This window comes from Choloepus didactylus, chromosome 9, assembly GCF_015220235.1.
Source record: "Choloepus didactylus isolate mChoDid1 chromosome 9, mChoDid1.pri, whole genome shotgun sequence".
Lineage (NCBI taxonomy): Eukaryota > Metazoa > Chordata > Mammalia > Pilosa > Megalonychidae > Choloepus > Choloepus didactylus.
In genome coordinates this window covers 13,750,092-13,890,681 of record NC_051315.1, presented here as the reverse complement: position 1 = coordinate 13,890,681, position 140,590 = coordinate 13,750,092, and the positions used below count along the sequence as shown (strand labels likewise).

Below are 140,590 nucleotides of genomic sequence, written 5' to 3'. Positions count from 1 at the left end.
AACAAGCAAATGTCAACCTTGCAAGGTGTTAAAAATGGGGAGGCATTGGGGGAGGGATGCAATCAGCATAAACTAGAGACTGTAACTAATAGAATCATTGTATTATGCTTCCTTTAATGTAACAAAGGTGATATACCAAGGTGAATGCAGATAAGAGGGGGGGATAGGGGAGGCATGTTAGACACTTGACATTGGTGGTATTGTCTGATTCTTTATTCTACTTTGATTTAAGGTTATTTTTCCTTTTGCTACTTCCTAGGTGTCATTTTTTTTTTTTGTTTCCTCTTCCTTTTGCCTCTCTACCTTCTTTGACTCTCCCTCCTGCCTTGTGGAAGAAATGTAGATGCTCTTGCTTAGTATGAGCAGAATGTTCAATTAGGATGAACTTAAATGTTTGGAAATGAACAGGGGTGTTGGTAGCAAGATGTGAGAATAACTAACAGTGCCGAATGGTGTGTGAATGAGGTGGAAAGGGGAAGCTCAGAGTCATATATGTCACCAGAAGGAAAGTTGGAGGTCAAAAGATGGGAATGTATAAAACTGAATCCTGTGGTGGGCAATGTCCATGATCAACTGTACAAATACTAGAAATCACTCCATGAACCAGAACAAATGTATGACAATACAATTAGAAGTTAATAATAGAGGGGCATATAGGGAAGAACTATATACCTATTACAAACTATATACTACAGTTAGTAGTATTTCAACATTTTTTCATAAACAGTAACAAACGTACTGTATCAATACTAGGAGTCAACAACTGAGGGGGGTTGGTTAGGGATAGGGGAGGTTTAGAGTTTCCTTTTTTTCTTTTTTCATCTTTCACTTTATTTCTTGTCTGGAGTAATGAAAAGTTTCTAAAAATTGAACAAAAATTAAGTGTGGTGATGGATGCACAGCTGTATGAGGGTACCCAGGGGCAAGTGATTGTACACTTTGGATCTTTGGATAATTGTATGGTATCTGAACAATCTCAATAAAAATGAAAAAAAAAAAAAAAGAGTAAACTTCTATAAATGTTCTTTCATCAACTGTAACAAATGTAACACACCAAGGCAAGGTGTTAATAATAGAGTGTTATATGGGAACTCTGTATTTTATGCATGATTTTTCTGTAAATCTACAACTTCTTTAATAGTAGTTTTTTTTAAAACTTACTACAAAGCTACAGTTAGTAAAACAGTGTGGTCCTGGCGTAAAGATAGACATACAGACCAGTGGAATAGAATAAAGAGTCCAGAAATAAACCCATACTTCCATGGCCAATTGATTGTTCAATAGCCAAAACCACTCAAAGGAGAAAGAATAGTCTCTTCACCAGATGGTGGTGGGACAATTGGACGTCCACATGCAAAAAAATGATGTTGGACCCCTACCTCATACCTTATATGAAAATTAACTCTAAATGAATCAGTTACTCAAATATTAGAACAAAAACCATAAAACCCTTAGAAGAGCACATAGGGGCAAATCTTCATGACCTTGGATTTGGTAATGGCTTCTTAGATATGGCACCAAATGGACTTCATCAAAGTTAAAAATTTTATGTGCATCAAAGGACATTATCAAGAAAGAACCTACAGAATGGGAGAAAATATATGCATATCATATATCTGATAAGAGGCTTATATCTAAACTATTTAAAGAACACTTACAACTTAACAATAAAAAGAAAACACAATTTTTAAAATGGGCAAAGAACTTGAAGAGACATTTCTCCAAAGAAGATATTCAAAGGACATGAAAAGATGCTCAATGTCATTAGGCCATGTGAAGATGGAGGCAGAGACTGGAGTGCTGTGGTTACAAGCCAAGGATTGCTGGGTGCCTCCAGAAGCAAGGAAGAGGCCAGGAAGGATTCATATTCCAACATACTGATTTTGGAGTTCTGACATCCAGAACTGTGAGACAATAGATTTCTGTTGTTTTAAGCCACCCAGTTTGTGGAACTTTGTTACAGCAGCCCCAGGAAACTAAGACAGTCGTGTCCTGGCTGAGCTGCCCTTGGCTTGTGCCCCCTCTCGGTGTTTAGGGGTGTGTCTGTCACGAGTCCCCTCATGGCAAGGAGGGGCCACACCCAGAGCTTCCTTCTCTGCGCCAGGCAGAGGGGGGCCCAAGACATGAGGGAGCACAGCCCTGCTTGCTGATGCCCAGCCTGGGAGAGCAAAGTGAGAGAAAGCCGGAGGCTGTGCGGGGTCCTGGGTGGGTGACAGGGCTGCCAGAGCAACCTGTGGGCTGAGGGCAGGGCAGGGCAAGGCAGCCCCAGTGGGAGGGGCCACCCAAGGGGCAGTAAGGGTCTTTGATGGGAAACCCTCTCAGGAACGCTGGAGGAGGTCAGCCCCTCTGTGCCTCAGACCATCTTGTTCCCAGTGGTGGCAACTGTAGTGACTGTACAAAGTTCACCCCAAGACTCAGCGAGGACAGTGGCTTGTCCCAGGTTACGTAGCTCCCATGGGGGGGATTTAAATCCAAGTCTCCAATCCCTAGGCCTGAGCCCTTTTACTCTTGATCCTTTGCTGCCACGGTGTGACTTGGTTTCTGCCTCTAGGATGGTGGCACCCGTGTGATTTCCAGGTGCCAAAGTGCTGATAACCATCGGGGCCACTTCCTCCCAAGCTTAAACAAACCCTGCTCAGAGGACGTGAACAGCCATCTCCTTGGGGCGGGTCAGTGTCTGCAGGGCTTGTGAGGAGCTGGGGCTGCTCAGGCTGGGGCCGGGGCCAGCCCCACATGGGAGCGACAGGACAGGGGCAGAGCCTCCCTCATCTGCCAGTCGGGGACTGGCTGTCCCAGGTACAGTCGGAGGAAGTCACTGTCCTCCCTCCAGAGGAAAGGAAGGCGGAGAGCGGGAGGGGTCGCCTGAGATAGGGACCAAGAGTCTGGGGGCCTGGGGGGCAGTGCTGCTGCCCTCCCTCCTCCACAAGGGGCTCCCTCCACCAGCAAGTCCCCCTGTTTTGGTTTGCTAAAGCTGCCAGAATGCAATACACCAGGAATGGATTGGCTTTTTTTTTTTTTTATTAAATTCAGTTTTATTGAAATACATTCACACACCATACAATCATCCATGATATACAATCCACTGTCCACAGTATGATAACATAGTTATGTGTTCATCACCACAATCTATCTCTGAACATTTTCCTTACATCAGAAAGAACCAGAACAAGAATAAAAAATAAAAGTGATAAAAGAACACCCAAATCATCCCCCCACCCCACCCCATTTGTCCTTTAGTTTTTCTCCCCATTTTTCTACTCATCCATACACTAGATAAAGGGGGTGTGATCCACAAGGTCTTCACAATCACACTGTCACCCCTTGTAATCTACATTATTATATAATTGTCTTCAGGAGTCCAGACTGCTGGGTTGGAGTTTGGTAGTTTCAGGTATTTACTTCTAGCTATTCCAATATATTAAAACCTAAGACATGTTATCTATATAGTGCATAAGAATGTCCACTAGAGTGACCTCTCAACTCCATTTGAAATCTCTCATTGGCTTTTTTTTTTAAATGCATTTTTTTTAATCATCATTTTATTGAGATATATTCACATACCACGCAGTCATACAAAACAAATTGTACTTTCGATTGTTTACAGTACCATTACATAGTTGTACATTCATCACCTAAATCAATCCCTGACACCTTCATTAGCACACACACAAAAATAACAAGAATAATAATTAGAGTGAAAAAGAGTAATTGAAGTAAAAAAGAACACTGGGTACCTTTGTCTGTTTGTTTGCTTCCCCTACTTTTCTACACATCCATCCATAAACTAGACAAAGTGGAGTTTGGTCCTTATGGCATTCCCAATCCCACTGTCACCCCTCATAAGCTACATTTTTATACAACTGTCTTCGAGATTCATGGGTTCTGGGTTGTAGTTTAATAGTTTCAGGTATCCACCACCAGCTACCCCAATTCTTTAGAACCTAAAAAAGGTTGTCTAAAGTGTGCGTAAGAGTGCCCACCAGAGTGATCTCTCGGCTCGTTTTGGAATCTCTCTGCCACTGAAGCTTATTTCATTTCCTTTCACATCCCCCTTTTGGTCAAGAAGATGTTCTCCATCCCACGATGCCGGGTCTACATTCCTCCCCGGGAGTCATATTCCACGTTGCCAGGGAGATTCACTTCCCTGGGTGTCTGATCCCACGTAGGGGGGAGGGCAGTGATTTCACCTTTCAAGTTGGCTTAGCCAGAGAGAGAGGGCCACATCTGAGCAACAAAGAGGCATTCAGGAGGAGACTCTTAGGCACAAATACAGGGAGGCCTAGCCTCTCCTTTGCAGCAACTGTCTTCCCAAGGGTAAAACTTATGGTAGAGGGCTCAACCCATCAAACCACCAGTCCCCTATGTCTGTGGTCATGTTAGCAACCATGGAGGTGGGGTAGGCAAATACCCCTGCATTCTCCACAGGCTCCTCAAGGGGGCACTACATCTTTTTTTTTTTTTTCCCTTGTTTGTCTTTTTTCTTTTTTTTTTCTTTTTTTTTTTTTAACTTTCCCTTCTTTTTTAAATCAACTGTATGAAAAAAAAAGTTAAAAAGAAAACAAACATACAATAAAAGAACATTTCAAAGAGACCATAACAAGGGAGTAAGAAAAAGACAACTAACCTAAGATAACTGCTTAACTTCCAACATGTTCCTACTTTACCCCAAGAAAGTTACATAATATAGCAACATTTCAGTGAACTTGTTCCTACTACATCCATCAGAAATTAAGAGACCATAGTCATTTCTGGGCATCCCCAGAACGTTAAATAGCTTATCTGTTCTTCTTGGATTATTGTTCCCCCTTCCTTAATTGCTCTCTACTGCTAGTTCCCCTACATTCTACATTATAAACCATTTGTTTTACATTTTTCAAAGTTCACATTAGTGGTAGCATATAATATTTCTCTTTTTGTGCCTGGCTTATTTCGCTCAGCATTATGTCTTCAAGGTTCATCCATGTTGTCATATGTTTCACCAGATCGTTCCTTCTTACTGCCGCGTAGTATTCCATCGTGTGTATATACCACATTTTATTTATCCACTCATCTGTTGAAGGACATTTGGGTTGTTTCCATCTCTTGGCAATTGTGAATAATGCTGCTATGAACATTGGCGTGCAGATATCTGTTTGTGTCACTGCTTTCCGATCTTCCGGGTATATACCGAGAAGTGCAATCGCTGGATCGAATGGTAGCTCTATATCTAGTTTTCTAAGGAACTGCCAGACTGACTTCCAGAGTGGCTGAACCATTATACAGTCCCACCAACAATGAATAAGAGTTCCAATTTCTCCACATCCCCTCCAGCATTTGTAGTTTCCTGTTTGTTTAATGGCAGCCATTCTAACCGGTGTTAGATGGTATCTCATTGTGGTCTTAATTTGAATCTCTCTAATAGCTAGTGAAGCTGAACATTTTTTCATGTGTTTCTTGGCCATTTGTATTTCCTCTTCAGAGAACTGTCTTTTCGTATCTTTTGCCCATTTTATAATTGGGCTGTCTGTACTATTGTCATTGAGTTGTAGGATTTCTTTGTATATGCAAGATATCAGTCTTTTGTCAGATACATGGTTTCCAAAAATTTTTTCCCATTGAGTTGGCTGCCTCTTTACCTTTTTGAGAAATTCCTTTGAGGTGCAGAAACTTCTAAGCTTGAGGAGTTCCCATTTATCTATTTTCTCTTTTGTTGCTTGTGCTTTGGGTGTAAAGTCTAGGAAGTGGCCTCCTAATACAAGGTCTTGAAGATGTTTTCCTACATTATCTTCTAGGAGTTTTATGGTACTTTTTTTTATATTGAGATCTTTGGTCCATTTTGAGTTAATTTTTGTGTAGGGGGTGAGGTAGGGGTCCTCTTTCATTCTTTTGGATATGGATATCCAACTCTCCCAGCCCCATTTGTTGAAAAGACCATTATGGCTCAGTTCGGTGACTTTGGGGGCCTTATCAAAGATCAGTCGGCCATAGATCTGAGGGTCTATCTCTGAATTCTCAATTCGATTCCATTGATCTATATGTCTATCTTTGTGCCAGTACCATGCTGTTTTGGCAACTGTGGCTTTATAATAAGCTTCAAAGTCAGGGAGTGTAAGTCCTCCCACTTCGTTTTTCTTTTTTAGAGTGTCTTTAGCAATTCGAGGCATCTTCCCTTTCCAAATAAATTTGATAACTAGCTTTTCCAAGTCTGCAAAGTAGGTTGTTGGAATTTTGATTGGGATTGCATTGAATCTGTAGATGAGTTTGGGTAGAATTGACATCTTGATGACATTTAGCCTTCCTATCCATGAACATGGAATATTTTTCCATCTTTTAAGGTCCCCTTCTATTTCTTTTAGTAGAGTTATGTAGTTTTCTTTGTATAGGTCTTTTACATCTTTGGTTAAGTTTATTCCTAGGTACTTGATTTTTTTAGTTGCTATTGAAAATGGTATCTTTTTCTTGAGTGTCTCTTCAGTTTGTTCATTTCTAGCATATAGAAACATTACTGACTTATGTGCATTAATCTTGTATCCCACTACTTTGCTGAATTTGTTTATTAGCTCTAGTAGGTGTATCGTCGATTTCTCAGGGTTTTCTAGATATAAGATCATATCATCTGCAAACAATGACAGTTTTACTTCTTCTTTTCCAATTTGGATGCCTTTTATTTCTTTGTCTTGCCGGATTGCCCTGGCTAGCACTTCCAGCACAATGTTGAATAACAGTGATGACAGCGGGCATCCTTGTCTTGTTCCTGATCTTAGAGGGAAGGCTTTCAGTCTCTCACCATTGAGTACTATGCTGGCTGTGGGTTTTTCATATATGCTCTTTATCATGTTGAGGAAGTTTCCTTCAATTCCTACCTTTTGAAGTGTTTTTATCAAAAAGGGATGTTGGATTTTGTCAAATGCTTTTTCAGCATCTATTGAGATGATCAATTGATTTTTCCCTTTCGAGTTTTTAATGTGTTGTAATACATTGATTGTTTTTCTTATGTTGAACCATCCTTGCATGCCTGGAATGAACCCCACTTGGTCATGGTGTATGATTTTTTTAATGTGTCTTTGGATTCGATTTGCAAGTATTTTGTTGAGGATTTTTGCATCTATATTCATTAGGGAGATTGGCCGGTAGTTTTCCTTTTTTGTAGCATCTTTGCCTGGTTTTGGTATTAGATTGATGTTAGCTTCATAAAATGAGTTAGGTAGTGTTCCATTTTTTTCAATGTTTTGAAAGAGTTTGAGTAAGATTGGTGTCAGTTCTTTCTGGAAAGTTTGGTAGAATTCCCCTGTGAAGCCATCTGGCCCTGGGCATTTATTTGTGGGAAGATTTTTGATGACTGATTGGATCTCTTTGCTTGTGATGGGTTGGTTGAGGTCTTCTATTTCTTCTCTGGTCAGTCTAGGTTGTTCATATGTTTCCAGGAAATTGTCCATTTCTTCTACATTATCCAGTTTGTTGCCATACAGTTGTTCATAATATCCTCTTATAATATTTTTAATTTCTTCAGGATCTGCAGTTATGTCACCTTTTTCATTCATTATTTTGTTTATATGGGTCTTCTCTCTTTTTGATTTTGTCAGTCTAGCTAGGGGCTTGTCAATCTTGTTGATCTTCTCAAAGAACCAACTTTTGGTGATATTTATCCTTTCTATTGTTTTTTTGTTCTCTATGTCATTTATTTCTGCTTTAATCCTTGTTATTTCTTTTCTTGTACTTGGTTTAGGATTGGTTTGCTGTTCATTTTCTAGCTTCTTCAGTTGATCCATTAGTTCTTTGATTTTGGCTCTTTCTTCCTTTTTAATATATGCGTTTAGTGCTATAAATTTCCCCCTTAGCACTGCTTTTGCTGCATCCCATAGGTTTTGGTATGTTGTGTTCTCATTTTCATTCGTCTCTATATATTTAGCAATTTCTCTTGCTATTTCTTCTTTAACCCACTGATTGTTTAGGAGTGTGTTGTTTAACCTCCAGGTATTTGTGAATTTTCTAAGTCTCTGATGGTTATTGACTTCTAATTGTATTCCATTGTGGTCAGAGAATGTGCTTTGAATAATTTCAATCTTTTTAAATTTATTGAGGCTTGTTTTATGTCCCAGCATGTGATCTATTCTGGAGAAAGTTCCGTGAGCACTAGAAAAGTATGTGTATCCTGGTGATTTGGGATGTAATGTCCTGTAGATGTCTGTTAAATCTAATTCATTTATCAGATTGTTTAGGTTTTCAATTTCCTTATTGGTCTTCTGTCTGGTTGATCTATCTATAGGAGAGAGTGATGTGTTGAAGTCTCCCACAATTATTGTGGAAACATCAATTGCTTCCTTTAGTTTTGCCAATGTTTCTCTCATGTATTTTGTGGCACCTTGATTGGGTGCATAGACATTTACGATTGTTATTTCTTCTTGCTGAATTGCCCCTTTTATTAGTATGTAGTGGCCTTCTTTGTCTCTCAAAACATCCCTGCATTTGAAGTCTATTTTATCTGAGATTAATATTGCTACACCTGCTTTCTTTTGGCTGTAGCTTGCATGAAATATTTTTTTCCATCCTTTCACTTTCAGTTTCTTTGTGTCCCTGTGTCTAAGATGAGTCTCTTGTATGCAACATATTGATGGTTCATTTTTTTTGATCCATTCTGCGAATCTATATCTTTTAATTGGGGAGTTTAGTCCATTTACATTCAACGTTAAAACCGTGAAGGCATTTCTTGAATCGGCCATCTTATCCTTTGGATTATGTTTGCCATATTTTTCCCTCTCTCTATTAATATCCTTTATTGTACCCATACCGAATCTCTTTAGTACTGAACCTTTCTCCAAGTCTCTCTGTCCTGTCTTTGTTTCTCTGTCTGTAGGGCTCCCTTTAGTATCTCCAGTAGGGCAGGTCTCTTGTTAGCAAATTCTCTCAGCATTTCTTTGTCTGTGAAAAATTTAAGCTCTCCCTCAAATTTGAAGGAGAGCTTTGCTGGATAAAGTATTCTTGGCTGGAAATTCCTCTCACTCAGAATTTTAAATATATCGTGCCACTGCCTTCTCGCCTCCATGGTGGCTGCTGAGTAGTCACTACTTAGTCTTATGCTGTTTCCTTTGTATGTGGTGAATTGCTTTTCTCTTGCTGCTTTCAGAACTTGCTCCTTCTCTTCTATGTTTGACAGTGTGATCAGTATATGTCTCGGAGTGGGTTTTTTTGGATTTATTCTATATGGAGTTCGCTGAGCATTTATGATTTGTGTATTTATGTTGTTTAGAAGATTTGGGAAGTTTTCCCCAACAATTTCTTTGAATACTCTTCCTAGACCTTTACCCTTTTCTTCCCCTTCTGGGACACCAATGAGTCTTATATTCGGACGTTTCATATTATCTATCATATCCCTGAGGTCCATTTCGATTTTTTCAATTTTTTTCCCCATTCTTTCTTTTATGCTTTCATTTTCCATTCTGTCATCTTCCAGGTCACTGATTCGTTGTTCAACTTCCTCTAGTCTTGTACTATGAGTGTCCAGAATCTTTTTAATTTGGTCAACAGTTTCTTTAATTTCCATAAGATCATCCATTTTTTTATTTAGTCTTGCAATGTCTTCTTTATGCTCTTCTAGGGTCTTCTTGATTTCCTTCATATCCCGTACTAGGGTCTCATTGTTCATCTTTAGTTCTTTGAGTAGCTGCTCTAGGTGTGTCTCTTCTGGTCTTTTGATTTGGGTGCTTGGGCTTGGGTTATCCATATCGTCTGGTTTTTTCATATGCTTTATAATTTTCTGTTGTTTTTGGCCTCGTGGCATTTGCTGAACTTGATAGGGTTCTTTTAGGGTTTGTAGACCAGTTGAAGTCCTTATCTCTAATTTATCAGATCTACAGCTTCGTGGAGTACACTTTCTCTAACTAACCAGCAGGTGGCGTCCACGAGCTACCTGTTCTCCACAAGCCAGTTCTCCCCTGCTTAGCCTTTTTGGTGAGTGGGGGAGTGAGTCTTGTGGGGCCCAATTGGTGTACCAAGCTTGCGTGTGTAGTTGGTGTTGCCTGCCCTGTATGTGGGGCGTGTTTCTGGGCAGTCGGGGAGGGGGGGTGGCCCTAACAATCAAATCTCCCTGATGATCCTAGAGTTTTAACGCTGCTGCAATAGTCTAATCCTTCAGTTCAGTCCTGCCACAGTTTGTCTCTGCCACTGACCCACAAGTCTTTGGTATTGGCGTATGGCTCCTGAGACTTGCAAGTGGGCCCCTCTTCCAGGCTGTGCACCCCGGGTCCTCTGTTGAGGGATGACTGTGCTATGTCACAGGTGAGTGCCGTCCCCCCAGGGCAGTTCTGGGCTGCTGGGCTGTGTTGGGAGGCTCCCAGTCTGCTCAAATGATGGCTGAATGGGGCTCTGTTAATTCACACTGCTCCCCCTTCCCAGCTCTGGGACATTCAGCTGAGGTTGCAGGGAAGGCTAATGTCCACGCCCAGTTTTGTGGTGTGTGCCTGTTATTTGAAGCACTTCCGTCACACTGGGTTGTCTGGGGCAGCTCTGGGCTATGGGGCTGGCGATGGGCAGGAGTGTTTCCTGTCCACCAGGATGGTGGCTGTGAGCGGACACCCCCCTTTTCTTGGGAAGTTGTGTTGTTTAGTGAATTTTCTCAGCCACTGGATTATTGCCTTTTGTCTCAGAGCTCTCTTAGTTCTGCTCTTGACTTGACGTGCCCAAATTTCAATTCTTTGAAGCTTTCTGTATTGAGCTTCTTAGAGTAATTGTTTTAGAAAAAGCAAAAAGGATTTAAAAAGAAAAAAAAAAAAAAAAAAAAAAAACGGCCCTCCTCAGAGATCTAATGGGTTATTGAAATGCTAATAGACAAAGCAACCAGGGCCATTAAGGAAAGGTGCACAGGGCAGAGAGATCAGCTTTGCTTCGGGATTTGCATATGCGCCTCAAGGCCTGATCTCCGCCCTTCCCCTTTCTGTGTTCACCAGAACTCCAAAAATCCTCTGCTTTTATTTTGGAGTTTTTCGTGTTGTTTTTTTTCTATGCCTGTCTCCTCTCTGCTGGGCTGGCTGCTCTCAGAGTCTCTGGTGTCTGGTCTCAGTCTATCTATGGTTGGAGTTTGAATCAGTAGAATGAGTTTCCGATAAGAGCAGCCACTGCAATTCTCCCTTCTCCTTCCCGGAGCTGACAGCCCCTCCTCCCCCGGGACTGAGCCTGGCAGGGAGGGGCGCGGGTCCCCTGGCCGCAAAAACTTACAGATTTCGCTGATCTCAGCAGTTCCACGTTTTCATGAGTGTTGTATGAAGTATGCCCAAAGACAGATTGCTCTGTGGTGTCCAGTCCACGCAGTTCCTGGCTTTTTACCTGCTTTCCTGGAGGAGTAACTAAAACATACAGCTCACCAGTCTGCCATCTTGCCCCGCCTCCAGGTCCTAAATGCATTTTTATTGAGATATATTCACACACCATATAATCCATCCAAAGTATACAGTCAGTGGCTCACAATATCATCATATAGTTGTGCATTTATCACCAGAACCAAATTTAGAACATTTTCATTACTCTGAAATAAAGAAAAAAATAAAAAAAGAACACCCAAAACATCCCATACCCCTTATCCCCCCTATTATTTATGTATTTTTGTCTTTATTTTATTCTTATTTTTATTGTATTCTAATACACTAGAAACTAAAAAGGGATATCTATATAATGCCTAAGAATAACCTCCAGAAAGACCTCTCAACTCCATTTGAAATCTCTCTGCTACTGAAACTTTATTTTGTTTCATTTCTCTTCCCCCTTTTTGTGCAAGAAGGCTTTGTCAATCTCACGATGCCAGGGCCAGGCACAACTCCAGGAGTCATGTCCCACATTGTCAGGAAGATTTACACCCCTGGAGACATGTTCCATGTAGAGTGGAGGGCAGTGAGTTTACCTGCAGAGTTGGCTTAAAGAGGCCACATCTGCGCAACAAAAGAGGTTCTCTGGAGATGACTTTTAGGCATAATTATTAGTAAGCTTAGCCTCTCTTTTGCAGGAATAAGTTCCATAAGGGCAAACCCCAAGATCAAGGGCTTGGCCTATTAAATTTAGAGTTCTAATGCTTGTGAGAATATCAGTAATTCCCCAGGTGGGGAAGTTTAATATTTCCACATTTTTCCCTAGTCCCTCAAGAGGAGTTTGCATATATTTTTTTTTTTCCTACCAAAATACTCTGGGATGTATTGGGGTATTACATTAACCTGTACCGAATAATAAGATCGCTTAGGTTGCATGTAATTATGTTGTTTAAATAAACTGAGCATACAGGTTAAAATAGATAGTGTGCTATAGGGAATATAAATTTTGTATCAAATAAACATCTCTTCAATAAGAATTAAAACTCGGGAATAGATGTGACTGCTTACAATCTAGGAACCTTTACAATAAGCTTTATCAACATTCTGTTCTCCTGTATCATCAACTGCCCACTCTCTGAATGGGTTGGCTTTTACAATAGGGATTTATCAGCTTACAAATTTACAGTTCTAAGGCCATGAAAATGTCCAAATTAAGACATCAACAGAATGATACCTTCTCTGAAGACAGGCTGTGGCATCCAGGACACCTCTGTCACATGGGAAGGCTCATGCCAGCGTCTGCTAGTCCTTCTCTCCCAGGTTCCGTGGCTTTCTCTCTCAGCTCCTCCGGGAGCTTTTTCCCTCTTAACTCTCTCGGTTTCATCTCTCTTTTATCCTCTCATAAAGGACTCCATTAAAAGGATTAAGACCCACCTTGAATTGATGGGTCATATCTCAATTGAAATAACCTAATCAAAAGGTCCCACCCACAATAGGTCTGTACCCATAAGAGTGGATTAAAAGAACATGGCCTTTTCCGGGGTACATAACAGCTTTAAACCACCACACCTCCCTTCTCACCACCTGATGTCCTAAATTCCTTGTTCTTCCTAATGACCACCCCCACCCCCACCCCTTATTGATACTGGACAAAAGCGGTGAGTTCTCTGCCCGATGCGCTCAAATGACTAATTCCTGAGACACCGGGGCTTCAAAGAGAGGAAGAGTTTATTGCTAAGCATGAAGCAAGAGATCAGATGACCTATTGGCCTAAAAATCTGTCTTCCCAAACTGCAGTAACTCTGATAGTTTTATAGTATCAAAAGATGGGCAGGTTTTTAGGATAATGAGCCCAATGTTCGAAGTGACATAATTAGAGGGGAACTCCTTATTGAGCATGCACAGATTGATTACATGCTTAGTCACAGAGCGTGTGTAAGAAAATGGTGACCTTGATATGATGCTGGGTGTGATTTTTAGTATTATAATGAGGTATAGGTCACCTATGGGTTCAAGTCTAAGTTACTGCGCATGTCAGGTGGGCCTATTTTGGTTAGATCCAGCTTTATTTATCAAGATAACTTGGAACTTGGGGTGGGTTAGTTCAGGGCTGACCCAAGACCCTTCATTAACAAACATTAGGGGCTGTCTTTAGTGATCATAAGACTCTAAAGTCGAAAACCAGATAAATGGGTATGAATAAAGATCAGTCACAAGGATTTTACAATCACAAGGGCACAAGATAAAGGCTAAAGGATCATTATCAGAGATCAAAGCAGCTGGATTACAGTTCAGAGATGTCAGGTATTTCCCTCTGTCTAATACACCAGAAAGCAAAAGGGAATATCTATATAATGATTCAGTCATCATAATCATCCCTTAAATCCTAACTTCTTGGTTACATTATCAGAACTTCCTCCTAACCTCACTCACACTTTGCCCTTCTGTCCCCAGAGCAATTGTGCTCTGTCAGAATTCAAAATACTCACCTTTGTGAATATAAAAGTTAGGATAAGAAGAGAGAGAAACCACTGATATCAGCTTGGTTTATTCCAGGCTTTTTCCTATACATATTTCAACATATTGCTTTTTATCTTGCATTTTTCCTTCATTTAGTATAATATTGAATTTTCCTGGGTTCTAAAACTTCTTTGTAGAACATCTTTTTAAATGACTACAGAATTTGCCAGCACATGTATATATACTGTGTTTAATCCTCAATTCTTGAATGTTTAGTTTTACTTTTTTTTTTTTTTTTTTTTTTTGGCTAGGGTAGGATGAACTTTCAAAACACACATCTGCCTAAATCCTTTGATGGTTTTCCATGGCCTTCTGGATATTAAAATTCACCATTCACCTCATGGCATGGTGCATGCTTTCCCGTCTCCTTGCTGCTTCCCCCGCCCTTTGGTCGCTCCCGATGGAACCCCAGGCAGTGAGTTCCCGGGGTGCCCCCACCCCAGCATCCAGTTCCTGGGGTGCCTGCACCAGGCCTGTGGCTGCCTGCCTGATCACCCCCTCCTCCCCTGGCCGTTCAGGAGCGCACCCTCGGGAGGGCACCTCTGGGCAGCCTCCTACCCTTGCCAGGAGATGCTCTGATTCTGGCCTGGGGGCATCAAGGCAGTGTCCTCCGGGCTGCTGGGAAGAGTTTTCTCCCTGATAAAGAGAGACCTGCAGGGAGCCCCTCTCCTGGCCATCCCTTGTCTGAATGTGACACCTGGACTGTGTGTGGTGACACAGGGGGCAGATGATGCCGACAGCTGAGAAAGGGTGGCTGAGCAGAAAGATGGAAGACACCCTCTTAGGGATTGACTCGTACCCCACAAGACAGGGCCAGGTCTTAAGCTGCAGTCCTGGGGCCGGAAGCTCATTTGTCAACAGGACCTTTGGAGGTGTTATTGGTTAAGGTGAGGCCGAACAGAACCAGGGGGGCCTTAGTCCAATATGACAGGAGTCCTTTAAGCAGAGGAAATTTGGACATAGTGAAGAGGACACAGGTGGGGAGAGGGACGGCCATGTGACACAGGCAGGGATTGGGTCATGCGCTGCTGGCCAGCCACCACCCACGTGTTACAGACCTCAAAGAAACTTCTAGCCTCCCAAACAGGGAGACAATACTTTCCTGTTGTTTAAGCCCACCAGACTGTAGCACTGTGTCACTACTGCCCTGGCAAGCGAGGACACCTCCTTCCTTGATGAGTTGGACTGAGGACTTAGCCAAACGGCCACCCTGCCTCTGGATTTCTGGTAACATTCTCTCTTGTTCTAGTCCTATCCTTTGGGGCCAAAGGCATCCTGACAGATACTTCCTCATTCAGCTCCAGGCCCTGGGGCCACGGCCTGAGCTGAGTCACCTGTCCTGCAGGCTCGCCCTGCCTCCCCCTCCTCGGGGCACACCTGAGGGCCTGCAGGGCTGGAGGGCACCCCTCCCGGTGCACCCATCACTGTATTTGAGGCACCTCCCTGCGTGATCATGGCTCTCAAGCTTGGGGATTTCTCAAGGGCAGGGGCCGTGCTTCACCTGTCAAGGCTCCCCCGCCCTGGCCTATGTTTTGTGCTGGGGAAGTGTGTGCCAGGTGGGGGTGAGGCCTGGTCCCTGGCTGTGCCCTTCAGTGCTTGCTGTCTTTGGTGCTCCGCTGATTCGCTTGCCCTTGTGGCATGGGGGCGGCTCTCCTCCCTCAGTGGGGGCCCCACCCTCCCACTCTCTGGGCATCAGCACAGCCCCCTCAGAAACGCCCCTCCCAGGGCTCTCCCAGCGGGTCTGCGGGTCGGCCTGCCTCGGGACATCCCAAAAAGCCCTGCCTCCGCTTCATGGAAAGAGGACGGCCATGTGGGACCCTCAGACTGGAAGCTGACGCCCGGTCGGCCTGGGGGCTGCTGAGAAGGAGCCCTCCTGGGGCGAGGCTGGGCCTAGCTGGTCCACCCTGATCTCCCAGCTCCTGTGGGGGCTTGGTGTTTGTGGGTCCCAGCATGCACCCCTGGCTGCGACAGGGTCCCACGTGGTTCTCAGGGCCAGTCGGGAGACCAGGGCAGGCATCCAGCCCCAGGGGATGAGAGGCAGGGGTGCCAGACTGGGTGGGAGGCTGGGCTGAGAGACAGAGGTGCAAGCCAGGCCTTGAGGAAAGGGCCTTAGAGAAGCTCAGAATATTCCCAGGTGGGAAGAGACACCTGCCGGTCGATGTGCTGGGTAGTGGGAGGTGGGGGTGGGGGTGGGCACTCAGGGCTGCCCTGGCTGGCTGTCAGTGCTGATCGGGAGCAACTGCCTCAGACAGAAGGGGCCTTCGGACTTTGTTGTCATTGGTTGCTGTTTATAGGGTATATGGGGCACTGGCTTCCAGAAAGGTCTCAGGCTGGTGGACCTTGAACTCCTGACATAACGCCCACCCTTGGCTGAAGCCTGGAAGTGCCAGGTCAGGAGGCAAGCGTGACGGGGACGGGGAGGGCTGGTGGCTGCTCAGGCCAAGATGAGGTCAGAGGAGGAGGCCCCGGGGCGGGGAGGAGGAAGGAGGGCGACTATCTAGGAGGGCAGGCCGCTGTGACAGGGCTGAGGGGTCTGGGTGGGGCAAGGACTTGAAGGGGCCCGTGGGTCTCGCCGATGCCCCTCACACAGGGTGCCCTGGAGCCAGGGCGGCTGAGGCCTGGGGTGCGGGGCAGGGAGAGCTGCAGTGGAGGGACGTTTCAAAACCCACTTCCCCTCCCTCCTCCCCTCTGCAAAGCAGTTTAACCAACAGGACATCCTGAAAACAGCCACATGCGGCTGGGAGCCCGGGCGGGGGGTGGTGGTACGTGACAGCCCACCCCCATTTCACTTGGGAGTCAGGAGCCGTCACACCACAACATGGTCAAGGGGAAACAGGCGGCCCCCAGGCCCCTCTAGTGCCTCCATGCCTGGTGGGGAGATGGACTAAAGGACCCCAGCAGCCCTCTGCCAGCAGGACCAGCAAAGGGCCCAGGCTCCCCTTGGAACGTAAGTGTGCGTCACCTCACTGGGCTAAGTGACACACCAAGATGCTGGCAGAGGACAGAGGGAGCTCAGAGGAGTCAGAGAATGCAGGAGGGAAGCCATCCTGCAATCTGCTGCAGAAATAAGCTTCTGTATGTGCATATTATGTTATGCGTAAGCATCTATGCATCATGTGGTAATAGGTTTCCTTCCTTGCTATGCCATATATATTTTAATGTATATAATCCAAGTTTTCTGTCTTTCCTCGCTTTCTCCCACCATACTGTAGGGCAGCAGTTCTCAGGAGCTTTAGTTATGTGAGGTGGACCTGTCAACGTTCACCATGGTGGATATTAAAGCCAATAATCTTTTAAAATATTTAATAACTCATTTTAAAATAATTAATCCATTATCTGTTAATAAAAATAATGTATTTCTCATGAAAAAATAACCATATTTTCCAAAATAAAATCTAGTGAGAAGAGCAGTGCTGTGCTGCATTTTTGCAGATCTCTAACCTCTGGCCTGCATTTGGCCCGTCGTGGCCTGCTGTCTCACTTGAAGTACTTGAGGAAACCGTGGCCTTCCCGAGATGGAGAGCTGGGAAAGGAAGGACCCGGTGAACCCCTGGGCCTTGGGCAGCACTAGGATATGGGGCCTGTCAGGGTAGGTGGCTTTAGTTCATAGATTCTAGAATATACAGAGAACCATGACAGAGCTGGGGGAGGAAGCCCCCCACCCCCAAATAAAAAGCCTAGGTTGGGTCTGGAGGAAGTCACAGCAAGCAGTTGGGATGGGTCCTGCCCTCAGTACGGCTTCTGCTGGGCACATGGGGGTGTTATGTTCCAGGGGAGCTCTGGTTCTGAAGTGCAAGTGTGGGAAGATGGCGCGTGATGGACGGCCACCAGGAGCATGCGTGGTGGACTCTTGTCAGCATCTCTGGTCGCCCAGCATCTGCCCTTCCTCTTCCGGCAGATCCTCCACTGAGCTTTGGGCACAGTCCTGCCTCCATCTGCTAGACCCCAGAGGCCAGTGCATCTCTCTTCTCAGATGGATTTCTGAGGCTCCCTCCTGGCCTTTTGCTCAGTGCAGGGGCAGCTGGGACATTACTCATGACAGCAGGGACGACAATGACTGCACCGATTTGGTGGCACGGTCACGCAGCCAACAGTACCAGCTGCAGTGTCCTCCTGGATGGTTCCAGAAGTGTGACCTTGAGTGGGCTTCCAGCTGGGTAAACGCTAGGTGAGCTTGATCCCAGTCTTTGTCAACTCTGGAGCTAGCTGCTGCCTCCTGACAATTTCCCTTCTTGCCCAAGTCAGTCCTGTGGGGCCTCGTGCTTGCCAACCAGAACCCAGGGGAGGGCTGCTTCCCTCCTCCGTCCGGTCTGTTGCGGAGGCCTGTCCTGCCTCCACCTCTTCTTGCTCGTTCCCTGTGGTTCCACCAGCTGGGTCTGCGAGGCCCGGGCTTGCCCTCTCTATGGCAGCCTGCTGTGCCCCCCAGATGCATTCTGGGGGCCCTTTCACAAAGCCTGGCCTGCATGGAGCCCCAGGGACTCTGTCCTGGTGACAGAGGGGTCTGGACGCAGGGCCTACCTCCTTCTGCCTCAATCCCCACCTCCCTCCAGCCCTCTCAACAGACTCCCTTCTAATTAAAACAACAGATTTTTTTTTTTTTAATTACAGAATGTTTTTAACTAGAGGGGAAAATCATTCATGTTCTACCAGCCTAAAGAAATTAGTACCACCAATTTTATGATTCCCCTCTAGGCTTCAAAAGCTACCCTCTGACGTTTTAAATTTGTAGGCCTATGCCCCCCAGTGTCGTTCCCTGGCTGTGGGCTGCCCACCCCACTGATGCTGGGCTTGGCCACGGGCTTGGATGGACTGTGAGTTGACCTGGCAGACATCCCACTCGAGAAGATGCTGGATTTGTGTTGCAGGTTTGGCTTGGCCTCTCAGACTCCTGTCATTTGAGAAAAGCACGTCCCAGGCAATGCTGCTCCCTCGGCTGGGACCAAGTAAGGAGTACCCTCAGGGTGCAGACCTGGACCAGATCCACGGCCTGGAGAGGAGCCGCCACAGCCAACTAAGGTGTGGACCCGAGCGGGAATCTGTGGTTGTAAGCCACTGAGATCTTTGAGGAAGTTTTGCAGCAAAAGCTGACAAATGTATCATCTCTTGTGAAAAACGTGAAACTAGAATTACAGAACTTGACCCAGGCTAAATTTCATGGGTTGCTGTTGAGTTGTGTGGCCATCAGGTCCCTGGGTGCAGGTTGTATTCACTTCTCCAGGCTAAAGAACGTTCTACAAACTGTCACTACCTCTGGTTACCTCATGGCATTGGGGCAGGAAAGACGTCTAACGGGGATGGCCCACTGGGGCATGAGGTGGGGATCCTACTTCTGAAGCTGGCTCTCCAACTCCAGGACATCTTGGCACTGAGGGGTTGAGAAGACGCTGGTGTGGGCAGGGAACCATCCCAGCAGGAAAGAATCCACTGAGGTTTACAAGCCCCCAGCCTGGAACTGTCACCAGGTGAGCTGGTGTCCTCCCTGCAACCCCCAAAACCGTTCCTCAACTCCTCCAGCAACACCTGCTCCTTCACTCCTGAACCTTCCTGAAGCACATGAGTCAAGGTGGTGGAGATGTTCTTTGGCGGTAGAGGGGAGGACGGGGGCTCCTGAAAACAAAGATGGGTCTGGAGTTCCAGGTGAGGGTCACCCTGAGGACAGTCACATCCTTGCAAGCCTCTTGTGTGACCAGCTCTTGGTAGGGTCCCTCCTAGCGGTAAGCAGCCACGACGAGCTGTCTTATTGCCCTCTCACCTTTAATTATAAGCTCAGGGTGGGCAGGGGCCAAGTGGAATTGTTCTCCCACAGCATCCCCACTGCCCAGCCTCATGCTCACTCAGAGGAGGTGCTCAGAGAGATCTGTTGCATGAGGGAATGAATGAATGAAACCTTCCTAATGAAATACTACATCACTGCTGCGGGCTACTTCCAAAATCCTGACAAACCGTCAGCTGTGTGAGTGTGCGAGGCCTCAGCTGAGCCCTGGCCCACTAGTGAGCTGGGGTGCCCTCCGACTCGGGGCCCCGCTCCCAGGGCTGGCTTTTGTGCTAGCATTCTGTAGTTCACTGCAGTCCCAAATATCTTATTTTAACCTGTTCTAAACAGGGCAAAGAAAGTGAATTTAAGTTTATCCTTTCATTTTTATTCAAACTGAACAGGTCTGCCCCACGGGCAGGGCAAAGGGTGTATTTACTTAATTCACATGGATCCATCCCAGTTTAGATAATTTTTTAAAAGTTGCTTATAATCAAAATCGCCTGCCCTTCAGGCTTCTCCCAAGGTATCAATACTCCTTTTGATTTTAACCTCCTTTTAAAAATCTTTATTTGGTCTCAGTCAGAAGAACATCACTCTCACAGGATCTGGTTTCTGCCTCCCCGAGTCCCTGATCTACCACCAGGACCTAAAGAAACATTATATTTATTTAAAAAAAAATAACCTGAACTGTTGTTTTCTTGTTGCAGGCACATCAAAGAGTTTGGACCTTAAAATAATACCCAATACAGTTGGCCGTTTTTGGCTAAGACCACTCTCTTCAGTTTTCCAATGTGGGGTTCTGCTTTATCTTATGGCCAACTGATATTCTAAAGTTCTTAGAAATGGACAAACCACTTGTTACTCATTTTGGTTGTTCTTGAAGAGATGCTACTACCTCATGTGCAAAAATTCAATGTGCCAATTAACAGTGTCACTTTGTGCCTTGGTACCCAGGGCCGGCCTGCCACCTGTTCCCAAAGGGCAGTGGCTCATCCCTCTCCTGACGGGTACTAGGAAAGACGTGCAAACTGTTCAGACCTGAGCCACTTAACTCCTGAATGCCGAGGTCCACAGGGTTTCCAATCCCTGAAAACCCCACACTGGGTACCTATTAACATATTAAGCAATCTTAAGGACACCTGCAATTGACATATATCTTAATATAAAAGCTGAAAAAATAATGTTTTACTGCACAGAACCAGAGCTCAACATATTACATTGCTAAAATATTCATATAAATACTATATATGCATGGGTTCGCTCCATTAGAAATATCTATTTGGATATTAAAGACCAGTATCAGTAAAGCCTAAAGAAATGGTCCAAACAGTAACAAGAACAACTATGAGGCTTATAAACAACTGGTGGGAAAAGGAATTCTTTACATTTGCTATCGATCATGTCACAACAGGAGCAATCTGAAATACAATTTTAGACTAGCAATGTGTAAAAATACTTTTTTAAACAATGCTTTTCATACGTATGTTACCACTTAAAAAAATTAAAAACAGCTATGTAGTTATTTCTTCTGAAGACCTACCAAAATAATTCAACTTACTGCTCCCAGTTAGCACTTTAAGCACTGACCAGGAAAGTGAGTTCTCTCACACAGGTATGTGTACACACCACATACACCCCAGCCATGTATTAAAATAGCCTCCAACTATGGTGCATACTGAGGAGTCACGTGCAAGCATCAAACTCAAACAGGCGTGAGATGAAGGTGTTTGGAGCCCTGTTTCCAGGACCAGGTTTGGGATGGATGAACACAGAGGCCAAAGTAAGGTGGGCTTGGGATGTGTGTGCGTGTACATATATAGGGTTTCTACTCCACTTACAGGCCCGCCCTAGAAGTAGAGCTTAATCTGGCATATCAATATTTAACTTTGGAGGTGGGGGAACATATTTTCCAGGGCTCTGAGTTATCACTACCCTGGCCTTCTTTCCGAACATTGGGGCAATTTTAGGAGCGTCTGGAAGTGATGTTTCATCAGCATCTTCGCTATCTTCGTGATGCAGATCATATGAAATGTTCCCGTATTCTCTTAAAAATGGGAAAATTTCCAGCAGGAACTGGCAGAAGTCTCTGCGAATACCGAACCACCAATAATTGCCCCCCTTCCGCCTAAACGTCGTCGCCATGAGCGTTACCAGAGACAGCCAAAGAGGCACGAAGATGGAAATGTAGGAGAAGGTGTTGTGGCCGTCCAGTCTGTGCACCAGCAGCACCTCGAAGGTGAGCAGGGGCACCACGATCGTGATCCAGCTCATGGCCATGGTCACGTGCGTCCTCCGCTGCTCCCCGACCGCGTCCAGGGACCGCAGGAACAGGAGGGACCAGACGATGTAGTAGAGCACGACCAGGCAGAGGAACGACATGAGGATCCACAGGGGCACGAACACCACCAGCCACGGCCAGTGGATGATCCTGTCCAGCCGGAGGGCCATGAAGATGAACTGCAGGATGTTGACGGAGCACAGGATCTCCAGCTCCAGCGACCGGTCGTGCCGGAAGCCCCAGATGCAGGCGGCCACGGCCACGGGGGACACGAAGAAGAGCGGCATGAAGACCAGCAGCCAGAAGTGGGTGCCTCTCTCCACCCTGTCGCAGACCAGGACCTCGAACATGAGCAGCAGCAGGTGGATGCCCACGGCGATCAGCATGGCCTTGAACTCCACGCAGGCCTCGCCCTCCGCGCGGTAGCGAGGGTTGCGGGCCCAGACGCCCGCGCCCACCGCGGCGCCCGCGATGACCATGAGCTTCCACAGCCATATGGGGGCGAAGACGGCCCAGTAGCTCCACTGGATGACGCCGTCCAGGCGGAGGGGCAGCAGCACCGAGAAGAGCAGCAGGCAGGCGTAGATGAGGAACTTACTCGGGTTGAAGTCCTGGAAGAGGCCCCGCGGGTTCATGGCGGAGGCAGCCCTCTCGTCCTCGGCGCCCCGCGTGCCGGAGGTGTCCACCCGCGGCCCCGGCAGGCCGGAGCACGTGCAAGCGCGGCCACGTGGGCGGCCGGCAGCGCGGGGGGCGTGGCGTGCGGGCGCGCGCTCCCGCGGCCGGCGGGGAGTGGGGGTGCGGTGAGGGGGCCGCAGCAGGTCGGAGCGCGGCCCTCCCAGGGCCCCGCCGCCCGCAGCCCCGTCCGCGCTGGGAGCGCACCTCCTGCGGGCGGCGCCGGGAGGGTCGGGGTCGGGAGTCGGGGGTCGGGCGGCCCCGATCGGGGTCCTGGCGCGTCGCCGACTACCCGGCCGGCCCGTTGGCAGCGAGCGGGCCGCGACCTGGGGCGGGCGCTTCCTGGCGGCGCCCGGCGCGGGGAGGCGGGCGTGAGCTCACATCCTCCGGGCCGGCGGGGGCGGGGGGCGGAGCGCGGCGGGTGGGGGCGGGCCCGGGGGCGGGGCTTCCAGGGGTGCCCTCCCCGCGCGGGGCGCTCGCCTGTGCTCTCCTGGAGACCGCCAGGGGCGCGGCGCCCGCGGTGAGGCTCCAGCGCTGGGCGCGAGGCAGCGGGGTGGGAACGGCGGGGCGCGAGTGACCACGAGCGTGGGCGGGTGGCCGGCGAGAGTGGGGGCGCCCGTGTAACTGAATGTACACGGGGCGGGCGTGCCTGTGCGAGGACCGCGTGGGGAGCACGGATCTGTGTGTGTGTGACAGAGGGACGGTGGGTGTGTCCCTGGGCCCACTTAGGGGTCTAGGAGGGGGTCCCGTGTGTGTGGTCAGCGCATGGGGTGGGGTGGGGGCTCGGAGCCCATGGGCTGGCGGCCACCAGCAGCCTGGGAAATGGCTGGGCGGCAGCAGTGGTGTTATAGTGCCCCTTTCACCCAGGAGTGGAGGGCAGGGCCCCCAAGACAAAGTCTGGGGAAGCAGGAGATGGGGTGCTTCCTGCCTCTGGTCCCCTTCTGGCAGGTAGGAGCAGAACCCTACTGCAAATCAGGGCTCAGGGCCACAGCCCCCGTGCCGTTGCCCCAGTCTGATCCCCACAGAACCCTGTGCTGGGCAAAAATGGTGCTGGACCCAGAGGCCAAGAACTTTGGGTTCTAGTCCAGGCCCTGCCACCCACTAGCTGAGAAACCTTCCCTCTGGGCCTCATTTTTCCCAGCCCATTAAGTTGGGGTGCTTGCCTGTGAGTTCTCCAGGGGCCAGTCGGCTGCAGCAGGTCTATGAGGTGGACCCCGCCCCCCTCTGGCCACCTGGGCCCACCCGGGAAGCTCCTTCCCTCCCTTCTCTGCACTGAACTGGTTGCTTGTCGTCTGTGCATTTCGGCCTCAGGGACCATGTAACCCGGGCTCCCATGGCAGGGGGTGCAGGATACTGACACACACGTAATGGGCTCTGAGACAGGGGTCATCTGAGGAATGTGTCAGCGTCAGGGCCTCCGTGGGCTAACAAGGAAGGAATAAATTCTGTGCCTGCCAGGGGCCCTCCTGGCCCCGGCCTTGTCCCGGCCCATCTGGAGGGAAGTGGGGCCATCCATAGTCTGGACCCAGAGCCAGCTTTCTTGGACATGCCGGCGTCAACAGGATGTTCAGGGACCATGCTGTGGGGTGGGCTGTCCCAGCCCGGCCTTCACCCACTCCCACCTCAGCCGGCGGCAAGCAGGTGTACCTGGGGAGGGTCTCCCAGCTGATCGGGCCCAGCCAGGCCCTAGGGCTCAGCCATATGCCCTAATTTCATAGATGGAGCCTGTCAGCAAGACCCCTGGTTTCTGAGGAGCCCCCAGGAGTCACTGTGGAAAGGGGTTGCTAAATGGGACTCCAGCCTTTCTCCCTTAACAGCCCAGCCAGAGTTGCTCTAATTTGCTTCTAATTTGCATCTTGGGTTTCTTGTGCTATTTCCTTTCAAGAAAATTTGTGCCAGCAAAAACAATATTGAAAACCCCTGAACCACTCCAACTTCCTCTTCATCTGTAAAACGGGCTAATGAAAGCACATCGGATCGTTTTGAGGACTGGATGAAGCCATGCATGGAAAACACTTTGCGTTTAAAGAAACGTGAACTCCATTTCACTACGCTGAAGACAGTTAAGCATGTAGAGGTGAGGGGCCCTCTGGCAGCCCCCCAAGCCTCTGCCTTGTTAGCACAGCCGTAAACACTCCTGGGCCCACCCTGGGAGACAGGTGGCCTTGGCACCTCTGCTGCCAGCTTCGCGGCAGGGACAGGAGTTGGGAACTTCTTTTCCCATCTGTGGGTGCCCCATTTAAGGCAGGAAGGTGGCCTTGAGGTGATCTGTCATGGTGTCGTGTGTCCTTGCTGCCTTCACAGCCTGGCTCCCGGGTGCTGAAGCTGCAGGGTGAGGGTCCACTGACATCCCCTCAGCTGGCTTCCCCAGCCCCAGGCCTGGACCCCCCAACTCCTGGCCGCACCTGTGGGGCCCACCTGCCGGCCAAGTCCCTTTCTAATGGTCCCTGTGCCAGCCCTGCCAGTCCACTGCCATCCCCTGAGTGTGCCGTGGCCCTGCTGTCCTCTCCTTGGGGTCACCCACACCCACATAACCTCTCTCTCCTTCCCAGTCCTCCGAGGCCCAGAGCAGGGCTTCAAGGCCTGGGAAACCTCATGGCAGGTATTTGAAAACTGTGGTGAATGAATGAGTGAGTGGAGGAATCCCACCCTACTCATGACTTGAGGGTCCTGCCCTGGACCTGGCATTTTCTTTCCTCCCTGGTTCCAGTGGGCCAGGCGGGACCAGCAGCCACGGCTGCAGCCTCTCACCGCCAGCAGCCCAGGCTCCCTGCTGCCCACTCCCCGGCCAGCGTGGTTCTGCAGAGGGCTGGTGGATTAGACTCCTTCAGCTGCCACTAGCTTAGCTGCTTAAACGAACACCCCCTTATTACATCTCACAGTTTCTGCCAGCGAGAAGTCTGCACAGCATGGCTCAGGGCTTCTCTGTGTGAGTCGCTGAGGCTGAAATCCAGGTGTCAGTGGTCATTTCTGGTGGCTCTGGTGGTGAATCTGCTTCCAAGTCCATGCAGGTTGTTGGCAGAATGCAGTCCATGTGGTTGTAGGACTGAGGTCCCCCATTCCTTGCTGGCTCAACTGGGGTCCCTCTTGGCCACCCGCATTCCCTGGCTTGTGGCCTCTCCCAAGTAGCCGACTGTGAGTCGTGTCTGTCTCCAGCTTTGAATCTCTCTGACTGACCCTCTGCCTTCCTCTTCTGTTGTGAAGGGCTCATGTGATTACATTGGGACCATCTAGATAATCCAGGATAATCTATTTTAAAGCCAGCCTGTTAGTAACCTCAATTCCATCTGCAAAGCCCCTTTGCAGCAGTACCTAGATTAGTGTTTGATTGAATAACCAGGGGATTGGAATTTGGGGGGCATCTATAGAATTCTGCTTACTTCCAGTGATCAGATCCAGCTCGGCTTTTCCTGCCCCAAGCAAGAGTATGTGCTGCCCCATGAGGTCACTGCTCTGGGAGAGGGTGGGCTTCCTTGCCTGAGCCCCCTCCCTACACAGACCAGTGTGACAGGGCTGGGCTCCCAGGGACCCAGTCACACTGGGCCCATTCCTCTGAGCCTCTGGAACTAGGGTGGGAGTCAGACTTCCTCCTGGGCCCTGGCCCAGCCCCAGGGGCAGGATCCCCTTGCTGCCTGTCCTCCCGCATGGGTGGCTGGGGGCAGGAGGATGACCTGTACAGAAAGTCCAGGAGGCTCCCCCTTCAGACTGATGTGCGGCTTTGCTCACGTCAGCTCTTCTCAAGGGAGCCGTGGCCCTGTGTGCCAGCCTCAGTGCCCTGTGTGCCAGCCTCAGTGCCCACCACTAACTACCCTTGGCCCCCAGGCCCCAGCCAGACCTGCCTTCTGACCTGCTCCCCACCCCCAGCTCACAAACACACACACAGACACCCATACATACATACACACACACCCCGCACCCCTCACCGGTATGACAGTGTGCCAGGGAGCATGGAGTCCGGAATCCCAAGGCAGGTGCGAATCCTGGCACTGCCATTGGCAAGCTCTGTGACCTCGGCAAGTAACAGCCTCCATGCTCTCATCTGGGAGACGGAGATGCCCTGCATTACCCCAGTCATGAGGGAAAAATGAAACAATGTGTGAAACCCACCAGTATGCTCAGTCTTCCTGCCTCAAGGGTGGCTCTTGTTCCCGCCCCATGTTCCCTCCTTGGGAAGCCTCCCCTCTCCGCTGAGGTCCCGGGGCTCCCACGCAGGACATCGCCAGCCTCTGTTTGCTGCTCCCACTCTGCACCCGCAGCTTCGAGCACAGGGCTGGACCTGTGTACCCAGGACGGCACAGGTGGGCAGGAAGGCGGAGCTGATGTGGCATCTTTACCCTTTGCTGAGCACACAGCAAGGTCATCTGCCTGAGACAAAGCCGCTTGTCCTAAGCTAATGGGTCTCAGTTTGCAGGGCGGTGTCACGGGGGCCTGCGTGGAGCTTCCGGGGTGCACCAGCCCCTCGTGCTTGGCCTGGGCTCAGTAACTCAGAGCACTGTGTCCTTTGGAGCTGACTCTGGGAGGCTGAGGTGGAATAGGCACTAATCTCATTTCACAGATGAGAAATCCAAGGCCAAGTCCACCGCTGCGGTTCTCAGCTACACCCGCAGCTGCAGACTTTCCCCCGTGCCCTGCTGATGGCCCGTGGGTGTCCCGGCCCCACCCATGGTGCAGTCCAGGGAGAAGGGCACATCGAGAGCCAGACTCTGCACGGGGCTCCTTGAGACCTAGGCTGGTGCTTTAGTAGCTCCCTGTCCCCCGCCCCCAATGCACTCGTCACTTAAGTCATTTATGTATTTAACAAACATGGATTAAATCTGCTCCTCTACCACGCCTGTGCAGGGTGCAGCGGTGAATTTTTCCCTTGGCTTCTCCGAGGCTGGCTTCTTCAGGGGATCCCCGACCATCCCATCTAAAGTCATCCCCCTCCCTGTTCACGGCACCCTGTTCTATTTCTCCTGTTTCCTATTTGGCCACTGTTCTGGTTTGTTAATGCTGCTGAAATGCAATAAACCAGAAATGGATTGGCTTTTATAATGGGGATTTATTAGGTTACAGATTTACAGTTCTGTGGCCATAAAAGTGTCCACACTAAGGCATCAACAAGAGGATACCCTCACTGAGGAAAGGCCAATGGCGTCCGGAACCTCTGTCAGCTGGGAAGGCACGTGGCTGGCGTCTGCTGGTCCTTTGCTCCTGGGTTGCATTGTTTTCAGCTGCTGATTTCAGTGGCTTTCTCCTTAAGCATCTGTGGGTTCTCACTTAGCTTCTCCAGGGCAAACTCTGGGCTTCATCTCTTAGCATCTCCAAATGTCTTTCTGTGTCCATCTCCAAGTGTCCTTGGTCAGTGTTGAGTCTTAGCTCTCTTAAGGACTCCAGTAAACTAACTAATCAAGAGTCACCTTTAGTGGGCAGGGCCACACCTCCATGGAAATGATCTAATCAAAAGATCCCACCCACAATCGCTTTCCCTTTATCTGGTGTATGGATGGATTAGTGGAAAAATGGGGACAGAAACTGAATGAAAAATAGGATGGGATGAGGGGGATGATTTGGGTGTTCTTTTTTACTTTTATTTTTTATTCTGATTCTTTCTGATGTAAGAAAAATGTTCGAAAAGAGATTGGGGTCATGAATGCATGACTATATGATGGTACTGTGAACAGCTGATTGTACACCATGGATGACTGTATGGTATGTGAATATATATCAATAAAACTGAATTTAATTAAAAAAAAAATCCCACCCACGATAAGTCTGCACCCACAAGATTAGATTAAAAGATCATGGCTTCAGTGTGGCAAGTGAACTCACTGCCCTCCCCCCTATGTGGGACATGGCTCCCAGGGCTGTAAATCTCCCTGGCAATGTGGGACATGACTTCCTGGGATGAGCCTGGACCTGGCATCATGGGATTGAGAACATCTTGACCAAAAGGGGAATGTGAAATGAAACGAAATAAAGTTTCAGTGACTGAGAGATTTCAAATGGAGTCAAGAGGTCACTCTGGAGGGCATCCTTATGTGCTACATAGATATCCTTTTTCAGTTTTTAGTGTATTGGAATAGCTAGAAGGAAATACCTGAAACTGTCAAGCTGCAATCCAGTAGCCTTGACTCTTGAAGACGATTATGTAACTATGTAGCTTACATGGTATGACTAACTATGTGATTGTGAAAACCTCATGGCTCACACTCTTTTTTTCCAGTGTGTGGACAGATGAGTAAAAAAATGGTGACAAAAATTAAATGAAAAATAGGGTGGAACAGGGTGGGGGGATGGAATTTTTGGGCATTCTTTTATATTTTTATTTTTTTGGAGTAAGAAAAATGTTCAAAAGTTGATTCTGGTGATGAATGCACAACTATATGATGGTGCTGTGAATGGTTTATTGTGTACTGTGGATGATTGTAGGGTGTGTGACTATACCTCAATAAAACTGTTTAAAAAAAAAAAGATCATGGCTTCTCTGGGGTACATAGTAGATTCAAACCAGCACAGCCACTAAATACATGCTGAGTTTAGAAAATCTGGAAAATGCTGTGTTTAAAGGGAAAAAACAACAACAACCCTAATCTCACCACTCACAGAAAACTACTATTAATATTTGATTGTATTTCCTTAGAAATGTTATGGTCTTCTCTGCAAACAGATGTCATTTTCACATACCCTTTTTTTCCTGCTCTTTTGCTTAATGTCCATTCTAAGACTTGGGTATTTTCACCTTTTGGCATCTCCAAATCTTGCATGGTACAATTGATGTTGTTTCCCAGGAACCATAAACCTGCGTTGAAATCCAGCTCTTGCAGAGGGTATCTGGGTTTGCTTCTGCCAGTCATTTCGGGGCACTGCCAACTTGAAATGACTTTAAGTTTAAATTAAATTCAGTTACAGTATTTGCCTGAGGTGTTTCAGACTCAAACCTGGATGTATGCTGGCTTGTTCATGTTCTCAGAGGCAATTCCTTTCCCTCCCTCCACCTGGGGCCAAGGTTGAGCTTGGCCATTTCTGCATTGCCTCTTTCTTCCTGGCAGGGCTATTTATCATTAGCCCATACAGCAAGGGAAGAGACCTTTCGTGTCCCAGCTTTATTTAGATGCCTCTTATTAGAAACCCCATCCTCAGCAATTTTTCTTTCTTGGTGGGACATGAAGTGACATGAAACAATGTATGTCTCACAGTCAATGGCATCTTAAATGTGAAATACAGTAAATGGAAACTTTTCTCAGATTATCATAAACACATCGTGAGCAATTTCTTAGTGGCAACGCAATCTCATGTCACACGGCTAACCAGCGCTTTACCCACCCGTTCCCTTCTTGTGCACTCGGGTGATTTCTGGTCTTTTCTGGAAGGAGGAGCACTGTGGATTCTATGGTTTCCTTAGGGCAGATTCTCAGAAATAGAGTTGCCGGCTTAAAGGAACAAATATTGGAAAGAACCTGGGTCCCTAAAGCCTGCTGTTTTTGGAGGCTGATTTTCCTTTTTTCTGTTTACTGTGTTGTCTTTGCAGAAGTGGAGTAGCAGCCAGCACAAGTGGGGGGCATGAATCTGTCCCTCCTGACAGCAGCTTGTGGAGAGCTTTGGCCTGGGAAGTGCCGCAGGGGTGAAGAATTAAAGAGAAGGCACAAAGAGGCCGAAAGCAGAGGTAGGTTCAGATGTGGGAGCTGTACTAGATTAAAAGTCAACTTAAAATGAGGGAAGGTCCTGACACATTTGTGGGTGTGCATGTGTGTATTCGGGCAGTCAGCGACTTACTTGGGTGTCAATAACCTCCAAAAGTGAGGGCGATAAACTGAAATGGGGATCGTTTAATCGGAGGCAATCAAATATAGTTAAATAGGATTAGTTCAAACTGATGTGTTTTTTGTGTGGGGGTGAGTGGGAAACTTCCTGAATTATGGAATATTGCTAAACAATGGTAGGCAATTCAGTTATCAACTATTTGTATATATATGGTGCTGCTAAAGTATTTAGAACAATTTGCCTGCGTAACTTAAGTATTCTCCAGACTTGGTTACGCTGTTAATTGACTCAGCCAAAGATTTATTCATTGAACAAAGGTGATCCCCAGGCTCGCTCTCACCTGGATTTGTCATAAATTCCAAGTCAGTGTGCCACAGATGAACGATGTCTTTACTGGGGCAGAAACAGCCATCGGGAAAACTTGAATCCTAATTTCATTTGGGGTTGCCTTTCATTCTTTCATCAACTGGTGCAAAATAGCAAAAAATAATAAACAGATAAACAAAGAGCCAGGCCCTGGAGCTACCAGTTGCATAGGATGGGTTCTTGCGTTTGGGGCTGTCCATCTAGCCGTGCAGGAGACAGACAGCACACGTGGTGACTGACACGGGCTGCAGAGGCTCAGCAGCCCCTTGCGTCAAAGCTTCAGGGGCTCTCGTTTCCCAGGACACAACCCCGGGTGACCAGCTTCGTTCGGCCCAGCTCTCCGACCTTCCTCAGGTTCCTGTGGCTACACCGGCTCCCTTCTGCCCGTCAAGCCACCAGACTTCAATTTGTGCATCTGGACAGGGACTTTTATGAGGAGCTGTAACCAAAGGAGCCTGGGCCTACCCACTTGCTTGGAGCCTTTTGCCATTATAGTCAGACTGTCTGCTGGGAGCTGGTGGGCTTGGCCCTGGGTAGGGAGACGTGGTGCCCTGTGGTCCCCGCCCCAAGGACTGAGTACTCCACTTTACGTCAAAATGCACAAACATGAAACACTGAACAACCCTGAAAGAGTGCAAGAGTGAACCAGAGGTCATTAGGCTGAATGAGATTAAAAATCAACTGAAAATAAGGTGGGGGGGGGGACAGGCATTGGAAATAAGCTACAGCATGAGGATCAGGCCAGCTGGGTGAATGGAGGAGAAGGTTGTCCTATTGGCGGTGACGGAAGTCTAAACTAGACCAATGTGGAGAGGGTCTCCTGGTGTATTTAAGCATAAGCTAAAGAGGGGCCCACCTGGATTCAAATCCCAACTGGATCGTTTAACCAGCTGTGTATCCTTGAGCAAATGACAGCCTCTCTGAGCCCCTGTTTTTCTCTTCTGCAAAATGGGGATATTTGCTTCACAGTATAGAAGTGAGGATTAAATGAGATGATGAAGATATAGGGCCTGGGACATTCAGTAGATGTTCCACATAGGAACACACTTCCCTAAACACACACACACACACACAAACACACATGCTCACACATCCACACCTTGCCCAGCTGCTAGAGAGAATGCCTGCCAGGCAAGGGGCCCAGCCTCAGATCTAGAGTTAGGTGGGGTATAACTAAACAAGAACTTATATTCCTTAGGTCAGTAACCCAGGTGGTTGGCTCCTGGTTGACTTCCCCACCCCGAGTCCAGTTCTGCTTTATAGATTAAGGGGGCAGGGGTGGACCAGGGGTCTCCAATGAAGCAGCAGGGCAGATTCCTGGGCCTCAACCCAGACCTGCCACATCGGAATCCCTGGGGGTGGGGCCCAGAACCCAAATGTTTTGAAATCTCCCCAGATGATTCTAGTGTGCAGTCAGCTTTTAAACCTCTCAACCAGATGGCCCCAGCAAAGCCTTTTCAGCCCCAAGAGATTCCCCATCAAACGTCCTGAGCCCCCCTCCGTGGGAGGCCTGGCATCCATGTGTCTGGTCCCAGCTCATCTTCTGCTTTCATCAGAGATAGGAAACCCTTCTGGTATGGACACACACCATTAAACCACAAGCCGAGACCACAAAGTCTAGAAATGAGTCTCCAGCAACTGTCCAGAAGCATCTGGGAGAAGGGGAAACAGCTAATCTGGAGGCCTGGGATGTTTTCTCAGTGGGTATCAGCCAAATCAAACTGAAAATAAAATCCTTGAGGCTGAAGATATACTATAAGATTGAAACTCTGACCAAGCAAACCCTGCCTTCTTGTGTAACAGCTTCCTACCTAAGAAAGAAACTGATATTCCACAGAGTTCCTCCTGGTCTTTTATCATGTTATTTTCTCTCCTGTAAGAACATCAACATTATTTACCATCGCAGAGGTTCTTTCCAAATTGCCCGAAACAGCCATAAACGTCCCAGCTTCACCTAGGGAGGCTTTGGGTGGTGAATTGCTGTTCAGTTAATGAATTCCTGTCGCAAAGCCAGCATTACCAGATTTTCCCCCACAAAGACTGGCAATTTCTTGCACTCTTGAGTGTTCTGACCGAGCAGAGGGGCTGAAGAAAGAGGTTCTTCTTTACAGTTTCTAAGGGGGTGATTAAAAAAAAACTCAGTGAAAATGAAAGTGGTTTATGAGCCTTGGTGCCAGGACAACAGATGCGTCAGCAAAAGGGCAAGTGTGGATGACACGCTTGGGGCTGGGGGTGGGTGGGGGGAGCAGAGCGGTATGGGGAATGCCTAGAAAATTTTTTAAATTAACAACAAAACAGGAAGACATTTAGCAGTGAATAGATGGCCCAGTTTTCCCCTTTGGGGCTGAGAGGAGCTCTGGAAGGGTGGCAAGAAAACCATTTCCACTGTTCTATGGAGTGATGACGATGGCCAGGTGATGACAAGAGTGATACAGGCGGCCATCGATTTAGCTTGGGGTATCTGCCAGCATTTGTGTTTTTTGTTTTTTAAAGAATTTTTCCTTTATTGACTAAAAATCCCCTTCTTAAGCCAAAAGCCAACTCTGAATACAAGGAATAATCCGGAAGGCCACTTTGGCCAAGGCCAAATGCCCCACTACAGTGTACTTTCATCACAGTGGTGGGTGGGGAGGGAGGCGAGGCTGCAGCCACCTTGGAGAGGTGGCCCAGGGTCTGGTGGGAATGGGGTGGAGGGACACACCCCAAAGAAATGAAAGCAGGGACGCGGACAGATATTTGCACACACCATGGGCGCGAGAGCAGTTTTTAAAGAATTATTTCCTAAGTAACCCACTTCTGACCATTAAAAAAATGTGCATATTGACCTTGGATGAATATAGGGGTGAGTGGACAAGAACCCCCTTTCTGATGTATTAATTTAGGATGCTCTTGGCAGTGTGGAGCAGTAGGATTTTGCAGAAGTCCCAGGGGCTTTTCTGGCCCACGCCTTGAGGTGAGGTGCGGCCTTGCCCACAGTTCACACCACCAGTGACAGCGAGCTCAGTGGGTGACCAATGGGCCAACAGGGAGGTGGTGGGTGACAAGCTCCCGAGCACCTGGTTTTTCTCCCTTTTCCATGACACAGGTCCTGTCATGACCACCACAGTCCAACCAGCAGATTCTGCCTCAGTCCCATGAGTGAGCATCTGTTGGAGCCACTGTCTTGTCCTCATTGTTCACAGTAGAAACCTGGGTTTCTTTTCTTTCCTTCATCCCAGGGGAGGGCTAGAGGGAGCACGGGGGGCATCAGGCCCATGGGCTGGGTCTGGCTTCGTCTTCCTGCATCTCGGGCCTGGGTTCTGCAGCACCCACAGACATGGTGGGTGCCAGCTTTGCACCTTTCCACCTAATCAGAAGCAATAACCCTAGCAGGCCTGGCACGCGGCATCATTTTAGGCCCTTCTTCTTTCAGCTCCTTGCTGGGTGGCCCCTTTTCCTGGTCTGGCCCGTTGCAGCTGGCAAGGCCACTTGCCAGCTTCGTGCCCCCGGCGGCGGATTTTCAGCCTCTGTTTGCAGGGTCGGGTTGTGGTTTGAAGCCTGGGCCTCTGCCGGGTGGCCCTGGTGGAATCCTGTCTCTGCTGCTCCCTGGCCACAGCTTGGGCAGACAGCTTGGTCTTTGTACCTCTGTCTTCCTGGACTGTGCAGTGGGGTGACAGTCACGCCCATGTGACAGGGAGGCCACCGTGCTCCAACTGAGCCAAGGCCCCGAAGCAGTCTGACCAGTGCCAGGCAGGTAAGCCTTCCAGAACTGCCAGCTGCTCTGCTGCTGGGAAGGGCATGACTCCCACAGCCGTCCTGCCAACGTTATCACCCATGGATTCCCTTCCCGGGGTCTGGCTGGCTGCCCATGTCGCTGGCTAACCCTTTAAGCAATCGGAACCCTTTCTCTCTTGGATTAGAAAGAGATCACTGGAAGCCGCCTTGTAACCTCTGTCAACATCAGTGTTGTGCGTGGAGCTTTGGAGAAGGAAGTGTGATTTTATTGCCTCTTTGGTGGGAAAAGTTACTGCTTGGGCTCATGCTGAAAGCCGACCCCCCGTTGTGTGGCACCATGGTGCTTCCATGGGGGCGTGTGGGTTAGAGGTCAGGGTGGAGACCCAGGGTGACCATATCCCCACCCCTAAGACTAGACTCTAGATTTTATTTTGTCCCAACCCCTCATTTGGACGCAGCTGGGTCCGTCTTTTCAGGTAAAGGATAAGAACAGCGAACACTAGCATGGCATGTGCTGCCAGCCAGACTCTGCTGTAGGCTGTGAGATAGCTAATAGTTTCCTCTGCACTTTTGCATTTGAGGACCCTGAAGCTCAGACCCCACATGAGTCTGCCTCCAGGGTTCCCTTTGAACCAGAGGCACACAACTCCCAGCACTGAATGAAGAAGTGGCATTTATTGAGCTCCTACTGTGTTCCAGGCAAATCCCAGATCCACTCCTTCCTCCTAAGGAAGATTTCTTTTAATACAGTTTTACTGAGGTATATTCACATACCCTACAATCATCCACAGTGTAGAATCAGTTATTCACAGTACCATCATATAGTTGTGCACTCATCACCAGAATCAATTTTTGAACATTTTCCTTATTCCAAAAGAAATAGAACTAAAAAAGAACACCTAAAACATTCCATCCCCCCATCCCACCTTATTTTTCATTTAGTTTTTGTCCCCATTTTTCTATTCATCTATCTATACACTGGATAAAGAGAGTGAGAGCCACAAGGTTTTCATAATCACACAGTCACAGCATGTAAGCTACATAGTTATGCAATCGCCTTCAAGAATCAAGGTTACTGGGTTGCAGTTCGACAGTTTCAGGTACTTCCTTCTGGATATTCCAATACACTAAAACCTAAAAAGGGATATCTATATAATGCATGAGAATAACCTACAGAATGACCTCTTAACTCCACTTGAAATCTCTCAGCCACTGAAACTTGATTTTGTTTCATTTTACGTCCCCCTTTTGGTCCAGAAGGCTTTCTTAGTCCCACAATACCAGGCCCAGGCTTGTCCCTGGGAGTCGTCCCACACAGGAGGGTGGACAGTGAGTTCACCTGCCTCGTGGGCTTAGAGAGAGGCCACATCTGAGCAACAAAGAGGTTCTCTGGGGGAGACTCTTAGGCACATTTATAAGCAGGCTTAGCCTCTCCTTTGCAGTAACAAGCATCATAAGGGCAAGCCGTCTAAATTGTTAGACCGCAAAGTTTTTGAGAATATCAGTAATAACCCATGTTGGGAGTCCAACATTTCTGCATTTTTCCCCAGTTCCTCACCTCCTAAGGAAGATTTGAGGGGAGAGATGGGGAAGGAGGGACAGCAGGTGACTTTGGCCTGCTCTGCCTGACCCTGCTGGGCTGGGGAGGACAGAGGTTGCGGAAGCCCCAGGCAGCCTTGGGCTCTCCAGGCCCAGGTGCCGCTGCCCCTCGAGTAAGTAACCTCAGCACACATCTGCCCTTCTGCTGCTGGCCCAGGAGACCAGCTGAGGCCCCATCCTGCAGAGCCTCCCTGAGCTCAGATGCTTGCCAGCCCAGGTCCCGTAGGCTCAGACCCCAGATCTGCTTTCCCAGGCTCATTCCGCAGGCAGGTGTGGCCCAGGTGTCTGATGGTTCTGGCTTCAGGGTCATGATCTCCACATCTAAGCCCTTGTGGGATCCCAGGATTTCGGCAGTTTGGGTAGTAGATTCCAAAAACCAATTAATCTGGGGCTTCAGGGGAATTCTGTCAGACCAGTGGTTTGGCTAAATCTTCAATCATGTATAAGACAGATGGAAGAGCCAGGTGTGAGCTGTGGCTATGGCTTGGAGCTGGCTGCTGCCAAGTGGGACAGGACCCCCAGCAGTGCCCCCTTCCCCCTGAGTGGTGTCTTCCTTCCCAAAGGCACTGGGGTGGGGGGGCACTGAGTCTGGAGTAAGGGGCTCTCCAGGCAGTTCTGCCTTTCCCATAAGTCCCCCAGACCTCCTTTGAATGGACACAGGAACAGCCTCCATGAATGGCCCCCATCCAGTTCCAAGGGTGCCAAACCACGTGGCCAACTTGAGGGCTGAGGGGCCGGCAAGGAAGGGCCTGGGGGAGGGTGGGGGTGTCAGAGGCCACTGGGAGCATTCTGCCTTGGCCTCAACAGATGCAGAGTCTGGGGTATCCAGGAGCCCTGGGGCTGATCTGGGGCCGGGAGGATGGGCCAGAGACTGAATCACTTCTCCCCCGATCACTCTGGAAAAAGTGCAATGAGGTGCCCCCCCAAATTGTCACTGTGGCCTTCCTCTGTCTCTGAAGTCTTGTTTCTTTCCAGGGGTCTTTGTCAGTCATTGGCTAAGAGTCCCCACTCCTCTGACGACTTCTGTGTAATTGCCCCATTTCAGTAGGGGCGTGCACTCCCAGTGCTGACCCAGTGCAGGGGCTTCTGGGGAGCAGAGCTGTGTGCAGGTCTTGGGGTAAGACAGTCCCCACCTTTAGTTTGCTCCAGCACATGTGTGTCTGCACCTGGTGTACACACACACACACACACACACACACACACACACACACACACACACACACACACTGCACTGCACACTCTCCCCAGCTACAGAGAGGCCACTGCAAGGGCTGAGGGGCGGGAAGTGAAGGAGCACTCAGTCCTGGAGGGCCCCTGGCAGGAGGAGAGGTGAGTCACGGGAGGGTGGGGACAGCCAGTCTGCCTCCCAGAGCTGTCTCGGGAGGCTCGGGTGCCTGGGAATGGTTTTCTACACGGAGGCTGTAAACCAGGGTTTCCCCTCCCTGAAACATGCCTCCCCTGTTTCCTTGTCAGGCCAGCTGTTCTTTCTGTTTTCCAGGCTTCCTGCTTCTGAGGGTTTTTCAAAACATACTCCGATCCCTCTGTGACACCGTCCTGGTTAGCCTTGCCAAGTCCTCCCGGGCTGCCCTGCCCGGAGTGCCCTCCTCCTCTCTCTCCCACTTTTGTGTTCGCTGGAATCCTCTTCCTTTCTCAAGCCCCATTCACGCTCTGCCTGTCCCAGGAAACGTCTGGCTGCCTCCTTCCCTCTAGTGCGGAGTCTCCATGCTCTGAATCCTCTGAGATCTCCCTTCTTCTGAGGTCCCTTCCCCTTCCCTGTAAAATAGGATGACAGGATGTCATAGGTTTGTCATGAGCATTACCTGCGATGACCTTCATGAAAGTGGCTAGTACACAGTTGGTGCTCAATAGATGCTCCTTCCTTTCCTGTCTGTGTCAGGCACGGGGATACAGCTGAAAGATGCGGTTCCTGGCCCTAGAGAGTGATCAGGGCTGGGGTGGAGGGAAGCTGGGGGAGGGGCCCCTTATCCATCCAGGGGGGCTGTGGGGGCAGCAGGGAGGCTTCTGGGGGGCCCCGTTACTTGGGCTGAGTCTGAAGGACAAATAGAGTCAGGAGCTCCAGGGCAGAGGGCAGAAGGAGAAGTGTGACATGGCTGGGGGAGCCCAGCAGCCAGAAGGGCTGAAGTTTGGGGTGCTATCTGAGGACCAGAGGGATGGGCCTTGTGGGAAGGCAGAGAGCCTCGACTCCACCAGGAGGCAGTGGGGGCCCCTGAAGGTGCTGAGTGGGGCAAGGCTTTGCCTCGATGCTGTGCAGGGCGGGTGGGGGTAGGTGGGCCTGGGAGGGGCGGCTCGCTGGCCTGTGGAGCAAGGACCCCGGGCAGATGGCCCTGACTCGGGCTTGGTCACAGACCCTGGTTCCAGCCTCCCTGCCTCCCTGCAGCCTTGCATCATCCTTCCTGGAATAAAAGTGGAAATCTGCAGTGTGCTGTTTGTCATTGAACTTTGCCTGGGCAAAGAAGATGGATGGGGCCCTTCCTGAGGACGCCCCCAGCTTGCATTTCCCTGTCCAGTCCCAGCTTCCTGACATTCCTGGCTGTAATCAGATTCCATGCCAGAGGCCCTGTCTGTTTTTGGTTGGGTGGTTCCTTATTACTAGACTTTGTACTTCTGTTCAGTTTCCCCAGTTTTTACTGCTCACTCTGCTGAGGCAGTTGCAAGTGAGGAGGGCACACAGAGGCTTGTAACCCCGGCAATGTGGCGGGAGGAGGTGGGGGGCCAAGCTCAGCCAGCCCTCCCTGGGCCCCCGTCCCTGCGTATCGCCTGCTGGCTTGTCTGGGGGCCCCCGGTAGACCATGTGCCCCATGAGTCTCTGCTCATCCTTGGGCCCTGACACCCAGCACAGTGCCTGGCAACTGGTCAGCGGCCGATACATAATCGTTCACTGAGTGCTTGGTGAACGACAGCAGCTCGAGTGCACGACACACATCTCCCCTTCCGTCCGTCCCCCCCTGCCCTGCCCAGTCCTAATGCCCCAGGTACTGGGGCAGGGACAGGAGTGACAAGCAGTGGAGGGGCTGCCATCTCACCCACGTCTCATTCCTCCTTCGTGCTTTCCAGGCCACCTGGGAGTGTTTTGGGGCGAGGAGGTGCAGGGTTGGGGGCTGCTGCCCGCCTTCACCGCCTCGGAAATGTGCAGGCTCTTTCTGGAAGTCGCTCCCTTTTCTTATCACTGAGCTTGGCTGCCACTGGGGAATTTCTGGAGGGAGGGGGCGTCCTGACAGGAAATCTCCAGAAGCCCCAGAAGCCCAAACACAAAGAGAGGATGGGGTGGAGGCTGCGCTGCAGAGGGGGCTTGCTTTTCCCCTTAAGAACGAGCCAGCTCATGTCAGAAAAATCCAGGCTGTTGTGGTGGCTTGGAGTTACGTACCCCAGAGAAACATGTTCCTAATCTTAATCTATTCCAGTGGGTGTGAACCGTCTGTAAATAGGACTTTTGAAGATGTAATGAGTTAAGCTGTCCCCAGATTGAAGGAGGGTGGCCTTAACCCAATATGGCTGAAGTCCTTATAAGTGAAGGAAATTGGACACAGAGAGGCCACGGGGAGAAGCTGGAAGTCAACAGAACCCAGAAGAGAAAGGAGAAGATGCTGCCTTGTGCATCACCATGTGACAGAAAGGCCAAGGAACCCCAAAGATTGCCGGCCAGGCAGAAGACACCAACCCCAGGAGGAAGGGAACCTTCTGGCCTCTGAAACCATGAGCCAATAAACTCCTTTGTTGGGCCAGCCCATTGTGTGGAATTTGTTTTAGCAGCCTGGAAAGTAAAACAGCTGTTACCCTTAATGTTTGTTTTTCCTCCATCTGATGGTCTGAAAGTGTGTGGGATTTCAGCAGCTGGGAGGTGGGGATGGAAGGAGGGGAGTTTCTGCAACAAGCAGTGGCAGTCAGGTGGCTGAGCTCTCCCTGGCGCAGGGGGTGGTACCCAGGTGCAGAGCTGCACAGGACCCCGGGACTCAGGGGTGCCTCATCCTCATTTGACAGACGAAGCACCACAAGCTCAGAGAGGTGAATGGACTTGCCCCAGGTCACACAGCATGTACTGACAGAGCTGCGATATGAGCCCAGGTCTCTCCAGCTCCAAAGTCACGTTAAAACCCTATACTGGCCTGCCGTCCCAGGTCTTGTTCTAGATCATTCCAAACCTCCCTTCCATCAAAGCTTACCATTTCCATGTCCTAACCTCGATCTCAGACATGCCTTCTCAGTGAGAAGTCTGCTTCCAGGCACCACATGTGAGCTCTATCTGGAACCTTCTGGAGACAGTGCCCTCATGGTGGGCTACCTATGTCACCAGCATACCCCCAGTTCATGAATGGCACTCCCTCATCTTTGAGCTTTCTACAACCCTTCCTTCTTCCTTTCCCGCATCCACCCATCCACACACAGGTATTTGTTGAGGCTGTACTGTGGACCAGACACTTTAACACACAGCTCTCAGCTGCAGGGCCACGAGAGGGAGTCACATTTAACTGTAAATATCCAATGACAGCGATCCAGCTAGGCTGCTTCTGGTGAACCAAAGGACTCAGCTCGCATGTTTAAGCATCGGGTGATCTGAGGAGAGGTCTCTAGCCGTGTCCGCTCAGGGCTTCACAGAGGTGGCTTCAGGGGTGGACAAGATGGGGCTTTGCTGGCTCTACTTCCTGACAAGCCCCTGGTGGGCCTCCATCCTGGTGGTGCCCTCGACTCGCCTGTGTGGCCAACTTCCTTCCCATCCCCACTCCCCTGCACCCACTGCCCCAGGCCACACAAACCTCACTTTGTGTTCCTGAATGCCAAATTTCTTCACCACCACTGTTAATAATTTATTCTGGGAAGTGGAATCATCCCCTAGAGTTGTATGTTTTACGTACATTGGCCTTCTTTGGGAGGATGTTTGCAAAAAGGAGGAACAGGGGCTGAGGGTGTAAGCCGGCTGGTAGCTGTTGTCCCTTCCTTCCAAAGCAGGGGCCTCCCAGCCCGGGGTTCTTTATCCCCCATGGGCCACCCTGCATCCTCCCACCTGGGACCCTGTGGCCTCTCCTGCTTGCTGGAGCGGGTGCAGGGAAGAAATTGGGCTGCCAATTAAGAAAAAAGAAAGAAAAGAACCACATTTTTAAATGGTGCTAATAAAAATTACTAATAATAATTCATCAGGAAGGGGTTTGGCCTTTGCGGAATGAGAGAGGCTGTTGGGAGTTGACTGAGGGACCACCCCAATCCCAGTGGAGGGGTGGGCAGGGGATGGGCTTGGAAGAGGGGGAGTGGGAGGGCATTCCCAGGCCCGCAGAGGAGCTGAGCAGAGCACTTTCCTCTGAAATGCACCCACCCCCTCTCCCTGGGGAGCTGGCATCTGCCTCAAGCAGCACAAGGCAAAGGAAGGGCCCAGAGGAGCCTGGCCCCCCGGGAGGAGGCCGGATGCCCTTACTGCCGGGCCAAGGAGAAGGTCAGAGCAAGCCCCGGCCTGGGTTTGACCCCGGCTCTACCCCTCCTGTCCTCTGTGACCTCTTGCCCCTCTGAGGCCCAGGGTCCTCGTCTATAACGGGAGGTCTGCCAGCCTCATGGGATTGTTGTTGCCAGGGAGCAAATGTCAAGGAGACATTCAGCCCTCATCATTCCTTCCTCATCCCCCTTCCTAACTTGAGTTGTCGTGGCCTCTTTGTCTGTCTGTCTGTCCAGCCAGCTGTCCAGAACTGGCTGCAGATCAGGAGAGTATCAGGCTGGGACCCAGACCTGGTTGGATGTCATCAGCAGGTTCTGGGGGGCAGGGGGGAGCAAATGTGCGTGCGGTTCCCCAGGAAAGGCAGGGGCTGAGGCTGGGACCTCAGGAGCACTGACATTTTAGGGGCGCGCCGGGGACATGGAGGCCACTGAGGAGTGTGCGAAGGATTCTGTGGGGGAGGAGACCCTGTGCCGCTGTCACCCCCGATTGGACTAAGCAGGGTCTTTTCACGTTGTCAGACAGTCTGCTTCCTAGAAACTCAAACCTAGTCGGGTGCTGTGCAGCCATCAGCCTGCACCAGCTTTATCTGGTGACCTGGAGGGCAGCACACGACCTGTGGCTGTGCACATTTTAGGAAGCATGAAGCACACATCTCCACGAAGATGGCAGGCACGAGGTAGAGCTCAGCCATAATGAGGAAGTCTTCTTATGCAATTACTAAACAGGCTTTACTTCATTTCTGGGAGATAACTCTTTGTAAGCTTTGATGGCAGAAAGATAAGTCTGGCTAATTTCAGTAATTCAAAATAGAAATGAATCATTTTTTCCCCCAATATGTCTCCTGAGTAGATTAATTTCTTTTCCAAGTTGAGAGCTCATCCTCCAGCTGATTACTTGGCCCCTGACTTTCCAGCAGTGTGATTCCGGGAACAGCTGGTCAGCTCCCGTGGGCTGGAAAGGGCTGGCGGGACCCACACAGAGATGGTAATGGTGAAAGAGAATCTCTCCGTACTTAACTAAAAGTGGTTTTAAAAACTCCCAGTAAACCTGTTACAGTGGCAATTGCTGAATTGGGCAAAAATAGTTAAGATTTTGCAGTTGTTTGGGAGTAAGTAAATGCCAGGGACTTTTTTCTTGGCAGCTGCCAGCAAAAGGCTGGAAGGAAAGGGGCTTGGAGTGTTTCCCAGGCTTCCTGGGAGGATTCCAATACTGCCCTACCCTTCCCCGGGGCCCGGGGTGGTGAGAACTCGGGAGTTGGAACCTTTTTCCGAGGAAGAATAAATCACGACATCCAAGGAGTATCTGGCTGTCCCCCAAATACTTCCCCTGGGGTTCGATCAGCTGGACAATGCAGATGTCTAAGAGGGAGTGGGTACACTTCGAGCCGTCCTTACCATTGATTCCTGCACGTGAGTGAGCCCATGAGACCCCTTCCTGAGAAGATCTGGGCACACAATAGCGAGGACTGAAGTGCTGAAGGCTCACTCCATCTCCTTTTGCTGCTTCGAGTAGATTCTTCCCATAACCTTCAGTAGATGGGAATGACTTTTTCCCCTCTCTGCACATTGGGGCCCCCTTTCCTTTCTAACTGAGGCAGTCACTAAGAATCAAATGCGCGTGGCGGATGCTGGAGCGCTTGTCAGGCTCTTTCTAAGAATACCCTCTATTTACACAACACTGCCGGCTCACGGAAGCAAGTGTCTCATGGGACCATTTACTCCAGGGAAGTATCAGCCGTCCCTCTTCACACCCTCCTGCCTGGCTTTCCAGCACTCATCTCCCTGGTGCCAAAGCATTCCTGGGAATCCAGACTCCAAACCTTGTCTCTGGCTCCTCCTGGATTTGGCAGGAGGGCTTTCCTGGTTTAGCTCTTGGCTTTCTTGCTCCCCTCCTCCTGCAGTCTCCCAAGATCTGCTGTTACCCAGGAGAGATTCCCCTGGTCAACCTCTGGCCCCCACTCTGCCTGGATGGACCCCTGGACCTAACCTCGGTTCTCACATCTGGGCCCTCCAGCCCCGTCTCCACACCACAGCCAGAGTGACCTTTTTAAAACTAAAAGCTTGTTACCTTCCTGGCTTGAATCTCCTCGGTAACTTCGTGCCACACTTGGGGTAAATTCTGGACTCCTTAGCATCACCTGGAGAACCCTGCCTAATCTGCCCCCCACTTCCCACTCCCCCTGGCTCATTGCACTCCGTCCTGCCCCCTGTGTGTCTCCCAGGGGTACCAGGCCTCTTTGGCCTTAGGGCTTTGCACCTGCTCATTCCTCTGCTTCCCCTCACCCCTAACTCTCTGCAAGATTGACTCCTTTTCATCCTAAAGGTTCCAGCTTAAATGTCACCAACTAAGAGGGAGCTCTTTTGGCCACGCCATCTAAAGTATTTGTAATTACACAATGGATAATTATTAAGTGGCGATGATTGATAAGCCAGCTGCTGGCTTATTATCTGTTCCCTTGTCTGAGTCATTCACCGCTGTGTCCCAGCTCCAGGCTTGGCATACCATATGCCCCAGAAGCGGTCAGAGCAGGCTAAGCTATGCTGCGTAACAAACAGCTTCCAAATCATCATGTTCTAAACCACAGAAGACTTACTTCTCAAGTCAGTTTTAACAAATGTACCACACCAATGAAAGCTGTTACTAATGAGGGTTATATGGGAACCCTGTATTGTTTGCATGATTTTTCTGTAACCCCACAACTCGAAAAGGATTTATTTCTCAGTCATGCTAAATGTCCATTACAGGTTGATAGGGGGCTCTGCCCACTGTAGACACCCAGGCTGATGGCGCACCCACTCTCTTAAACATTCCCAGTGTTCACAGCAGGGAGAAAATTGCACTGGCAATTACATTTCTCCAGCCTAGAAATGATTTATGTGTCACTTTGGCTCACAATTCATTGGTTAGAGTCAGTCACAGGGCCCCACCCAACCAGAGGGGGACTGGGAAGTCCAATCGTACCCAGTATCCAGAGGACGGAGAAGTAGAAATATGTGGCAAGCAGCACCGAAGACCCACACGGTACTCAATAAATACTCTTGGAGGAGGGAGTGTCTAGAATGCTCTTTCCACAGCTACTGGAGGGTGGAAAGACCCAGTTTGGGCAGAGCCAGGGATCAGTGTTTCTGCAGCAGCCGCCCAGTGTTCTCCTGAGACCTGGCAATCCCAGAGGCAGCCGAGGCCTGTGGCTGGCTGCCTGGTGTTCTCCCCCTGGCAGGGACACATTTTGGAGCTGAGGTCCTCTGTGAGACAGCCCCTCCAAAAGGGTTCTGCCTCCCCTCTCTGAATCTGCTACACCTAGCTCAAGAGCTGAACAGAAGTTGATGGAGTTCCCAGTAGGTCCCCTAGAGTTTAAGAGGTGGAGGTGGGTAGTTTGGGGGGGGGTGGAGGGGTGGGCAGGGAGTAAGTGTGGTATTCCCCTAAAAGCCCAATGCCTCCAGGTAGCATCCTGTTAGTGTACAAAGGGGTGGCAAGCCTACACTCCAGCAAAGGCAAGAAAACTGACTATGGCTGTTGTGGGTTCTGGGAGGAGAAGGGGGCAGGAAAATCCAGGTTTGTCTGTGACCCTGATCCTGTCCCCTGGGCTATCATGCCACTTGGGCAGGCTGCTGCGGGCAGCTCTCCTGCCTAAACATGGGTTTGATAAACCTGTACCATCAGAGCAGGCCCTTCCACCAGCCCTCCATCCGGCTGCACCCAACATGATTCGTCTGTAGTGACAGTGCTGCATGCTCCCAGATACAGATGGGTCTGGAGGAAATGCCATCCCCAGGTTGGTTCTGGCACACGGGGCTGTAAACTGTGGCCTCTGGTGGCAACCATCCTTCAAGCAAACATTCACTGAGCACTCCCCACGTTCCCAACACTGTAATCTCTCTTAAATCTTCACACATATGAGGGAAGTATGGCCCCTATTGGACAGCTGGAGAGACTGAGGCCCAGAGAGGTTAAGCAATTTCCTAACTGACTTTTAGTTATAAGGTAGAGCCAGCCTTTGAACCTGGGCTTCCTGACTCCAACCCTGTACACTTAATTATATTCCTCCATGGAAAAATGTGTGATTTCCCCTTCCAGAGATATTCCTCTTGAGAAGCGTCCTACCCCTTCTCCCTCACAGTACCTAGCAGATTTTGGTCAATAATTCGGTCTTTAACGTGAATGAGAAGGAAAAAAGAGAATATTTAAGATGTAGATAGAATACTAAGGTATTTTTCTGGTTATATGTTTTTGTTAAGCCTATTAAGATGAAGGTAAAGCTTCTGAACTTTTGACATAGATGATGGTGGAGGGACAGATTGTTAGCTGCTTAAGCCTGGCAATCTAATCAAGGGACAAAGCCTCTAATATAATACATATGTATCTTAATGGGTGATCAAAAATGAAAGGAAGACTTAATTTCATGTTTATATACCAGACATTGTGCTAGCTGCTGTGGACAAGAAATTGGATAGGAACCAGTTCCTTTCCCTAGAGATTACATTTAATCAAATCATTGCGATTCAGGGAGACACGCCAGGAAGTTTGTGTAGGGGGCAGTGGGGCCACAAAACCCGCCGAGGCGAGGGCGGAAGGAGGCAACCCTACAAAGGCGCGGTTAGTTACACAAGTCAATCAGAAGGGAAGCCCTATTTGGATGGAAAACGACAAGTTCCGGGGCTTGGGAGGACGGAGCCGGGCCGTGGGAAAAAAGCTGGGGGTCCAGCGCTGGCCCACTGCACTTCCAGCCTCCAGACAGAGGGCAGGAGGAGGGCACCAGTCCCGGGTGTGACCCGGCGAGGAACTCCGCCACTGCCGGTAGGATGTCATCGGCCGAGCGCCTCGTGGCCGCGGGCGGGGTCCTCAGCTGGCGTCCCTACTGCCGCCCACACCCGTCCCGCCCCCGCGCGCCAGCACACCTCGCCGCTCCGTAATTTGCCTTGATTTCCATTCATCAGTCCCCTTTTGCTTGCCACGACGTCGGCCGCGCGGATACCCAGACCCGGCACGGGGCGGCTCCGCAGCACCCCGCGCGCCTCCACCGCTGCAGCGGTCACGTGCAGCGCGCCCGGCCCGGCGCCCGGGAGGCAACGAGTGAGCGGGGCCCACGCGCCGAGACCGCCCCTCCCGCCTAAGGCGCCTTCTCATTGGCTCAGCCTCCGCTGTCCCGGCCGTGGAGCTCCGCTTCGTATTGGCTGATGGGCTCCGACGGGCGTGGCCTGCGGGAGGGGAAGGCGTGAACGGAAGGGAGGGCGCGCTCTCGAGAGGTGGGTTACCTAGGCGACGGCGGGGGCGCGCTCGGGGGGTGGAGAAGCGAACCGGGTCTGCTCCATGACAAACCGGCGGGACACGGCTGGGGTCGGGCCCCGGGAGGAGGCGACCGGAGGGGCGGGGCGGGCCTAAGGGCGGCGGGCCGGGTGCGGACGGGCGAGGCGGCGCGGGACGGTCCCAGGTGAGGGCTCCGCGGTTCGGCAGGGCCCCTCGGGCGGGGCGGGGCGCGGGGCGCGGGGCGTGGGGTCGGCGGCGGAGGGCGACGCCGGGGCCCGGGGTCCCCCCGGTGAAGCCGCGCCTCCCAGCCGGGCCTGGGGCCGAGGAAACCGGGACGGTGGCCCCGCCGCTCCCTTCGCGCCGCTCCTTCCCTTTTCCCGCAAATGGCCTCTGCTTCCACTTCCTGCCCCGTCGGGGCTCCCACTTCCTCTGCCTCTTGGTTGCCGCTGCGGGCAGAGTTGCAAAAACTCATTACTACCTTAGGGACTTGTACTTCTTGTGGTGAATTGGGGTCGTATTCCGAAAGTTTTGCTTCGTTTTTGGTTGTGTTTTGCAAATGAATGTAAAGTTGCCTCCTCCGGGCAGTCCTCTTTGATAGGTGCCAGCAGGGAATGTGGCTTCTTATGGGGAACACCGTGGACTTAGCTGTTTCCCTGGGCCAGGCATCAGCCTTACTGCCCTTGCGCTCTTACTGGGTTATAATGAGGTTGTCCGTGGGGGGTTCAGAACTGCGGATCGCGGGGATAGCTGGGCTCAGATTGTTTGTCCTCACTGTGCGAATTTTCAGGTGAATACTAGAAATGTTGGGACTTTAATGTTATCAGGCGAGTCTTGGAGAAATTCCTGCTTCCATGGGGAGACTTGGCTGATTGCATGAAATGATGCCTGTGGCTTGACCTCAAGCCTTGTAGAGCAGTGCACTTTCTGCTTTGTGCTAGTTTTCTAACCTCCTTTCCTTTTGTGAAGCTTTGGGGATGAATAGTGGGCACCAGTTATCAGTGGGGATAGCATATCTTTTAGATGCATAAGTGACCGATGTTCTAAAGCAGAACAGTGAGACCCTTTGGTGTCAAAGCTGGGAACGGAGGAAAGCAGCATTTCTTAAAGCTGAAGCAATGGAATGAGAATATCAAAATTCTCAGCGATGGGGTGGCCGGTAAAGGTAGCACGGAATATCGGGAAGGACAGGAGTGCTGCGTTTGAAGACGTAAAGGTTCCATGCTGGTTCTGAAATTTTACTAGTGGTGTGATCTTGAGCATGGGTTTTTCACCTCTCCCAGCTCTGGATTCCGCAGCAGTGGAAACGGTGATAATAGCTATACCCATGTCACCTAATTGCTAGGATAAAACCACATAAGGCCTGTTTAAATCGAAGTAAGGACTGTGTGGATCGCTCTCTGCGGCGCTGGGTGTAGGGGTGGGAGGAAGACTGGGGGTGGGACATCTTTGTGACATGTCCTTGCCAGTGGCTTTAGTCCTGTCAGCTAGTCTGCTTTCTTCTGACCACAGGTGGGTCTTCCCTTCCTTTTCTGGTCACCTTATTTCCCATTGGAAACAGTGGGTTCTCTTACCTGTGACTTTAGCAAGACTTTGCCATGACTGAGGAGTAGAACCTTTCTCCAGGATTCTGTGTGGAAAAAGTGTGGGTATACGATATTAGATTTCTTTTTGGAATATGGGACGTAGACACATAAAGGTAGGAAAACACAACTTAGAGACTTCAGTGGAATCAGAAGAAGTCTCAGTAGTAAGTGGAAGAAGTAAAAAAAGTTCTAAATTCTACTTATTAGGTTCTTACCTTGCTAAAGATGGCTTGAGACTGCATGAAAAGTGTTGTGGGTTGAGTTGTGTTCCCCCAAAAAGAGATGTTGGAGTCCTAATCCCCAGTACCTCATTTAGAAATAGGGTCATTGCACATGTAGTTAGTTACAATGAGGTCACACTGGAGTAGAGTGGGCTCTTCATCCAATATGATTGGTGTCTTTATAAGGGAGGAGAAAAGTCATGGAGATGGACAAACACCATGTGGAGAGAGAGCCACAGAGGGACGATGCCCATGTGAAGACAGAGGTGGAGACTCTGGTGAAGTGTCTACAAGCCCAGAAACTCCTGGGGCCCCCAGCAGCTAGGAGGGAGGTCTGGGACACATTTCTTCCCTAGAGACTTCCAGGGGACCATGACCTTGCTGACGCCTTAATTCCGGACGTCTGGCCTCCAGAACTGTGAACAATAGATTTCTGTTATTTTAAGCCGCCCAGTTTGTGGGTACTTTGTTATGGCAGCTCTAGAAAATTAATACAAAAAGCAACACATTTCTAAAATCTGAGAGTTGAGATCATTCTTTGTACCATATCACCCAATCCCACAGGGCCTCTTTGCTTTCAGTTGCTAAATTCTTACCTACTCATCTAATTTATGAAAGTTGGTGACCTTGCCTGTGAAGCTGGATTTGGAGACGTTGTAGCAACCTAGAACTCCAGGTTGAAAGAAATCTTAGAGAATTTTCCTAAGGTTTCCAGTGTAACTTGTCTCAAGAAGATATACGAGTCCTACTTTTCATTGGCTCCAGTTATTTCTAAACCAATAGCCCCTGCTTATACAAGACACTCTGTTTGTTTGTTTGTTTGTTTTTAATGAATGCCTGTTGCTGAGAAGTCTTAATGTTACATCAAAGATAGAAAGTAACCAGAAAAAATGGGGTCTTCCTTAGGCCTATGGGGTGAGAGGAGGGGAGGGGGAAACTAACATTTATTGAGCATCAGGCATCTGCTTGTCACAGACCTACCCGTTAACCAATACAAGATGAATATTTGGCTCTGTGGATTTGACCATTCCCTGTCTCTTTTAGCGCCTCAGTTATTTTGTGTCTTGGAATATAAATACGGGTGTATATGTGCACATATTCTTAGGTGTTCCAAAAAATAGAGGAGACAGTAAGTAAGAGGGTGCTTCTGGATGGGCGAGAGTAGAAAGGAAGGTGAGGAGGACAATGGGTAGGTGAGTCTTAGAGAGGGAAGATGCCTGTGTTTAGTCCAGCAGGTGGAAAATGCCAGCCAAGGCTCAGTTGTGAGTTTATGTCACGTAGGAAAAGTAACTGCTAATAATATTCAACTGAGTGTTCTCTGTTGTGGTTGTAGTGGAGTTTTAAATTTTTTTTTTTTTTAATTTAAATCTAAATGCAAAAGGTGCCATTAAGTAATAGTTGCTAATATATTGTTGGTGATTTTGTCTGTACTTTGTGGGCAATTTATATATAGGATACTTTAAGCTCACTAGATTGGGAATTGACGTAGCAAATATTAGGTTAGTCCTTATTCAAATTAAAATAGTCCAAGCTATGTAATTTTACTTGGTATGCGGCATGAGTTGAAGGAAATATAGTAGTTTCATCTTTTGTGGCTGGTTACCTCTGTTTTGTGTATCAAATTATCCCAAATTTAGCAGCTTAAAACAACAGACATCTATTATTGCAAGCAGTTTCTGAGGTTTTGGACTCTGGAAGTAGCTTAGCTGGTGTTTCTGGCTCGAGTCTCTCTTGGGGCTGCCAGGGTTGGAAGGCTTGGCTGGGGCTGGAAGGTCCGCTTCCTAAGCTCTCTCACAGGCTGTTGGCCGGAGGCCTCAGTTCCTCACCACAGTGGGTCCATCCAAAGGGCTGCCCACAACCTAGCAGCTAACTTCCTCCCCAGAGCCAGCCATCTGAGAGAGAGAGAGAGGACACAAGCAAGATGGAAGCTGTAGTATCGTTTATATCCTGATCTCGGAAGGGACATTCTGTCGCTTCTACTGGCACACAGGCCAACCCTGGAACAATATGGGAGGGGACTTCACAAGGGTGAGATTGGGGGCCGCTGGCATTTTCGGAGGCTGCAACCATACCTTTTTTTTTTTTTTTAAGGTTTAGACCAGTCATTATTGAAGAACTATTTTTATCAGATGCTTGCTGAAGTATGTAGTACTGATGGAGATTAAAATACAGCTGGAGATTTTACTATTCTGGAAACTTTTAATATTATACTTTTAACTTTATATGGTCTTCTGGTTCTTCATAGTCAGATGCTAAGATTTAAATAGTCAAATATGCAATAGCTTTTGGAATTAGAAATTTAAATCTCACTGGTCTCTAAACCAAATGGAACAACTGAGTTTTTTTTTTTTTTTTACCCCCCAAAACAAGTTGGTAAAAACTTATTGCCAAAATGAATGTGTATTCTTCAAAATAAAACTAATTGGTAAAGTAGACGGAAAAATTGTGGAGAACCTAAATTCTGCCCACTCCCCACCCACTATGTCCCACCCCCATTGTTTTTTATCTTAGTCGCCTAGCAGTTTTTCAGCTCTGTTTTGAAACCCTCATACCTTTTAATTATCTGATTATATGCCTGGATAGAAGGGCTTTATTCTTTTAGCCTCCAGACAGATCTTTCTGATTGTCTGTGGATGGAGAGAAGAGTTGAAGATTAAGTGTGGGATCCTGAGCCTGAAGTCTGGCTTTTCCATTTGACCTTGGGCAAGTTGTGTAACACAACCCCCCACCTCCTATAGCCCCCCGCCCCAGCCTTGGTTTCATCATCTGTGAAAGGAGGGATTTGGGCTAAATGATCCCTGAGTTTCCTTTCATCTCTAAAAATTCTTGGATTCTAATATTTTCATTTATCAAATCTCCTTTGAATCAAGCCTAGCTATAACAAAAGGCTGTATAAATCATGGTAATTTGCAACCACAGATGACAACACCTTCTGAGAATGGCTTTTGTTTGTCCCAACCCAGATGAAGGTCATTAGTCACCATTGGGCAGAGTTGAAAAGTCAGCACAATTTGCCTTTCCTCTGCTTCCTATTTTCAGCCCTTTTCCCATCTGCTGTCCTAATTTATGAGCTAGTGTCTTTCTTTCCTTTCAGCCTTCTTCCATAACCACCCCCTTCCAAAAAGGAAAAAAACAAACAGGAAAGGACTGGAGGTCAGTCACTTAGGCTTGATCACTGGCCCTGTTGTTGGGAATGGATCCTAGTCAGTGTGAAACCTCAGCTGGTCGTTGTCTATTAGGTCTCTTGGTCTCAAATTGTATCTGTTCCTTCCATAAGGCTGCCATTTTCTAACCTCTTAAGTAGCTCTAAGCTCCACCCCTTTTCCCATACTCACTGTCTTCCCCCTGGTCCAAGCCATCGTCATCTATGGCCTGGCCTGCTGCACCCCCCCCATCTGTTCTCTTCTGTTTTCCCACACTGTAGTCAGAATGATCTTTTCAACATGCACGTCTAATTGTGTCACCCATTTGCTTGAAACACTTTGGGGGCTTTCCAGTGGTCTCAGGAGAAGGTCTAAAGTCCCTAAACTTGGTCTACCTGGCCCGTGTTCTGGCCCTCCTCACCTCTTTTGTCTCATCCCATCCCAAGCTCCACCTCATCCTCTCTGCACCGGCAGCCACCAAGGTCTGTCTTCCGTTTTCTGACTGGGCCTTGCTCCCCCCTGCCTCTGGTCTTCATAGATGTAGTCCAGGAAGAGGGAATGCTGGGTAGGAAAGCCCTTGGCATGTTCACGGAACCGAAAGAAGGCAAAGCTAGTGAGGGAAAGGCATGTTTTGGGTCCCGTTGCCCATGGTGACTCGCGGGCCTGGATTTTCTTCTTGGGGAGCCACTCAAGAGCTTTGATCACGCTTTCATTTATGTTTTTAGAAAATTCTCTCTCAGAACTGTGGGAAGCAGAGATTGAAGAGAGGCTAGTGCGCCATGAGGAGGTCAGTTAGTGTCACAGCCCAAGAGGGCTTTTGCAGCTAAAGGACTAAAGAAAGCACCAGACATGTTCTGAGACATGAGCTTTTATTTTGGGGGCTTACCTACATGGTGGGAAGTCAGCTGCTCTGAATGGTGATGGGTTCAGAGCTTGATGTGTAAGGTATTCTGCAAAAGCAGGGGGTGCCAGGGAGTAATTTATAAGGGTTAGGACAAAGACATTCAAATGGGTGTGAGAGGAGCAGGGGTCTTGTGACATAGGGAGGGATTGATTGTAGTCAACAGGGAAGGGGGAGGATTATAGATTATCTTGTAGATAATAGTACCTCAGGGAGTTTCAGAAAGGAGGTAGTTTCAGGAGGGAAGCAAGCTATAGATTACATTTAGCACCAGAGGCCTGATTTTACAAGGAGAGTAGGTCAAACCTTAACTGTCCAAGGTCAAGCAAGCTGCTTTGTGCAGTCTTCGAGGCTCTTGGGGAAGGCGCTGGGCCCGGGGCTCCCATAGTTAGGACGCTGTGGTGTGGTCCAGGGAAGGGGGTCTGGGACTAGGCTTGCGGCAGAGGAGTTGGAAAGAATGGGTGGCTTTGAAATGATTTACAAGATAGAATCAGTAGACTTGATAGTGAATTGAGTTGAAGGAGTGGCAGGGGAATCAAGGCTAACTCTCAGGTTTCTGGCTTTTAGTAACAACTTGGATACCACTAGGTACTTCAGTAACTACTTGATGTAGAATGGTGGAGAAGGAGCAGATTTTAAGGAGGTTGGGGAGAATCAAGAGTTCTGTCTCAGGAATGTTAACTTTGAGATTCCTGGGAGACACCAAGTGGGGAGAGATGGCAGTTGGACAAAGGGAGATGAGTCTAGAGTTCCGGGGAGGGCTGCATTTTAAAGGTTTGGAAGCTCCATATAAAGCCTCTGGAATGGACGAGATCGTCTAGGGAGGGTGTGTAGAGAAGAGATGTGCATAAAACTGAGTTCCTCAGGGTACTGACATTTAGAAAGCTTGGCAGACGGTGCTGAGAAAGAGCTGCCAAAGAGCTACCAGGAACCGTGGGAGAGGGTGGACTTATCCAGAGCCAGAGGGAGAGCGTCAAGGAGGGAGAAAAGGGTTTATTGGAGTTTGCGACATGGAGTTTGTTGGTGACCTTGACAAGGTCTGTTTCTATGGAGTTGTGCTGGGGGAGGAAGCCAGTTTGGGATGAAGCAGTGAGGGGAAGGAAACACAGGGCCTTGGCAGTCAAAGTGCGGTTTGGGGACCAAAAGCATCACCTGGGAGTGTGTTAGAGAAGCAGAATCTTGGGTTCTACCCCAAACCTACTGAATCAGAATATGCATGTTGTCAGGATTTTTCCAGGCAATTTGTTTCTACATGAAAGTTTGAGAAGCACTGGAGTAGATAACCAGGACTATAGAGGAGTTGTGTTGTTAGCTAAGGGGACATATGGGGACAAAGGAGTGTGTGTGTGTGTGTGTGTGTGTGTGTGTGTGTGCATGTGTGTATTTATGGTGATGATTATACAGTGTCTGTATGCTGTGAAAAGATCATGGTAGATTGAATCTTGTCCCCCAGAAGACACGTTCAAGCCCTAACCCCTGGTCCTGGGGTGTGAACTCAATTGTAAATAGAACCTTCGAGGCCAAATTGAAGGAGGGTGGGCCTTAATCCAATATGGCTGAAGTCCTTTTAAGCAGAGGAAGTTCACATGCACACAGGAAAAGCCAAAGGTGGAGATGCAAGGAGATGGAGGTCAAGCCAGTGCCAAAATGCTTCAGACTCTGGGAGAAGGTGTGGCCTGTCGAGACGTTGACTGTGGACTTCTAGCCCCCAGAACATGATACAATAAATCCCCATTGTTTCAGCTGACCAATCTGTGGTATTTGTCATAGCAGCCCTGGCAGACTAAGACAGCAGTCAAGACTGATTAATGGTGCAGGAAAAAGAAGACGTTGGCAGGAATGAAATTCTTAGGGTGGGTGTGAAGGGCGGGGTGGGCCCCGGAGCCTGCAGGGAGGGCTTGGCCTTTGCTCAGAGAAGGAACCTGCTCTCCTGAGAGATGGAGAAGGTGGGTGTGAGTGCCGGTAAATATGTAAATTTGGAATTTGGTGGAGGAGCCTTGAGAGAGTTTGTGCCTGAAGGCTATTTTCCTTGGGGAAAAATGAGGTAAGGTCATCTATTAAAAGCCAGCATGGGGACAGGGAAGGGAGAATCACAGTAAAAAGATTTTCAGGAAGTGCAGAGTGAATGCCCATTCCAGGTGTGCAATCCTAAGTGAATTTAAAGTGGAGTTCAATAGGGCCAGCTGTGTGATCCCCACCCCCCCACCCCCGTTTGCTTGACAGGACAGGTACAGGTGCTGACAAGGAGACTAGAGGGTGTGACAGAGGAGAAAGGAGCGAAGAGGTAAGGAGACTTGCAAGAGGGCTTTATAGTGTTGGCTGTGGAATCTAAATGCTCACATTTTAGTTTCCTTGGCTGCTCAAGCAAATACCATGCAAAGGGATGGCTTAAACAATGGGAATTTAATGGCTCATAGTTTTGAGGCTGGGAAAATGATGCAATCAAGGCATCAGCAAGATGATGCCTTCTCCCTGAAGACTGTGCTGTTCTGGGGCTGCCTGCCAGCGATCCTTGGTCATGGGCTCCTCTGTCACAGGGCAGTGCACATGGCAGTCTCTCTTGGCCTCTCCATTCTCTGCCAGAATCTGGATTCCGTTGAATTTTAGTTTCTTGCTTCCTGTGGCTTTCTCTCGGTGTCTCAATTTTATTCTGCTTATAAAGGGCTCCAGTAACAGGATTAAGTCCCAAGCTGGGCCATAGCTTAACTGAAGTAACCTCATCAAAAGGTCCTACTTACACTGGATTCACACCCCCAGGAGAGGATTAAGTTTAAGAATGTTGTTCTGGGGTAGAGACAGCTTCATACCATCACACTGGATAAGGAGGGACATCATGCCCAGATAGGATTGATGCACAGAAAGTGCTGGGTGCCAGCGCTTGTGGGGATCAAGACATCAGAGGATTGCCCAGTGGGGTATTTGAGTAAGTGAGCTAGAAGGATGGGAGGCTGAGATTAGAGGGCGAAGAAGAAGTTTGGGGTACAACCCTGGCAGTGTCGGGCAGAATGAAGGTCAAGGAATTGAGAGTCCAGGCTATTGGACGGGTCATCCATATGGACCTAGAAGTCACTGAGGAGGATGGCAGGAGTTAGGGCAGGAAGGGAGTCTGAACCACCAGCAGATATCTTCAACAAATGAGGGAAGTGACCAGGAGGTCTGTAAATGATAGCACACAGGGCGAGGGGGGTGGGGAGCATCGCAGCTGGAAAGCACAAGCCTCAATGAAATGGGGGAGATTATTGGAGTGAGGAAGTACTGAGTTGAACGTGACAGTGGGGAGCAAGGAAGCACATGGCAAGGGAGGAAATACAGCATCTGCTTCCGATGTGGTGTCCCCAGGGCAAACCGAGGTCTCAGGCAGAGCCAGAGGTTGAGGAACGTTCTTAGAAGAAGCCAGGAAGGTCTTGAAGAGTTTGCTGATGGCCCCGAGGGCTGGATGCCCGGATGCCCTTGCCTTGGGATGAGAGTCCTAGAACTGACTGGGAGCTGGGAGGCTGGACAAAGTGCTGCCCTCGCCAAGGAAGGGCCCCGGTGCTGGCATCATCACTCCCGTGTCTTGGCGGGGCCAGCGGCAGCTTCCTCCAGCGGATTTTCCCCAGCTTCATGCACTGACACAGGAGAGGTGGCAACAAAACTGTTTCTGTTAGATTTCGGGAGCTGCTGGGGAGATTTAGGACAGCAACCTCCTGAAATGCCCACTGGTAATGCCTGTGAAGGCGGATGACCTGTCAGTTTGGGGTGATGGAGGAGAAAAAAGGGTCTAAAGGACTGTTGAAGAGAACATTCCTATACCTGTTTCCATGTTGAAAATGCCCTCTGAGGCCTCAAAGCCTTTAACACCTATTCTCCTGTTTGTTCCTCCCCTATCGCCCTGTGCGAATGGTAGGGCACATGCGGCCCCTGTCCCTCGGGAGATGGACTGAGGCCCGGGGGCCTGGAGACTTGCCCAGTCATGTGGTGAGTATCCCACCATATGCAGCATCCTGGCCAAGTGTCACCTCAGCTGGCCGGATGGCGTCTGAGTCTGAGCCAGGAAATCTCCCTTGCCCTCTCTCTTCCTTCTTTAAGGACCTGCATGCAGCTTGTCCTGCCTTAGCATAGGTGGGCTCCTATGCCACTTTCTTTCTCAAGATATTGTAAAATATTAGAGTGATATTCAGAAAGCAGTTACGGGCTTCCTCAGGGACTCATAAACCTTCACAATAACCCTGAGGATATATGGGTCGGTACATTTTACAAATCAGACTGAAGCTGAGAAGAGTTAAGTAACTTAATCAAGGCCTTTGAGTTGAGAGTTTTCCCTCCTGCCCCACACCGTAGTTGAAAATAACTACTTATAGTTGTCCGTTTCCTCCCAGGTCTTTGTTTTAGATTGTGTGCTCTCTGATCCCCTTGCATTTCTACCTTTTAAATGAGCTTCTGACTCCCAGGTTTGTGTCCTTGAAACAGGACTCAGTATTTAGCACCACATTTGAAGCTCCTCCCCACCCCACCCCAGTCCACTAAGCAAGCAGCCGAAGTAGACTGCTGAGGCCGGCTGCTGGGGTCCAGTCCCGGCCCTGCTGTGTACCAGTTACGTGATCTTGGACAAGTTACACGAGCTCTGCTTGAGTGCATGCAGTATTCTACCAGACACTGAGAAGCAGGAATGGCAGTAGTAGACCTCTAAACAGGACTTTATTTGGATAAGTATTTCAGAACAGTGACGTATGTGTTTGCTGTAAAGTCTACGAGGCATTAAAACAGACTGGCTCCTTTGCAGGTAGAAGGAACTTCAGGGTGAGTCTGTAACTCAGTGGGACTCTCTAAGGCTAAGGGAATCCCCAGTTAATGAGGTGGGGGAAGTTAGGTCAGGGGATGGGCTTTATTTCTGAAATACTATACATTTTAAAAAATCAGAGCTTATAAATCACCTGCCACCCTTTCTTGTTGCTCTGTAGTTCAGAAAAGTCATGATATAAGTGAATTAGCATTTCAAAGCTTACCAAGTATCACTTGTCTTCGTAAGGCCTCACAGCCCAGCTGGAGAACTTCGTGTGTGGTTTTTGTTTTTTTTTTTTCTTTAATGCAGCATTTTTTTGTCATCTCCCAGGCCCACAGGGCAGGCAAAGAGGAACAGACAGCTCACAGACCTTCTCTAATGAGACAGACCCCACTGGGATGGAAATACTTGTTTATGGAAGTGCAGCAGTGGGGGCTGTTGACTGGCACGTGGGCCCACTTAGACGGGGTAGGGACAGTTAAGCTGTCCTGGGGGAGATCACAGAAGATGGTGGAGACATATTTAAGCCGAGTACTAAATGGCAGGAGATGCTTCTTTAGGGTGGAGGGCAGTCCTAGCAGAAGGAACAGCACATGCATGGAAACACAAACCAGAGGCAGGGTCCTTAAGACAGACTGCTTGCTTCAGTGCCTGCTGTTTTCTTTTTTCGTTAATTTAGTTTTGTGTTTTTTTTATTTTTTTGGTGGGGCAGGGGGTAAAGAGATATTCATTAGGGAACAGAAGTACCTAAAACAAGTTTCCTTAGGCTCACAGGAGCATTAATTTGAGTTGTTTTGCAGATCTAATTTCTGGTAAAAAAATAGCAAACAATTGGAAAGGAACTTAGATCATTTAATTCAACTTCCTTATATTTATAGATATAGAAACTGAGTCATATTTGCATGCGAATGTAAAAATAATCAATTCCTTGGTGCTCATGACAATAACAACTGGACAAAGGGAGGGGAAAATTGTTTTTCCTTCTTTAAGTTAATGTGTGTAGGAAACGCAGAATACACTGACAGAGAAACTTTGAGAACTGTGATGATTTGTTTTTTTGCCAGGACTATCACCATGGGAATTCTCCTTTTAATGAAAAACAATAAGGAAATGCAAATTTACCCAATAGCTTCATTTAACAGAGAGATTTATCAGAGTTTCCGCAGCGACTGGGGTGAGTTTGTGTCTTGCTAAGACTGACAGCCCACTGCTGGCCCTTCTTGGGTGGGTGCCCAGGTGGGACACTGAGCTTGGGTGCTGAGAGCCACTGCTGTTCTGCTCCCATCACTTAGTCACTCAAAGGTCCAGCCCTCCATACTGTGCTCCTTTCAGAGAATAAACAGTCAGCACATGGTCAGTTCCAAGCATCACTGCCGATTGAAACAATCAAATTATACATTCTCTGAGAAGTCCTTATTTAACTCAGTTAGGGGAACCATGGGAATTTAGTGAAAACTAGGTTGCTCTAATTTTCAAAGAATACCTATGATATATCTAGAGGAACTTTGCCTATTGTATTGAAATGCCAAACCACTTAGGTCACAGTGTCTTGTTTATTCTGAGCCTTTCCTCATAAATGAACTAACTTTACATTATGATTTAGTGAGCTCTGTTTTAAGGGCCTTGGTTGTAACTAACAATGATAACTTCATCACAGTTTGAACAAATCCTTAAATAACAATCTGAAGAGATTCAATTTCTTCATTGACAAATTCTCAAGGCTTAAAAAAAGACACTTATCCCTTCCCCATTGCGACTTTCCCCATCGTGGTTTTGGTATATTGCAGGTTGGCATAAGAAATTAAACGAGAATTTGGGGGAGTTTTGTGGAAGCTGCAGACAACATGTAAAGATCAGCAGACAACATACAAAGGCTAGAAATGTGCAGGATTGTTATTAAAAAAGAATTCCTGTAGACTCTGGCATCGTACCAGAAAAGGTTGAGTCCTTATATGATTCCCTAAAGGAAAGTGAAGGTGAAGGGTCTACCCCCATGGGTTTTCAGGCCAGCAAAGGCTGGTTTGAAAATTTAAAAAAATGGTTTAGCCTTGGCAATGTAAAACTAATGGGAGAGGCAGTGTCTGCTGATCACGAGGCACTAGGGAGTTTCTGACACCCTGAACACAAATTTTTTTTTTACGTGGATTTTCCAGATCACAGGGGTGCTGCAGCCCTAACCCCTGCAATGTGGAAGGGGTAACTGTATAAATTAATATTTGTTCATTTGCCAAACTTTGCTTCTGAAATAAGTAAATAGTGACTTCATCTTTTTAGGCTTTTGACCGTAAGTATTGGAAATAGGGATGAATCCAAGGATTCATGTATTTTAGGGTAATGCCCCTTCAGTGAACACTCAGGACCCTCCAAGCGCTGGGTACAGAGGATATAAGAAGGGAAGGGGCTGACCTCTTGCCAACACTCATGGAGCTTTAATTGCAATGGAGGAAATAAGCAAAAAGGAAGTCAATGGAAAAATAAAAGAATTGCAAGTTGGGATCAGTGCAGTGAAGGAAGCAAAGGGGCTAAAGAAGGGAGGAGGCTAGAGCGTGGCCCTGCTGAGTTGTGATGGGGTCTGGGGAGGCCTCTTGGAAGAAGTGATGTTGATGCTGAAACCTCCAGGAGTGGGAACTAAGTCTGTGAATGGCGACTGGGAAAGGCGTGGGTTGGAGGAGGCAGTGGGATGGGGAAAGAGTGGCTGGGGATGGGGTGGAGAGGTGGAGACCAGAGGTGGGAGGAGAGGGGAAAATCAAGTCCTGGAGGCATCATTTGAGCCCCCACCGCAGACTGTATTCCTGAGCATTCAGTTAATGTGAGGCAATCAATAAATCTGTGTCTTAAGCCACTTTGATTTGGGGTTTCTTTCATTGTGGGCAAGAGTCCTAACTGTACAGTAGGGCCGGTTCTCCATCCAGTATTCATGCTTGATTCATTCAGAATGAAGTATTTTTTGTGTAATTGTATCAACCTCCCACCCCCACCCCTGCTTAGGTTTAATTCCTTGGGCTTGAATTGTATGTATATTTTCAAAGCCATATGCAGGAACCTAAGAATCTCCTGGTTGGAAGTGATAGAAACGTGAGGTAAACAGCAATGGGGGATTTGTTGGGAGGACACCTGTGTATGTCATTGACTCAAAGAAGAAATGAAAACCCCAGCCCCAGGAATGCTGCCCAGACTGCCCTGTGCTTCTCTCCATGTCTCGCCCTGGGGGTCTGTCTCCCTGAGGATCAGCTTTCCCCACTTGGCAAAAAACATAGCTGCCATTTAGTAAAAATGGATGGCCTGCAGATGTGCTGTTTGATCACACCATACTTTTGAAAACTGATTTAGTTATTAACATTTAAAAAGGGGCATAAAAATCCAAATTTCTGGTGGCTCCTAAAATCATCAGAGGGCCACTGTCCCTCAATCCCAGCGCTCAGCTGCCTGGGAGGGATCGCTGTTTCTTCTGGAAGGGGCATGCACAGTGTAAAATGCCACCCAAGTCCCACCACTCCCTTACTCCGTCCTGTGTCCCTCATTTGCTTGACCCGGCTTCTCCCTCCTCCAGCCTTAGCCATGATGGGCCCCCTCTCAGCACTCCTAGGGAAAAACCTTGGGGTTGGTCAGTTTCTCACAGGGGCAGGGCCACAGCCTAACCTGGCATGTCATATCTCCCTCCACCTTCACCCCTGTCCCATAATAACCAGGAGACTCATGCCTAGAAACGGGATGCTAGGAGACAGTACCTTAAATGAGGTATTTGGAGAACTTTGTTTAGTGAGCTCTGTTTTCGACTCATTTTTACCAGATGTACCTTCACTGAAAGGGTCTGTTACTGTTCTTAATGTGTATGTGAAATGCTATTACTTGAAGTAGCCATCTGCTTTTTTATTTTGGAAGAGCTTTGGGAAGACTTCAGAGAAACTTTCATGATTTATGGCATGAAATGAAATAGCATATGAAAGTATATGCCTGTTCTTTATGGGGTGATATAAATACAGTTTGACAACACCTAATCCGGAGATCTAGAACCTTGCCGTGTTTCCCCTACCACATCATATGGAAGATTTGGAGTGTTTAAGCAAACTTTAAAAAATTTTTCTTGAATTGTATTTCCAGGTTTTGTTGAGAGAAGATAGAGCACTTTGTATTATTTTTCTCAATGTAAAGAAGGTAACTGGATCATCCTCAAGAAACTAAAGTAATACATCAGTCCTGCAAGTGTATCCATCAAAAATTAATATTACAATGGGAGGTTATGATGTAACATGGCTTATCTATGCTTTCTTATGGATGACAAGCTGGAATGGCAAAAAGTTATTACAAATATATTAACAATTCTTCAAACCTGATTTAGTTAACATTAAAATTTAGGTATTGATAGAATTTGATGAAATATTTAAAAACAAAAACCTGCCTTGTACTTTCTGGAGTTTGTATTCAGATCTAAATGGTGAAAATCCAATAATATATTTTCAAATCAGAATCACTTTTTTTCTTCCTTAAATTTATTTCATTTCCTGAAGTGAACATTCTATTTTAAATAACTTCATTGTTTTGTTCCATCTTTTGTAAAATTCTAAACTTCCTCAAGACAGTCTTTTAAAAAAAGTTCTCATTTCCTTGGGGCTGCTCTGAATCTGAAGATCTTAAAGCTGCCTAGTAAATATTTTTTCTAAAATATATTTGTACCTGTTTATAGGACAGAAGGTAATTATAACTGTTATGATGAATCAAATGTTCTTTATGTTAGGAGGTAAATATGAAGAGAAGCACTGGCTTGGTGGACTGGATGAGGAGATAAAAAGATCCTCTTAGGGATCACAGAGTTGAGTGATGGTATTTCAGCATCTGCATCTAGGTGTAAAGCCAGAAAACACACAAAAATAATTTTGGATCAGATTATGAAAAGTGAATCTGTTTTCTTAAGATAGCAAAGTACCATTTCCCTTGCAAAATGTTGATCGCGAGACTGTCATTTAATGGCTATTAGAAAATGAGTTTCCATTTGAAGTTAGACTCCTGGTTCCATCAGGTGAGACTTCTGCTCCTTACGGAATTAGGTTTAGAAAGTAGCCCCAACCCTGGTTAAGACAGTTAATGTTTAAGTGTGTTTTCTGTGACAGGTAATGGGTGAAACGGGTTAACAAAATGCAGACTTGGTTCTCAAGTTGCTTCAAGTCTGATGCGATGACTTTCAATGCGGCCGGAGGCAGAACCATCTGGGCAGCCTGAGAGAGCACAGGGGCCAGGGCATCACTCTTCTAAACTGGAATTTCCAGGCGCGTGGGACCCAGCACCTGTGTTTTTGTCTTTATTATTTTTCATACCTTTTTGTTGTGGAAAATTTCAAATGTATATAAAAATACAGAAAATAATATAATGAACTACCTTGTGCTCATCAATCAGCTTCAATAATTATCAATTTAGGACTAGCCTTTTATCAGGTATACCCTCACCTCACTCTCTCTCCTTGATTATTTTGAAGCAAATCCCATATATCATTTAACTTCATTTGCAAATAACTCACTATAATCTACCTCTATCTTGTTTTTTAGATAAAACCACATACTAGCATGTCACTTAATTTTTAAACAATATTCCTCAATCTCACCAGTCAGTATTCAGATTTCTGCAGTTTTCTTATAAAATTGTTTTGTTCATATTAGGCTCCAAATAAGAGCCATATGTTTCAGTTGTTTGAGGTGTTTTTTAGGTCTCAAAATTTATAGATTCCCTCCCTCTCTCTTTTTTCCTTACCATTTATTTGTTGGCTAAACTGGGCTGTTTTTCTGTAGAGTTTCCCACAGATTTACAGCTGATGGTAACTGTGGGGTTTAACATACTTCTCTGTCCATTGTCGTGCCTGTAAATGGGTAGATTCAGAAGCTTTTTTTGGCAAGACTATGTCATTGGTAGTTATGTCTTTTTCAAGATACACACACTGTCATGTGATCTCTTTGTTTTGTGATGTTAGCTGCCATTGATGCTCAATGTCTAGATTTTAAAATTCATACAGGGTTGCAAAATGGCAGTATCCCAAATTCTATCATTCCTTTTATTTGTTGGAATCTTTCCATAAAGAGAAACTTTGCCTCATCTATAAATGGGTTACCTAGTAGTACAGTCCGTATAGTAGAAACAAGATAACATTTTTGATTCTTTCTCTTTATATACCAATTTTAAAAATAAAGAATTGGTTCACTCGTCCTTCCAAGTGACCAATGAGGTGCTTTTTTTTTTTTTTTTTTTCTTTTTCTGCATTCATGTTATTTATTATTGCAGGGCTTGAGGGCTCTGGGGGAAGAGAGGGACACACAAACATAATTTTGCTATAATATTATTTTCCTGTAAAGGAAAATAAAGCAGAATACAAGTGAGTTACTAGGGTGGTGTGCTCTTTTATATAGGGGGCTCAGGGAAGGTCCCTCTGCTGAGGTGACATTTGACTAAAGATCTGAAGAGTGACCATATATATATATATGGGGAAAGAACATTCCAGACAGAGGGAATAAAAAGGTAATAGACCCTGAAGCTATGGTGGCTTAATATGTTCAAAGAGGGACTAAGGTAATAGATCCTGAAACTAGAGGATGTGCTTGATGTGTTTTCAAATAGCCAGGAAGTCAGTGTGAAAAAAAGAGCAGGTAGGAAATGAGTGTGGAGAAACAAGATGGGAGCCAGATCACTTAAAGACTTACAGACCAAAGTAAGGACTTTGGATTTTATCCCGAGTGCTAGAAAGCCATGGAAGGTTTTGAGTAAAAGAGTGACATGATCTATCATTGAAAAAGTTCACTCTGGTTGTTTGGGAACTGCTTGCAGAATGAGGTGCTTTTTAAAAAGTATCCTTTTGCAAAAATTTGATATTTCAATCCATTGCTGCTATCTTTATTGATGTTTAAGCTGTCCGTCTTTGACCAGTCTCTTCACATTGGGTCCTGAGCATGTGTGTGCGCGTGTATGTGTGTTTTTGAATTATTATAGCTAATAGCATTTGTTAACCACCCAAAGAACCTCTGGAGGAGGGCTGCTTTGTCTTCTAGAATCAGTGTTCACTCCAAAACACTCAAGAGAGTAGAACATCAATGAGAAATGAGATATAGCATGTGTTTTATGGAAAATTATTTAAACTATGCCCTCACTTTTATTTCTTAAAATTCTTCACTTGGGATTCATTCATTCCTTCACACGTTCTCTGGGAATTTCTAGGTTTCGGATACACTGTAGGTCAGAGCCATGAGCATTGGAGACATCCATGTGAATAACATCCAACCTCTCTGGCCAAGAAGTGCACATGAAGCATGATTGCCAATAATGGGAGGATTTGTTGGGTCATCCAAAGGGCAGTGACATAGTTTTCAGTGAGGGAGGGAGGAAATGGCAACGATGATCTTATACACACACACCGACACACTCATATGCACAGTCCATCTGTTTGTTTGTCTTGTCACAAGTATTTAACAGTGTGGTGTTAGATGCTAAGAAATAAGAGGACTCCATGCCGATTTTCATTCCAAAGGAAAATAACATCTACAGAATAGACACACTCATCACATTTGCCTTTTTCATTATTCCACATTTACAAACCCTGCGGTCCATCTGTTTCCTGTGTCACTTCATTCTGGAGAGAGCTGCTTTGGGGGAGTGCCCCTCATGACCCTAATTTAGACTGGGTGTTCCTAATTTGGGTGGTAGCAGGAAGTGGGTAGTCTGAGTGATTGGGAATAACCTTGGCCCTGGGAATGGTGCTGTTTAAACCGTATTGTGCAGAGGAACTCCCTGCGGATCTTTTTAAAAATGCAAGTTCTGATTCATAGCTCTGGGTTAGGGCCCCGGGACTCTGCATTCCTTGCAAGCGCCAAGGCGCTGCTGGCATTGCTGCTGGCGGACCAGGCTTTGAGTAGCAAGGACTTACAAAACACAGACCAAGCCCTGAAGGTAAAATAGCATTGCCACAGGTGATCTCCACATACTTCAGGGATATGGAAAACAAATCCTAATTTAATGTGCTGCCCAGCTGTTTAATTTTTAAAACTAGTATTCTATTGGTTTTGTTAAATATATGTTAGTTATAAAAATACAGATAAAATTGAGGCATGCAAAGGAAAGTTAAAGTTATCCCATTTGCAGTCTTTCTCCTTGGTCACCAGTCTTAACACTAGGTATCCTATCATAATTTTTTCTTTGTTTATATGCAAACACACACATACCTGGGATTTTTTTTTTTAATGACACCATATTATATGTCTTATCCAACTTGATTTTTTTCCCCTAATGACATATCCTGGACATTTTTCCAGGTCAGTATATATAGTTCTTCCTCATTCTTCCAATAGCTGTATAATATAAAATTTGGTTCTGTCATAATTTTTGCAAGTATTCCCTTTTGATGAATATTTAGGTGTTTTCCAGATCATATAACATTTTGTGTAATAACCAAAAAATATCATTGTAAATCTATTCTTATACTTCAGTGCTTTTTATAGAATAAATTCCTGGAAGAGTTTTACATTTTTAATTTTAATAGATATTTATTATTTTTCCAAAAGATTGCAGTAGTTAATATTATTACTAACTGTATCTGATTCTCTAAACTCTTGACAGCAATTTTTAATTTTGGGCAGGCTGATGGTATATTGGCATCTCCTTGACTACTTGAGAAGTTGAGTATGGTTTCATATATTTATTTATTATCCATGTTTACTTCCTTTTTTGTGAGTTGCTGCTTCATTTTTTGCCGATTTAAAAAATTGGGTTTGCTTGACTTACTATTTTGCAAGGGGCTTTTTTTTTTTTTTAAATAGGGATATTGCTTTGTCATGTGTTGCAAATATTTTCTCCCAATCTGTTTGTCTTTCAGTCCTTCTTATAATTCTCTCCTGCTCTTCAATTTTTTTTTTCTGGCTGTTTCATTTGAAAATCTTTTTTACTGTATTTGATTCTCTACATCTTTCCATTATTGCTTCCTGTTGGGAATGCTTGTTTGAAAAAAATGCAGGAAGTTGATTTTTTATCTCCTTTGTTGAGCTTGAGCTTTTTATGAGTAAACCTGGATTTTTCTGTTAGTCTTCTTCCTTAGTGTTTCAATTCATAGCCTGCTGTTTATTATAGTCTGCCAAATACAGTGCTACATGAGATATTATTGAACTCGAAATAATGGAAGGCAATTGCTTATGCAGTGCCCCCATGACTATACTGTGTTCTTCCTCCACTGGGCAGGGCAAAAATGGCTCCTTGAACCATTGCAGAGTGACATGTGTAACATTTTAGGGGGCTGCGGACACACCAGGGGGAACTAACCAAACCTTGTGAAAGCGGGAAAACCTGCCATGTTCCCTGGGTGCCAGAATTTATGAGGGGACTAGAGGAGCGTGTTTCCCTCTGGGTTCTCCCCCACATATCTTTCCCCTGCCCTCGGTAATCGAATGTCATGCAGGGTGACTGTTGGGGAAATTCCCAATACCAGAGGCTGGCCCCTGCCTGGAAAGGGATTTTTTAGGTAATTGTCAACCAGATCATGTTAATCACTTTTAATGTGATTAAGAATCACTTGGGGATTTTTCTTTTCCCTGAACTATTGAGAGTAAGTTGTGTAAATCATTGCCATTTGCCTGCCTCTAAGTACTTCATTGGGTATTTCCCAAGAAGAGGGATATGTTCTTAAATAACCACAGTGCATTTATCAACCTCAGTATTTAACAATGATACCATAGTTTAATCTGTGCTTGTAATCCAGTTTTGTCAGGATCAAGTTGCAGATCAGATACTACGTTTAGTTGTCAGTCTTTTTAGTTTCTGTTAACAGGAACCTTTTCAATTGAGTAGGCTCTATGACGTTGGCAGTACTGTTCACCCCTCATCCTTTTTTACTAGAAAGCTCATTTTGGATTTGCCCGATATTTCCTTATGGTTAGATGTCCTTCTCAGGGCGTCCTATATGGAGGCTCTTGATGTCCACCTTCCCTTTTTTGGTGATGTTAATTTTGATCATTTGATCAAAGAATTATCCAAGTTTGCTCATGGATAGTTACCAATTTTTTCCCTTGCAACTAATAAGTAACCTATGGGAGACACTTTCGGATCTGCAAATGTCCTGTTCCTCTTCCAAACCCCCTTCTAGATTTGGCGTTTGTTAATGATTCCTGCCGGAACTCATCTTTACTAAGATAGTGGCAGAATGAGATTCCAACTCAAGTGTACCCTCTACTTGTCCTCCTCTGTTTATTTACTATTTCTCATAGATGTGGACTCATGGATTTCTAATTGTTTCAGTGGTCTGTTTTCATTAGTCCTTAATTATTTTGATGCTTATCTTGTCCCAGATTTTGGATTGCCTTCCTTTTTGATTGTTATACAAAGGACTGAAAACATGGGTGACAGGATTGTGGACTATTAGTGATATTTTGGTTACCTTCAGGTCATACTTTCTGGAGAAAAAGTGCTAAATGTAATTCTTTCCACATATACAGTGTCTGACAGTTTGTTCTGTGTGTTTGATTTTCATGACAGCTTGAAGATACAGGCAAGGTGGTACTTGGAATCTATCCACCAACCCATTTCCTCCAAGCTTAAGTTTGACAGAAGACTAATGACTAAATTAGCTGATGGGATTAAAGTTCAATCGAAGTTACTCACTCCTAGTACACACTTGCATGGTTTTATAGACTCTGATTTCCTTTTAAAATCCATGTTACTTCTCAAGCAAGTATGTGTTCTGGTATTTGGCTTTATGCAAAGAGGTGGAGAGCCCTGTCTATAATACATTGATGTATTATAGAACATCAGGCAGAAAAACCGTCTCCTGGCTCTCTTGTCTCCCCACCAAGCCATCCGAATGAAGCTTTCTTAGTTTGGAGTGTATTTGGCTGTTTGCAAGGGCATGTATTTATTCATATTGACACAAGGCCTTATGAGCACAGATGGACTGGAGGGTCCACCCTGAAATAGCTCCCATTTTCTCTAGGACAAAACAGAATTTCTGAAGACGGCATTTTGGGCCCATTTGTAGATGAACACATCTTTCGTCACCCAGTCACTTCCCCAGCTCATACCTTATGCTTCAGTATTACCTATTACTTGAACCCCCTGTGGTGGGGCCCCTGGTGCTCTGCACAGGCTCCCTGATGCCTGCAGTGCTTTCCCCAGCTGCTGAGCAAACTCTTAGTCAACTTCAGAACCTTTCTTGAACCTCTTTCCCCAGTGTCCCTTATTCTTTCCATCATGCCTTTATCATCTTTATCATTGCATGTAAGAAATTTTATTGGAATGCTTCACTTATATAGCCTCTCTAGGAGCTGGAATTTTCTAAGGGTGGAGGCCAAAGGTTGGCAAAAGTGCTTAAGTGTCTTGTGAACAATAATGAATCCAACTCCCTCTAGTAGATAGAGACAGAATAAAGGAAGCCTGTTGGTATGTTTCTTGAATCCCCTGTGAAAGATCCCAGGATTTGTTGTGAGGGGCTAAAATTCCCCTTGTTGAAAGCTCTATACTATGGCTATAAATCCAAATAGCTCATTGAGTAGATTAGATAATTAATCTATAGGTATAGCTGTGAATTGTCAGCAAAGTCAGTGGGGAAGTATACTTGCTTTATAAAAAATGGATGTCTGTGCTGAAGTTGGGGATGAAGTGTATGGATATCTGCAGCTGACACTGAAAAGAAATAAGCTGGGCTGATGGGTAGGTAGAAGGCTGATAGATGAATGGATTTGTGATGAAGCAAATGTAGCAAAATGTGGACTGTAGAGTCCAAGGGGTGGGGTGTGGTTCACTGTACAGCTCTTACAACTTTATGTATGTTTGAAACTTTTCATAATAATATGTGGGGATACAGGATGCCTGTTATTTGTTAAGAACACATTTATTGGCTAGATGGATCCAATTCTACATGTGAAGTCATCGGTGTGACCTTCCTAAGCAACCCTGATTCTTTTCTTTCTGTGTTTCTTCTCCTCTCTTTATCTCGTCAACTCCTCCAAGTCTCAACAGTTTATATGTCAGTCCCTCCTGGAAATTTTCCCTGTCCTTCCACTCTGATTTGGACACGTCTCCTCCATGTTCCCAGACCATGCCCTGCATACTTTTGCCATAAAACGACCACCCCGGACTGTAACCATTTACTCTACCAATCAGCCTGAGCCACTAGACTTCGAGTTTCTTATGGGAAGGACTGTTTTCTGCAGTGCTTTCAGTTACAAATAAACAACGATCATAAACAGACTTCCAGTGGCTTGAACAAATCGGGATTTATTACCTGGAGTTGGGATATCCAGGATTGTTGCGGTGACTTGGCACTGTGTTGGCCCCTCTGTCTCCTGTCGTCCCCCTTAGGGTCAGTTGAATTATGTACCCCAGTTTAGATCTTAATCCACGGTCCCATGGGAGTGAACCCATTGTAAATAGGACCTCCTGAAGCTGTTGTTTTTAGGTAAGGTGTGGTCAGCGGAACCAGGGTGGGTCTTAATCTGATTGCTGGAGGTTTTAGAAGAAGGCCACAGGGAGAAGCAGGACGTCTGTGGGAACCCGGCAGGAAAAGGGGAGGACATCGCCATGGGACACGAGGCAGGGATTCAAGTCAAGGACCCACAGGGGTGATGGCAAGCCAGCACCAGGACACTGCCAAGCCAGGAGGGGGAGAGGGGGAGGGGGGGAGCAAGCCTTCTGGCCTCTGATACCATGAGACCATAAATCCCCATTGCATAAGCCAGCCTGTCGCCTGTGACAGCAGCTCAGGAAACGGCCACCCTTCTTGTGGTGCCTGAAGCAGTTAGGTGGATTGGAAATATCCACAATGGTTATTTCAGCTTTGAGCTGGGACTTCAATTTATCAAATAGTCTTCTAGAAAAATTGACTTTAGTTTTGAACAGTAGCAGCTCAGGGTTTGATGTCTACTGTGTTTGAAAGACACCCCCCCCCCTCCACAGCTACCCTTCCTGGAAAAAATATTTGCCTATTTTCATCCAACTACAGTGGTTCATAGAAGCACGGTGACTTCAGAGAAGCTGTGTGACAGATTACCGGGCTGTCACCCCTCTTTTTGCTAACCTCACTTCTATAGAGAGCAGTTGTGGACCAGAAATTAGGCCAAAAGTAGTTTCACATTCCTGGGCCAAAGTCTTTTGGGGGAGGCCAGCCCCTGATCCCATTTATTCTATTTTAGTCCCAATCCAAGTGTGCTTAATTATCCAGTTAATTGCTTAACTCACTTATTATAAAAAGCCGAGATTCAGAAAAGGGGGTGTGGAAAGACTGCCTGGTCTAGTTGGTAAATCAGCTGTCAGAAGTGAGGGAGGAAACCTGTGAGCCGGAGGCGTGGTCTCCACGCAGGTAGCTGGGGCTGTTCACCTAACCCAGGTGCCTGGCTGGCAGGGATGGGCCTGGGATCCAGGAAAGCTGGGACCACCTTCAGTCTCCTCTGTTTGAGAAGGCCAGGTAGGCAAGTAGATATAATACATGAAAAGTAATGTGCAAAACTTCACATAAATATTACCTCGGGCAGGTTTCGAATATGGGAATCAGTGGGTAAAAATACTAAAACAAATACACTATTAATATCAAATACTCCTGGATGGTGAGATCATAGGTGACTTATTTTTCTTAAAAATAATATTTGTGGGTTTTAGGAATTTTCTACAATGAGCAACACTACTTTTTGTTTTAAATACTTAAAAAAAAATTCTAGGCATATTCAGAGTGGTTCTTTTTCACATCTACCGGGTCTTCTTTGGATAATGTCATTTTCCTCATATTTTGATTTTGTCTGTTAAAGCTGATTAAATAATACCTTTTATAGTATCTGTCTGCAAACATCCTACTTATGGATGCTGACTCTCATTTATGGTGATTTGCTCCCTTGTTTGAGACCTAGGAATGGTGGCCCTAGCCGTGAAGGATCCACATTGTCCTTTTTGCATGCCTTCACCCCAGGCGGTTTTGTGCAGCTCCCTGCTTAGTGCTCCACGGCTTCCGTCAGCCTGGGACCCCTCAGTGGTAATTCCTTGGCTGGGAGGAGTGCTGTAGGTACCAGATTTTCATGGGGAGAGCCCCCACAAGCCTGGGCTTGGGCAGACACGTGTCCTTGTCGTCTTCCTCTGCTGGTGGACAGGTATTTTTCTTGTCCATTCTTTACCTGCAGGTGTGCTCCTTTTACAGAGGGGTGGGCGGTAGTTTGCTAGCCCTGTGAGTTTGTTAAATCCTAGGTTACCAACAATAGCATACCATCCAGGACTCAGGAACAGTGGTGCTTACTGCTGTTTTGCTTTGCTTTGTTTTGTTTTTTCCCCTGCATGGGGATTTCTTACTTTCTTTAGAGCTCGGCTGTGCATTTGAGAACAGTTCTCCCCTGGAGCCGCTGGGCCACTCTGCCTCAGTGAAGTGCTGTCAAGATGAATTGGCTTTTAGTGACAAGTCATTCTTCCGCCCTCCCCAGCAGTACAGCTTTGGGCACATGCAGCTGAGATTTCTTCTCTCTTGTCCTGGCTTCACTCTCGTCCTGCCTCTGCTGTGATGAAGGACTTTCAGAGTTGCTGGAGGGCTTTTATCTCTGCCCAGAGCCTGGAAGAACTCCTTTTCTGTTGCAGTGTCTGGGTTCGGCCTTTTTGGAGGGTGTGAATTTCACTGGATTTCGTCAGGTAGAAACCAAACTGCCTCTAAGTCTTTGTGCCTTTCACCGGCAGCTCTTCACCTGGGTCTCCTGTCTGTGGGTGGCCTCCGAGGAGACCAGCAGGATGGCTGCAAACAAGAACAAGAGCCAGAGCTCGCTGGCCCTGCACAAGGTGATCATGGTCGGCAGTGGAGGGGTCGGCAAATCCGCCCTGACGCTTCAGTTCATGTACGACGAGGTAAGGCCCGGCCCCTTGTGGCTCCCCGGAGGCGGGCTTCCTTCTCCTCTGTGTTTCTGTTACCGTTTCCCACATGCCGAGAACGTCATGGGGAAAGTTTGTGTTAAGGTGGTGTCCTAGTTTGCTAATGCTGCAGAATGCAAAACACCAGAGATGGACAGGCTTTTATAAAACGGGGGTTTATTTCACTACACAGTTACAGTCTTAAGGCCACAAAGCATCCAAGGTAACACCTCAGCAATCGGGTACCTTCACTGGAGGATGGCCAATGGCGTCCGGAAAACCTCTGCTAGCTAGGAAGGCAGCTGGCATCTGCTCCAAAGCTCCGGCCTCAAAACGGCTTTCTCCCAGGACGTTCCTCTCTAGCAAGTGCGGTTGCAGTTGACTCGTCTGGGGGGGGGAGGTGGCGGCCGGTTACCGAATCCTAGGCTCTCAGGATTGCTTGGAGGGTGCCGGCGGCGGGGGCTCTTTCCCGGAGGCGAGGGCGAGGCGGGGGACTGGGCCCGGTCCCCGGCGTAGGCGTGCAAAGGAGGGCGGCGAGAAAGGAACAGGCGGGACACGGTTCTTTTAGGGTGAAGAAGCCAAGAGAGAGAGTTTATTAGGGGAGAGTACAAGCTTATATCGGGCGTTTAGAGGGCGGGGTAGCTGTAGAGGTTAAAGGCTTGGATTGGTTCTGAGAGGGCGCGGAGGTTGATTGAAAAGGGGCGAGAGTTGCTCCGGTAACGGTGTCTGGCAACAATGTATGCGCACTGGTGGTAATGGGAGTTGCACTGGCAACGGGGAGTGTCCGGGCAAGATAAGGGGGTGGGGAAAAGGCGGTTCCCTCCGGCAAGCCTCCCCTAACAGTGGTATTTTGGGTGAGGAAAAGGGGCCTGCCTCCGGCCTCACTTTCCCAGGCCCGGGGGGCTGTGGAGGGCGCTGTCGCCCGTGCCCACCACCCTCCCCAGGGGCTGATCAGGTCCCCCAGCCCAGGCCCGCCAAGTTGAAGCACATAATCAGTGTCCCGCAAGCAAGCTTGCTCCTCTTCAAAACATCACTCCCAGCTGCACTCGTTCCCCCCCCCCCCAGTCAGCTCATTTATATAGCTCCACCGATCAAGGCCCACCCCAAATGGGCGGGGCCACGCCTCCATGGGAACATCTCATCAGAATCATCTCCCACAGCTGGGTGGGGCACATTCCAAGCAAATCCAGCCAGCACCAAAACTTCTGCCCCACACAAGACCACAAAGATAATGGCATTTGGGGGACACAATACACTCAAACCGGCACATTCCACCCCCTGGAACCCAAAATTACATTATCTTTCCAAATACAAAATACATTCATTTCATCACAATATCACAAAAACTTAAATCATTTCAGTAACAAAAGTTAAGTACAAAATCCCATCAAAATCAATTTAGGCATGGTCAGTCCCAAGGCACAATTTTTCTTTAGCTGTGGATCTGTGAACTTAGAACAAGTTATGTGCTCCCAATATACAAAGGAGAGACATTCATAGGATAAACATTTCCATTGCCATAAGGAGAAACAGTAAGGAAAACAGGGTTAACAGGAGCAAAACAGTTCCTAAAACCTGCAGGACAAACTCCATTAGATTTCAAAGTCTGAGAGTCATTTACAGAACGACGTTGCATCCTTGGGGCTTGAGAGAGCGGGAGCCTAACCCCTCCTAAGTGCCTTTGTGGCAGCCGTTTTCTCTCCAAATGCTTGGGTGAGTGCTCCAACATTTCCACACATTGGGGAGACCACCTTCTCGGCTCCACCCTCCTAAAACCTCGGGGCAGCTCCCGGATTCCCTTCCATCTCCGGGGCACACGCTCAACCCCTTCAGAACAGTGTGGTGGCAGCCAGGCTCTCCTCAATTCCCTGGAAATGTGCTCCACCCTCTTTGGGACCTGAGGTGGCAAAACTCTTCCAGAGCATCGAGGCGGAAAGCCTGCCCTCGACCTCCAGGGCAAACTCACCCTTTCCATGCATGTGGGCTGCTCCGCTCTCCCAGCCCGAGACCTCCTGACTCCAGACCTCAACCTCCATGGCTCTGTCTTTGAAGAGATTTTTCCTTTAATTTTTTCCTTGTCTGTCTCCTCCAGTCCAGACCGGCAATGGCTCTGTCTATAAAGATCTCGCAAAAATTCTGTTGGCTTTGCATGAAGCATGCAGGGGTCAAAGCCATCAGACAATGGGACTTTCCACAAATCCTTTCTGCTTAACTCCTTTTCCAATCTTGGCTTGTACTGAAATGGCGGCTGGGTTCCATGTTTGGTTACATCCTCACGTTGGGCTGTAGCTTCTGGGATTCCATCCCCTGGAAGCCTGTAATTTTCCAAGCCATCAACTTCTGGTTTCTTTGAACCCAAGAGTTCAGTTCCAAGTTCATCTCTCTCCGCTCGCATTTTACTATAAGCTGCAAGGAGAAGCCAGGGTATATCCTCCACAGATAGTCTGGAGATCTCAGCTAAGTATTCCAGGTTGTCACTTTTAAATTCTTCCTTCCATCTGACACCAGGACTCAATTTTGCCAAATTTTGTGCCACTTTAAAACAAGGATCACCTTTCTTCCAGTTTGCAACAACACATTCATCATTTCTGCTCAAGTCCTCATCAGAAGTATCTTTAGAGTCCATATTTCCACAAACAGTCTCTTTAAAGCAGTTTTGGCCTTTTCTATCAAGCTCCTCACAACTCTTCCAGAAACTCCCCATTATCCATTTAAAAAGCCGTTCCAACATGTTCGGTATCTGCAAACTCAGCAGCAAAAGCACCCCACTTCTCTGGTACCAAAATCTGTCCTAGTTTACTAATGCTGCAGAATGCAAAACACCAGAGATGGATAGGCTTTTATAAAACAGGGGTTTATTTCACTACACAGTTACAGTCTTAAGGCCACAAAGCATCCAAGGTAACACCTCAGCAATCGGGTACCTTCACTGGAGGATGGCCAATGGCGTCCGGAAAACCTCTGCTAGCTAGGAGGCAGCTGGCATCTGCTCTAAAGCTCCGGCTCTAAAGCTCCGGCCTCAAAACGGCTTTCTCCCAGGACGTTCCTCTCTAGCAAGCTTGCTTCTCTTCAACACATCACTCCCAGCTGCACTCTGTTTCCTCTTTGAGTCAGCTCATTTATATAGCTCCACTGATCAAGGCCCACCCCAAATGGGCGGGGCCACGCCTCCATGGGAACATCTCATCAGAATCATCTCCCACAGCTGGGTGGGGCACATTCCAAGCAAATCCAGCCAGCACCAAAACTTCTGCCCCACACAAGACCACAAAGATAATGGCATTTGGGGGACACAATACACTCAAACCGGCACAGGTGGCTTCTGAATCGCTTTGTAGGGTCTGTGGCACTTAACCAGTGTAAGATCTGGATTGCTGATTTTAGGTAAGTAATTTCAGCTCTGGCAGGGCTGGGAGGGATCCCTGCTCACTTTATATCCATTGTTATACTTTGAACTTGCTATCTGACAGGAGTAAGACAGGAAGGAGGGACCGTTGTACAGGCAGTTCTAAAGAACAGATCGACATTTTGCTTTGGGACGAGTCACTCTGGGGAGGAATTGAAGGGGGTGCTGTCATAACTACGTATCTTTTCTCGAGTGTCAGACTTCAAGTTCTCCTCACTTCTCCTTTGCAGCAGGGTGAAGTTTGGCTTCATTTTCTCGCCATGCCCGACAGAATTTACATCCTTTTCTTAACATGGATAATGTAACTGGTGTTGAGTTCAGCTTGACAACACAGCCTCGATTCCTGGGGCAACGAGAGCCTCTGCTTGACTGTCATTTGCTGGTTCTCCAGGCAGAGCATTCAGACAAGAACTTACACTGCAGGGCTTCTCATTTGCCTTGCATCCACATGGACATATGTGTTATAAAATTTGCAAAAGAAAGTTATCGTAGCTGTAGTTGGTTAAAACCGCTATTCCTTTTTGGTAGGCTTTCCATCTGTCCATCTTCTGCTTATGTTGGGTGGCCCTGGAGTGGCTACAGGTATCTTTGGGATCTAGCTGGGGGGAGGTAGATTAGGGACATGTACATTTTGGGTTTAGAGGCATATATTTATGTGGTTTGGAGTCATTGCTGTGTGTGGTTCAGTTGTCGCTAGCCTCCCAGTGTAGGAATAGCTTCCAGAAGCCTACTGCCGCCCACCGAGCTGACTTGCCGGCATTGGATCCTGATATGGACGTGTCCTGTAGCACCTGGCACTGAAGGAGTGCAGGTGATGGAGGAGAAGCCCGGGTGGAAGCGAACTGGTCCCCAAAGTTCTCCCAGATCTTACTGCTTCTTACTGTGAAACTTGATAGAGTTTTCTGAAAGTTGACGAGAATCCTGAAACTTTCATTATTAGCAATGCCATGTGGTTGTGCAGCTGAAGAAATCTTTTCTAAATTGTCAGAAAAATTTCAATCAACCATACGGGAGGAAAGTCTGATTTATTTTTATTCTTTCTAGAAAATACTGCTAAATCCTTGGCATATGTCAAGATAATCAAAGAGTATACAGCCAAAAAAAAAAGAAAAGAAAAAAGTAGGAAGATACTCTAGAGGTATGTCAGGCCATTAATAAATGTTATTTGACTAGATTTTGTCATGTTGGTGCTATTCATATTAGCGTTCTATGATGTGTAACAAACCACCAGAAACTCAGCAACTTCACACAGCAGGTATTTTTCACGTCACAGCTTCCGTGGGTCAGGGGCTTGGGTGTGGCTAGCTGGGTTCTCAGCTCACAAGGCTGCAATCGGGGTGTTGGCTGGGGCTGTGATCTCACTTGCCCTGGGGTCTTCTTTTGGATTCCTGCCTGTTCCTTGTGGTTGTAGGACAGAGGCCCTCAGCTCTGGGGCCCCTTTCTGCAGGCAGTTCATAACGTAGCAGCTTGCTTCTTCAAGGTCAGCAGGCAAGTCTCTAAGCTAAGACAGAGTCTTCTAGAACAGACTTAATATGGGAGAATCCGATCACGTTTGTCCTGTTCTCTTGGCTGGAAGCAAGTCACAGGTTCTGTCCGAACTCAAGGAGAGGGTATTGTACCAGGCTCACTGAGGCACACCTGAGGGCGTGTCTGCCATAGAATTTGTCAGTTTTTTAAAAAATCTGGATTTTGCCCCCACAGGGAACATTTGGCAGTGTCTGGAGACATTACTGGTGGTCACGATTTGGGGGAGGATGCTACTGGCATTTAGTGGGTAGAGACCAGGGATGCCACTAAATATCCTACAATGCACAGGACATTCCCTCACAAAAAGGGTTACCCCATCCAAAATGTAATCGTGCTGCTGTTGAAAACCCTGGATTAGAGGCAGAGCTGCGGCAGGTCCGAGGAGGGAAGACGCCTCGACAATGTAGGTGATGGAGAAGCTCCCAGATACCAAATCCAAGAGCAAGTTTAGAAACAGAGCCCACCTCTGCTTGCAGACAAAGATCTATTCTCCTCAGCACATTCACTGAGACCCAGGGAATGAGGAGAGCCTCATCTGGGATTTTCATTTCTATGAAGTGTGCTTGTATGTGCATATATGGCAAGAGGGAGGGACAAAGATGCGTGCCGCCGAGTCAGGAGTGTTTCCTCTTCTCTTTCCTAGTTTCTTTACAGAAGCGGGAGCTAGCTATTCTTGGCCTTAGTATGTTTTTCTTGGGGGCCAACATATTTGAGAAGCAGAAAAATAAAAGCAGGGCAAGGAGAGAATGTGTTCGGGGATCCTTAAATGATTTCCAACAGTGCTGCTATATCTAATAGAATACTCTGCGATGATGAAAATCTTCACTGTCCACACTCCAGTGCACCATTCCAGGAGCCGCTTGTGGATACCGAGCACTTGAAATGCATCTAGTGGCTGCCGTATTGGACAGTGAAGTTGGAAACTCACAATTTTGGAGCTCAAACAGACCTCAGCAGTGATTCCCAAACCCAGCTGATCAGAGGGTCGCCTGTGAATCTTCATTTTTTTGTTTTTTTATAAATACCTTCTGAATCACATTTCCGGATGGAGTTGAGAACTGGGAGTCTTTATTTTTATAAAGCTCTCCTGGTGATTCTAACATATGGCCAAATGTGGCAACTCCTGCCTAAATCATCTTATCAAGCCTGATGTTGCAGAAAAGGAAACCAAGTCCTAGATGAGGGGATACCAATTATCTAAAGTCTCATGGGCCATTAGGACTCTTTAATCCTGTTCCAATGTCTTACCCTTAGTTTTAAAAAGAATTTTAGCTTATAAGGTGGATTTTTTCTGAAAATAGGGTTATGGAAGGAGCCTCAGTCCGAGAAGCCTTTATTTTTGCTTTAGTGCTGACTTGGACAAAACTGGAGGCAATACCAGCACAGCAGAGAGGGATTTTAACCTTTTTATCTTTGGCCTAAGATACTTGAAGCCTTTTTCAGCATTTTGCCATTCTGGGAAAGTGAGGTTGGTGATGGTGAAGCTTTGGCAAAAGCCACTTTGAACTTCCAGCTGCTGGCCTGGTAGGGCTCACTGACGGGGGAGGTAGTTCCTGCAGTTTGTCTTAAGGTTGTGGGTTGTGGGCACCTGGAACTGAATTACGCACAACCCTTCTCAGCCAGAAGACTGATGAGATGCACCGATGGCACAGGGACATTGGTGCTTTCCTACTTCCAGCTGAGAAATGTAAACATCAGGGATGTAATTCATGGCTGTGACAATCACACGCTTTTCATAGAGGTAAATCAGGACATTCTGACTTCCAGCATCAAATGAATCAATGGACTCTTGCTGGTTGTACCCTGGGAAGCTCAGATATCCTACAGCTGAGATGCTTTGTGGAGGAGTTCAGAGATTTTCGGCTGGTGGCTTGCTGTTTTGTTTTGGCCTTTGGTTACCTATTTGTCTCTTTGGAAAGGAATTAGAAATAGGACACTGTTGTGAAGCATGGGCAGGTTTTCACATTTTCTCCATTTGAAGAAAATTATTAGTACCCATTTAGGGGGACCTAATTCTAAAAATTTTGATTCAAAATCATTTGAATAGTAGCTGTTAATTGACAATAAAGGATTCTATATGAGTGCTTCTCAAAGGGCCCACAAGTACATACTGATATTTTCAATTCAATTTTGAAAAATTGTTAATCTTTAAAATAACAGCTTTATTAAGATATGGTTCACATACTATGAAATTCACCCTTTTAACATAATTCAATGGTTTGTAGGTATATTCATAGAATTATGCAACCATCACCATTATCTAATTTCAGCAGTCATCCCCTGTAGCTGCTCCCCACCCACCCATCCCCCGCCAGCCCCTGGCAAGCACTAGTCTACTGTCTCTCTCTGGATTTGTCTGTTCTGGAGATTTTTTTTTTTTTTTTCATTTTTATTGAGATTCTTCAGATAGCATACAATTATCCAAAGATCCAAAGTGTACAATCACTTGCCCCTGGGTACCCTCATACAGCTGTGCATCCATCACCACACTTAATTTTTGTTCAATTTTTGGAAACTTTTCATTACTCCAGACAAGAAATAAAGTGAAAGATGAAAAAGGAAAAAAAGAAAAGGAAACTCGAATCCTCCCCTATCCCTAACCAACCCCCCTCAATTGTTGACTCGTAGTATTGGTATAGTATATTTGTTACTGTTTATGAAAAATGTTGCAATATTACTAACTGTAGTATATAGTTAGAAATAGGTATATATTTCTTCCCTATATGCCCCTCTATTATTAACTTCTAATTGTATTGTCATACATTTGTTCTGGTTCATGGAAGCGATTTCTAGTATTTGTACAGTTGATCATGGACATTTCCCACCATAGGATTCAGTTTTATACATTCCCATCTTTTGACCTCCAACTTTCCTTCTGGTGACATATATGACTCTGAGCTCCCCCTTTCCACCTCATTCACACACCATTCGTCACTGTTAGTTATTCTCACATCTTGCTACCAACACCCCTGTTCATTTCCAAACGTTTAAGTTCATCCTAGTTGAACATTCTGCTCATACTAAGCAACCGCTCCCCATTCTTAAGCCTCGTCCTATATCTTGGTAGCTTATATTTCATGTCTATGAGTTTACATATTATAATTAGTTCTTATCAGTGAGACCCTGCAATAATTGTCCTTATGTGTCTGGTTTATTTCACTCAGTATATTGCCCTCGAGGTTTTGTCATCAACCCATTTTTTTTTTAAATATGGTTTTGTTCACTCACCAAACATTTATTCTGGAGATTTTTATATAAATGGAATCGTATAATATGTCTGGCTTCTTTCACTTATCAGAATGGTTCGTCCATATTGTAGCATGAATCAGTACTCTGTTCCTTGTTATAGTTGAGTTACGTCCTACTGTATGACTATACCACATTTTACTTATCCATTCATCTGTTGATGGACGTTAGGTTGTTTCTGGTATTGACTATTGTGAACAGTGCTGCTATGAAACATTTGTGTATAAGTCTTTGTGTAGAAATAATGTTTTCAGTTCTCTCAAGTATGTACCTAGGAGTGAAATTGCTGGGTCATATAGTGATTCTATGTTTAACTTTTTGAGGAACCACCAAAGTGTTTTCCACAGTGGCTGCACCATTTTACAATCCCACTAGCAGTGTATGAGGGTTCCAATTTCTCTATATCCTCATTAGCATTTGTTATTGTCCCATCTTGTTTATTATAGCCATCCTAGTTGGCATAAAGTAGTATCTCATTGTGTTTTTGATTTGCATTTTCTCAAGGGATAATGATGTTGAGCATTTTTTCATATGCTACTGGCCATTTGTTTATCTTTTTTGGAGAAATGTCTGTTTGGGTCCCTTGCTCATTTTTAAATTGGGTTATTTGTCTTTTTGTTGTTTTAAGAATATTTTTTATATTCTACGTACATGTTCCTTATCAGTTATATGGTTTGCAAATGTTTTCTCTTATTCTATGAGTTGTCTTTTCACTTTCTTGATGGTGTCCTCTGAACCATGAATTCTTTGATTTTGATGAAATTTCACTGATTTTTTTTTTTTTTTGTCACTTGTGTCTTTGGTGTCATATGTAAGAGAACATTGCCAAATCCAAGGCCATGAAGATTTATGTCTGTTTTCTTTTAAGAGTTTCATAGTTTTAGCCCCTACATTTAGGTTTCTTAACAATTTTGAATTAATTTTTGAATGCGGTATGAGATAGGTGTCCATTTTCATTCATTTGCATGTGGATGCCCAAGTATTCCAGCACCAATTCAATTTTAATAGTACAGTGTTATCAGTAATTTACTTTTTTTCCTGAATATCTTGATTCCTAACATTAACATAATTACTGATATGATTTATAATACAATATAAAAATGTCTTTAAAATTTTAGTATCATTATTGCTGAATAAAACAACCACGGAGGGAAGTTTGAGATTTTTGAGGTTTTCTTGTCCTTAATACTCTGTTCTAAAGTCTTTTCAATTAAATTGTTTCTGTGTGGCTTCATTACCAACTATGTAGTTAGGTTCATTTGCTTCAGTTTTTCAATTTAACAGCTTTTAAATTTGTTTTGTTTATTCTTCTGAGGTATGTCTTTTCAAATGCACGTACACACACACACTCATACACACTTATTCTCGTGCTCCCTACTTTCCTTGTGAAAAAGGTAGACAGTTTTTTCTAGAGCTCTCTACATGTTTGAACATGGTTCTCGTCCTCAGATTTTATAGCTGCATAGTATTCCATCATGTGGATCCCCTTGCTGGGCATTTACGTGACACTTAATCTTTGGTAATTACACATGGTGCCACAATGAATAATCTTGTTTCTTCTCCCCAGAGTATGCCAACAGACTTTTGGGTTTTTGTCAGTTTTGTAGGTGAAAAATGGTATGTCACTGTAGGCTTAATTTGCATTTCTTTTATTAGTGAGGCTGATTGTCATTTGATATGTTTATGGTCATGTGCCTTTTTTCTGTAAACTGTTTGTATATGTTGCCCACTTTTTCCCATTGGATTGCTGGTCTTTTTTCTTCTTCCATTTCTAGGAGCTCTTTATATGTTAAAGAGATTAGCTCTTTTTTTTTCTTATCTTCATTTTATTGAGATATATTCACATACCACACAGTCATACAAAACAAATCGTACATTCGATTGTTCACAGTACCATTACATAGCTGTACATTCATCACCTAAATCAATCCCTGACACCTTCATTAGCACACACACAAAAATAATAAGAATAATAATTAAAGTGAAAAAGAGCAATTGAAGTAAAAAAGAACACTGGGTACCTTTGTCTGTCTGTTTGTTTCCTTCCCCTATTTTTCTACTCATCCATCCATAAACTAGACAAAGTGGAGTGTGGTCCTTATGGCTTTCCCAATCCCATTGTCACCCCTCATAAGCTACATTTTTATACCATTGTCTTTGAGATTCATGGGTTCTGGGTTGTAGTTTTTTTTTTTTTTTTTTCAAGTTAAGAGTTTATTAGATGCATATATATATATATTTTTTTTTTTTGGCTTTTTTTTTTTTTCCCTTTTTTTATCTTCATTCCATTGAGATATGTTCACACACCACGCAGCCATACAAAACAAATCGTACATTCGATTGTTCACAGCACCACCACACAGCTGTACATTCATCACCCAGATCAATCCCTGACACCTTCATTAGCACACACACAAAAATAACAAGAATAATAATTAAAGTGAAAAAGAGCAATTGAAGTAAAAAAGAACACTGGGTACCTTTGTCTGTTTGTTTGTTTGTTTCCTTCCCCTATTTTTCTACTCATCCATCCACAAACTAGACAAAGTGGAGTGTGGTCCTCATGGCCTTCCCAATCCCACTGTCACCCCTCATAAGCCACATTTTCATACAATTGTCTTCGAGACTCATGGGTTCTGGGTTGTAGTTTGACAGTTCCAGGCATCCACCACCAGCTACCCCAATTCTTTAGAACCTAAAAAGGGTTGTCTAAATTGTGCGTAAGAGTGCCCACCAGAGTGACCTCTCGGCTCCTTTTGGAATCTCTCTGCCACTGAAGCTTATTTCATTTCCTTTCACATCCCCCTTTTGGTCAAGAAGATGTTCTCCATCCCACGATGCCAGGTCTACATTCCTCCCTGGGAGTCATATTCCACGTTGCCAGGGAGATTCACTCCCCTGGGTGTCTGATCCCACGTAGGAGGGAGGGCAGTGATTTCACCTTTCAAGTTGACTTAGCTAGAGAGACAGGGCCACATCTGAGCAACAAAGAGGCATTCGGGAGGAGGCTCTTAGGCACAATTATAGGGAGGCCTAGCCTCTCCTTTGCAGCAACCGTTTTCCCAAGGGTAAAACCTATGGTAGAGGGCTCAACCCATCAAACCACCAGTCCCCTATGTCTGTGGTCATGTTAGCAACCATCGAGGTGGGGTAGGCCAGTACCCCTGCATTCTCCACCGGCTCCTCAAGGGGGCTCTACATATTTTTGTCCTTGTTTTTTTTTTTTTTAAATCAACTGTATGAAAAAACAAAACAAAAAAACAAAACAAAACAAAAAAACATACAATAAAAGAACATTTCAAAGAGACTATAACAAGGGAGTAAGAAAAAGACAACTAACCTAAGATGACTGCTTAACTTCCAACCTGTTCCTACTTTACCCCAAGAAAGTTACCTAATATAGCAACATTTCTGTGAACTTGTTCCTACTATATCCATCAGAAATTAACAGACCATAGTCATTCCTGGGCATCCCCAGAGCGTTAAATAGCTTATCTGTTCTTCTTGGATTATTGTTCCCCCTTCCTTAATTGTTCTCTATTGCTAGTTCCCCTACATTCTACATTATGGGTTGAAATATGTTTTCTCTGTTTGTCATTTGTCTTTGTTTATAGTGTGTCATGCCATATGGAAGTGTTGTTTTTATTTTAAAAAATTTTTATGTAGTCTAATTTATCAATTTTTCTTACATGGCTTCTGGATTTTGAGTCATAGTTAAAAAGGCCTTCCTCACTTCAAGGCAATAAAGCAATTCACTCATGTCAAGTACTTCAGTCGTTTTAATTTTTGCATTTAACCATTGATCCATTTGGAGTTTATCTTGTGGCACAGTTATTTAAGCCTCTCAATACCTCTTGCCAAACTGCTTTTGAGATGAGTCTTATGTGTCTGTTGATTATGAATGAGAGTTCCTTTTTCTCCCCCTTGCCAGTATTTGCTTATAATTTTATATTGACGATAATCTTGCCAAGTGTTCTGCCTTCTGCTTGATTTCCTCCTCTGTAAAATGGGCATATCTGCCCATTGTTTAAAAACAAAGCAAAAAATGGTGGAACCTATAGCTACAAAGAACTGAAAGTGTTATATAAAGAGTTATTTTTATTCTCTGGTGCCTTGCACAGAGGTGTGGCCCCGCTCATTCAGTGTGATGATTATGGGCACATGATAGAGACTCATTTTCTTACAGGCAGGGTATCCGTAAATGGAATTGTATTTTTTGGCAGATTTTCGTTCCCTTAAACATTGACTCCCGATGATGTTCTTTCCCTCCTCAGTTTGTAGAAGACTATGAACCTACCAAGGCTGACAGCTATAGAAAGAAGGTGGTGCTCGATGGGGAAGAAGTGCAGATAGACATCCTGGACACCGCGGGACAGGAGGACTATGCAGCCATTCGCGACAACTACTTCCGGAGCGGGGAAGGTTTCCTCTTGGTGTTCTCAATCACAGAGCACGAGTCCTTTACCGCAACTGCTGAGTTCAGGTGGGTTTCAGGTGGAGGAGCCCAGGCCACCAAGCTGTGGCCTTGGGCCTTTCTTCCATGTATCTGGGACTTGGAAGGAATTTCGTTCACCACGAATGGCCATATAGCAGAAGGCTGAGCTTATTATTACGAAGAATTGTTTGTAAATAATTCTCTTGGGCTTTCTGAATCTTGGCACATTATTGTCCACCAGTTGTTTTTAATCATAAATCCGTTTTATGATTTCTGAGTATTAAAATCTTGTCTCTGAAAGAAGATGAAGATATTCCTAATACTCAAGGACCTGTAATTCTGTTTTCATATAAATCATGAGACGCAATGATTGAAGACTTACCTGTGCCGGTTTGAATGTATTATGTCCCCCAAATGCCATTATCTTTGATGTAATCTTGTTGGGCAGACATATCAGTTTTGATTAGATTGTGATTCTTTGAGCGTTTCCATGGAGATGTGCCCCACCCAACTGTAGGTGATAACTCTGATGAGGTAATTTCCATGGAGGTGTGGCCCCGCCCATTCAGCATGGGTCTTGATTACTGGAGCAGTGTATAAGCTGAGACAGAAGGAGCGAGCTTGCTGCAGCCAAGAGGGATGCTTTGAAGAACGCACTGGAGCTGAGAGAAGAGCTTCAGCTTACAGAGACATTTTGGAGACGGACTTTGAAAGCAGACTTTTGCTCCAGAGAAGCTGAGAGAGGACAAACGCCCCAAGAGCAACTAAGAGTGACATTTTTGAGGAGCTGAAGCCTAGAGAGGAATGTCCTGGGAGAAAGCCATTTTGAAACCAGAACTCGGAGCAGATGTTGGCCACGTGACTTCCCAGCTAACAGAGGTTTTCCAGACGCCATTGGCCATCCTCCAGTGAAGGTACCTGACTGTTGATGGATTACTTTGGACACCTTATAGCCTTGAGACTGCAACTGTGAAGTCAAATAAACCCCCTTTTATAAAGACCAACCCATTTCTAGTGTTTTGCATTTTGGCAGCGTTAGCAAACTAGAACACTTACCTATCTTTATCTCTTTGTAAGAATTTTACTAGAAAAGTAAGAGTTTTGATTTATTTTGAGGTTTTTGAAGCCATGTCAGGAGAATGAAAGGTAAGTCAGAGTGCCATTTTGATACTCAAAGAACTTTTAGCATAGTTGAGTGGAGAGGGTCTGAGCTTTGGATCGGACAGAACTGGATTTGAATCCCTACTCTGCTGTTAACCAGCTTTGTGGCTATGGGCTTGTTTACTTAAGATCGGAGATTCTATCTCCTTATCTGAAAATGTGCTTGTTAGTTGATGAAATGAAATGAAATGCTGCATGAGGCTGTGAATTCCATAAGGGCAAGACTGTGGCCAGTTCATCGCCTTGTGTCCCCAGGCCCTCTTCCAGCCCAGGGCACCTGGCACTTTTATGTGGTGAGTAGAGTATTCACTGTTATCGTCCATTTTTAAATGGCCATAGTTACGGATCTTAAAAGTTCATTTTGTTTTAAAGAAATAGTGAGCTTTTTTGGTGTAATCTTTTTTATCTTCTATATCTCTCTCTTTAATTTCCCATTTCTCTTACACACAATTGTATTTTTTTCATTACCCTCCCTGTAAATTATAAACATGTCTATCCAGATGACTTTGAGTAATCTTGAAATTATTTTAAGAATCAGTTATAGAGTCTAACAGGGAACTAAAAAGGCAAAAAACAAAACAAAACAAAAACCAGTAATTTTTTTTTTCCTTAGCAAGTCTGGTCAGAAAGTAAGGTGATCAGGCAAAGGTGAAAATATCCCCCCAGGCTTTGGAAGGAAGCATCAGTGAGCCAGGGAGGCCTCAAGGGGTGAGCTCACGTACATCAGCAGAGGGAGTGGAAGGTAACAGGGGAGTGCCTCAGTCATTATGCTGTTTCAAGTCTTAAAAGGCGAATATCTCAATTCTTTGGAACTATGGCGTGTGTGTTGAGGTGATCAGTTAAATCACTAGAACACATTATGAGAAGTCCTATTAATTTTTAGACTTTTTGGCCATACCTAAAGGTATCTATATTTGAATGTAGCCCATGTCTTCGTAACTGTGCCTGCAGCTACATAATATATATAGGTTTTTAATCCTGTTTGCATATCTCCTTGAGCTTAAAACAGGACAGATGTGCCCACTCCCTTTTCTTCCCCCTCCTGAGCCTTTTGATTTCTCATTGTCCCGGGACTTGCCAAGAAAGGAAGCACTAGGCAGTAGCTGAGTCCTCTCCAGAGAACTGAGAATGCTGCCCTTGTTCTCTCCCCGGCGTCACCACCCACACAGATATTATCCCCACACTCTGAAAGAGCCGGAGCAGAGTCTCATAGCACCTTGAGAAGGAATTTGGGTATCATGTGAGAAGAGGTGTGGTAGTTTGGAGTTGTGCCCCCCCGCCACTAAAAAAAATCATGTTCTCAATCTTAATCCATTGCTGTGGGTATGACTCCGTTGTATATAGGTCCTTTTGAGGGGATACTTCTGTTAAGGTGTGGCCTACCTCAACAGGATGGGTCCTAATCCTTTTACTGGAGACCTTATAGAGAAGATCTTACAGAGAGAGAAGCCATGGGGAACTGTCAGAGGCTGTGAGTCATGGGAACCCAAAAAAAGAAAGGAGAAGACACTGTCATGCTTATTGCCATGTGATGGAAAAGCCAAGGAACTCCAAAGATTGCTGGCCAGCCTGAAGATACCAGCCCTGGCGGGAAGCAAGGCCTTTAGCCTCTGTAACTGAGAGCCGGTAAATTCCTGTTGTTAAGTCAACCCATTGTATGAAACTAAAGCAGTTTTTGGTACTGAAAGTGGGGTGCTGCTATGACCGATAAATGTGGAAATGGCTTTGGAATTGGGTAGAGGCTAGAAGAATTATGAGGTGCTTGATAGGAAAAGCCTTGATTGTTTTGAAAAGTTTATTGGTAGAAATATGGACATTAAAAGTTACCTCTGGTGACACCTTAGAAGGAAATGATGAATGTGATATATATTGGAAACTAGAGGAAATGTGAACTTGTAAGTGATGAACTTGGATATTTAGCTGAGTTGATTTCCAAGCCAAATGTGGGAGGTGCAGCCTGGCTTCTCCTTGTTTATAGTAAAATGCAAGAGGAAAGGGTTAAGCTGAGAATTAAAATCTTAAACACTAAGCAAACAGTAATTGATGATTTTGAAAATTTCCAGCCTATCCAGAGAGCGTGCTCTGATATTAGGACCGGAAGCTACCCTATCAGGGACGCCCCTAGCTTTCAGGAAGTGGCTCTCAAGAGGGCAGGGCTCCACGTGAAAATTTAACCGAACAATCCTTTGCTATTGAGGGTGTGGCTGAGCATGGATCTAGCCAGCCATTTTGGTGGAAAGGGTCTCTGGAAAGTTCTCCTGTCTGCTGGTTTGAACTTGCTTGAACTGCACACAAAGCCAACAAGGTCTTTACGGAATTTGTATGACCAAAACCACCACCAGCCTGGACTGAAAGGGATAGAGAAGAGGTGAATTGAAGGAAGAATGACTTCAAGGACAGAATCTTGGACCAAAAAGATCTCCTCGGTTTCCCCCATGTGTGAAGAAAGTGCTGGGCCTCCCCTGTGCTTGGAGGGGGCAGGCCTTTGCCCTGTTGTTCAGGGACAGTGTTGCCACCTCATTTCTCAGAGATGGTGCGGCCTGTGCCCCAGTGTTTGGTGTTGGGTGGAGCATGGCCACTGGGCAAGCCCTTGGAAAGGGTGGGGCTGCTACTCCATCAGACCCAGGGGACAAAACATTGTTCCACAGATGACTCTCAGACCTTGAAGTCTAATGGATGTTGCCCTGCTGGGTTTTGGACTTGTTTGGGACCCGTGGCCCCTGTTTTCCTTCCAATTTGTCCCCTCTAGTATAGGAATGTTTATCCTATGCCTGTCCCACCTTGCATATTGGAAGCAAATAACTTGTTTTCCAGGTCTATCAGACAAAGGAATTTTTGCCCCAGTACAGTCAACATCCATAACTGATTTTGCTGAGATGTTGGACTTAACATTGCTCTAAAATGGCTAACAGTTTTGGGGATGTTGTGATGGAACAGATACATTTTACCTGTTTGGGGCGGGGAGGAGTACTTCAGTTAAGGTGTGGCCCAATTGAATCAGTTTGGGTCTTACTCCTCTTTCTAGAGGCCTTGTAGAGATGGTCACAGAGAGAGAAGCCACAGGGAATAGCCAAAAGCAGGCAGTCATTGGAGCCAGGCAGAGAAAGGAGAAGCCTCTGCCATGGGCATCACCACATGATGGAAAAGCCAAGGAGCCCCAAAGATTGCCAGCCAGCCCAGAGATACCCACCCCAGGAGGAAGCCAGCCTTCCAGCCTCTTGAAACGCAGAGCCAAGAAATTCCTGTTGTTAAGACAATACCCATTGTATGGTATTTGTTTTAGCAGCCAGGAAACTAGAACAAAAAGGAGAAGAAAAAAGATAGATAAATAAGTAAAACAAAAAGAAGGGGAAGTTAGTTCTTCTGACTTGCACACTTGACATTTAGGTAAAAGTTCCAGGCTGCCCCAGTTTATCATCTCATGAGAAACAGAAGGATGGAGGTGGATAACCCACACCCTGTGGTCCAATGGACCAATCTGCCTGTTAAAACACAGCATGTCCGTGTTTATCTGGCAAATGGGAAGGCCCCGGTAGAAAGGGAAGCACCGACACACTCGATCTTCCTTGAAACTTCTGGACAGAAGTCCATGAACTCGAGAAATAGGCTGCTCACAGGAGGCCAGGACCCAGGACTACCTACTGGTTTTGGAATCCTCGTGTTTCTTAATGACATGGCGTTTACAGGCCTCTGGAGGACTGAGGAGCCAGAGAGCAACAGGTTTTTATCTTTCACAGCTTACATTGATCACATAACTTCTAAATATATTGTGTCTTTTGACCCCTGCTGAAATGTAGGACATGTAAAGCTACTTGAGAGGCAAATTTCAAGTACCTTCTCACTTTTCTCCTTTTTTCACTTGTTTTAAACTATTTGATATCTGGTACTTAAATTGACTACATGGAAAAATTTTGTATATGTTTATCATTGTGAAATGTTACCCTGTATCATATAAAAATTAATGCAAGTCTCCACAGCATACATTTTTTAAGAGCACTCTTTTCAGAATGGGTTGGAAGGTAGAAGTGGAAATGTCTCCAATGGACCAAAATATTGGAAGCAGAATATTTAATATTTGTGTTTTTTTAATATTTGCTTTTGATTAGTAATGTTTGATTATGTTTAGTAGAGGTAAAATTTAATATGCTGCAGGTAACTGTTTTTTTTTTTTCAGAGATGGCAGTTTTGAGGTACTCTTCCATAAAGCTTAGAGTACTTCTCTTCATTTTTTCACTTTGTAGTAGAAAAATAATGCACATTGAAATATGTTGCTAACATATCTGTCCCCATTGTATTGCATGTTACATTTACTTTAAGTGCAAACTCTATGTTTGTGGGGGGAGGGAGTATACAAAACAAAATTTACCTTTACTACTTGAGATTCTCTCTGATGTTTCTCTTCTGTTCTATAATATTCTGTTTCACCAAAGAACAAAAAAAGACCTGTGGTTGTGACCCATTAGGCTGATTTCATGATCCACTAATAGGCTGCTACCTTGCATATGAAAAACTGGATTTCCTGGCTTTTACTCTCAGAAGGGAATTGTCTCATTTGTTTTAGGAGGACTTACTAAGCATTTTACAGAGATACTTCTTTTATACTGTTTCTTTCCCACAGGTTCAACAAAAATCTTTTTGTGGATAAGCATAAATTGGAGACTGTTGAAAGGCAGATTCCAGAGCCCCTATCCCGACACTTACTTCTTCAGGATACTCTTGGGCCCAGAAATCTGCATCTATAACAAAACCCCAGGTGATTCTGATGCAGGCAGTCTGAAAAAGTGTCTGGTGTGTGGCTACATCTAGGGAGTGCTGCTTTGGAACATTCCCTGAGTGTGGAAATTTCTTCTCATGCCTTAGGAGAGCCTTTTGTTTTAGGTGGGTCGACAGAACTGGCTGCTTCTTACAGCTTTCTCAGCTGCTTTATTTTGGATGTAATGTCTTAGGGAACAGATTCTCCGCGTCAAGGCTGAAGAAGATAAAATACCATTGCTCGTGGTGGGAAACAAGTCAGACTTAGAGGAGCGGAGGCAGGTGCCCATCGAGGAGGCCAGGAGTAAAGCCGAGGAGTGGGGCGTGCAGTACGTGGAGACGTCGGCCAAGACGCGTGCCAATGTGGACAAGGTAGGCGGGGCTCTCGGCGAGGGACGGCAGAAGGCTGTTTGGTTTTGTGGGAGCCATTTCTGGGAATGAGGCAAGAGCTGGCTTCTCTAGATGTCTAAGGCCTTTTAATGAGAAGCATTGGAAGGGTTTGACCCTGGACTTAAAATTCCCACAGAGTCCTTTTGCTTTGTCATCATACTTTGTCAGTATATTTTGTGTTGACACAGCCCTTGGAAGTATGATGTGATGGGGCCATTGGCTTGTGAGAGCTGAGCTGGAAGGCCCAAATAAGTAGTAGCCCCTGTGCTCTCTCATTTTTCTTAACCTCTGGTTAAGAAAGGGCACCATCTCAGGCTGTTTCTTAGGAGGTTCCCCCCAAAGTGGCCTGGAAAAAAAGGTGGCTTTTTAAAGACTTTTCTCTCTTTGGGCTGTTGTTACAGTTATTATTTTGTCCTCATTACCAGAGGTGAGGTGTCTGTCTCTGTAATTTAGGCACTAAGCAGTATGTGCACTCAGGAATCAATTCCCCTTACTTACTCTTACTCCGCTCCCAGGGTATGTTCTCATTCAAATCTCTGAAACTAAAGAAAGGATGACTTTGACAATGATGAGTTTTGACAGTCTGAAAATTACCTACCAGAGATTGCTGATGTTAGGTGTGTGTGTTTTATAAGTTAAGGCTCACATATCTTGCCACATAGCTTAAATAGGAAATCCAGAAGGTGAGGTTTTCCTGTCTGCCCTCATTGTGTTTACCAGCTCTTCCTTCATAATCCATACTCCTGTAAAATCTAAATTTGTCTGCCAGTGGATACATCTGTGTGTTGTGCAATGTCAGCATCCGAATCCCCCACATCCTTTCCTATGTTTCTTTTCCTTGTGGAGAAAGAATTCTCCTTTACTTCTCACCTGAAGGGAGAGATTTATAACCAGGTTTTACCCTAGCTTGAGATGAAGCTGGAAGAACCATGATGTTTCAAATGTTGGTGTGAGGAGGGGTTCATTTTTTAAGCTCTTTGGCAGCATCTGCAACGAACAGATCTGTGTAGTTGTCGTCTGCAGCAGGAAGTACCCAGTGATCAGTTACGTCAACTCTCATGGGGATCCTTGTGCTATTCCAGATCTCTTTCTTTACATCAGATTGTTTCCTAGCTGTAGAATGCACACAGGAGATCCAGGCAGAGACTTCATTTTCAACAAATCAGGAAGACTTTTGGCACGGGACGAGATGTGTGGTTTTTTGGCAGGGTGGGAATGGGTGGGGATGGGTGGGGGAGAGCGGGCACCGCATCTTGTCCTCTCCACCCCCTTGGCTGGACCAGCTTGACCTGCCAAACAGGAATGACCAGAAACTTATAACTAGCAGCATTGTATTCATTTGTAAACAAATGAAGGTTACACAAAAGAAGTTTGTCAGTAAACTCAGCCGATGAATCAACTTTGCCACCATTTAAATTGGACAAACCACATTCCCCTCCTCCTGAAAAGCCTGTAACATCTGAAGCTGTTGGCACCTGCTGTTATGGGCAGCTCCTTTCCTGGTGAGAAGGGTGCTTGGGTCAGCCTGATCTGATGGGGGGGTGTCCTTTTTGGTGCCTGGAGCTGGTAGTGAGGACGTGTGGCACCCCACACACCCAGGAAGCCTGATCTTCCTCTTCACCAAGAAGAAGGTATCTGTGAAAATAAGATGGGGGCTTGTGATTTTGCTTGAATGTCCAAAGATAAAAGCCTACACGCTCAGTCTCCCAATTTGGGTCTCCATCATTCTTCACAAGAAATCTCAAACTTCTCTTTGTTAGGAGGCATATTTTGTCTGCTTGAGTATAATCAGCACTCTGGCCATGATTGCCGGTAAATAGAGGGCAAAACCCAAACTGCTGTGACAAGTGATAATCCGTATCTGAGCAGCACACTGGCATCCAAAGGACAAGTCTCATCAGTTCTTGATAAAGTTCCTTTCGGTTAACCTCGCAAAGAACAGAGGGGTGGTAGTTCCCAAGAATTAGGGTAGGGGTGTGCTTGGGGAGGACTGCGTGTGGCAGGACCCCCTCCCGCTCCCTGATTTCATGGTGCAGGAGACTTCTTTTATTTATGCTTTACCCCCTCCTTCCTCCACATTCCCAGCTCTGCTCTCATGGACTTGGCCAGGGAAAGCTGTCATGCATGATGTTTCCTACCTTTATAGGGTCATTATAAGGATTAAATGGTGTTTAATTCTTCACCTAATAGCATGTGCCCTTTTCCATTCTTTCCCACTCTGGTGGTTGGAAATGCTACTGATTACTTCTATCAGTCTCAATATTTGTAAATTTCACAAATGGTTGGCTCTGGCCTATGCTAAAATATTATTTTAGCCTCCAGAAGACTTGTAAGAGAAGATTTTATCATACTGAAATAAGCTGTTGAATGGGAGCAACAGAATAATAATTCTTTCTTTAGCATGAGATGAGCCGAAATGCTTACTCTGTGAAGTTAGTGTGCTATGGTTAATTATTCTTGTTTGCTCTTGATTCTTTGGTTTTGATGGCACATGACTTATAAAAATAAATGCAGTTTTGTGCTTTAAAAGAGCACTAGCTTTCCTGCTTAGGTGAATTGTTTCATGAGATCATCAAATGGCCTTCTTCCTGTTGTTTTCACTTCCTTTCTTCCCACCCCCAGGTGTTTTTTGACCTAATGAGAGAGATCAGAGCCAAGAAGATGTCAGAAAACAAAGACAAGAATGGCAAGAAAAGCAGCAAGAACAAGAAAAGTTTTAAAGAGAGATGCTGCTTGCTGTGAACGCCAGGACAGCAGAGGCAGCACAAGTCAGTGGCCACCGAGGACGCGGGGCTGGTTTATAAAGAGAAGACCCTGCTTGACTCCTTTGGCTGTGTCCCCTGCTCTCCCCAACCTCACCCACGCCTCCGTCTTTAAATGGGAAAAAAATATCTGTGGATCAGTGGCTGGCAGAAGATGTGAGCCCTTGTCCGTGCAAGGGGATGGCTTCTTTGTCAGGAGGTTTTGGAGTTTTGTTTTTCCTTCCTCTTCCCTCCTTTCGTTCCCAAAGCTTAACCACATATGTAATGCCACAGGTGGGCAATAGCCAAGTATTGATTACAAAGAGAAAGTGCTGGCATCGCATCTTATTTTTGCCTAGTTTTATAACATCACCATCTTTTGTTTTGAAAATAAAACTGTCTTATTTTATTAGGTTTTGGAGAAGACCCCCCCCTCCCCTTCTTACTCAGAAAAATCCCTTAAGCTTTACTGACACTGAAAAATTCAGAGATTTAAAAAATAAGTTTCTTTGTCATATCCTATAGACCTGAAGCACAGAATAAAACATGAGTTTGAGTCAATGCCAAGCTCATAAATCCTTGTCACACACAAAAAGTGCAAGTTCTAAGTTGTTTTTTTTTGTATTTAAATATTGGCCAATTGTAGGCTGTTTTTATTCCATAGTGTCCTGACTTTGTGTAAAAACTTTTTTTTAGTTGACTAAGTGAAGACTCAAGAGTAGTATACTTTATAAATGACACACTTTTCTAATCTGGATATAGTTTTTGTTTTCTCGTCCCCTGGCTAAGTCCTCTCCTGAGAGCCCATTGTGTTCTGCTGGACATACTTACTCCACTCATAATTACACTCTCTGTTATGCCACAGACTTCTCTCTGCCTGTCCAGTCCTCTCCTTTTGTTTCTTTAAGCGTAAAACGAATTCTTCAGAAGAGTGTGAAGAGTTAAAATTGTGCTCCCAAATCATGAAGCCAGAGCCTGTGCCAGACATTTCCTACCTCTCCTAGAATTGCTCAGTGATTCTAAAGTGAAATTAAGAAGAAGTGGGAAAGCAAATCTAGGCTGTGGCCCGTTGCCTCTGAGAATTGGCTGCTGTTTTTAATATAGGTTTTCTTCTAAGACAGCCACAGAGTTAGCTGGAAAAAGATTTCTATTGACAAGATAGTGCTAATCCTTCTTGTATCAATGTTCTAAATTTAACAATCAGAAAATTTTTCATCAAAGGGTAATGTGATAAAAGCCCAGTATGCAGCATATTTTCCCCCCATTTTCCAGAAATGACATTTCACATATAGGTGCCAAAAGGGAACTGGGGTGGGGATAGTGGGAACCTTTTGAATTTATGGTTATTTTCAGAGATTGCAGAAATTATGATCAGACTGGAAAATAATCTTGTATCACCTCCCAAAGAATCATGGCCTGTTTTGAATAAAAAAAGCAAATACACTTTTTCAGGATTTCAGCCTTTTTATTTTATTCTTTTGTCATATATGCAAAATGCAGGTCTTAATGGAATTTATAGCAAATTATTTACTATTGTTGTTGTTGGTTGTTCTATATCAGACAAGCTTTACTTCAGTTAATCCTTTGAATTGGGCTGCGGGAAATAAAATTATAAGCATAAACAGTAATTTTAACTTTATCTTTCCTTTGGGAGAGAAAAGATACTCTTTTTACCTCAAATTTGAAAAGCCAAAAGTAGTTACACTCATGAGTTTTCTTAAGCAACCTTCTCTTTTTACCTTAGTTGGCCACCTGTTTGATCTCAATTCTGGTCCAGAGGAAGTAGATTTGGAATATGCACAAATGAATTGAAGATAGCATGAATTGTTTCATGCTATAGAAATTATTCTTGGTTTATACTATTAGTTTATTTCTAAAATTATATTTAACCACAGAGCAATCAGAAATGGATCTTCCTATCAAAAGAATTTATAGATATGTGATACTTTCATGTAAAAAACGTACGAAAGCTATGCTATTCATCAGTCTGAAACATGGTCCCTTGCTAAATGATTAGATCATGTATCTGTAGCTTAGCATTATTTTTCTAAAGTATTCTCTTGAGAAACGTTTGAGCACTTGCTCAGTGTCAGGCTCTGTTCTGCGTCCTGGGATCTGGTTTTGGGCAAGACGGGCAAGATATCTATTTACTGGGTGCTTATGTTTTGGTGAGGAAGAAGATGAGTACATGGAAATATTGGGAGTTGTAAGTGCTTTGATGAAAATAAAACCGGGCAGTGTGATGGGCAGTGTCTCTAGGGGATAGAACTGATTTAGACTGGGTGCCCAACAGCCTTCTCCAGGGGGTGCCATTTAAGCTGAGACTGCAGGACAAGCAGCACCAGTCATGTGAGGGGCAGGCTGGGGATGGGGTGTTTCCCAGGCTAGGGAGCAGCTAGTAGTCCAAAGGCTCTCAGGTGTTCAGAAAAAACACCTGGCTGGGGTCTGATGAGGGAGGGCAGAGTATTAGGAAATGACGAAACATTCTAGGATTTCTTAAAGTACACGGGGGGGAAATACCTAGACATATAATTCCCTGCAAGTATCATATTTCATAAAATCTAAGACCCTTGTTGATTATAAAGCCATCACCATAATTTATGTACCACTGAGAAAGCACATTGCCAATTCAACAAATCCATCCTGATCTCAGCAACATAAAAATGTGAAAAAAATATGTTTTAAAGCAGGAGAATTATGATGTATGAATTTAAATAAAATGGCAATAACTAAAATATAAAAATCTACCTCTGTTGGTCTAGAAGCTCTTTATAATAAAACACCATAGAAGTTTAATAGTGGATGAGTATTTACAGTAAAGAGGTGCTATTATATATAGCTGATGTGCTGGTAGTAAACTTGATTCTATTTTTATTTTTAAAATTCATTATAACTATAACTGTGCATGGTTTAAAATTCCAGTAGTCTAGAAGTGTTCATTTCCCCCATGGTCACATTTTTTGTAAATTTTTTTATCTTGAAATGCTTTCAAACCTGAAAGTTACAAAAATAATACAAACACCATACGTAGAAATCCAAAATACCCCTACCCCCTGGATACCCAGAGCCACCAATTTTAACATTTTGCCTCATTTGCCATATCATTCTCTTCTCTATCCATCTCTTAGCTGTATATCTACTCATCCATCTATTTTCTCAACTCCTGATTGTGCTTTATATATGTCACACACCTTGAACACTTACTGCTTCCTTGTACCTTTCCTAAGAACAAGGATATTCACTTATGCAACCACCCCAAGTGCAGTTCTCCAGTTCAGGCAATTTAATATCAATATAACACTTACACAGTCTATATTCCAATGTTTTCATGCATCCCGGTCACGTCCCATTTGAGCCTTTTCTCCTCCCCTGTTAGACAAAAGTTGCCTTTAACCAATTCTGTGCTCAGGTCATTTGTTAGTTGTGTCTCCACAAAATATCCTAAGGCCATTATTTCTTGATTTTGCAACCTCAGACATTACAGTGATGACCCCCCCCCCCTTAGGAGGTGAGGATTTAACTTGGATCGCCCATTCCCGTTTTTGACAGTAATATCAGTGTTTTGCTTCTGCTCTTGCTTTGTGTTACACCATGGAAAAGTTGAGGCTGTCAGCACCCTCCTCCCTTCACATCTTTCCCTTTTGTATCTCCCAGCTTCTTTCCACTCTTCCTTCTCCGTTATACCTTTACCTGACCAAGGTGGAGGTCATGTATATTCCAATCTGTAGCCATAATGCAGACTTTTGTGCACTAGCTATGAATTAATTGTAAAAGTTGAAACCCAATCAGCAGCAATTTCACCGTTGTGCCTTGCGTAAATATTGCCCACTGCAGACCTGCGGTAATTGCACTTCTGCTCTGCAGCGCCAGAGTCACCCACAAAGGAGACCGTTCCCAGTACCAGGGCAAACCTGTCCCTCCTTCCGTTGCTGAGAATCACAGCACACCTTAGTTTGCTTCATCTTTGCACTGACTTCTCCCCACCACCACTCCTCCCCATTGTCCCGGAAGTTGGACTCTGTTCTCTTTCTACTCCTTGGAATGAGATTCCACCCTGCTTCTGCAAACATTCTGCTTAGAGATCACTGACTGCCTCATCTAATTGGGACTGATTGCTTTTTTTTTTTTTTCCCATTGTATAGCATTTGTTTTATTTATTTATTTATTTTTATATTCATTTTATTGAGATATATTCACATACCACTCAGTCATACAAAACAAATCGTACATTTGATTGTTCACAGTACCATTACATAGTTGTACATTCATCACCTAAATCAATCCCTGACTCCTTCATTACCACACACACAAAAATAACAATAATAATAATTAAAGTGAAAAAGAGCAATTCAAGTAAAAAAGAACACTGGGTGCCTTTGTCTGTTTGTTTCCTTCCCCCATTTTTCTACTCATCCATCCATAAACTAGACAAAGGGGAGTGTGGTCCATATGGCTTTCCCAATCCCATTGTCACCCCTCATAAGCTACATTTTTATACAATCATCTTCAAGATTCATGGGTTCTGGGTTGTAGTTTGATAGTTTCAGGTATCTACCGCCAGCTACCCCAATTCATTGGAACCTAAAAAGGGTTGTCTAAAGTGTGCATAAGAGTGCCCACCAGAGTGACCTCTCGGCTTCTTTTGGAATCTCTCTGCCACTGAAACTTGGGACTGATTCCTTTTTAGTTCTCCTGTACAGCTGCCAAGCCGAGACTTGTTTTTATTGGCTACTGGGGTAATTGTTCCTGAGTCCCACATCTCCCTCTCTCTTGGTTTTTATCCTCCTTTTTCTGAAACATATTTTCAGGAAGGGTGTATAGGAAATAAACTTTCAGTCATTTAACATGTATGAAAGGGTTGTTACTTTTGCCCTTTATTTAATTGCTGGTTTTGGCTTGTAATAGAATTCTGGATTCAGAATCATTTTCCCTCAGAATTTGGGAGCCTTTCCTTCATTGTCTTCCAACCCCCTTTGTTTCTGATAAAATTGGTGCTATTCTGATCCCCATTCCTTTGTATAAGTAGCTGTTTTTTTGCCCCCACCCCCACCCCCACTCCCCCTTCCTGGAGTCACTGAGGCTCTTTTCCTTATCTGCAGTGTTCTGAATTGGTATAATGATGAGCTATACGTGGATTTTTTGTGATTCATCCTGTTTGGCACTCCATGGACTTTCAATGAAGGCTTGCATGTCTTCAGCTCCAGAAAATGTATTTCTGAAACTTCTTGGTTTAGTTCTACGCTTCTGTTTTCTGTTCTTTCTTTCCAAAACTCTGCTTACTGGCTTTTGGATCTCTTAGATTCCTTTCTGCACCATCTTTTCCTATACTTTTCCACTTTTACTTTCTGTTAAATTTACCTACATTCCCTTTTTTTTCATCCTCCCTCCCTCCCACTTCCCTTCCTCTCGCCCTCTCTTTTTCTTTGCCTACTGTTTGCCAAGCACTGTTGTAGGTTCTGTAGAAACAGCCGTGCACAAAACAAACTTCCTTGCCCTCCTGAAGCTTACACTGGTGGTACTAACTTTTTCTTCTAACTCGTGTGTGTCTGTGTGTGTGTGTGTGTGTGTGTGTGTGTGTGTGTGTGAATGAAAGTTTTCTTTTCCATAGTGTCTGTTCTTGGCTTTATGGATTCAACATCTTCTTGATTTTCAGAGGAGGTTTGATCTTTTTAAAGCTCTGTTTCCAGAATTACCTTTGCTTTATTTTTACTCAGTTGTTCTCGTTACCCTGTTCTTCATTCTCTTTTAAGCAGCAGGTTTTCCTCCCACATCTCATGCATCTAGTTGTCTGGCCATATAGTTAGAAGGGAAGAGGGGAATGGGTCTGGAGTCCCATGTACACGAGCGGGCTTGTTGGATGGCAGGTTTGGCTCGGGGTGATGGTGGGGTGCTGTCTGGGTGCCGGGCCCTCTCAGGCCTACGGGGGGGAAGGTGTCCTCTGGGGCCACCTCTCCCAGCGGGCTGCCTTCCTCTCTCCTTGACGCTGGGTTTCTTTAGAGAGAGGGGTGCTGGTGGCAGGCCCCTTGCGGCCTGCAGGGCTGGGGTGGGTGTTTCCGAGGCACCCTCTGACCAGTCTCACTATTTTCAGCCAGGCTCCAAAAGCTGCCAATTCCCGGACCTTGCCGGGCAAATTGGCTTCTCCCTACAGCCCGTTCTTTCCGTCCACCAACTCTCTTCTGGATTTCAGCTTTTGTAAATTTGTTAACTCATCAGTTAGTGGCCCCCTCCTATTCTCTTGACCGTTTGGGATTTTCCTGTACTGTTATTTGAATGGAGTCTTCAGGAGACAGGAGAGACTAATGTTTGAGCTCCGTCTTCCGTTTTGACCTGGTAACTGTGGTTTTATTTTTCTAAATATCCAGTGTTTCCTTTTTTTATTTTTTTATATTTTGGCAGTTTGATATTGAATAAAGGTTAGAGTGAAACCATTTATTTGACTTTCTGAAGGAGTCATTTTTAGCTTGGGGTGCCTGTGGCCATCCTGTATTTCAGGAACCCTCCACTGTCTCCTGACACCATCCTTAAAGTAGGGAAATCAGGGACTTTCCCAAGACTGGTTTGATTCCATTTGTACCTTTTGTCTTTATCTCTCAGGTGATGGGTGTGACGTAGGAACTCTTTACTTACGCTATCTTTTTTGAAATGTGGTTGATGTTGCTGTTTCCCTGTTTTAGTATAGTCCAGAAGTCTGAGTTAACATAACTCTGCTGTTGGTGATTTTATAGATTGTTTGTTACTCAGGCTTTGGAATATTCTGCTTTCCAGCTGTTAGCCAACCTCTGCCCTGCTCCTTTGCAGTACCACTTTTGTCATGTGTGTGGCTAATATAGACTGCCTGTGTTAATCTTTTTATGAACTGTCATATACGTTCCACTTTCTGAGAGACTTTGGGAAGGATGTAGTAAAAATATAAAAACTGATTTGAGCCCTTGGGTTGCTAGCTGATCTCCATGGAGTGGACATAAATGAAGAAAAACACTTCCGCTAACCCCTTCCCAAGTCTTTGCCTCATTTAGATGTGAGAACAAGTCTGAACATAGTATTGCCAGCTATTGCTTTCTGCTCATTCAGTAGTGTGCCACCAAGCTAGATATTTCCAGTTTCACTGACAGTATTGTCAGAAGCACTGCCAGAGTGATTCAGTGCCACCCATGTAATTCAGGAAGTCAGAATGGGGCCTGCGGTTGCGTCTGAGCAGCTCAGTAACCCCACAGAGCTGAGGGTTCAGACCCCACCCTGGGGGGTGGAGGCGCTGCAAGGCCCGGGCGCAGCCCCCAGAGCAGGTGGGATGGAAGGACCAGATGCCAGAATGGCAGCCAAGTTCCAAAATCCTTAGGAAAGTGATTTTCTATCAACTTCTTCTTTTAAAAACAAAACGTAATTATTTCTGGAAGTTAAGCAAACACAGTGTCTCAAGGTGAGCATAGTACAGCCAGGAATCAAAGGGATACATTGGTTAACTTCTTAATGCTAAGTCCCCAAATAATTGTATCTTTTCAGTAGTAACAACTGGAAAAACTTCCCCCACACCTGATGGACCCAGGGAAGATGAAGTGTATGTTATTTTAAGTCTATGGTAAAAATATGTCAATGTAGATAAGATGATGCCTCGGCCCACAGAGCTCCTTCATGTCAGCACAACTGAAGAGGTAGCTCCAGGCCAGGGTTCCGGGTGCTGGACGTGTCCAGCAGGGCTCAGGGGCCAGGTAAGTGTGGAAGGTGCTGTGGACAGGGGTGCAGCTTCCTCAAACGCTCTGAAGTCCCACCGTCGAGAGGCCTGCTTACCTTTAAACCCGCACTTTCCCAAATGCGATTGGCTGTCACGCCACTCATGCTGTGCAAATCGTAGTCCTTATTAGGGATAACTTGCTTTTGGTATGTTTAGAGAGGTTTTTCGCAGAGATGCTTGAAATGTATTGGTATAGGAAAATATTACTCCTTTTTTTCCTTTTTGTCGTTAACGATTAAACCATATTACTAACTTCTGGCCTGGTGGAGGGAGCTTAGTGTTCCAGAAACGTGAGTCTGTGGCCCAGTGCAGTCTGCTTCCATTGCTGTCACTCCGTTTTGGACAAAGTCGCCAAGTGACTTCCTACTTGCAAAATCAGAGGGCTGTTTTTAGTTTTTATAGCATTCGTGGACGTTTCCATGACTTCTCTTTCTGCTGCTTCTCCTTCGACCTCTCGGAATGTTCCAGATCCTATTCCTTTACTGTCTCAGTTTTCTGGGGCTCCTATGATAAATGCCATACTATGGATCGGCTTAAAGAGCAGGAATTTACTTCTCACAGGTTGGGAGGCTAGAGCCCAAAATCGAGGTCTCGACGGGCCATGCTTCCTCCCGGAGTCTAGCGTTCTGGGGCTGACTCGCTGCAATCCTTGAGCTTCCCTGACTTGCATCTCTGTCTCCATTACATGGAGATCTTTCTCCTTGGTCTCCTCCTGTGGCTTTCTCTGACTGCGTCTGGATTTCCTCTGCTTTATAAGACCCTGATTCAGTGTGCCCTCATCTAAATAGGATTTTCAAAGATTCGATTCACAAACGAGTCCTCCCCTTAACTAGTAATATCTTCAAAGCACCTATTTACAAATGGATTCACACCCACAGGGCCGTGGATAAAGACTTGAGCATGTGTATCTGTCGAGGGGTTCATGATTCAATCCCCAACAACTGGCTTTACTCTCTGCACACTCATGTTTTCAAATTTCAGATCTATTGAGGTATAATATGCAATAACAGTAAATTCACCTTGTTAGGGTACAGTTCTATGGATCTTGACAAATGCATCCAGTCGTATAACCACCACCCCAATCAAGACATGGGATAGTTCCATCACCCCATCTTATCCCTTTCTCCTCTGGTTATCTTTCTAAGGCCCTGATCTGATGATCTTTTCACCCTGCCTGCCCGCAGCCCTCCTCCCCATCTCCTCCCAGCCCATCCCCAGTCTCTGGTACCTCCCCACTGAGTCCGAGGACATGCCAAGTGTTTGCTGTTAATGCCCACTTCTTTGTGGCTTTTCTTGACATTCATTATTGGCCCTCTCACACAATTCACTGCTTCTTTTTCTCTGTTCCCTTAATCCTGGGAACAGTCAGGAGCCCTGGGAGCCCAGAGACCTTACATGGTTCAAATTTTCATTTCCGGAGCCAGATGAAGTTTCTAGCTCATTCTAGGATTAAAATTTTTTTTATTAGAGCATCTGTAGGTTTACAGAAAAATCATACAGGAAATAGTTCCCATATACCTCCCATCCCACATGCACATGCACAGTTTTCCTATTCTTAAAATTTTGCGAGTCATGGTGCCTTTGTTACAAGTGAAACAATGTTATTATTATATCACTACAGTCCGTGATTTACACTTGGGTTCATTCTTTGTGTTCTGAAGTTCTATGGGTTTTTAAAATTTTTATTCTGGTCTTGTATATACAACCTGACATTTCATCTTTTAACCACATTCAAATAGCTAATTCATTGGTGTTAATTACATTCACAATGTTGTGCAAATATCACCACCATCTTTACCAAAGTGCTTTCATCAGCCCAGGTAGAAACTCTGTACCAATTAAACATTAACTCCCCATTCCCTACCCCTCCCCAGCCCCTGGTAACCTGTATACTAATTTCTGACTTTATAAATTTGCATATTGTAATTATTCTATTTAAATGGAATTGCACATTAATTGTTCTTTTGTGCCTGGATTATTTCACTCAACATGATATCTACAAGGTTCAACCACATTGTAATGTCTATCAGAACTTCATTCCTTTTGATGGCTGAATAATATTCCATTGTGTTTTGTTATCTGTTCTTCTGCTCATGGACACTGGGGTTACTTCCACCTTTTGGCTATTGTGAATAATGCAACTATGAATATAGGTTTGCAACTACTATTCAAGACCCTGTTTTCAATTCTTTTGGGTATTGTTCCAGTTTGCTAATGCTGCAAAACACCAGAAATGGACTGGCTTTTATAAAGGGGGTTTATTCTCTGTTAGCTGGGAAGGCACATGGCTGGCGTCTGCTCCAAAGTTCTGGTTTCAAAATGGCTTTTTCCCAGGACGTTCCTCTCTAGGCTGCAGTTCCTCAAAATGTGACTCTTAGTTGCACTTAGGGTGTTTGTCCTCTCTCAGCTTCTCCGGAGCAAGAATCTGCTTTCAACGGCCATCTTCAAACTGTCTCTCATCTGCAGCTCCTGTGCTTTCTTCAAAGTGTCCCTCTTGGCTGTAGCTTCTCTTCAAAAGGTCACTCACAGCTGCACTGAGTTCCTTCTGTTTGTCAGCTCATTTATATGGCTCCACTGATCAAGGCCCACCCTGAATGGGTGGGGCCACACCTCCATGGGAATGATCTCATCAGTGTTATCACCTATAGTTGGGTGGAGCACATTTCCATGCAAACAACGTAATCCAAATGTTCCAACTTAATCCCCACTAATATATCTGCCCCACAAGATTGCATCAAAGAATATGGCTTTTTCTGGGGGACATAATACATTCAAACCAGCACAAGTATATACATAGAAGTGGGATTTCCAGGTCAAATGGTAATTCTAAACTTAACTTTCTGAGGACCTGCCAAACTGTTTTCCACAATGGTTGTACCATGTTACATTCCCACCCACAATGTACGAGGGCTCCCAACTCTTTCTCACCATTTGTCATTTTCCATTTTTTTAATATTAGCCATTCTAGTGGGTATGAAATGGTCTCTTGTGATTTTGATTTCTGTTTTCCTAATAGCTACTGATGTTGAGCATCTTTTCATGTATTTGTTGACCAAATGTATGTCTTCTTTTGAGAAATACCTCTTCAAGTCCTTTGCCCACTTTTTAATTGGGTTATTTGCCTTTTTGTTGTTGAGTTGTAGCAATTTTTTATATTTTCTGGATATAATATATCCAATTATATTATATTGGATATATGGTTTCCAAATATTTTCTCCCATGGAGTAGGTTGTCTTTTCACTTTCTTGACAATGTCCTTTGATGCATTGATGTTTTAAATTTTACTGAAGTTCCATTTATCTATTTTTTCTTCTGTTGCTCACAACTTTACCTAACAAAAGGCCCTGAAGTAGTTTCCCTATATTTTCTTCTAAGAGTTTTAGTTTTCATATTTACATCTTTGATCCATTTTGAGTTAATCATTGTAGGATCCGGATCAGTATTTGCTAAATGGAATTAAAAAGCCTAAATTTAAAACCTGTAGCCTTGATGAAGCACTTCATTAAAGTTTCTTTATAAAGCAGTGGCTCTCTCTCTCTCTTTTTTTTTTTAAATTCAGTTTTATTGAGGTATATTGACATACCATACAATCATCTGTGGTGGACAGTCAACTGTTCACAGTACCATCATATAGTTGTGCATTCATCTCCCAATCAATATTTGAACATTTTCCTTACAACAAAGAGAGTAAAAATAAGAATAAAAAATAAAAGTTAAAAAGAACACCCAAATCACTCCATCCCCCCATCCCATCCTACCTTTCATTTAGTTTTTGTCCCCGTTTTTCTACCTATCCGTCCGTACACTGGATAAAGGGAGTGTGCCCCACAAGGTTTTCACAAAACACACTGTCACACCATGTAAGCTACATAGTTATACAATCGTTTTCAAGAATCAATGCTACTGGGTTGCAGTTCAACAGTTTCAGGTATTTCCTTCTAGCTATTCCAATACACTAAAACCTAAAAAGGTATATGTATACAGTACATAAGAATACCCTCCAGAGTGACCTCTCGACTCCATTTGAAATTTCTCAGTCACTGAAACTTTATTTTATTTCATTCCCCTTTTGGTCAGGAAGATTTTCTCAATCGCATGATGCCAGGTCTAGATTCCTCCCCAGGAGTCATTCCACATTGCCAGGGAGATTTACACCCCTGGGAGTCAGGTCCCACGTAGTGGGGAGGGCAGTGGGCTCACCTGCCAAGTTGGCTTAGTTAGACAGAGAGGGGGCGGCTCTCTTTTAAGGACTGGTACCAAGAGGCAAAGTGAAACGAGCTAGAGCAGTTATTTCAGAAAATCCAGCAAGGATATATTTTTCTAAACCCAGATTTCCGGTCTGATTTGTTTTCTCAGTCCACACCTGGGTGACATTTCTGCCCTGTTTAATGATGATATTTTGCTGTCCGCTGAGACACTTTCATCCTTAGCTTCCTTGCTGTTGAGCTAGCCTTCCAATTCTTTTCTGCCTTGTTCTTTGTGGTAAGTTTTGCTTGCTCTGCGTTCTCTCCAATAGCCTCCAAAATGTAGAAGTTCTCAATTTTGATTTTTAAATCACCTGTACTTCTCCTCCCCATGCCTTTTGCTTTTCTTTTCTGTTTGTTTTCCTGACCTCAAACACTTTGGGGATAACCAGTCCTCGGTGGTCTGGTGTCTTCCCTCTCGTCTCCCTGCATTAGCGGCTGACTCAAAGCCACCATTGTCGTGTCCCTCCCATTGTCCACAGAAATAAGGAAAAATGATTTAGCCAGCATTCAAAGCAGTTGATGGAGCCACCACAAATAAACATGTAATCTGAGTTAAAATCATCGTGCTTCAATGCTGGGAAAATGCAACTTTAAGATAAGCGCCCCAACTCCAAACCTCTCCCCTGTAGAAATTCTGCAGCCGCTTTTGTCCAAGCACCCATGACCTCACACCATCTCGACACCTGGCACCCTCTCATCCCGCATCCTTTAGTTCACATGATCTCCACTCTCCCTGAGCGGTCCCCATACTTGCTCTCAGGGCTTTGCTCCGGCCCTGGAATCAGACATCCCTATGGTTGAATTTTGGCTCTGCCCCTTGTTAGCTTTGGAACGTGGACAACTCTGTAAAATGGAGATGGTTGCAGCTTCCTTCATTGCCCTGTGCCTTTCTGTATGCAATGCATTCTCCCTGGCATCTTTCAGGGCCCCACCCTGCAAAGCTGCCCCCCTCCCCGTGGACACTGCCCCAGTGAGTGCCCGTCCCGGCCATCACAGGTCCTGCTCTTCAGAAGTATGCTTGTCCCCCTGGCCTGCCTCCTCTCCTCCTTTGCACCCTCCTTTGAAAGCACCTCCTCACCCCGCTCCCCATGTGTGCCCCTCTTTTCTCCGCCCGTCTCTTGGACAGGGCCAGCTCTCTCCCAGGCCCCTGTGAGGCACTGACCCATCGCCTTCCATGGGGGGAGCCGGGAGGTATCTTGTCTTAGGAAGGGGACGCCAATGCCACTGGGCCTTTCACAGGAAATGGACTAAAACGGTCACAGAGAGCTGTAGACGCCACATCCTGGCTCTCTTTTATAAAACGTTTTCTAACAATCTTTCCGTTTTTTGGGATGAAAGAAATTTATATTTCAAAGAGACCACTCAACTGTGACTGGAAAGCAGTTATAAAAGTTGAAAATTCTTTCTAAGGCCTCTCTTGAAATATGTCTGTAATATACGTGTCTAACCATAAGAATAAACTGGCAGGGTGCCTAGCGCATGGAGGGGTACAGGAAAGATGGTTGAACGTGTGAAACTCACCATCTGTGCAAACCTGCAAAGAATAATAGCTATTCCTGGGACTGGCCTGCTGTATATTAGTTTTTATATTGATTAACTAGACTCAATATGTACCTGGTCCAGAGGGAGACGGAGCTTGCCTGGCTGCTCCTGGTTGCCTCTGAGGGGCCACAGCCCTTTTCCCAAGGTGGGGGCTCAGGGTTTCAGCGGGGCAGGGAGCGTGGTAGATCAGCTATCACAAAGGGAGCTTCGAGGCGGGCTGCTTCACGGGAAGGGCATATTTCACGACACTTCAGAGGCCCTGGGTTTATAAGCACACAGCTCAGCAAACTCCTAAAGACCGGCTTGCCTTTTACTGTTACCATGTCAGCTAGTTATAGACTTTATTCCCGAGGTGAATCAGAGAGAAAGTAATTCTGGGAGAACCATTTAACAAAAGGAACTCAATTTTTTTTTCTGCTCTGTTCATCAGAAGAATGAGTGCCAGCCACCTTCCTACAAAGGAAACAGACAATCAAACAAATCAGAAAACGAGTATAAGAGACTATTTTGATCAACTTTGAACGTACATTGGAACACACTGCCTGTGGGGAGATGGCAGGATGGGATAAGTCATAACGTTATATTTAGAAAGGGTATGCACAGGTCCTCTGGATGGTTTTGGAGGAGCTGGAACCCTGGTTTTAATAGCATTTTTTTTTTGTCAAATTCTCTTACTGTAAAATAATAGTGACTATTGGGGTGGGGATTTTTATTTTTTAAGATGAGTCATTTAAAAATATATCTTTCAAGAAATATACACTGTGATGTAGCTGCTGTCTGTATCTAAGTTATTTGGAATATTCATCCGAGTTTTTAAAAGCACTTTAAAATTTTCAACATTAATCAAATCTATTGTATTCACCACCATATTAAATGGGTATACTACCAACAGTAAAGAGGTGTATTTAATACTTATTCTGCAGTTCTCTGGCTGCTTATTCTATTGCAATTGCCAGACTTCTGGTGTAAGTGCCCTTTGTAGACAGCAAAGTCTTTGAACTATTGCATCTTTTTCTGCGGAAAAAACTGCAGTGTTCCAATGTTTTATGGACCAACAAGACCTGAGAGGGCCACCAGGGGGCAGTCTTCCGCCTGGCTCAGGGGCATCCCCAGTGCTCCCAGAGAGGCTTTTAGTCTCCAGAGGCTTCTATGCGTCCAGCATGTGTGGGAGCCAAGGAGAACCAGGAGCTCAGCAGCCTCCTGGGAAGGTGAAGGAGAGTCCGTTATTAGACATTTACCCAGCGGTTACCTATGCCAAGTGCTGAAGTGGGCGACGTGGGGATGCAACAATAAATGACCGCGAGCCTGGCCTTAGGGCAGTGTACAGGCTCTGGATGCCGTGGCGGTGGCGCGGTGGGTGGTGCTGGGGTGGGTTCATTTCACGGGCAAAGTCTTCGTCTCAACAAACATCGGGCCAAGTCCTGGGGATGCACAATTGCAGAGAACACAGCCCTGACGGTGGGGAGCCTCCAGGAGGCTGGGGAAGGCAAACGTGCAGACACACAAAATTAATATAATGGCCCCGGGGCTTTGCGAGAGTGTGTTTTCGGTGTTAAGGCAGAACGATGGAGGGATAAATAACCCAGTCTGGAAACGCAAGGAAGGCTTCTTGGAGGAGGTGGTCACGAGATGAGTCTTGGCAAGCCCTGGAGGAGTGAGGCTCATCTCAGTCGTGGAAGGGGCTCTGGGGGGGTCACCTGTCAGATCAGCTTTGTAGAGGGGGGTCCCAGGGGGCAGTGGGGTACCTGGCTTAGGGCAGAGATGCCCAAGCAGCCTCTGGGGCAGCCCCTCTGTGCCCCCTGCTACCTGCACTTCATCCTTAGGTGTAGTCTCAGCACCTGCCACACGGAGTTGCTATAAGGATTTTTCCTTTCTTTTCATTTTGGAGGCAGCTTATGGAAAGCAAATGGGTTTTGAAGAGAGCAGCTTCAAGTCTTGGCTCCGTGCCCTTTGAGGAATTACTAAATCTCCGTGAGCCTCATTTTCTCATCTATAAAATGTGGATAATCACACTTTTCTCCAGAGGGCCTTTGGGAAGATTTAATGAGGGTATATGTGGAAAATATAGGTACAGTGCTGAGCTTATAGTAGATGATAAGTAAAATGGTATATGCTGATACTCATCTCTATTAGTAATATATGTTTTTTTATCTTCATTTTACCACGCAGTCATACAAAACAAATCGTACTTTCGATTATTTACAGTACCATTACATAGTTGTACATTCATCACCTAAATCAATCCCTGACACCTTCATTAGCACACACACAAAAATAACAAGAATAGTAATTCAATTGAAAAAGAGCAATTAAAATAAGAAAGAACACTGGGTACCTTTGTCTGTTTGTTTCCTTACCCTATTTTTCTACTCATCCATCCATAAACTAGACAAAGGGGAGTGTGGTCCTTATGGCTTTCCCAATCCCATTGTCACCCCTCATAAGCTACATTTTTATACAACTGTCTTCGAGATTCACGGGTTCTGGGTTGTAGTTTGATAGTTTCAGGTATCCACCACCAGCTACCCCAATTCTTTAGAACCTAAAAAGGGTTGTCTAAAGTGTGCGTAAGAGTGCCCACCAGAGTGACCTCTCGGCTCCTTTTGGAATCTCTCTGCCACTGAAGCTTATTTCATTTCCTTTCCCATCCCCCTTTTGGTCAAGAAGATGTTCTCCGTCCCACGATGCTGGGTCTACATTCCTCCCCGGGAGTCATATTCCACGTTGCCAGGGAGATTCACTTCCCTGGGTGTCTGATCCCACGTAGGGGGGAGGGCAGTGATTTCACCTTTCAAGTTGGCTTAGCCAGAGAGAGAGGGCCACATCTGAGCAACAAAGAGGCATTCGGGAGGAGGCTCTTAGGCACAACCATAGGGAGGCCTAGCCTCTCCTTTGCAGCAACCGTCTTCCCAAGGGTAAAACCTATGGTAGAGGGCTCAACCCATCAAACCACCAGTCCCCTATGTCTGTGGTCATGTTAGCAACCATGGAGGTGGGGTAGGCCAATACCCCTGCATTCTCCACAGGCTCCTCAAGGGGGCACTACATCTTTTTTTTTCCTTGTTTTTCTTTTTTTTTTTTAACTTTCCCTTCTTTTTTAAATCAAATGTATGAAAAAAAAGTTAAAAAGAAAACAAACATACAATAAAAGAACATTTCAAAGAGACCATAACAAGGGAGTAAGAAAAAGACAACTAACCTAAGATAACTGCTTAACTTCCAACATGTTCCTACTTTATCCCAAGAAAGTTACATAATATAGCAACATTTCTGTGAATTTGTTCCTACTATATCCATCAGAAATTAACAGACCATAGTCATTCCTGGGCATCCCCAGAACGTTAAATAGCTTATCTGTTCTTCTTGGATTATTGTTCCCCCTTCCTTAATTGCTCTCTATTGCTAGTTCCCCTACATTCTACATTATAAACCATTTGTTTTACATTTTTCAAAGTTCACATTAGTGGTAACATATAATATTTCTCTTTTTGTGCCTGGCTTATTTCGCTCAGCATTATGTCTTCAAGGTTCATCCATGTTGTCATATGTTTCACGAGGTCGTTCCTTCTTACTGCCGCGTAGTATTCCATCGTGTGTATATACCACATTTTATTTATCCACTCATCTGTTGAAGGACATTTGGGTTGTTTCCATCTCTTGGCAGTTGTGAATAATGCTGCTATGAACATTGGCGTGCAGATATCTGTTCGTGTCACTGCTTTCCGATCTTCCGGGTATATACCGAGAAGTGCAATCGCTGGATCGAATGGTAACTCTATATCTAGTTTTCTAAGGAACTGCCAGACTGACTTCCAGAGTGGCTGAACCATTATACAGTCCCACCAACAATGAATAAGAGTTCCAATTTCTCCACATCCCCTCCAGCATTTGTAGTTTCCTGTTTGTTTAATGGCAGCCATTCTAACCGGTGTTAGATGGTATCTCATTGTGGTCTTAATTTGCATCTCTCTAATAGCTAGTGAAGCTGAACATTTTTTCATGTGTTTCTTGGCCGTTTGTATTTCCTCTTCAGAGAACTGTCTTTTCATATCTTTTGCCCATTTTATAATTGGGCTGTCTGTACTATTGTCATTGAGTTGTAGGATTTCTTTATATATGCAAGATATCAGTCTTTTGTCAGATACATGGTTTCCAAAAATTTTTTCCCATTGAGTTGGCTGCTTCTTTACCTTTTTGAGAAATTCCTTTGAGGTGCAGAAACTTCTAAGCTTGAGGAGTTCCCATTTATCTATTTTCTCTTTTGTTGCTTGTGCTTTGGGTGTAAAGTCTAGGAAGTGGCCGCCTAATACAAGGTCTTGAAGATGTTTTCCTACATTATCTTCTAGGAGTTTTATGGTACTTTCTTTTATATTGAGATCTTTGGTCCATTTTGAGTTAATTTTTGTGTAGGGGGTGAGGTAGGGGTCTTCTTTCATTCTTTTGGATATGGATATCCAACTCTCCCAGCCCCATTTGTTGAAAAGACCATTATGGCTCAGTTCGGTGACTTTGGGGGCCTTATCAAAGATCAGTCGGCCATAGATCTGAGGGTCTATCTCTGAATTCTCAATTCGATTCCATTGATCTATATGTCTATCTTTGTGCCAGTACCATGCTGTTTTGGCAACTGTGGCTTTATAATAAGCTTCCAAGTCAGGGAGTGTAAGTCCTCCCACTTCGTTTTTCTTTTTTAGAGTGTCTTTAGCAATTCGAGGCATCTTCCCTTTCCAAATAAATTTGATAACTAGCTTTTCCAAGTCTGCAAAGTAGGTTGTTGGAATTTTGATTGGGATTGCATTGAATCTGTAGATGAGTTTGGGTAGAATTGACATCTTAATGACATTTAGTCTTCCTATCCATGAACATGGAATATTTTTCCATCTTTTAAGGTCCCCTTCTATTTCTTTTAGTAGAGTTATGTAGTTTTCTTTGTATAGGTCTTTTACATCTTTGGTTAAGTTTATTCCTAGGTACTTGATTTTTTTAGTTGCTATTGAAAATGGTATCTTTTTCTTGAGTGTCTCTTCAGTTTGTTCATTTCTAGCATATAGAAACATTACTGACTTATGTGCATTAATCTTGTATCCCGCTAATTTGCTAAATTTGTTTATTAGCTCTAGTAGGTGTATCGTTGATTTCTCAGGGTTTTCTAGATATAAGATCATATCATCTGCAAACAATGACAGTTTTACTTCTTCTTTTCCAATTTGGTTGCCTTTTATTTCTTTGTCTTGCCGGATTGCCCTGGCTAGCACTTCCAGCACAATGTTGAATAACAGTGGTGACAGCGGGCATCCTTGTCTTGTTCCTGATCCTAGAGGGAAGGCTTTCAGTCTCTCACCGTTTAGTACTATGCTGGCTGTGGGTTTTTCATATATGCTCTTTATCATGTTGAGGAAGTTTCCTTCAATTCCTACCTTTTGAAGTGTTTTTATCAAAAACGGATGTTGATTTTGTCAAATGCTTTTTCAGCATCTATTGAGATGATCAATTGATTTTTCCCTTTTGACTTGTTAATGTGTTGTAATACCTTGATTGATTTTCTTATGTTGAACCATCCTTGCATGCCTGGAATGAACCCCACTTGGTCATGGTGTATGATTTTTTTAATGTGTCTTTGGATTCAATTTGCAAGTATTTTGTTGAGGATTTTTGCATCTATATTCATTAGGGAGATTGGCCGGTAGTTTTCCTTTTTTGTAGCATCTTTGCCTGGTTTTGGTATTAGATTGATGTTAGCTTCATAAAATGAGTTAGGTAGTGTTCCATTTTCTTCAATGTTTTGAAAGAGTTTGAGTAAGATTGGTGTCAGTTCTTTCTGGAATGTTTGGTAGAATTCCCCTGTGAAGCCATCTGGCCCTGGGCATTTATTTGTGGGAAGATTTTTGATGACTGATTGGATCTCTTTGCTTGTGATGGGTTGGTTGAGGTCTTCTATTTCTTCTCTGGTCAGTCTAGGTTGTTCATATGTTTCCAGGAAATTGTCCATTTCTTCTACATTATCCAGTTTGTTGGCATACAGTTGTTCATAATATCCTCTTATAATTTTTTTAATTTCTTCAGGATCCATAGTTATGTCACCTTTTTCATTCATTATTTTGTTTATATGGGTCTTCTCTCTTTTTGATTTTGTCAGTCTAGCTAGGGGCTTGTCAATCTTGTTGATCTTCTCAAAGAACCAACTTTTGGTGATATTTATCCTCTCTATTGTTTTTTTGTTCTCTATGTCATTTATTTCTGCTTTAATCCTTGTTATTTCTTTTCTTGTACTTGGTTTAGGATTGGTTTGCTGTTCATTTTCTAGCTTCTTCAGTTGATCCATTAGTTCTTTGATTTTGGCTCTTTCTTCCTTTTTAATATATGCGTTTAGTGCTATAAATTTCCCCCTTAGCACTGCTTTTGCTGCATCCCATAGGTTTTGGTATGTTGTGTTCTCATTTTCATTCGTCTCTATATATTTAGCAATTTCTCTTGCTATTTCTTCTTTAACCCACTGATTGTTTAGGAGTGTGTTGTTTAACCTCCAGGTATTTGTGAATTTTCTAAGTCTCTGATGGTTATTGACTTCTAATTGTATTCCATTGTGGTCAGAGAATGTGCTTTGAATAATTTCAATTTTTTAAATTTATTGAGGCTTGTTTTATGTCCCAGCATATGATCTATTCTGGAGAAAGTTCCATGAGCACTAGAAAAGTATGTGTATCCTGGTGATTTGGGATGTAATGTCCTGTATATGTCTGTTAAATCTAATTCATTTATCAGATTGTTTAGGTTTTCAATTTCCTTATTGGTCTTCTGTCTGGTTGATCTATCTATAGGAGAGAGTGATGTGTTGAAGTCTCCCACAATTATTGTGGAAGTAATATATGTTTTTGATTCATTTTTCTATTAATAATACTTTTTGTTAGTGAAGTTATAGGTTTACAGAAATATCATGCATAGAGTATATAAAATACAGAGTTCCCACAAACTCCCTGTTATTAATACCTTGCACTAGTGTGGCCCATTTGTCATAGTTCATGAAAGAACATTTTTATAATTGTATTATTAACTATAGTCTATCATTTACATTAGGGTACATTGTCTTGTACAGTCCTTTGACTTTTCTTTTAATTTTTATTCTAGTAACATACATGACCTAATATTTCCCCTTTTTACCACATTCATGTATGTAATTCAGTGCTGTTAATCTATTAACAGTATATTAAAAAGAGTTTAAGACTGGAGAAAGTGAGATCAGTTATACTCTTGACTGGTTGAGATATTCAAAAGGGACCGTTTGAACCAGGACAGTGGCCAAGGAGAGGCAGAGAAGGGGTTGGAGTTAAGAAATTTTTGTTGGAATGGAGAAATTTTTAAGAGGTAAAATTTAGGAAGCCTTTTGATGGGCGAGGGAGTTGGAATCCAACACAACCTCCAGGTTTCCTCTGTGGATGGTGGGAAGGCTGAGGGCACACCGTCGGAGAACGAGCAGGTTTCAGGGGAAAGGTGGCAGTCGTCGTGGGCAGGGGCTTATGGAGACTCAGCCCCGCGTGGAACCGGAGTGCTGTCGGGGATGCTCCCGAGGCTGATGAATGAGCGGTCGTGTCTCCCCTCAGGACCAGCCCCGGGGCCCCTCCCCTGCCAGCACCGCCTCTCTCGTGACTCCGCCCACTCTGCCTGCCTTGAGCGTCTGCTCTGCTGACACTAGCGCTGATGATTCCTTGTCTGTAGCTCTTGAGTTCAGACCCTCACATCAGATATTTTTACATGGTGGGTGTATTAGTTACTGATCGCTGCTCAAACTTAGCGGCTTAAGAAACACACATTTATTATCTCACCATTTCTGCTGGCCGAGGGTCTGAGCACGGTGTGGCTGGGTCGTCCAGCCATGGCTCCCGGGACTGCCACCCGGGTATCGGCTGCGTCCTCATCTGGAGGCTCAGCTGGGGAAGAACTCGTTGCCAAGCTCCCTCGGGTTGTGGGCGGAATTCATTTCCTTGCAGCGGTGTGGCCGAGCACTCCAGGGTTTGGTTGGCTGCTGCCCAGGGTTGCCTGCAGCGTGGAGGCGCCCGTGGTTCCTGCACCTGACCCTCTCGGGAGCCAGAGCGCAAAGGGGCCGGCGGGGTCTGCTGTCGCTAACTTAATCCCAGGGGTGACGTCCCATCACCTTTGCTATCTTCTGTGGTTAGAAGCGAGTGGCACTCAAGGGGAGAGGTTTCCCTGGAGGAGGCGGGGCTCATGGGGCCACCTGAGGGTCTCTAGAGGCCAGGCCAGGGCAGGTTAACCTGCAGATTGACGGCTTCCCCTGGCCAGGGCACGTCTGCAGCCAGGCTGCCGTGGCCAGAGCGGGCAGCGTCATCCCGTGTGGCATGTCTGCATAAACTACCTCTGGGCATGGGCTCCAAATGCCCCTCTGCACCGCAGGCTTGGGGTTTCCTGGCCTCTATAGCAGACTCAGGAGGGCAGGAATGCTCTCCAGCTCACACGGCGGGCAGGATTGCAGGGAAAAGAAACTAGGCCACTGGTGAGGCTCGGTCTTGCTTTAATTAAACAGGTACTTTGGATAATCTGTTTAACGATTAAAGTTGACATTATTTGGACACTCTAAGCTTTTCTCATCTTTCATCACCCCCAAGTTTGAAATAGCACACTTACTGACTTCTGTACCAGCTTTTTTTTGTTTTCGAAGGGGGTGGGGTCAATCTTTTAAAAAGAAAATTTCATTGTGGTAACATACATACAACCTAAAATTTCTCCTTTTATCCCTTTTCAAGTATATAATTCAGGTGTTAAATACATTCACAAAGTTAGGCCTCCATCACCCCAAAGAGAAACCCCGAACCAACTAAGCATTCACTCCCCATTCTCCTCTCCCACTTACCCCTGGTAACCTGTTTTCTACTTTTTGCCTTTTTGAATATTTATATTCTGTTGATTTCATATCAGTGAGATCATACAGTCCTTGTCTTTTTGTGCCCGGCTTATTTCACTCAATGTGATGTCTTCAAGGTTCATCCATGTTGTCGCATGCATCAGAACTTCATTCCTTTTTATGGCTGAATAATATTCCATTCTATGTATATGCCACATAGTGTCTGTCTATTCGTTTATTGGTGGACACTTGGGTTGCTTCCAGCTTTTGGCTACTGTGACTAGTGCTGCTAGAACATTGGTGTACAATCATCTGTTTGAGTCTCCGCTTTCAATTCCTTTGGATCTTCTGTACCAGTTTTTAACACTTACATTGCATCTACTTTTCAGTAGTTCCCTGCCTTCTTTTTTCATCTCCTTTTAGAAGACCCAGCATTCTCAGCTTTTTCTCAAGCCATAAAACCTTTTGTGCACGTACAATTAACCGATTGACAAAAATTGTCAGCACAATACGTATGAGAAGGTTGCCTCTCTAATTTAAAGGGAAAGGTCCCTTCATTTTTTGTCCTTCAGTTTCCTCCTCTGTAAACGGAGGGAGGCAGCCAGCTGTTCTCCCAGCCTCTAAGTCTCTGGAATTCCGGGTTGCCCATCTCTTGGTTCTCTCGGGATCACAGTGAGGATCAAAGGAGAAAGGAAGCCTGTGAAAGCACTCGCTCCCCAAACCTAAGCTGGTGTTGCAATAACACCACAAAGAGTTTCATTGTGAATGCTCTTGCTATTTTAAATAGTTTCTTCTCTGGGATTTTAGGCTTGTTTATCAAGCTTCCATTTGTATGGGACTTCTCAGAAACCTACTCCATGAAGTGAGACTTGAACCTAATTCACCAAATCCTAGAACAGATGTCGAGCTGTCTTAGAACAGGTGCAGGTCTTTGCCCCTCCTTGTCTGGAGAATTTTATCCTTGGTTGAACACTTGCCTCCTTCCCTCCTCTCAGTTGGGTGTTTGACTTATTGCTACTGTTTTAACCAAGCTCTCCTGGGTATTTTCACCCAAGTGCCAGGAATTGGTTGGCACCACAACCTTACTTCCCAGTCAGCGCCAGCCTGAGTGTCCCATTCAATTTGTATTCCTCAAAAAATAATGCACAGAAGACTAGTTCTCAGAAATGCAAATTGGCTTCTCAGGATCGAAAAAGGTTCCGGGACCAAATATGCCCACAAAATGCCACCTGTTCAATTACACTTTTTGGAGGTTCACAGTGCTCATGAGTGCCCTTTATTTTTAATCAGTGTTTTCTGTGCTTATTTGGACAAGAAACTTTTTATTTTTTTTAATTAAAATTTGTTTGAACAAAACACTTACTAACATCCTGTAGCTCAGAATGGTAAGTTTGGCAAACGCTAGTTATGGGCACAGAAATGCTTTGTTTTGAACGTTTACCTTAAAAGGAACCAGAGCATGCTGTTTAAATCCAATGATCCGATTCCTTTCACATTATCCTGCTATTTTAAAATACATACACATGCTGCTTTAATAAACTTGTTCCTCATATTTAACTAGCTCAGCTCATGATTGATGGTGATGTAACTTGCACCAGAGATCCCTAAATTCAGGAGCTATTTCTGGGTCACCCAGCCCTCCTTCTTGTCTTACCTGCAGACAGACACCCCCACACTGGCTCTGCCATCTCCCCCAGAGCCCCACTGCTTACTGACCTTGTAGCATGGGGTTTTCCAAGCCTTAGTTACCCTGTATGCTTGAGCTGGCCACATACTTAGGCCATTTGCCATTATTTACTTTTCTAAAGATATCTAAAAAATAAATTTGAGGAGAAGAAAAGAGAATCTAGGTTAAAAGCATCAGAAAACAAGAGTTTGGAATCTACTTGTCTTTCCTAGCCAGTGCGTTATGTCCCCCTCTTGAGTTTATCGGCCTGTTTTCTGATAAAAAATAATACATCAATGCCGTATGTTTGAGGACGGTTTTATCTTTCAGAATAGTTGCACGTGGGGTGTCTGGTGGGCTCCCCCCAGGAGCTCCACCCAGCCGGCAGGGCCACGGCTGCACCATCTCTTGTAGCTGAGTCTGTGGATGCAGTGACCCAGCCAAGGCCAGGCAGCCCATTTCATGGGGGGCTGGAATTCGGGACCTCCAGATCCCAGAAACGCTCCCCTTGGGAGACGGCTAAAGGCAAACCAGGTTCTGAAAAGACTCTGTCTCTGCAAATAAAGACAGACGGAGTCCTTTCTGACCACTCAGAAAGTCTACAATGTGAAACTTCTAGAAGCTTGTCATAAAAAGCCCCCCTCTCCCCATTTATATTTATGTGCAGGGGGTAACTGTGCAGGAGAATGAATGACATGTTAGTAAATCCTGAGCGGTGTCAAGCCCCCAAAGGCCCTTTTTGGTAAACAGCTCCACCTAGTGGCCACAAAAAAACCAGTTTTATCAAGAAATCTGCGTGGCGGGTCTTACCCTTTATAGAGTGAAGGGTAGCATCTGATAACATATTGGGAACTGATTACGCGAGGGAGCCCTTGCCTGAATCACTCCCTTGAAAGAGGTCCAAATATAGTTGTTTTGTTTAATGACCTGCATTATTATAGGCTTTGAATTTTGCATGTGTGCCAAGACAAAGGGTGAACAATACACAAACTCTTGGGTGAAATTTTCCTTTCGAGAGTGGAGCAGACAACATAAGCCCCACTGTTTCCGAGGGCCGGTGGTTTCAGCCACATTTTTATAGCGTTAATCAATTTGTACTGTAACTTAGAGGAACGCTGTTCCCACACTGAGTTTTGTTGACTGAGAGAAGATTTGGAAAGTAAAGGGACACCCCTGCCCTTCCCCCTTGCAAACTCTCCCTCCGCGGGAAATAGAAGCGGTGCTAAGAAAACCAGCCCTGGAGGGCCAGGCGGAAAGGAACGCTTGCCTTGGGAAAATATCCCACTCTACCAGCTTCCCCCGAAGACACCCAGACCTCCTTTTAAGAAACTTTCCTGCTGGGGGCAGGAGATGGGTCACCAGCAGCCCAGCGTCAGCAGCTGCTACGGGTCACCTTGGCTGTGATCAGTCGCGATGGCCTTAACTTCAAGGACTCGTCTTCTTAGCCCAAACAAGCTGAGCTTGGGGGCCCAGGGCAGCGGGCGGGCGGACACGTTACTGCCCCAGGCAGGCAGCCCGGGTGGAGCTGCCCAAGACCTCGTGATCTGGAGCAGACTGTGTTCTCCAGACGCTCAGCCTTGGGTAGGGACGTTGGGGAAGTTGTGGGAGGTCATCTCGTGCATTCTGTTCCTCTCCAACATGGAGACCACACGTGGAGGACTTAGAGCCCCGACGTGGGGAGCTGTCCCTGAACGTGGCAGGGAGTTAAGCCCGGGGAAAGGGGCCTACTTTGCAGACCCCACAGCCAGCCTTGTGGCTCAGGACTTCACTGGCAGAGGAAACCCACTTGTGCATAATTAAATGGTGACCATATGCTGCTTTCAATTTCAAAGCAGACTTTTAATAGCAGTTTCTCATTACCTAGCTAAAAGTAGCTTCTTGCCGTATACTTTCACACCTCTCTCCCTTGCTCCTAGGCCGTTCCTTCTGCACTCCCGAAATGGCAGATCCTCCCTGGGTTTGAACATCCAAAGGGGGCTTTCAGGCCACCCCGTTCATGAAATGGGGGCACTGATGTCAGCTGGTCGCCTGCTCCAGTGTTCCCAGCCTCCCTTCCGCCCTCCCCCCTTCCGCAGTCATCTCTCCTTCCACCTCTCTCTCCACCTGTGGGCCACGGTTCCCTGGACCATCTCCAGAGCACTTTCTTTCATCCCCTGATTGGGGTTTTATTTTTAAGACGAAAGCCAAGCACATTTTTAACAGCCTCAACCAGATGGAACGAGCTCTTCTGAGGCAACGTAAAGGTAATAAAACAGGGCGAGCTGATGTGGCTGAGCTAATGAAAGACCCTGGGGCTTTTGGCCAAGGCTCACTCACCTTGGATAATACCTTTGTTGTGTGGGAGGCAAATAACCCAGGGCAGTGTTTTCCTAACTCTTTCTGTCCTTAAGCCGCTGACCACAGCCTGCGCCTTTCGTCACCCCCAAACCTTTTCCATCTCTATCTCGAATGTTCTCTCCTCCGTAGGCTTCACGGCCATGCTTTTCTTCTGGGCCGTGGTTACCCACTTCCCACCCCCAGAGCACGTACACACGCAGAGAAGGATTTAGCTAGTTCCTCCATCATTAGGTCATTTCTTTTGAACCATAATCCTTTCCTTCCTCTCCTGCAGCCCGGGGTTCTGGAATGGACTCTCTCTCCCGCCTGCAACTCAGGGCAGCCTCCAGCCCCAAGAGCACCCTCCCGGTGGGCCCTCGGCTGAGACCGTCACGCTGTCCTTTCCTGTCATCTCTCAAGTGGGCTACCGCTCGGTGCCCCTCACTGCCTCCTTCCTTCTGGCCCACACAGGTTCCTCCTAGACGACTGCAACAGTCTCTTCACTCATTCTCCTCTTTTTGCCCATTGCCTCTCTGGCAATCTGTCACATTAGTGCTAGAGCGAGTTTCTGAAAGGTCAGACCCAGTCAGGACACTCTCCTTGGGGAAGACCTTCCTGGGGAAGAGCACGCACCACCCATAGCTTATTGACCGCGTGAACCTGTGACCCGCCCCCGGAGTGCCTTATGAGTAGCACCGTTTCCTGCGTGCCCACCACCCTGAAAAGGTCGGGAAGCTCTGCCTGGCTAGCAAGACCCCTCCTAGCCCTGCCTCCTGCCCCACCTGCCCCGTGGTTGGGTGTGTGGGGTTTGTCATTCTTTTGGCAGGCGGAGGGGAGACCACGCATCTGAGATGTCTTCCTCCCTGCCCCTGCCACGCGATTCACCCCGTCCCCTCTCTCTGGGGCACTGGTTCCTCTCTGGCCTCATGGTACTTGGGAAGTACCTCCACTATAGGCATCGTCACCTTCTAATGTGATTGTTGGCTCAAGTTCATCCAAGTCCATCCTGGGCAGGGCTTGCCTTTGGCTTGGTGAGTATTAGGGGATGGGGCAGAAGTGAGCTCGGCAGCCTGAGCGGGGGGACTGACAATGATGTTAATATTGATGGGGTTAATATCCTGCCATGGGCTGGAGGTGCTAAACCCCCTCCCCACAGCCACCTCGGCAAGGGGGGTCATGGCGTCACCACCTTAAAGTCAAGTAGACTGAGGCCCTCGAAGGTTGGTGCAGTTGCTCTCGTTCACATGGCCGCGTACATCTGAGTTCAGAACCTCTGCTCGGGACATCTGCAGAGAGTGGGCCGGGCGGGCCGGGCGGTGCTGGGGAGTGGGAGGTGAGGACTGGCAGAGGCCTATCAGTGCCTGAGAGATTTCAAATGGAGTCGACAGGTCACTCTGGTGGACATTCTTACGCACTATATAGATAACACCTCTTAGGTTTTAATGCATTGGAATAGCTAGAAGTTAATACCTGAAACTACCGAACTCTAACCCAGCAGTCTGGACTCCTGAAGATGATTGTACAACAATGTGGATTACAAGGGGTGACAGTGTGATTGTGAAAACCTTGTGGGTCACATTCCCCTTGTCTAGTGGAAGAAAGGGTCAAAAACCAAATGAAAACTAGGGTAGGATAGGGGCATGATTTGGGTGTTCTTTTTTACTTTTATTTTTTATTCTTATTCTGATTCTTTCTGATGTAAGAGAAATGTTCACAAATAAATTGGGGTGATGAATGCACAACTATATGATGGTACTGTGGACAGTTGATTGTGCACCATGGATGACTGTATGGTATGTGAATATTTTTCAATAAAACTGAATTTAATTAAAAAAAAAAAATGCAGAGGCTGAGACCCGGCTTGACAAGAGATGCCTGTCTGGAGACGGAGGCCTGCCTGCCAGAGCTAGGGGAGGGACTTGGGAAGGATATCAGCCATGGGGAAAGTGGCCTCAGGATGCTTCTCACCTGGGGGATTGGACAAATAGGGAGTGTGGGAAACACTAGAGATTGAGTCTCACCTGGGGGCAGGTGGGAGACTGAGGGGGCTCAGCGGGTTGGTGGCATCCAAGGGGACCACGGTACAACCTGATGGAGTTGTGCGGTTGGGCATCGGGGTCCCCGGGGTTGGTAAGAGGGAGGCCTGGGGAGGGTGGGTGTGCAAGGGGAGCCAGTGGGCTTGTAGGCCGTGGGCTTGGGGGGCTCAGGGGGAAGGCAAGGTTCCTGCCCGACACTTGTGTGGCTGCTGCCAGCTCTTGCCCTCACCCTTGCCAATGGAAACTCTTTCTTTCTTTCTAAAAGCCTGACCCCAGGCCTCACTCTTTCCAGAAGACTTTCCCACCTCGCATGGTCGTGGGCTCCATGGGGCAGCCCCGAGTCTTCCAGCTTTCTGGACACAGCTTCCCTGCCTCCCCGACCTTAGGCTATGTCAGGGCAGGGGCAGGGCCCTTCTTTTCTGTCGTCCTGCGACGTCTAGCCTAGCACTGGCGCTTTTATAATAAACCTTCCCCAGCATGATTTGGACCTGCCTTGGCTCCCACTTGCAGAAACGTGCTTTACCGACAGCCCTTCCTGCACTCACTCCAGGGATGGGAGACTCGGAATCACCTCTCCCTCTCTCCAAACCAGAGGTCAGCAAACTTTCTGAAAAGAGCCAGAGAATAACTAATTTTGGCTCTGCGGGCCACACGGTCTCTGTCACAGCTTCTCTGCTGTGTGGCAGGAAAGCAATGCACACGTCGATGAATGGGCAGACAATGTGTACGTCAACGAGTGAGCCTGTGTGACAATAAAACTTTATTTGCAAAAACAAGTGGTGGGCCAAAGTGGGCTGTAGTTTGCTAACCCTTGCTCTAAACCATCCCTCACCCCTTGTCCTGGAAAATAACCAAACTCTCTAGGACCAGTAAGACAAGGGGTAGTAGGTGGGGTGTGAGGAGGGGGGCCGAGGAGGCCTCCATGGAGAGCCGTGGGCTCGAGCACACCTTCTCTTCTCTTGGGGGACCACGCGCAGTGCCTCTGTCACCCCGTTACTCTGTTCCTAATTCAGAGCTCTGTTTGTTTCCTCTCAGACTCTGCTGCCCCTTTTATTGAAAGTGGGTCTGTAGCTCCATCATTCCTACTCCCCTCCCTTCATATTAATTCAACATTTTTTTTCCAGTGTCTATAAGACAGGTGTCCTCTGTTGTCCGCCTCTACCAAGAAAGGAGTCTTACTTCACAGTTGGCAGAGAGGGGGCACATGTGGAGGGCTCCCCGTCTGCTGTGCGCTGTGGATGTTAGCCGAACAAAGGTGACCGTGACCGATCCTTGTCCTCAGGGGTCCAGTGGGGTCCCTGGCTGGGGGAGGGCAGTGGAGTGCAAGGCAAGGCCTGTGGACCTTCCTTTCCCAGGATTTGTGCTCAGAGGCCAACCTCGGCATGCCCCAGCTGCAGCGCTCACTCTCCCCCTCTTCCTCTGTTTTCCATCAAATGCTCACAGCCCCTGTCCTTCCTCCCTTTCCAGTGCTGGAGCCACTGCTCCCCTGTCCAGAGCATCTGAGCCTTTAATAGGCCGGTGACCACTTCTACCAGGCATAAAGGGCCCTCCTGGCCCCATCACCAAAATCTCTCCCCTCTCAGTCCTTGAGGTTAAAGCTTATCTCCAGATGGCCCCTGTTAAATGCAAGCAAATCCCATCGTGCAGGGAAAGGTGACAATAAAAATAGCTACCAGTTTCGAAATACCTACTAAGTGCCAGCCGCTCCAGAAACAGGGCCCCAGCGACTTCTTGCAAAATCTCTTCAAAGTCAGAAGATGAAAACCCAAAGCTCGGGGTGTTAGATGATTTGTCCCAGGAAAGTCGCAGGGTCAGGGGTGGGTGTGGGGGACTACAGGCCCGTGTGGGTCCGACGCCAGGTGCCCTCCTTTCTCTTGCTGCCTCTGGCCCCCTCCATTGCCGAGCAGCCCACTCCACGGAGCTCCAGAGCTTCACCCATAGGAGCAGAAACTGGGTCTGGGGGTGGGTGGGAGGGTGGGGTGTGTGTGGGTGAATACATCCGAGGGGGTTCAGGGAGAGAAAAAGCTCAGTGCTAGGGGCCCGGCCCTGTGCAGGCCTAAGGGACCGAAGGGGCTGCTCCCTGAGCCACAGGAGGCTCCAGAGAGCAGGGCGGGGGTTGTGCCCAGTTGTGAGGGGGCACCAGGCTCCCTCTTGGCCTCCCTGCCCTGCCCGCCCCCAGACCTCACGCCCAGCATCCAGCCCTACTCCTGGCACGCACCCTGCACCCCACCCTCGAGATGCTTACTGCTGTGCTTTCAAGTAGGCTGAGAAACTGGTGCAAAGATGGGAAATTTTGGTTTCAAATATAATGGGAGGGTTGTGTGGAAACAGACTGGCCAGACAAAGCCTGAATGTTTTTGTTTGTTTGTTTGTTTGTTTGTTTGTGACAGGAGTGAAGAGACGAGCTGTGCACTGTGTACGGGGTCTGGGGCAGAGGGGTTTTAAATGATGAAGAATGACTGCCAGTTCACATGTGGACACCCCCTCCGCGGCCCCCTGGAGGCCCTCCGCCCACCCCACCATCTCACGGTGCCGACATGTGCTGCCTCCTGGACCTTGAGCTCCTGGGGGTCAGGGACTGTCCCACTCACATCTGGAGTCGGGTGCAGTCGAGTTGCAGGAGGCCCTGGGGATGGTGGGTGTGAGTGAAGGGAGGGCGTGTGGTTTGGAGTTGAAAGAACAGCAGAGAAGGGCCTTCAGGAAGCTGGGGAGCAGTGTCCCATAGGAGCTGCCTGCTTCTCCTCAGATGACTTGTCCAGAACCTTAGCGCCTTAGACACTTTCCTGCCATCATCATCTCTTTCGGGCATCACAACTCCACACAAGGAGTGGGTCCCTTTTATTGTTTCCCATTGATAGATGAAGAAACGGAGCCACAGAAAAGTCAAGTTGCCTAGGGTCCCAGGGGCAGGGGGTCTGATCCAAGAGTTGAGTCGGGGCTGCTAAGCCCCGTCCAGCTGTACCCACACCATCCAGCTGTGACCATGCCATCCAGCTGTGACCATGCCGTCCACCTATACCCACACCATCCAGCTGTGACCATGCCATCCAGCTGTGACCACGTCATCCACCTATACCCACGCCATCCAGCTGTGACCATGCAGTCCAGCTGTGCCTAGCTCTGCCCAGCTTCCCTGGGGTGTAACCCCTGGAAGACAGGGTCTCTGCCCAGCACGGGCCCAACCCCTACCAGGAGCTTGGCAGCGCTACTGGGCCCAGAAGCACCTCCTGGAATCTTTACTGATCATGACCAGGAAGAGGCATTCATGGTTCAGACGGATGAGACTGCCAGAGAACAGGTCCACAGAGTTCAAGGCCACCAGGAGGTGTAGCCACCTCCTGCACACCTCTGGCCTGCGTTTGCAACCTCCTTGCATCTCCCCGGGCCTGTCAAAACCCAGGCTGCCTCCTGACCCAACCTCTGCAGCCTCCCTTTGGTGAGCCCTTGCTTGAGCTGCTGGAAGGATCCCATCTCCTCTGTCCCAGGGCAGCGGAGCCTCCACCCAAAGGGCTCTGTGCTAGAGCCCACCACTCCTGGGCCTTGCTGACAGGCTGCGCTAACTCCAGGTAACTAAGGAGGGGAAGGGTTAGGCTTTGGGGCAAGTCGGGAATGAATGAGCTTCTGTTCTCTAACCTGACTACATGTGTTCGAGGCAAATAGATACTTCACTTTCCTCCTGTAAACACACCTGGTGCAGGTAGGTGCTTGCCTGCTCACCTCGTTCACATGGGAGAGAGATGCCCTTCTCTTGCTCTGGCATCCGCTGAAGCTTTGCTGCACAAAGGACACCGCGACCTTGAACCAGCTCCCCGTGTTTCCTTCCAGCGGGGGTGAAATGCCACCAGCAGGGGCCGGATCCTCTACTGGGGCCTGGTGAGGCCCCTGGGAAGGCAGGTCACCGCTGCACAACACCCAGGCCCAGGCTCCCGTTCATTCCAGATGCCTCGGGGGCGCAATTGTTCTTTTCACCCCTCCCTGCCCCCTCTTCCCAGAGTTGCACATCTTGCAAGACAGCACACAAGATGTGCACTTGAGTCCGTCTCTCCCTGGGTCGCGGCGATCTCCCAGCCCGGCCTCTCTTTGGCTCTCTTTACTGCTGCTGGTTTTCAGTGGCTGCCTCTGACAGAGCTGCTGGAGTAAAGTGACAAGTTTTCACCCCCCACCCCCGTGGCCTCCCCTGGGGGCAAACAAAGGTCTCCCCTTCCCACCCCGTTTTCCTCAAGTGGGATGTGGTGGAGCACAGCGCCTTCTCGGACAGGCCTGGGGAACTGTTATTTATCTTTTATGGAGGGCAATATCCAATATCCTTGTGCGTGATGAAAGGAGGGTGTGGGGGACTTAGACTTCACATGGAAAGAAGCCGATTTCTAGAACAAGTGTCAAAGGGAAAGTACTGAGAATCCTCAAGATCCATCGATCTGGAAGATGCTTGTCTTTCCACGTTGTATTAGCTAGCCGGGCTGGGCTGGACCCGCAGGATTTAGTGCTCTATTCCTGTGGGGTGAGGGAGGTGGGGGCCCCGCGGGGACTGGAGCTCAGAGGGGACATCTGAGGTACCTCTGTTGGGGCTTTTTCCTGTGACTCACAAAAAGATATTTTACCACAGATACTGTACGTCTTCAGTTCTGACCAACCACAAACTATACCTGGGACCATCCCAAGGCAGAGACCACGAAAAGCCCGTGTGTTCAGACGTTGGAAGCATGGGAACCCCAGGGAGAATGGCATACTCAATATCTTCTGAGTTTTTCCAGAAGACTTGCTGAGAGGGTCTGGGCATGGGGAGTAGTTCGTTTCCCAGCACCCACAGGGTGGTGCCAGCTACTACTTGTGAACTTACATTGTGGGAATTTTCTTTTCTTTATTCCAGCCCTCACCCAATTGGCAGAGAGTGCTGTGCGTCTACCAAAGCCCGTTTCCTTTTCCTTTCCCTCTTGGGCACTCAGCTAAATGGCTTTTTCTAGCCTCCCTGAAGGTGGACAAGGCTATGCAACTGGGGCCTGACCAATGACATGTGGGTGGACGCAAGGAGCATGGCCTCTGGGCCTGGCCCATAAAACCACCTGCATCATTCCCCAGGAGCTTTCTTCTCTCCAGGGGATGGTGCACACCCGGGGGCAGGAGCCTGGTCCCTGCGTGTCTAGATGGGAGGCTGCTTCTGTCCGGGAACATTGTCCTTGGGTTGAATGAATGAGAAATAGACTTTTATTGGGCTGGCTCCTGAGGCTTGGGGGTTGTTTGTTGCAGCAGCTAGCACTGCTTACCCTAACTGATACAGACTGATCACACCCTCTACCCACCCACAGTGCCTTGCTCTCTACAGGGGCCCTTGTGTCAGTCTTTACTGGGTTGCTTGCTGGCATCTGGGTGAATTTAAGCCCTTCCACTTTATTATTTCTCCATTTCTAACTCCCCTTCTCTCCTCCTTCTCTCCAATCTTAGAGGACAAAGTATTTTTTCCTTTTGCATCTAACTTCATCCATTGTACCCTACCAACCTCCTAATTATTTTTCAATTTGGCCCTAATGAATGAATGTTCCTTATTGTACACTTCACATCTTTATCTTCCACTGGCTCCATTCCTTCTTGGCCACAAGGATTAAAAGAAATAACCCCCACCTCAATTTTGTTCCTCATGTATCTATTTCTTTTCAATGTCAGAATTTTTGAAAACCCATCTCTGCTCACTGTCTCCTCACTCAGCTCATTGCAATCTTTCTGCTTCCACGGCTTTTGGTTAGTGACCAGCTCTGAGGCCCCCTTGGGGGCTAAGTTTGCCAGAGTCTTCACAGTCTGCATACCTCTTCCTCCCTGTGGCCCCTGAGAGCTTTGGCCAGGCCGTCCCTCGAGCTGGGCTGGCCACTGCCACTCTATACTTTCCAGGGCCTCTGCTAGCCCTTCTCTCTCTGGGTGCTGCTTTGCTTAAGGCTTGTGGAACGGCCCCCTGCCTGAGCCCTGCCTCCCCTTCTCTCCCACTAGTTGGAGCAGCCTTGGCTGGTGGTGAGTGTGTGGGAACTTGTCACGCTCCCGGACATACCCTCAAGAGTGCAAAGTGCGTGGGCCATAAGCTGGGGTGGACTGCATTTCTGGCTTGGCCCTGCCACCTAAAAGTTGTTGACTTTGGCAATGACTTAATCTTTCTGAGGCTTTTGTTTGTTTGTTTGTTTGTTTTTAATCTGTAAAAGGGTGCTAACATCTACTTTAACAGGATAGCCGTGAAAATTAAATAAGGGAGGTACATAAAGCCGCTGGGGCACACAGCGACTGGCCCAGGCCAGGCAGCTGTCCTCCTGAAACCCGGTGCACGTATGTCTGTCCTGAACCAGATCCTGTGGCCACAGGGAAAGCAAGAAGTGACCCCTGCTTTATCTGCTGTTCAGGTAAGCTACGGTTTCCTCCTCCACCTGCTCCAGGACTCCAAGACCCTAAACTGTTCTCTTTTCAGCCTTCATTTCTCTCCTTCTATTTCTAGCACATTGATAGACAGTGGACTCTTCTGTCGAACTTTCAGTCTTATTCCTGACCGAGGGGAGCTGGGGGTGGTGGCTGGGGCCAGGGTGGGGAGACGGTGCTTTAGGAAGGGGGGCTGCCCGGAGCCAGGGTCCAGACCCAGGACACTGCCCACAGCATTACTCTGCAAGCAAAGGGAATCCCACGTGCCAGCCTTCATCTGAGAGACGTGCCCTCAGGCAGCCCCAAAGGCCAGTGACAAATCGTCCTCGTCGTGTGCATTGCTCCCAGTGTGTGGGAACAGAGGTCAGTGGGGTGCACATGGCCAGCGCTCACTACAAGCCCTAACAACCTGAGCTAGGCCTATTGAGAAGCTAAAAATAATCGAGTATAAAAAATAGTGGAAGTGCCCGCAGAACAGGGCGTCCGGCTTTTGGAGAAAGTCCAAGGCCTTCCCCTGCAATGCTGCGGTGCCCGGTCTCGAGTCAACCAGCACCTTCCTCCCAGTGGCCGCTAAGGGCGGTCTGGGCTTTGGGGTGATAAGCTCTGGCCCAGGCACCCCAACTGCTGAACCCCGGGAATCTCCTTCTTAAAGGCAGGTTGTCACAGCTTGTGTTGGTAGAGGGTGCACCCTGCTTTGCCATCCAGCAGCCTCACGAAAGCCCAGTATGGGTGGAAGGGCTCGTGGGAGCTTCGTTTTGCAGGCAAGGAACATGGTTATGCCACTCTGTGCCTCGGCTGTTCTAATCCGACCCACCTCCCGAGGGTGGGTGAGGCTCAGTGACATAATTGAGAGTAATCCCAACATAACCAGGCAGGGCATACACAGCCCTGCCCTCCAGAATCACCTGCCGCTCCTCCCTCCCTTTGGATTTCCACGAAAACTTAAAGAACAAAAACAGAAGCAAAACCAAACACCCAGGGATGGAAAGTTGAGTGGCCGTTGTTTAGGCAACGGTGGCTCCTCGTTGGATTTTTTTTACCCTTTCCTTTTGCAGAGCAAATTTCTCTTGGCTTCTTGCAGACCCCGGGGCTAAGTTTGCTGGAGTCATCCCAAACTCAGTACCTACCACAAGTTGCAGATGCCGGAGCTTCTAAGTGGCTGAGAGAAAGCGCAAGGAGAGAAGTGCAGGTGGGAGCTCGTGGGGTTAGAAACCACCGGGTCTCCAGGGGAAAAAGTCATGCAGGCGGCAGTAAAGCGGAATTCATTGGCTGTGACCATGTTCTCAAGGTGGTTTGCACCCAGTTTAATAACAGCTGGAAAAAAATCTTTATGTTTGGTGTTCCCCATAGCTGACCTCATGCCGCTCCACTGTCACCCATCATTTTTTTTTTAAAAGAGCCGCAGCCGTGGGAAGACACTGGCATGGGTGGGTGTTGGGGTTGGCTTTTCCCTTGTGGTCATCCTCTAGAACATTCCGCCGTAGCACGGAAGAGAAATTATACCTTAATACTTTTTTTTTTTACATGAGCTCTTTTGAAAAACATTTAAAATGGGGATATTATAGTAGTGGGTGTGGTTAATGTTACATCAGGGGCAAGTCTGAACACCATCCCCGGTCATGGTTTTGGGTCTTGCTTTTCATTTCGATGTGAGGACATGGTGAAGTAAGGGACTCACGTTAAATTACCTGAAGAGTTTGCTTGGGTTGGTGGAATCATGGGGACTCCTGACTGGCAACTCCCTGCCTTCTGGATTCCTGGAGGTGCAACCAACCACAGGGCTGCTACGTGGGGGACACGTGGCGGGGCTGGGGGACCCCTGTGCAGCAGGAAGCCCCTCCGGGGGCCGAGATGCACACCGTCCCAGCTGCTGGCGGGGCTTCACGTGCTCTGGGAGAGGGCGCGGAGGCAGATGGCAAGCACGTGGGCATCTTGGGCGGCTCGTCCACGCGTGGTTTTCACTCAGCAGCAGGCCTCTGCTGGGCACTGCCTGGGGAACTTGCAGAGGTGACTGCAATGAAACAAAGCGGCAGCTTGCAGAATGAGGAATTAGTGGGGTCCCCTCAGCCCCAGCACTGAGTGGGGAGCCCTTGGCAGGGTGCTTGCCGGCCTCGTGCCGGCTTTCTCTGTTTGGAAACGGGGACTGGGGCCCTCCTGCTGGGGCCGCTGGGAGGACGGTGTCACCTTGTGGGAAACGCTTGGTGCAGGGGAGAGACGTTTGCTCTGCTATCTTGACGGTGGAGGGGTCCCCTGAGCCAGAGGGGACGTGGGGGTGCAGACAAGTGCCGAGGAAAAGGATGGAGAAAGGAAGGGGAACCGCCACTGAGGATTTGACATTGAACCTGAGCTTGATAAACGAATAGGAATTTATCAAGTGCAGAATCAGGGAAGCAGGGGCCAGAGAGAGGGACCCACAAAAGCCAGAGGGTCAGAAAGGGCTGGTGTATTTAGGGCCCAGCGGGAACTCCCACATAGCTGGTGTGGGGTGATGGCGAGCCCAGTTGGAGGCAAGGCTGGTCAGGGCAAGAAAAGCTTAGACCAGATCTTTTTTATCTATCTTTATTTTTTTTAATTTTTTTTATTTTTTATGTTTCTTTTAGACCAGATCTTAAAAGCACTTGGGTTGGGGGAGACTTTTGAAAATACACAGTATATGGATTATAAAGTCTGTTAGCAGGAATGCTTTCCTTGATTGAGTTTTAATACTTGAAAAGCTCAGAATATAACTTTCTCACTCCTTCTTTGAGGACAAGACCTCCTGGATAAGGGGAGGATTTGTTGTTGTTGTAGGAGTTGTTGTTTTGTTGGTTTTTTGTGTTGGCTGTTATGGAAAATGTCCAAGAATGTGCAGCATCGTAGAATGAGCCTCAGGTGTGAGTTTTCAGGTGGAGCATTGGGTCAGATTTGTGTTTCCGGAGGCTGGGAGCATGCAGGAGCCCCTTGGAGGGAGCTGCACAGGAGGCAGGGAGAGCGGCTCAGCCTTCGTGCCTTGTTTAGGCAGAAGCTGGTGCGAGAAGAGAAGGGAGCAGAGAGCCGGGAAAGAGGCTGGCAGTAGAACCAACAGGATTTCCAAATGTGACAGGGAGGGAGGCCAGGGGGTGCCGGTGATTCTATTTGTCGTGAGCGACTGTAGGGCGAGGGCCCTTGAAGCCACGTGGCCTCACCTTGGGGCCTTGCTCACCACGCCTCAGCCACCTGGGTCATCTCCCCAGCACCTTCGCTGCACTGAGCCCTTTCTACCCCAGGGACTTTGTGCACGCCGCTCCGTCTGCCTACACCGCTGTGGTCCTCACACTTCACCCCCGTAACTGCTCTCTTCCTTTGGGTCTCAGCTGCAATGGCTCCTCCAGGAGAAGAGTTGCCTATCCTTGTTCTCTCTCTCATTTGTTTCCTTAATAACAGATCACAACATGTAGTGTTTTGCCTGTTTGATTGTTTTCATGTTGACTGAGGGGCCCCACAGATCTGAAGCACCACGCAGGCCCATAGTAACGACTCACGAGATGCACATGCAGGGAGCAGATGAGCCAGTGGTTCTGGATGGGGATGTTGGCAGGGGCTGGGAGAGGGGCTGTGGTGAGCAGGGAGCGTGGGAGGCCTCTGAGCACGGTGGGGCACCATGGAAGGCATGGGGTGGGGGGTCAGAGGGAGAGACCAGAGTCTCTGGGTGCAGAGACCTTTCTAAGAGCTTGATGTAGAGGCTTCAATTTTAAATACATGGTTTTAACTCAAGTCAAGTCAATGAACGTATTCTTGTGCCTCTCCTTCAATATGTGTGTGTGTGTGTGTGTGTGTGCTTGGCCGTGTATGTTATGAGTGTGCCAAGAGATCCATGGGCACTAAATAACCTGATAGATGCAGGGGTGTGCAGAGGGGCTCCATCTGGGACTCCTAGCGCTGGGGCATTGCAGAAAACACCATGTGCCGATGTCTGCAGCTTTGGAAGGGGCCCCTGCCCCTATTGCAATGCCTGTGTTTTAGTTCGTGGTTCAATGTGTGCACACCTGGTGAAGGCCTATTCTGCACTCAGGCAATTGCACACACTGCACACAAGTCACTTTAGAAATGCTCCTAGGAAGGCCCTCTTCCATGCGGAAACTGTCCATGGCTCCCATTTGCTACAGCACCAGTTGCAGCTCCTCTTTGAAGCCTTCAGCTCTCCCCCACCCCCTTTTCAGGCCCCCCACCACCCACAGCTCCACACTTGCTTGGGCTTCATCTTGCCCAGGGTGCTTTCTGTCTCTGACCCTCATCAACCCTAAAGGCCCTCTTTGTGGCCTCTTCCATGCAGCCCGCCCTGACTGTCCCACCCTCCTAGGTTTCCATCCCTCAACTCCCAGGCTGCTTCTGGCCCTTCCTTGTGTGCTCTCTCACCTTCTTTATTCCTCTGTCTTTTGTATTTGTCTTGTGCTCTTCGAAGGAAGAGATGGTTTCTTTGGCATCTTCTGGATTCTTCACTCAAGTGTAGGCCCTTAAAAATGCATGTGGGCTGATTAATTGATGACTGGTTGATAAGGCTGGTGGGTGATTGATAAAGGGCTATTATACACCAGACTTTAATAAAAAAAAAAAAAAAAGAGTCAATCTCATTTCAGAGATGGCTGGGGGGAGGAAAAAGTGACTTAGAAAAGCTGTGGGGATGACCACTCCGGCCCTTTGCTCCTTAGAGGATGTTGTGAGGAAAAATGAGTTGCTAAAGCTAAAAGCATGTACAGCTCTGGGTTGGAAGCTGTGATTCCTCTAGGCTTTTGCTGATGGGGAGAACAGCCCTCCCAAGCAGGCCTTCCCACCACCTTTGCAGAACTACATCCTGTGCGTGTGCGTGTGCTCATGTATCTTGTGACACTTGTGCAGACTCACATCCATGCGGTGCAGTCGCAGATCCTGCTACTGTTCTCTCTGAGACTGAGAAGTTCCATCCACCACCAATTGCTTTGTCAAATGGGTAATCCTGGATGCTGGATGTGGTGCTATCTGCACCTCTACCAGTTGGTTAGCTCTGGGCTGCATTGCCCGCCTGGGCCACCCTGATACTGCTGGCTTCCGGCCATCAAGGTCTCCAGGCTTCTGTCCCTCCCCAGGTGTTGATGTCTGCCTGCAATCCCAGGGCCAGGAAGGGACACACGGGTGAGCCTGCTCTCCCTCTGCCTTGAGGCAAGACCACACCTAAGCCCATCCAGACAGCCAAGGATCAGGCTTGTTGGTAAAACCTCCTCTGAGAGGCCACCCCCAGGGTAACTCGTTCCAGCATTCAACCAGCTCTTCCATCAGGAAGCACCTGATGCTTCCTTGCTTGGAATCTTGCTACTACTTGTCCCCAGAGGGATTCTGGATGCCCACCTCTTGAACATCTGCTGGTGCGTTCGGGAAATTGTACGTCTGTCGTTCTGGCTGCCAGGCAGAGTAAGCCAGCAGCTCAGAGGGCATATGGGGTCCTGGGGGATTCTCTTTTTTTTTGGTCTTTTTTTAAAAATTTAGTTTTATTGAGATATATTCACATATCATACAGTCATCCATGGTGTACAATCATACAGTTATGCATTCATCACCCAATCTATTTTTTGAACATTTTCCTTATATCAGAAAAAGTAAAAATAAGAATAAAAAATAAAAGTAAAAAAGAACACCGAAATCATCCACCCACACCCTATTTTTCATTTAGTTTTTGACCCCATTTTTCTACTCATCCATCCATACACTGGATAAAGGGAGTGCGATACACAAGGTTTTCACAATCACACTGTCACCCCTTGTAAGCTTCATTGTTATACAGTCGTCTTCAAGAGTCAAGGCTACTGGGTTGCAGTTTGATAGTTACAGGTATTTACTTCTAGCTATTCCAACACATTAAAACCTAAAAAGTGTTATCTATATAACGTGTAAGAATGTCCACCAAAGTGACCTCTCGACTCCATTTGAAATCTCTCAGCCACTGAAGCTTTATTCCATTTCATTTCGCATCCCCCTTTTGGTCAAGAAGATATTCTCAATCCCACGATGCCAGGTCCAGATTCACCCTTGGGAGTCATATCCTGCGTTGCCAGGGAGACTTACACCCCTGGGAGTCAGTTCCCACATAGGAGGGAGGGCAGTGAGTTCACCTAAGTCAGGTTAGCTAGAGAGAGAGGTCCTGGAGGATTTTGCCACCTGATCTTTGAGGCTTGGGGCATGGGAGGGGGTGGCAGGGCCGGTGTTATTTATGAGCCATCTAACACCGAGCGGTCAGCTCCGTCGTGCCTCATCCTTGCTGGCGGGCGGTGGGTCTGGCCCAGAATTCCAATGAGAACAGGCTCTTGTTCTGGAAGAAATGAAGTTTCGGCAGGGCAGGACTGAAGCCAGCCAGAACTTGCATTTCTTCATGCACTCGTTCAGCAAATTCTTATTGAGCCCGCACAACGTGCCATGCAGTTTGCTGAGGGAGAAATTGGAGCCGGCGGGCCCTGGGTTCCTTTGGCCTGCGGAGAGTGAACCCAGCCCACAGCTGCAGACCCCAGGAAGGCCTGCAAGGTCTGCGCAGTTGGCTGATATGTTTGAGCATATTTGCAGAGCCTCCTTGGCACCTTTTGGTTCTCCTGCACCCTTCAGTGGACTGCCGGAACAGCATGTCACTCCTTTTGGCTCCTCTTCTTTCCTCCCTCGTGAGGTTCAGCCGGGGGCGTCTGGGGCCAGCTCACATGCTCCCAGCCCGACGTGGACAGGCATCCAGTGGAGATGTGCTGATGGTGCACAGGCCCAGCGCTTCCCAGCCCCACCTCTGCCCCGAGTGCGTCCCCCGGGGGGCCTCATGCCGCTCCAGTCCGGCACCTCCACGGAGTGGGCTGTCACTCCCATTTATAGACGAGGCTGGTGGTGCCACTGCACTCCACACAGGGAGCTCTGGGCCAGTCGCCGAATCTCCATTTGCTCATCGGCAGAACGGGAATAGTGATAGATTTGCGGTAAGGATTCAATGAGAAATGACACAACATGTCCCCACCCAAACCTCGGTCGATGATTCAAGAGCCCAGGGGCTGGGGCCAAGGCCAGCGCCAAGTTCTGCCCATGGCTGGCTGTTGGTGTTGACAACGTGTATGCTAAAAAATAAAAAATTTAAAAACATTTAAAAAATAAAATAAAAAAGCTTTGCCTTTGATGCAGAACCTGGAATTGGAACCAGACTCCACTGGTTGGCATTTCTCGGATCTCCTTGGCTTCAGACAGCCCTGCCCTGGAGCCTTTTGCATGGACTTTTCGTGCAGGTGCAGCTGATGCCTGCACAGGGATGGGGCAACAGACAGGGCCGCTGCTTTGTGTGTGCAGTGGTTGAAACTCAAGACTTCAAGGGATGCACCCAAGGAAACCCAAGGGAGTGTGGGTTGCCTGTGGGGCCAGTGACTCTCGGCTGATGTCCTTCTCCGTCAGCCTGGGGACTGGTGGGAGATGGCAGAGCACAGCCTCCAGGCGCAGCCTGGCCTTAACTGGGTGGAGGCCCAAGGCCCATGCCCCAAGGGTCACATAGCGGAGCGGGCAGGAGCCTGGGAGCCGTGGGCCTTGGTTCGGGAGAACACCCACCGAGCAATAGCCTTATTCAGCACTTCTGGTTCTGCTCAGCGCAGCTGCCAGGGCAGCCTCCCTTCTGACTGTCGATCCCCCAGAGGGCTCCCAGGGGCCAAGGACCACTCCCCTTTTTATTTAGAAGTGGTCTCCAAGAGTGGAGCTGCCTTTGAGCCATCTCGACCTTCCTCTGATCCTGGAACCGTAAGCTCCCAGGGTTCTCCTGGAATCCTAAATGTCACCCACCCTGTGGGAAGTGAAGTCCAGGAAGGGACTTCGGGGCGAGGCCAGCCGGGGATGATCACTTTGGAATCCTTGGTGTTGGTCCAGGGGCCTGCTCTGCACCCCTCAATTATGTTTAATATCTATCTACACACTTTCACACCACAATTACTAAAACATCGTTAGTTAGGTTACGCACACACATACACACACACCCAGCCTAACTGTGCTTGAAAACGCTGAATTCCAGCTGACGGGAAGCCAGCCGCCCAGACTTTCTTCTGGCTGAACAGAGAGCCCCATTATGCTGGAATATTATTTTCTCATGGTTTGGAGCCATGACATCAGCCTTGATGTAATAACATTGTTTAACTTCAGAGGGGTATTTATTTTGGTTTGGAGTTCAGATGGTTGAGCCGTTCGCCTGGGATTGAGCAAAGTGTGGACAAAAGCACTGAAGTTTGAAACAGACCATTTTGCCTTTCCCTTCCTCCCCTCCCCAAAACAAACACATTTCAGATACAGTTCTCCTCTCCCAGCAAAGGTGGTGACCTCGGCGCGGAGAGATTTTGGAGGCAAATTTATTTGTTTTCCAAGGTGGTTAGCCAATGCAGTATTGACCGGCTGGGTGCTGGGTGAGGGGAATGAGCCCCCAAACCCAGGAGGGAGTTGGGCATTCCACCAGCAGCTTCTCTGAAAACAGACTGCATTCTTTACACTCTTCCTCTGAAAACTCAATTTTTGTCCTTAACCAAGTGCATTTAGGCCAAGTGTGCAGGCTGTGGCCAGACCTGGTGGGGGCTTTGCATTTGGGGGTGCTTGGCTGAGTCCGAGCCCAGGGGCTGGGTCCCCACTTGAGGGCTCTTACGTGCCTAAGAGGGTTCCATGGCGCCATGTCATAGTTCTCTTCTGAGCCCCGAGCGTTGGAGGGAGCACCCGGGTGGAAAGAACCATGATACTAGGTGACATCCCCTACTGGAATGCAAGCAGACAGGGAACTGTGGATTGCTTGAAACACTGTCCTCCCCAGTGTTGGTAACCCCTGCAGCTGGGCGAGGGGTGTGTGGGGGGCTCCACATTCTATTCTCTCGATTCTTGTGGGTGCTTGGAAATTTCCATAAGCAGTCAAAATAAAATAAGATCCCGGCCTTATTTTGGGGGTACTTAGGGAGCACAGGATGGGGTGAGAGGTGCAGAATTTAGAAGCACACAGACTACCTGCAGGCGCCAGAGATTAAGCCAGTTCTGAAGGTGTGTGGGGTTAGGGGAGTGTCGGTGAGGCAGGGTTTGAGATAAACTGGCTCCCTGCTAATCCCTGCACAGAAGCGAGACATGGGAGTTAAGGCGTTTTTACTCAAAGGAATTCTTGTGGGGCTCTGGGCATGAGGCAAAGGAGACAGCACAATTAGCCTGAAATCCTGAGGGCTTGCAGGGAGCTGGCAGGCCTCGATCCGCCTTCTGCCACAGCCGGGGAGGGGGCGGGGGGGGGTGTGCTGAAGCCGCAAAATCCACCCGTCCTCCTGTGGCAGGGAGGGCATCTGGCTTCTGACTTCCATGGCGGTTCTGGGCACCTCAGCCAAGGGGCCTGAGCACCAGTCGTCCTCCCAGGCCAGCGGGTCTCATCTCAGCCCGATGTTAGCACCACCCAGGAAGCTTCTGGAAACCCCAAAGCCCAGGTGGTCCCCCTGCTACTATATCAGAGTCTCTGGGGTTTGGACTTGCAGCAAACTGAGCTTCCCCGGACTTCAGTTGGGCAGCCAGGGCTGGCAGCTGCCGGCCTCGGCACTGATGGACTGTGCTCGGCTGTTCGGCCTCCGTGTGGCTGGGTCCTCAGAGCAGGGCTGAGGGACAGGGCAGAGTCTTTCCACACAACTCTCCTATTGTGATAAATCACATTAAATGTAACTGCACATAGATATGGGTTGACTTACCGCCACTTTGATGTAGGGTTTCTCCAACATGTTAATTTGTCCATCCATGACACAAAAGATTCCCCCGAGTGCAGAAACAATTGTTCCGACCAGCGAGCGGTGACCAGCTGTCCAGGCTGCCGAGCTAGGGACGCCTCGGCCGGGCAGGAGGACACGGGGAGAGGCTCTAGAAGCCAGCAGCTTCCACACTTTTGACCTTACACTCAGGCGTAACAAACCCACTTGACACAACCCGGCTTGCACATGCATACCGATAGACAAACAGACACCACTGAAACCAGCGTGTCATGCAAGAGTGCTTACCTTTTTATGTGTGATTTTCTGTTATTTTTCTATTCTCTTCCCTTTTATTGCATTACCAAAAAAAAAAAAAAAAAAAAAAAAAAGAAATCACAGGTCTTAACCCACTAAATTGAATTCTTGACCTGCTCGTGCTTGACCACTTGCAGTTTGGAAACCGTTGCTGTGGGCTGTTAGCAAAACTAATTCTAGGACTAAATGGCCACCTCCCCCCTCCATTGAATACTGCCTGTGGGGCGCCTTCTATTGTCTCTCTCCAGGCCGTGTGGGTGTGAGCATTTCCATAAACAAGGTAAAACAAAATAAAACGCTGGCCCCCTCACCTTTGCATAGCCCCTTTCCTCCCCTCACACCTGGAAAGTGAGATGGTGCGGGTGTCTGTCCCCAGCATGGGGTCTCACACTGAGTGAGGACTCAGAGTGGCTTTGCTGGCCCTGAAATGACCCCTGCAGGTAAATAGAGGGGTCGGGGGGCCAGCGAGTTCAGACTCAGGGGTCCTGACCCTCCAGCCCCCAGTCTGAACTCTGACCTGCTTTGCTCCCACCCTCTAAGGGCTGGATCCAGCTCAGTCGTCTGGGATGACTTGGGCACTTTGGCTCGAAGGCGGGGGATCCCTCCCACGACCCTGGGTCCCCAATAGCTCCTGCCCCATTTTGCCTCTTTCCTCTACGGGGAAACTGTTGAGAAGGGTTTTCTAGCTGCCCACCTTCTCTTCAGCCATTCCTGCCACCTCCTCACCGAAAGGGCTCTTTGTCCCATGAGGGTCCCTAACAACCTCCACGTGGCCAGATCCCCAGGTAAGCACCCTGCTCACCCCATCCTCGCCTGCTCCCAGCGTCTGGCACTTGCCCTCTGGCTCCGTCTCCACCTCTTTAGCTGGCACTCCTTTCCTTTCCAGCCTCCTCTGCTGCCTCTCTCACAGAGGGCTGAAGTGCTCCAGAGAAAAGCCCTGGGCCCCTTCTCTCCTCCATGTGCACCTCCCCACCCTGGGGGAACGCCTTGAACCCCAGCCCTGGCTTGCGGAAACTTCTATATGCTGGCGACTCCCATATTTGTCTGACCTCTGCCCGAAACTCTAGTCTAGACTCGCCCCTGCAGCGGCTCCACTTGCTGCCTAATGGGCTTCTGGAAAGCAACACATTCAGACAGAACTTGTACTGCTGCCTGCTCCCCTCCCATTCGTTCACTTCCCCATCTTCTTAGTTGCTCCGCCCCCAAACATGGGGTGCATCCTTTTTCCCTTATACCTCACACCCAAATCCATCAGCTCCGGCTCCAAACTGCTCTCCATACCTCCACTGCTGAAACTGTCATCCGACCACCATCATCTCTCACCTGGGTTTTTGCAGCCGCCACCAAGCTCATCACCCCACTTCCACTTTTCCCCGTTCATGCTCTCTGCTCCTGGTGTAAATCAGATCATGTCAACACTTGATAAAACCCTCTAGAACCTTCCCACTGCACTTAGAACCAAAGCCAACTCCTTGCCATGCCCTTTGTGCCCATCCAATATGTGTTTTATTTGAAGCAGTGAAGCACCCAGCTAAATATCTATACATCCCAGCCTCCTTTACAATCAGGGGTGAGAAAAAAATGAGAAAAAAAAACAGAGTTGTTAAGTAGGGCTTCTAGAAGTGCTCTTTAAAGGGAGCTGGCTCAGCTAGGAGGCAGTAAGGTTTTCCTTTCACTTTTCCTCTTTCCTACTTTTCAAAATGGAGATGTGATCAATGGTGCTCCAGCAGCCATCTTGTGATCATGAAGTAACCCTGATGATGTAAATTCCATGATAAGAAAGAGTCTCTGACGACCAGGAAACCAAGCACACCAGGCCCAGACTTCCTCATTCTGATTGAAGCCATATCTAATCCTCAGGAGTAGAACGTGCAAAGCTCAGTGTGATCTGCCCTCTACCTATCTCCTTCAATGGTTCTGCCGTGCTTTGCCACATTCCAACCACAGTGGCTTTCTTTCTGCTTCTTGAACATTCTAAACTTAGCTCCATCTCAGAGCCCTTCCCCAGATAGCTGTGACTGCCTCCTTTTATCCTTTGATCTCACCTCTTCAGAGAGGCCTTTTCTGACCTGTCTTGCCCTCTGAGCAGTCGACTTCCTATTTACCTC

At 46.8% G+C, this 140,590-nt stretch overlaps 3 protein-coding genes and 1 long non-coding RNA gene across 4 annotated transcripts; 2 read left to right on the top strand and 2 right to left on the bottom strand.

Moving 5' to 3' along the window:
- Positions 1-20,098: 20,098 nt before the first annotated feature.
- On the bottom strand, positions 20,099-22,841 carry TMEM185B (transmembrane protein 185B). The gene has a single exon (XM_037849238.1). The coding sequence runs from the start codon at positions 22,459-22,461 to the stop codon at positions 21,409-21,411; it is 1,053 nt and encodes a 350-aa protein (XP_037705166.1). The 5' UTR covers positions 22,462-22,841; the 3' UTR covers positions 20,099-21,408.
- On the bottom strand, positions 22,787-23,798 carry LOC119543677 (formin-like protein 20). The gene is made up of 2 exons (XM_037848624.1): positions 23,662-23,798; positions 22,787-23,354 (listed from the first exon to the last, which is right to left on the bottom strand). Exons 1-2 carry the CDS (start codon positions 23,796-23,798, stop codon positions 22,787-22,789), a joined length of 705 nt encoding a protein of 234 aa, XP_037704552.1.
- A 634-nt stretch (positions 23,799-24,432) lies between these two features.
- Positions 24,433-39,527, top strand: LOC119544102. The gene is made up of 3 exons (XR_005218758.1): positions 24,433-24,575; positions 30,009-30,143; positions 39,343-39,527. It is a non-coding gene; the product is annotated as an uncharacterized LOC119544102 (long non-coding RNA).
- Positions 39,528-46,662: 7,135 nt separating this feature from the next.
- RALB (RAS like proto-oncogene B) lies at positions 46,663-95,150 on the top strand. Its single transcript, XM_037849237.1, has 5 exons — positions 46,663-46,788; positions 71,876-72,040; positions 84,497-84,705; positions 90,765-90,942; positions 93,583-95,150. The coding sequence occupies exons 2-5, from the start codon at positions 71,927-71,929 to the stop codon at positions 93,700-93,702; spliced, it is 621 nt and encodes a 206-aa protein (XP_037705165.1). The 5' UTR covers positions 46,663-46,788; positions 71,876-71,926; the 3' UTR covers positions 93,703-95,150.
- Positions 95,151-140,590: the final 45,440 nt, after the last annotated feature.

Coding starts and splice junctions, on each gene's coding strand:
- RALB (XM_037849237.1), top strand. CDS start 71,927: ATGGCTGCAAACAAGAACAAGAGCCAGAGCTCGCTGGCCCTGCACAAG. Junction 84,706..90,764: donor ACCGCAACTGCTGAGTTCAG/GTGGGTTTCAGG, acceptor GTAATGTCTTAG/GGAACAGATTCTCCGCGTCA. Junction 90,943..93,582: donor CGCGTGCCAATGTGGACAAG/GTAGGCGGGGCT, acceptor TCCCACCCCCAG/GTGTTTTTTGACCTAATGAG.
- LOC119543677 (XM_037848624.1), bottom strand. CDS start 23,798: ATGCACAGACGACAAGCAACCAGTTCAGTGCAGAGAAGGGAGGGAAGG. Junction 23,355..23,661: donor GGCCCCTGGAGAACTCACAG/GCAAGCACCCCA, acceptor CCTGGGTGAAAG/GGGCACTATAACACCACTGC.
- TMEM185B (XM_037849238.1), bottom strand. CDS start 22,461: ATGAACCCGCGGGGCCTCTTCCAGGACTTCAACCCGAGTAAGTTCCTC.